This window comes from Halichoerus grypus, chromosome 4 (genome assembly GCF_964656455.1).
Source record: "Halichoerus grypus chromosome 4, mHalGry1.hap1.1, whole genome shotgun sequence".
Lineage (NCBI taxonomy): Eukaryota > Metazoa > Chordata > Mammalia > Carnivora > Phocidae > Halichoerus > Halichoerus grypus.
Genome location: NC_135715.1, coordinates 158952918 through 159097096, shown reverse-complemented (window position 1 = coordinate 159097096; position 144179 = coordinate 158952918). Strand labels below are relative to the sequence as shown.

Genomic DNA, 144179 nt, shown 5'->3' with positions numbered 1-144179 from the left:
TGCTGACCTAATTGAGACCAAATGAGATGTTCTGAATGTATAAAATATTAAACAGTATGTGTTAGCTGCAACTTCTCAGAAGTTGCAAATCTTCGAACTTTATTGCCGAAAGGGATCTTAGAAATCATTTTATCAATCCAGATTGCTTAAGTGATTTGTCCTAAGGCTTACACAGCTGGGTGATAGAACTGGAATTAACAGTTGTGACCAGATCAGTCATTCTCCATGCTTTCTCCCTTAGGTGCAGCTCGTCTCTTTGTTGTTCTTTGGCTACAGTTTGGGGGCTTGACCTGATTGACAAAGGAATTTTTTTCCTCTGTCAGCAAAACAACTCACTGTACCACATGGACAAAAGATACAGAGTAAGACAAAGGGATACAAAATAAGATTAATGAACAAGTAGACAGCAGAGGGTAATATAAAAATGGAATACTATGCAGCACAAGAATTGAGACAGAGGTACTGTAGTACTGGCAAGAAATTTTTCCAAGGTAATTAAATGAGCAAAGGGCTGGAAACTATGGGTGTAGTATGCTGCCATTTGTGTAAAACAAAGGTATTCTGTAAGTAAACATTTGTATATGCATAGAATTCTCTCTGCTGGGATACACAAGAAACCAGTGATAGTGATTGCCTCTGAGACGCTAGACAAGTTAGGTGGGCAGACTGGAATCTGCAGTTGTGTATTATTTGACTTTTTTTTTTGCCCCTCTATGTATCACTCTTTCAAAATAACTTTTTAAAATACATGTGTAGACTATAAATACTAGTTTTTCGTGAACATTAACACTGTTTGTCTTGGCACATAATTACATTGGAATTCTATTTATTCAGTAATTAAAACTTGTCACTCATAAAATATATATTATTATATATATATAATCATAAAATATTTTTTAAAAGGGAAATAAAGTCAACAAGGCTTATTATTTTGAACAGCAGCAATGTGAACATTTGGAAGAACCTTAGTAGGGAGGCTTTTCTCTCACCTATCTAAAGTTGCCAACAGACATCTAAGAAGTTGACAAGAAACAAAACAAACCCCCCCACAGGAAGCTGGAGTGCAGGTCTGGATGGAGTTGGAGCTGTTCTGCTGTGACTCCTTCCTCCAATGCTAAGAAACACATGTAGTGAGGAGGAGCTAATGCAAATTGGCAGTCTCCCACATATCCCTCCTATTACCTTCAAGTCTTGTTTCAAGCATACAGACCACGACTATTGGGGTGTTTTAAATACACCTAAGTTGTATTCTATTTTTTTTAAGTTCCATTAAATGGGATACTAAAATGACCATCCTGAGTGAGTGCCTGTCTCTACCACTAAGAGCTGCTCAGCCTCTCTGCCTTTGTAAAGACCAACCTGATTTACAGATGGGGTCTATCTACATATATATCTTATCCTCTAAAACATGTTTCTCTTAAAGGCCCTTAATGGAGTCTAACAGAATAGTTCTTTTAAGAATACTACCTTTTGTTTCATATTTTCACTTTTAAGCCTTGGTCTGTTATACATTTCTGTACTCAAATGCTTGGGACTGTTTTGTCTCTGCCTAGATCTTTCCTGCCCTTGATGGGTGCTTAGATATTATATGAATGAAATGAAAAACAGATCACACCATATTCTAAGTCTCTTAATGACAGCAAAAGGAATACAGATACCTGAAATGATTAGCACATAAAAGGAAAAACTTATTTTTGAGCGATTTTTTTTCTCCAAGAAATTTAACAGAAGAAATGGAAATAAAGCAAATTTTTGTGGGGCAATTTAAAGGTGAAATGTAAATGAAAAAGAAATGTATTTTTACAAGGAAAGATTCAAAGTTGCTCATATGAAGAAACATGGAGAGTTAATGAAAACATATAGAAACCTAAACTAGCAAAGTGAAAAGAAATAGCTTCCTCCCAAGTAACAATCTGAAGTTTTAACAAATCTGGTAACATAAAGCACATCCAAACAGACTTCTCTGGATTAAATTTAATACAATTGTACATTCATGCTGTGGCGGTAACAACTTTCACATTATCTGTATGACTTCTCAGTTGACTCTCATGACAAACACAAAGGCACAGTCCAAAAGGATACACTAACATTTACAATAGTCTTAAACAAATGTAGAGAAGACAAATTTGAAGTCTTAAACTATTTGAATATGGATCAACTGGAATATATTTTCATTCAAGAAAATATTTCTACTTTCAACACTCTCACTTTGCTGCAGTGGCAGTTCCCAGGTGTCCCATGAGTTATTTTTAATATACATTGAACATACAACAATTACAAGGTAAGCAGTCACATGACTAGATAAAGAACCCAGATTTTTAAATATCTCATTTTTTAAATGAATCCTTCCGCAAAAAGTCCTTTTTCCATTTTAGTTAATCTTGTAAAAATAAGTGCCTTTTCTTCCCCCCTCATTAGTGCATTCACTACCTTCACTACTTAACATTAGATACACATGAATTTAACCAAGGATTATTAAACATTGAAAGAAGCCATCCAATCATAATACTTCAAGATTAGGTAATAAAATGCTAGAATCGGAACTTGTCTCCTTGTTGGGAATTTTTGGTCTCAAAAGAAACAGGTATTTAAAGAAACTGAAGCAATATAAACTAACTTGTCCTTAAAAATGAGAGATACTCTTCTGTACTTTATAGAATTAAGGGATGTTATTTTTAAGCATTTTGTGAGTAAGAATTCCTTTAAGTCTGAATATGTGGAATGTATTATAAAGTCATTAAAATGTAATTCTGGGAAGAAACCAAGAGATTAACATTTTAATTCTATATTTTATAAATTTAGGTCCTCTGGGTTATTAAGATATTAAGCTTCAGTGTCTTCTTTTTTTTTTTTCAGTCTGAAAGCAGCAATATTACTTCCCTGCTTAATTATTTCATGACCTGCAAAAGCTAATTATTAATAAACAATAAAAAAGTGACTTCACCTTTTATTGTAATCACACAGCTATCAATGTTGGTTGACATTCATTAGATCTTGGTTTCTCAAAATGTATTTATCTAGGTCAAGAAAAACAAGCAGAAGGAAACCTCACCCAAATTATGTAGCAGTGTTAAGTAAATTCAGTTTTTGAGCCAAAATTAAATCATTTGTGTCTTCAAACTTTCCCTGTAACTTTTCTTATAGCAATATAATTTTGCATTTTGGCCAAAGAGAGCTGCTTTCTTTTGGCAGACAAAATCATGCTTCTGGAGAAACACTGACTTAGATCTATAGAATCTGTCTCCTTTTCGATAGAGTAGTAACAAATAGAGTGTTACACATTTATTTCACCTAAGTTGATCTCTTTCAAAAGACCAATATGATGAAAATCTGTAGCATATTTTTACCCAATATACTTAATTACGTTCAATTTAAAACAACTTTCTAAAAGATCTGGTTTTTGGCCAAGAGTCAAGAAACTCCAAAATATCTAAAAGTCATCAATTAAAAATTAAGCCATAGTACTTAAGTGTAATGATTTTAAAAACCAACTGCACACTACTGCATGTTCTTGGAAGTTTGGAAACAAATATATTTTGACTATTAAGAAAAAAACACTTGGTGGCCCATTAAAGAATGACTATGAATTTACAAAACATGAGAGGCAGGGTACAGTTATTCCAAAATTACGGAAAACATCAGTGTGCCTTTGCTTTATTTGAAGAGAAATGGAGTTTTGAGTGCCAAATAGCTCATTACTGTTAGTGTCACCAAAATTAGTTCCAAACAATACTCAGAAAATAAACTATTTCCAACAATAACAATTTTTGTTACCTTTTATAAGGACTATATCATAACTTTCATTCTTAAGGGTCTTGTATCTCCTTGTAGGATTATCACAAACCATCTTTTACTTTTCAACTGAACTAATTCTAACCCCATCCAAAGTAAAAACTTCACATTCACAAGCAAGGAATACTATTGCACATTACACTCATTTTAGGAATGTGTGCTTCCTCCCCCCGCCCCCCCCAAAACTGACAATGCATCTATGAATTATATCTCATTATCTGAATTTATAACACTCAAAGTGCTTCTGCTCTTCCACTGAATAAGTACATTAATATTCTTGTAGTCTCAAAATACTTCATGAACCCTGAAGTGATTCTCTATGGAAGGAGCTTCCTTTGCAAAATGAATTTGGCTAGTCACCTGCATACCAAAATCTCCAAGAATCTGAACAAATTTCTTGTGCTCCTTTCCAATCCAAGATCTCATTGGATCACATACTTGGTAAGGTGTTACATGGGTATGAACAATAATCCCTGTTTGTGCAAATTCTTTCAAGACCTCTGGATAAGTAACCCAAGTATTGCTTCCTCCAGAATGACCGCCATCCAGCCAGTACATTGTTCTTATGCTTTTGATAAAAGCATCTATGTTCTTGTCTTTCTTGGCTTCTTTTAATTCAAAAAGCAATTGATTCAAAACAACACAACCTTTACTGAATCCAATCAAAGTAAAAGAAGCACCATTCAGTGATGGTGGGTAAAAACTCATGGTGGACTCACCAAATTTTTCACAGGTCCTCTCTTTTTCTCCCTGGCAACCATTAGTAGTGTGAGAAGAACTGGATCTACAATTAGATGCTTTGGAGTCCTTATTCAAATCTTTCACATTCTTCTTTGATAACAAACTATTCTGACTTAAGTTAAAAGCATTAACTAATAACATATAAAGGTGCTTAAAAGCTCCAAAGTCAGTATTGTGTTCTGGAGCACCAAACATATTACTTTTCACAAAATTGTCATAGCAGCTGAATTTGTGCAAATGCATTCGGGAACACTTTATCACCCAAATATAACTATTGGGGAACCGGTGAGCTAAAATGGTGGCAACATTTTCTAGACTCCAGTTTTCCCACTGATAATTCTCAGGATGACGAGTCATAATTTCATGGTAATTCTGAAAGGTAAGAAAGATGAAACAAGCATTAAGTACACATTTATATAAAATTATTTCCACAAAATACCTTCCCATTTTTATTGTGGAGGAAATTGGGATGTTATATGACCAGTGGTTAATGTACTAGAAATGAAAACTATAAATCCGTCATTACTTTCTGATCATAAGATTTTAAACAAATAATTTTAGTTTAAACCTAAAATCCATCAAAAGACAGAGTTATGAGATATAGCTAAATAGCATAGTAGAAATTTTAAAAATAAAACTTACTTTAAAAGGATATTTTAAAATAAATTTTATTTAATATACACACAATCTCCTATTCCTAACACATTAACTGAAAATAAAAATTGGTTTATTAAACAGACTTTCTGACCAACCCAGAACTTTAAAATATTTTCCCATCCTGAACCCTCCCTTTATGGATTACTCTAACAACCTGAATGCTAAGTTTGATTTTAATTTTAGTATTACAGTTGACCCTTGAACAACATGGGTTTGAACTGTGCAAGTCACTTACAAGTGAGTTCTTTCCTATAAATACAGCATAATACTGTAAATGTATTATCTCTTATGATGTTCTTAATAACATTTACTTTTCTTTTTAAAGATTTTCTTTTTAAGTAATCTTTACACCCAACGTAGGGCTCGAACCCACAACCCTGAGATCAAGAGTCCCATGCTCCACCAAACTGAGCCAGCCAGGTGCCCCCATAATAACATTTTCTGAAGAAAAATGTTACTTTATTGTAAGAATATAGTATATGATAATATAACATACAAAATATGTGTTAATCACTGTTTACATTATCAGAAAGGCTTCCAGTAAACAATAAGCTATTAGTAGTTAAGTTTTTGGGAAATCAAAAGTTATATGTAGATTTTCATCTGTGTGGGAGTCAGTGCCCCTAAACCCTGCATTGTTCAAGGGTCAACTGTGCAAAGCTGCAATGAACGTTGTAGAAAAATCTTTTTATACATCTCTGATTTCATCAATAAAAATAAATTATTGGATATGGGGTGCCTGGGTGGCTCAGTTGATTAAGCGTCTGACTCTTGATTTCAGTTCAGGTCATGATCTCAGGGTCATGAGATCAAGCCCTGCACAGGCTCTATGCTGGGCGTGGAGCCTGCTTGAGATTCTCTCCCTCTGGCCCTCCCCCAGCTCTCTCTAAATAAATAACATCTTTTAAAAATAAATAAATAAAAATAAATTCCTGGATATGGAAAAAGTGGGTCAAAGAATACTCATAATTTAAGATTAGTTATACAGACTACAATGCTATCTTCCAGAGAGGTATGTATAATTCTTTTATCTTCACTCAATTTCTTACACAAAGGATAGCTTATTCTAATTTGGACTTACTGAAAATTTGAATGAAGTTGTAATTTTGTTTACATATTTATTACCCACCTGGACTTCTATTTGTGTCTGTTCGTAACTTTGGCCTTTTTTTATTTGGATCTTACTTATTTATAAGCATTCTATATAAATAACTTTTTGCATAGATTCTAGGATATGCATATAAATTTTGTTTTCCTTTTTATTTTTATTCACAGTAGCTATTTTTAAAAGGGGGGAATTCATTCAAATTTATTCATTTATTCTGAGATTTATTGGACCTGCCTATTGGGTATGGATCAGAAGAGACTAAACCCCTGCCCCCATGGAGCTTACATTCTAGTACAGAGACACACAATAAACAACCCCATAAGTAAACAGAGCAACACTGTCCAACAGCAATATAACATGATCCATACATAAAATTTTCTAGTAGCTACATTTAAAAACGTAGGAAGTTAACAGGTGAAACTACCTTGAATAATATATTTTATTGAGCCCAATATATCTAAAATACTGTAATTTAAACATGTAACCAATATAAAAAACCAATGAGAGATTATTACATTTCTTTTTCTTGCTAAGTCTTTGAAATCCAGTGTGTGTTTACACTTATAGCACATCTCAATTTGGATGCTAAATTTTCATTGGAAATACTGGATCTGAATTTAGATTTCATAAATTCTACAGTTGAAAAAGTAGATTCACATATCCAAGTTGTTCAAATATACTTAAAAGTTTTCTAGGAACTGAACTCTCAGTTTTTAGATTTAAATTTAAAGTTAAATATAATTAAAAATTTAATTCCTTGATTAGACTAGCATTTCAAGTGGTCAATAGTCACAAGTGGCTAGTAGTCAGCACAATATTAAGATGGTGGTTAAGTGCAATGGAATATAATTTTTAAAAAGCAGGGCAAAAGGAATACAAGGTTTTGGAGAGGATGGAAGATTATTATTTGAAACCCAAGGTGGTCTCCAGTAAGATGATAGTTGAGAAGTATCTAAAGGAACCAAGGGAGTGATTCATATTTCAGGCATAAGGAACTGCAACTGCAAACAGCCCTGAAGCAGAAGCATGTCTAATATAGCCAAGATACAGCAGTGAGGCTACAGTAGCTCCCATGGTGTGAACAAAAAGAAAGTGGGGGTGCCCGGGTGGCTCGGTTGGGCGTCCGCCTTCAGCTCAGGTCATGATCCCAGGTCCTGGGATGGAGCCCCACATTGGGCTCTCTGTTGAGCGGGGAGCCTGCTTCTCCCTCTCCCTCTCCCCCCCTGCTTGTGCACGCGCGCGTGCTCTCTCTCTCTCTCTAATAAATAAAATCTTAAAAAAAAAAAAAAGAAAGAAAGAAAGTGATCGCCAAGATCAGAGAGATTGTTGGGGAGAAGGGGAGGGGTAAGGACTTTGGCCTTTGCTCGGAGCAGAGGGCTGATGTAACATGTTTTGAAAGGATTACTCTTGCTCCTATGTTGAAGAGTCAGGAGTTGAAAGAGGGAGACCAGTAGGCGGTTCCTGAAGTATAACCCTGCCGAGAGAAAGTGGCTTGAACAAGAGTGGTAGCAGAAATGAAGGTGGTAAGAAGTGGTCAGACTGAATAGATTTTGAAAGTAGAGTCAACAGCATTTGTTGATTGACTGGATACAGGGTGTGAGAGAAACAAACACAGTTGTGATTTTCCTTTATTCTAACATCCATATACTATGTTGAACAATTTTAAATGTACTTCTCTTTTGACCTAGTGATTGCACTTCTATGAATTTATCTCAGTGATATACTTGCATATATGCATAAATAAATAAGCATGTATAAGGTTATTTCTGTTTCAGGAGAATAAAGCAGCTCTATGAGTACTCATATGCACTGTAAAATAAGGGCTAAAAAACTCCTGTAAGCTATGCTACCATTTGTGTTTAAAAAAAAAAAAAAAAAGTTTGCAGGGCACCGTGGTGGCTCAGTCAGTTGACGGTCTGACTCTTGATTCCACTCAGGTTATGATCTCCGGGTCCTGAGATCAGTCCCGAGTCAGGCTCCACCGTCTCCCTCTGCACACCCACCCCCCCAAGCGGGCACGCCTGTACGTGCACATTCTCACATGTGCGCGCTCTCTCAATCTTTCAAATAAAGAAATAAATCTTAAAAAAAAAAAGTTTTCATCAGCATAGAATGTCTCTGGAAGAACACATAAATCAGCAACAGTGGTAGCCTTGGGAAGAGAAATAGGAGACTGGAGAGGTTGGGATGAAAAGGAGACTTACTTTTCAATGTAGAACCTTAAATAAACAATTTTTAACAATACACACATATTTTTCTATTGAAAATCTAAAACTAATAAAAGTAATACTACAAAAATTTAGTCTATATACAAAGGTATAAGGAAGACAGAAAAACCATCCATAAAACCACCAATTAGAAATAATCATTACTAAAATTTTGGAGTCTAGCATTCTAGTTTTCTTTAGTATACATACACATTTGTAAACATGTATAGAAGACAGCATTCTTACCTCTCCCTCAACAAGCTTATACATACAGTTTTCACTTAATAATATATTACAGGCATGGTTCCATATCAGTAAATATAGATTTGCATCTTAATTTTTAGACTTTCCATCAAAAAGATTAATATCAATTTCCACTCTCACTGGAAGTATACAAGAATTTACCCACATTACCCACACCGGCTATTAGCATTGATTTTTTAAAAAATCTTCACTACTATGATAAAACACCTCACTTCTGATTTAATTTGCATGTTTTGATTCCTAAGCTGGTTGAATATTTTTCTGTTTATTAACAATTCTCATTTTTTCCTTTTGTTAATTCTCTGTTCATGTCCTTTAATAATTTTCCCAACTGGATACTCAAGTCCTTCTTAACAGTTCATAATCTCATTAATGTTAACAGTGTCATATATGTTAAAAAATATTTATTCCCAGAAGGCTATCATTTAACTTTTATGGATTCTGCTACTGCCCTTTGCACATTCAGATTTGTGATATAAAATTAAAATAGGAACTTAGATCTCAAAGCGCTCATCTAAATCCTTTTTATAGCTAAGGAAACTGAGGTCCTAGAAACTAAGTATTATTTCTATTACAGTTATTTGGTTAATGAGCCAAAATGAATTCAAGATTCTACAATTCTCAGTTTAGTTTCTACCACATAGGAGGTAATCTAAAAACTTGGTATTTTCTTTGATGAGCCCCAGGTTACATGATCAGAAGGGAAAAATGCTTATACTAAGGAACTGTGTGCACTAAAATATAAAAATAGTATTATTACTGTTGTATCAAAACCCAGTTCTCAAAACAGTGGATAAATATTCCCATATTCTAAAAAAAGACACAAGACATCCCCATAGGACTTGATAACATGTAGCCAAAACTGGTTCTGCAACTCCGGCTATTACCCAGGGCCAATCTACAGAAATGGGGAAGACTATAAAAAGAGAGTGTTTTCTTTTGAGAATTTTCATCCCAATTGGGAATGTAACCCACTTATTTGCCTTGTAGGGGGAATGCTTGTAGGGGGCATGATGCTTCTCCTCATCACCAGTGAGGCAAATAGCAAAAGAATCTCTTGGAGAGATTAAGGGGTGCTTATTCCACAGGTAGATGCTTGCTGGCCTGCAAAAACTTACAGGCCCACCCCATACTGCTACTAAAGTAAAGGTACAAAAGATTCTTAGGAAAACTTGACATCTGTTCTCCAACAGTTTGGAGACATTCATGATTAAGTTTCAAGCTAGGCGGATTAGTCTTACAGCAGAGCAAGGATAACTATATTGGATATGAGCTGTACTTCCATCAAAAACGGGGGGGAAGGGGGCATCTTTGCTGAGCATAAAGTAGACATCCCAAGTAAGCAAGCTACAAGGACCATAACAGCATCTAGCCTAAGAAGGCTGCCTGACAAGAGCATAGGAAGCCCCAGGGCACAAGATCAAGTGTGAAATAATAGAATACATATATTTGTATCTGCCCCTGGTTCCTGACACAGAGCTCCTAAAACCCTTGGAATTTCCTTGGTTGACAAAAACATCTTTGTTCTAATGAGGTGACTCTTGGTGGGCTCCTGGATAGGAACTCGTCAACCAGAAAGACCAAGACATGATCAGAAGTTTGAAATTTTCGGTCCCACTCTCCATTCTCCAAAGAGAGGCTGGAAATGGAAGCTAATGATTGATCGTTGACTATGCAATGAAGCCTCCATAAAACATCCCCAAAGTATGGGTTCAGGTAACTTCTAGGTTGGTGAACACATGGAGGTGCTAGGGGAGTGGTATATTGTGAGAGGGCTTTGGAAGCTCCACACCTCTTCCCACATACCCTATGCATCTCTTCCATCTAGATGTTCATCTGAATCCTTTATCATATCTTTTCATAATAAGCAGGAAAACAGTAAGTACACCGTTTCCCTAAGTTCTATGAGCCACTCTTGCAGATTAACTGAACCTAAGGAGGGTATCATGGCAACCCCAATTTATAGCCAGTCAGCAGCAGCACAAGTGACAACCTGGGACTTGCGATTGGCATCTGAAGTGGGGGGTGCAGTCTTGTGGGACTGAGCCCTTAACTTGTAAAATGTGACAATAACCCCAAGTAGATACTGGCAGAATTGAGTGCTAGGATACCCAGCTGGTGTTGCACAGCATCACCTGGTATAGGGAAAAAACCCACATATCAGGTTTCAGGAGTGTTGTGAGTATGGCAGTACTGTGAGTATTAAAGGCATGACACAGGAGAAGTGAGTCTTTACTCACCAGGACATACACTTAGGGCACAGTCATCTATATATCCTAGCCTTTAGGAAAACAAAATTTTTTTAACGGTAAAATTGGAAATGACCCAAATGTTCACCAAGTGCTAAATGAGTAAACAAATTGTATATCCATATACAGAAAACTACTCAGTAATAAAAAGGAACATACTATTGACACAGGCAACAGTAAGAATGAATTTCAAAAGCATTATATACTAAGTGAAAGAAGCCGGACACAAGACTACATACTACGATTCCAAATTAATGAAAATCTAAAAACAGTAAAACTACAGTGAAAAGAAGCAGATCAGTGGTTGCCTGGGGCTGAGAAAAGAGACTGACAGAAGTGGGGCACAAGGGTACTTTTTAGGGTGATGGAGATGTTGTATAACATGATTGTGGCATTGGTTACATAATTGTAACATTTGTCAAAATTCATCAGATTGTAAGCTTATACTTTAAAAAAAGAGAAATAAGTATAATTTTATAACCTGAGGCTTTTAAAAGCAAGATAACTCAAGAAAATTGGAAAGCGCCTATTTAAAACCAATCCTGATTCCCCTCTCCAAAATCATTACTGATGGATTAAAAAAACATCAAAGTACCTAAAGAAATATTACTATGTTCTCAGCTCGCCTATTAATTCAAATGAGAAAATAATAATATAGAATAAAAAAAGGATACACAACAACAACAAAATGATTGCAAAAGGAACATCAAGAAAGTAATGGTAATTAAAATTTAAAATTACATGGACAACCAGATCTAATTGATACCAGTTAATTCAGTGTTAACATGAGGTAAAGCTTCTAATGGTACCTTACAAAGTTGTTGGCCCAATTCTGTTCAGTATTTATCCAAATTAAGAATAAAGATATAGAAAGTATGCTTATTTAATCTATATATGATATAAACCCGAATAATGGTTCTATAAAAGAACTGATACATGAATAAGATGAGCTGTATTTAACAGGGTAAATTTCACATGGATAAACACGAGGCTCATAAAAATCAAGTACAAAGATAGAGATGAAGAAATCTGAGCCAAAAGTATTTCATATAATAATAGCCAAGATTGGTGGCGCCTGGGTGGCTCAGTTGTTAGGCGTCTGCCTTCGGCTCAGGTCATGATCCCAGGGTCCTGGGATCGAGCCCCACATCGGGCTCCCTGCTCTGTGGGAAGCCTGCTTCTCCCTCTCCCACTCCCCCTGCTTGTGTTCTCTCTCTCGCTGTGTATCTCTCTCTGTCAAATAAATAAACAAAATGTTTAAAAAAAAAAAAAATAACTAATAGCCAAGATTTATCAAGCACTTCGTGCACTGCTCAAAGCAACTTACATATACTCATTCATTCACTCAACAAGTTACCTACTGAACACCTATTACATGCCAGTCACTAAGCGTCATAGATATATTAGTGAAAAAAACAGATATGAAGCTTACATTGTAGTGCTGGAAAACAGACAAAAAACCAAATGAATAATACAGTAAAATGGGTAAAAAGAAGAGAAAAGCTAACAGGGATCCTGTGGATACATGTGATTACTAAATAGGTTGGTCAGAAAAGGCCTCACTGTGAAGGCAACTTTTGAGCAGACTCAAAACAGGTGAGGTAATGAATCCCATAGACATCTGCAGGAAGATTGTTCCAAGCGGTATGCGCAAAACTTCTGAGGTTAAGTGTGTCTACCATGAGAAATATGAAGAACACTGCTAGGGCAGAGTAAAACAGAAAAAGGAGACAGTCAGAAAAGCAACAGAGTGGGAAAAGGTGAAGATAGTGAAGAGCCCTTCAAACCATCAAGAATTCTCTGGTTTCTACTCTGAGTGACATGGGAAGCTACTGGAGAGTTTTGAGCAGCGGTGTGGCATAACTGGACTTACTTTTAAACTGATCCATCTGATCGCCTCCAGAAAGATTTAGAAGGGGAAGCAACTTTATCTGTTGATGGAGGTATGAGGTGTGAAAGAGAGGTTACTAAAAGATAACTTCAAGATTTCTAACTTGAGCAACTAAAAAAGGATTTCCATTAACTAAGACGAGGAAGACTGAAGGAAAAACAGATTTAAAATGAAAGATTCAGAGATTTTATGTTTGAGATATCTATTAAATATCCAAAAGAAAATAGTGTTCATGTAATAGGTAAGTCTAAAGTTCCGGGAATCTATTAGGCTAGATACACAAATGTTGAAGGTCATCAGAGTACAGGTAGAATGTAAAACTACAAGACTCAAAGAGATCACTAAGGGAGTGAGTAAAGGTAGAGGAGAAAAGTCCACAAACTGAGCCCAATAATAAAAAAGGTCATCAGAAAGATGAGAAGGAACTGTTACTCATTAGGTATTCGCGTATTTAGTCCTCACTGGTATCCTATAAATTATTATTCCTATTTTATAGTTGAGGTAGCCGCAATTGGCCAGAAATTTCATGGTTAAAAGTGCAGAATCAGGGTTCAAACCTAGGCAATCTGGCCTCAAAGCCTTTTGATGCATTATCTTCTTCTCTAAGGGACCTGGGTTTTGTTTTTTTGGTTTTTTTTTAAGATTTTATTTATTTATTTGACAGAGAGAGAAAAAGAGAGAGAGCGAGAGCAGGAACACAAGCAGGGGGAGTGGGAGAGGGAGAAGCAGGCTTCCCGCTAAGCAAGGAGCCCCATGCGGGGCTCAATCCCAGGACGCTGGGATCATGACCTGAGCCGAAGGCAGGCGCTTAACGACTGAGCCACCCAGGCACCCCAAGGACCTGGGTTTTTAAAGCACTTCATGCTCTGCATAAATCAACACTATATCACTGTCCAAAAAGCTAATGGAATTTCAGGCTACATAAGGAAATGGATGATGTCAAAACAAAAGGAGGTATTACTCCAAGTGTTTTTAGCACTTTTTAGACCTGTATTGTATTCTGGCTGTCACACTTTATAAACATTTAGTAGGTGCTCAATAAAGGTTCATTATCATTACTATCATCATCATCATCATTATAGATGCACACAGTAGCTTTTCCTTAAATCTCTGCAAGTCGCTATCAGTAATGTCATGCTGTTTTCCCAAACTGAGCAACAGAGCATTAACCGAGTATCTTCTCTTAAATCTAAATACTAGTTTTTTCATAGTTGTTATTAGCAGTTAATTAGACCAGTTAATTATTTTAAGAACAAGAGAAAAAAACTACATATATCTTAATCATAATTTGACACAGGGCACAAAGTTTGTAACTATATCATTTTAAAGCATCCATTTCAAAAACAATCAATAATACTGTTTCATGGTATAAGAAACACATCTAGCCATATTTTAGCTTTACCTGTCTACACCAGCACTACCCAACAGAACTTTCCGTGATGACGGAAATGGTCCGTGGACATACCCTGTATTTGCGCTGTCCATTAGGGTACACACAGACCTTAGGTGCTCCTGAGCACTTGAAATGCACCTAGTGCGACTGAGGAACTGGATTTTTTATTTAATTTAAATTAAATAGCCACATACAACTAATGGCTACCGTATAAGACAACATAGTTCTGGAGTAAGATCCAATTAAGACCCAGCTTTCCAGGACAATACATCCACGAATATTTGTCTGAAGATATAAAATGAGTAATAAAGATAGGGCTCCTGGGTGGCTCAGATGGTTAAGCGTCTGCCTTCGGCTCAGGTCATGATCCCAGGGTCCTGGGATTGAGTCCCACATCGGGCTTCCCGCTCAGCGGGGAGCCTGCTTTCCCTCTGCCTCTCTCTGTCTGTCTCTTATGAATAAATAAATAAAATCTTAAAAAAATTAATAATAAAGATAAAATCTCATACAAAAGTAGAGAATTTAGGTGAGCACAAAATACTGACATGCTTAGCAATTACTGTCCCTTTTCTTCCACCTACCCTCCTTTTCTAGGGTAACTAAAAATGTCATGCCCTTATAATTTTTTTTAATTGTTTTCTTTTTAATTACTGCCAGCGTTTTCGGAACACTAGGTGCTAAGTTAATTTAAAAACCATCCCTGTCTCCTGACACACACACACGCGCGCGCGCACCTCTGAAAAACCAAGTTAGAATGAATATACATTATGTGCCTCATTCCTTCTGTCTCAAAATCCACCCCCTCGAAGCCTGGACTAACAGCTGGCTCTTCCGAGTCGGTCGTAACCCTCCAAGGACACCTTCCCTCTGGGGCTCCAAAAGCAGGCGGTCAGGTGTGTGGCAGGGGCGGTTTTGGATTTCGTGGAGTAACGCAAGAGCCACGCCGCGAGTGCATGTGTGGGTGTGTTCCGGAGAAGCAAGGAACCCGGCACTAGTACGAGGGGGAAATTGAGGGAATTCGCACATGCACACGAGGAAGGAACAGGTGTCCAGGCAGGCCCCAGGTTACCTGCACATCCCCAGGGAAATAGAGAACGTGATGCTGGGGCGCTGACTGCGGCTCCTCCTTCGCCCGGTCCCCAGAGAGGGCCCGCCGTTCCGGTCCCTCCCCCGCCGTCTCCGCCACCAGCAGGAGCAACTCGTTGCTGCGCTGCGGGTCAGCTCCCGGCACCGTGGACAGCTGCAGGCACTGCGGCCGGCGCCCCTCCGCCAAGGGGGAGCACCGCGCACCGCTGCCGCCGCCCCGGTTCATGGTTTCGGCCTGCGAGCGGGACGCGGCGATTCCGAGGCTGAGCTGCGGCAGGAGGAGCAGCAGCGGCGGCGGCGACCGGAGGAGCCTGAACTCCCACATGGGTCGCTGCCGCGAGAGCGGTTCAGGGGTGGGGGGAGGTCCTGAGGGAGGGACTTCGGCCCGCCGCCCAACGGTCCACGGGAGCGGCACGGGCGGGACTCGGCGAGGGGGCGATGACGGCGTCAGAGGCCGACGTCGGTGCGCAGCGTGCGTAAAGGAAGGGCGGGGTGTGCGCGAAATTGGACTCGGCTCCCGGAGCTGGAGATGGGGGCGTGGCCCGAGGAAAGACGTTTGTGATTGGTGGGTTCTGCTGCGCGGGAAGTTCGAACGGAAGTCTGGTAAAGAGCTGGGGGAGAGCAAAGAAAGAGGGAATGAGCTAAGGACTCCGAAAGAAGGGCGGCAGTTGTAGCATAAGCACAGCAGCAGGAGTGGCCCGAAGGTCGTTGTCCGGTGACTGGGTAGAGTTTTGAGTATACTATGCTCCCGTTTCGGTAGGCTCACCATTCAGGTGAGACTTTTTATAGTTCTTTGAGCCCTGAATGAAAGGAATCTCCCTTTTCTCACAACCTGGAGTTTTCTTTGTAGATATAGAGGATTTCTAGGTTCATGGGAATTTATTGTTAGATACGAAACCTGATGCACCTCTGATTGGTCGTGGGGAACAGGGCACATGGACTGGGACAGGAAAAATGGGGCAAGGCATTACCTGTTACACATTTGTTGTCCCTGGTGTTTGCAGCCAACGGGATTTGCTATTTTAGGGTTTTCAAAAACCAGTGTTGGTGGCCAGTTGTGTAGGAGTAAGATTTAGCCAAATGTATGCTAAAGACAGGGAGGGGGGAGGAAGGGTTCAGTATTCTAAATCTCAAGCTGTTTGTGAGGCAAGGCACTATAAGGAGTCTTATAGGAGACAATATTAGTGAGAATTATAAAAATTATGGCCAACATTGGGGCGCCTGGCTGGCTCAGTCGTTAAGCATCTGCCTGGCTCAGTCGTTAAGCGTCTGCCTTCGGCTCAGGTCATGATCCCAGGGTCCTAGGATCGAGCCCCGCATCGGGCTCCCTGCTCCACGGGAAGCCTGCTTCTCCCTCTCCCACTCCCCCTGCTTGTTCCCTCTCTCGCTGTGTCTCTCTGTCAAATAAATAAATCTTTAAGAAAAAAATATTATGGCCAACATTTATTGATGCCTTACTATATAGATCAGGAATTGAACTCCATAAAGAAAAGGAATTTTCAACTTTTAATGTTTGTGGGCCTGCTTATGCCTAATAAAGAGGCTTATGAGCTCTCAAGGAAAGCATGCATTAACATTTACGAGTCAGCAAAAATCTCAAAGCATGGGCTCTATTTCTGCCCTGAGCACATATTGTACATCTGCTTTGTTTATAAATAACCTAAAAAAGAGCTTTTCATACATAAAGAAAAGAGTTAAAAGAACACAAAAACAAAACACCTCCCTGATTCCTATAAGATTAAGGTCATGCGCCCTACATGTACTAAGCTTAAGATAAAGTCTGTTTCTTTCTGCATTGTCTTTTATCTAATGATTTGTAATTTTTTATGTAAACAATGTATATAATCCTACACCAAATGTTCTTTCCCTGGAGCACTCTCTTTATGATGATTGTGCATCTGGGCAGCTGTCCTAATTTGGGATGGAATAAAACTCTTTCTTTCTTAAAGAAATTCTAAAAGACTATTCATTTTGTGTTGACAAACTAAGCACTTCACATTATTAACTGTTCTGAATCTATATATGTATGTGTTTAAGTACACACACAGTTTTCTTTGCTCCACATATCAAATACTAACAAATAAGCTTGGGAGTGCCTGGGTGGCTCAATTGGTTAAGCATCTGATTTCGGCTCAGGTCATGATCTGGGATCCTGGAATCAAGCCCCATGTCGAGCTCTGCGTTCATCCAGGAGTCTGCTTGTCCCTCTGCCTCTGCCATTTGTGCTTCTCTCTCTTTCTCTCTCAAATAAATAAATAAATAATCTTAAAAAAACAACAGCAAGTAGTCTTGAAGTAAGAACACAAATGAACAAATGATAAAATATAATTTTCTTATATATATTTAGTGAATTCGTAGAGGTATAATATACTAAACCTACTGTGGTCCAAATTATTGGGTTCCATCTGACATCATAATAGTGTAACCAATTAAAAATTAATTACTATTACTAAATAGATCTGCTTTTTAACAATTACTGGTTAAAAGAAACTGAGGCCAATTATATAATAATGAATATATAACCACATTTAGGAAACCAGCTCTCACTCTATTTTGTGAATCAATCATATACATATTGTTACATTCTCTTGTTAGGTAGAGGATTACTGAAATGTAATCCAAAAACCCAAACATATACGTGTATTCCAAATGCAGCTTTTTTTTTTTTAAGATTTTATTTACTTATTTGAGACAGAATGAGAGAGGGAGAGAGAGCACATCAGAGCGGGGAGGGTCAGAGGGAGAAGCAGGCTCCCTGCCAAGCAGGGAGCCCAATGCGGGACTCGATCCAGGGACTCGATCCAGGGACTCGATCCAGGGACTCGATCCAGGGACTTGATCCAGGGACTCCAGGATCATGACCTGAGCCGAAGGCAGTCGCTTAACCAACTGAGCCACCCAGGCGCCCCCCAAATGCAGCTTTTGATTTTTGTAGTCTTGTTTTTAGGTTGACCTTTTAATGGAATCTGTCACTATTGAAGATATTGGGGAGTTCTTGTATTTTAGAAAAAAGATTAATTGTAGTAAACATTAAATACTACAAAGTTGTCCCAGTTGTTCTAAGATAATTGAGGTCTTTAAGAAATAGAAATAAAGATTTAAAGGGCAGAGTAAAGAAACAGATTGAAGTAAGCACAAGGTTTTTTTCCCCCCACAGTCAAGGATTTACATAAACCAACAGTAGCCACTTCCAGAAAAAATAATAGCTCTTAATTCATCAGTTGAAGTATGTATGTCATTTATGTTAAGTCATTGCCATTGTAATTGCTTTTCATAGGTCCTATTGATGTTACTGTAATAGCTGTTTTCTTTCTCCATCCCCTCTTCCTTTTTCCAGAAAGACCAATATTGTAAATCACTACTTTTCAAATAATCATAGGCACAGACTGCCCAGCTCTTTCCCCCTTTATTCTCTCTCTGAGATGGGCTTTTCTTCCCTGAAAGAGGTCTCACATATGCAAAGTTAGTGTAACAAGTTGTTTGAGTTTACCCCTCCTTTCTATCAGGTAAAGGTCTCCACAGGAATTTTAATATGCTTACAGGGCCCAAAAGGCCACAGCTTATCTCTGGACTCTAGACAATGCTCAAAGGATCCTGTGGGACTTTCAGAAATTTTGTTATACTATCCAGTATAATAAATAGAAAAAGTTGCAAAGTTGGAAGGAATCTGAGAGAGTGTAATTAATATACATTGGAAAGGATATCGTTAAAAGGTCATAAATTCCAATCCCTACAGAGGCTAAGCCTGTATCATAAATAGTAAAATTGGCCATTTGTAATACAATAGGGAGTAGTAAAGACTGCAGCAAATTAGAGGACGTGTCATATTTGAAGGAAGCAGTCACGATTCACTACCCGTCAGTAGTACAATGCAGGCCACATTTTGCCAAATTAAAATTTTTCTTTTTCTTTTTTTTTCCCAAACTCAAGTTTTTCAAGGTCAATCAGATACATTGATTTTTATGTGTCATTTCCTAATTTATAAATCTTACCAAGTAATTAAATTTATGTTTAAAATATTTTATCAAATTAAATGCAGGCATAGACTAAATTTGGCGTATGGGTCGCAAATGTGCAATTTCTCTCTTAAAGGTATAATAAATAGATACAGAAAAGCAGAGAATGGCCGGGGGGAAGGAGATCTTGATTGTGGGTTCCTGTGGGAGACTGAATGGGAAAGGAATGAATAAAGAGAGATTTTTAAAGTTTTTTCTTAGAATTTGAATTGGATCCCATTTGATATTCTTTGAGAGATTCCAATGATGTTTTAATTCTTTTCAATTTTTCTTGGCTTTGGACAGATATTTTATGTGTTTTCATAAGCCTCTGTATCAAACTTGGATACTGAAAGGACCAGGCTTCAGATGAGGTATGTAACTCTATCATATAATTTTGCCCCCAAAATGCCTAATAAAATAAGATTAGAAAATAAAGGTATGTGGGGATTTGAAAGCTTATTTTTTGGCTAGTATCACTAGTTAAGTGACACTCTACACTGCTCTTGTAGCATATGATTTAAATACATGTTTCAGCAAAATCTGTAATCCAAATCAACCTAATAAAGGACATCTATGAAAAGCCCACAGCTAACATTATTAGTGGTGAAAGACTGAATGTTTGCTCCCTAAGAACAGGAACAAGATAAAGATGTCTATTCTTGCCACTTCCAATCAACACTGTACTGGAGGTTCTAGCCAGGGCAGTTAGGCAAGAAAAAGAAATAAAAAACATCCAGATTGGAAAGGAAGGAGTAAAACCATGCAGATGACATGATCTTGTATATAGAAAATCCTAAGGAATCCACTAAAAACTATTAGAAATAATAAACAAGTTCAACAAGGTTGTAGGATACAAGACCAATATACAACAATCAATTGTACTTCTGTACACTAGCAATGACCAATCTAAAAGTGAAATTAAGAAAATTCCATTTACAATAGCATCAAAAAGAATAAATACTTAGGAATAAATTTAATGAAAAAGATGAAGAACTTATATACTGAAAGCTACAAAACATTATCGAAAGAAATTAAAGAAGATCTAAATAAATGGAAAGACATCTCATGTTGGTGGATCAGAAAATCTTGTTAAGATGGCAATTCTCTCAAAGTTGATTTACAGATTCAGTGTAATCCCTATCAAAATCCCAGCTGCATTTTTTTTTTGCATAAATGTACAAGCTGATCCTAAAATGCATATGAAAATGCAAGGGACCCAGAATAGCCAAAACAGTCTTGAAAAAAGATGATCAAAGTTGGAAAGCTCATAATTCCCCCATTTCAAAACTTCCTACAAAGGCACAATAATCAAGACAATGTTGTACTGGCATAAGAATAGATATATGGACCAATGGAATAGAATTGAGAGTCCAGAAATAAATCTTAATTTTATAGTTAATTGATTTTCAAGAAGGGTGCCAAGAAAATTCAATGGAGAAAGAAATCTTTCAGCAGGTGGTGCTGGGGCAACTGGACAGCCACATGCAAAATAATGAAACTGGTCCCCTTTCTTACACCACACATAAAAACTAACTGAAAATGGATCATAGACCTAAATGTATGCACTGAGACTATAAAACTCTTAGGAGAAAAAATAGGAGTAAATCATGACCTTTTATTAGCCAAAGCCTTCTTAGATAGGACATCAAAAGCACCAGAGTAAAAAAAATAGATAAGTTGAACTTCATGTAAATAAAAAACTTTCGGTGGCTCAAAGGATACCAGGAGAAAGTGAAAAAACAACCCACAGAATGTGAGAAAATATTTGGAAATCATATACCTGATAAGGAACTTGCATCTTGCATCTAAAATATAAAGAATAATAGGATGTCTGGGTGGCTCAGTAGGTTAAGCGTCTGCCTATGGCTTGGGTCATGATCCCAGGGTCCTGGGATCGAGTCCCACATGGGGCTCCTTGCTCAGTGGGGAGCCTGCTTCTCCCTCTGCCAGTGGCTCCCCCTGCTTGTGTTCTCTCTCTGACAAATAAAATCTTTAAAATAAAATATAAAGAAATAAATAATAACATATAAAGAATATTTACCACTTAGCAATAAAAAGACAAATAATGGGGCACCTGGGTGGCTCAGTCAGTTAAGCATCTGCCTTCATCTCAGGTCATGATCTCGGGGTCCTAGGATCAGGACCCGTATCGGGCTTCCTGCTCAGCAGGGAGTCTGTTACTCCCTCTCCCTCTGCCCCTTCCCCCCTTATTCTCTCTCTTTCTCTTTCTCTCAAATAAATAAATAAAGTCTTTAAAAATAAAAGACAAATAACCCAATTTTTTAAATGGGCAAAGGATCTGAATAGATATTTCATAGAAGATATACAAATGGGCAATAAGGACAGGAAAAATGCTCAACATAATTAGCCATGAGGGAAATGCAGATCAAAAGCACAAGAGATAGCACTTTACACCCACCAGGATGGCTATAATAAAAAATACAGATAATAACTAGTGTTGGTACTGATGGGGACAAGTTGGAACTGTCATGCATTGCTGTAGAAATGGTGAAGCTGCTTTAGAAAACAGTTTGACAGTTTTTCAAAATGTTAACCATAGATTTGCCATGTGGCCCAGAAATTTCACTCCTAGGTATCCTCAAGAGAAATGAAAACATATCCTCATAGTAACTTGTTTACAAATGTTCATAGTAGCATTACCCATAACAGCTAAAAAATGGAAACACCAAAATGTCCATTAACTGATGAATGAATAAAAAACATGATATATCCGTACAATGAAATACTATTCAGTAATAAAAAGGAATGAAGTGCTGATACACGCTACAACATCGATTAAACTTGACAACATTATGCTAAGTGGCAAATGCTAGTTACAAAAGACCAAATATTGTATGAGTCCATTTATATGAGGTGTCTGGAAATAGCACATCTATAGCACAGAATTAGATTAGTGATTGCATAGAGCTGGGGAGGAGGGAGACTAGTTAAAAACTACTCACTAAGTCTAGCCCACAATTAAGGGAAGGAGAATTAGGCTCTATTTCTTGAAGGGAAGAGTGTCAAAACTCTTGTGGACATATTTTATTTATTTATTTATTTATTTATTTATTTATTTATTTAATTTTTTAAAAAATTCAATTTAGGTAACATATACTGTATTATTAGTTTTAGGGTAGGATCCAGTGATTCATCAGTTGCATATAACACCCATTGCTCATTATATCACATGCCCTCCTTAATGCCCATCACCCAGTTACCCCGTGCCCCCCACCAACCTCTCCTCCAGCAACCCTCAGTTTCCTGGAGTTAAGAGATATGGTTTGCCTCCCTCTCTGTTTTCATCTTATTTTATTTTCCCTTCCTTTCCCTTATGTCCAACTGTTTTGTTTCTAAAATTCCAAATATGAGTGAAATTATACAGTATTTGTCTTTCTCTGACTTATTTCACTTATCATAATACCCTCTAGTTCCATCCACGTCCTTGCAAGTGGAAAGAATTCATTCTTTTTGATGGCTGAGTAATATTCCATTGTATATATACCACATCTTTATCCATTCATCTGTCAATGGACATCTGGGCTCTTTCAATAGTTTGGCTATTGTGGACATTGCTGTTATAAACATTGGGGTGCATGTGCCCCTTCAAATCACTATGTTTTTTCCTTTGGATAAATACCTAGTAGTGCAATTGCTGGATTGTAGGGTAGTTCTATTTTTAACTTTTTGAAGAACCTCCATACTGTTTTCCAGAGGGGCTGCACCAGTTTGCATTCCCACCAACAGTGTAAGAGGGTTCCCCTTTCTCCACATCCTCACCAACATCTGTTGTTTCCTGAGTTGGTAATTGAGCCATTCTGACCAGTGTGAGATGGTATCTTATTGTGGTTTTGATTTGTATTTCCCTGATGCTGAGTGATGTTGAGCATTTTTTCATGTGTCTATTGGCCATTTGCACGTCTTCTTTGCAGAAATGTCTGTTCATGTCTTCTGCCCATTTCTTGACTGGATTTTTTGTTTTTTGGGTGTTGAGTTTTTTTGTTTTGGGTTTTTTTTTTTTTTAATTTTTTATTTGAGAAAGAGAGAGGGCATGCATGAGCGGGGTGGGGGGAGGGGTAGAGGAAGAGGGAGAAGCAGACTCCCTGCTGAGCAGGGGGCCAACCATGGGGCTCAATCCCAGTTCCCTGGGATCATGACTGAGTCAAAGGCAGACACCTAACCAACTGAGCCACCCAGGCACCCCAGGTGTAGAGTTTGATATGTTCTTTATAGATTTTGGATACTGGCCCTTTATTTGATAAGACATTTGCAACTATCTTCTCCCATTCCGTAGGTTACCTTTTAGTTTTGTTGACTGTTTCCTTTGTTGTGCAAAAGCTTTTTATCTTGATGAAGTCCCAATAGTTCATTTTTGCTTTTGTTTCTCTTGCCTTTGGAGACATGCCTAGCAAGAAGTAGCTGCGGCTGAGGTCAAAGAGATTGCTGCCTTTGTTCTCCTCTAGGATTTTGATGGATTCCTGTCCCACATTTAGGTCTTTCATCCATTTTGAGTTTATTTTTGTGTATGGTGTAAGAAAGTGGTCCAGTTTCATTCTTCTGCCTATGGCTGTCTAATTTTCCCAACACTCTTTGTTGAAGAGACTGTCTTTTTTCCATTGGATATTCTTTCCTGCTTTGTTGAAGATTTGTTGACCATAGAGTTTAAGGTCCATTTCTGGGTCCTCTATTTTGTTCCACTGACCTATGTGTCTGTTTTTGTGCCAGTACCATATCGTGTTGATGATTACAGCTTTGTGATACATCATGAAGTCTCGTGGACATATTTTAAAACAACCATACCCAGATTCTACTCTAGGTATATTAGGATTCAGAGATCTTTGAACTTAAGCACAAAGGGAATAAAATAAAAGGTGAAGAAGACTTGGCTAAGCCATTATCTATCAAATATAAGATGACTCTGAAAGATAAAAAAAAAAAGGCAGACAGGATAGGGACCTTGGGACTCAAGGAATAACAAGACGGTAAGTACACCGGATTTTCTTTTTGCCTCATATATTACAGAATTACAGTTAAAGAATCTAGCAACTCAGAAACTCCGATAGACACAAACAACAAACATTTCAAGAAAAGGCTTTTGTTGCTAGACAAAGCAGGAGGGAAGGGGAAGCCTGGCAAGATTAAAAACTTTGAGAAAATAACTGCTCTCCTCCAGCAAAATATCTCAGAAAAAGCTGTGGGCCACCCAAGAAGCAAAGGCTGAGTGGGGAGCCTAGACTTCTACCCTCAGGTTGAAGGAGGTGCCTCGACACCCCTGCTTGGGTGGTATCAGAGAAGCCCACGTAGAGAGCCTGGACTTTCATTTCCATCACCAGTAACAAGCCTTCTCCTTCCCCCACATTGTCAGTGGAAACCATATGGAGGACTTTCACCATTGCCCAGCAATAATGAGTCCAAACCTATCACAGTGTCATTACAGACCATGTGGAGAGCTGGAACATCTGTCTATACCCAGTAGTAATGAGGAGTTCTTCCCTCCCATTGATTGTCAGAGCAGGCCAAGCAGGGAATCTGGATTTCTACCACTACATGGCAGTAACAGGGTAACAACCCTTCTCCCCTGCTGGAGGGGTGTTAGACAACATTTAAAACCAAGGGTTTAAATAAGATACAGAATCATATAATATGAAAAATTCCAGGTTTCGTTTGAAAACCACTTGCCATACCAAGAATGAGGTAAATCTCAAACTGAATGAAAGAAGACAAATAATAGATACCAACAGTGAAATGTCAGAGGTGTTAGAATTCTCTGGTGAAGATTTTAAAGCAGCAATGATAAAAATGCTGCACCAAGCAATTACAAACACACTTGAAAAAAAATTTAAAAATAGAAAGCGTCAACAAAGAGAAAGTCTCAACAATGCAATAGAAATGCAATTAAAAAAAAAAAGAACCTACATAACAACCATAGTGGGTGGGCTCAAAAGCAGTGTAGGAAATAGAGGAAAGAGTCAGTGAACCTGGAGATAAAGTGATAGAAATTACCCAATCTGAACAACAAAGAGAAAATAGACTGAAAAAATATTAAAAAAATAAACAGCCAGGGGCGCCTGGGTGGCTCAGTCGTTAAGCGTCTGCCTTCGGCTCAGGTCATGATCCCAGGGTCCTGGGATCGAGCCCCGCATCGGGCTCCCTGCTTGGTGGGAAGCCTGCTTCTCCCTCTCCCACTCCCCCTGCTTGTGTTCCCTCTCTCACTGAGTCTCTCTCTGTCAAACAAATAAAATCTTTAAAAAAAATAAAATAAAAAAAATAAACAGCCATAGGGGATTGTGAGACTTTCACAAAAGATCTAACATTCGTGTCATTAGAGTTTGGGGGGAGAGGAGAAAGAGAGTAGGGTTGAAAAAGTACTTAAAGAAATAATGGCTAAAAATTTCCCAAATTTCAAGAGGCATAACGTATAGACTTAAGAATCTGAATGAACCCCAAACAGGATAAAATAAAAAGAATCTATGCCAATTTACATCATAGTTAAACTTGTGGAAACTGAAGACAAAGGAAAAATCTTGACAGCATCCAGAAAGAACTGACACCTGATAAAGGAAATTTTCAACTTTTAATGTTTGTGGACCCTGCTGCTGGGCTCCCAAGGTCAAAGTAACTTGACAAAACCTCAAAGCATGGGGTCTGTTTCTGCTCCAAGCACACATTGTACATCTGCTTTGTTAAAATAACCGAAAAGGAGCATTCTGAACACAAAAGATAAGAAAAAGAAAGAAACTTCCCTGATTCCCATAAAGTCATACAGCCCTGCATATACTAGAAACTTAAGATAAGGTCTGCAACTTTCTGAAATGTCCTTTGTCTAATAATTTGTAACTTTTTAATGTAAAAAAAAAAATGTATATAACCCTACACCAAATGTTCCTTTGCAGGAGCACTCTCTTCTTTGTGAAGTTTGTGTATCCCCCACAGCAGTCCTAACTTGGGCTCAAATAAAACTCTCTTACTTCTAGAGATTCTAAAAGGTTTGTTCATTTGACATCAACACACTTCACCTATAGGAAAAAAACAATGGAAATGACAGCAAATTTCAAATTTCTCAGAAACGTGGAGGTCAGAAGGAAATAACAATGTTTTTCAAGTATTGAAAGAAAAGAACTGTCAACCCAGAATCCTATACCCAGTGAAAATATCTCAGGAATAAAGTCACATGAATCTATAATTTGAAAATAAGTTCAGGTTTTTTTTTTTTTTTTTTTTAAGATTTTATTTATTTATTTGAGAGAGAGAGAGAGAGAGAGAGCACAAGCAGAGGGAGTGAGAAAGGGAGAAGCAGGCTCCCTGCTGAGCAGGGAGCCCAATGTGGTACTTGATCCTGGGACCCTGGGATCACGACTGAAGCCGAAGGCAGACACTTAACTGATTGAGCCACCCAGGCTCCCCTAAACTCAGTTTTTTAAAATTTCATTAGGCTCCTTTTTCATCTTCTTACTGTAGGCAACAGTAGTGCCCGTTGTTTGCTATCATGTTACACAGGTCACCATTGTTCAAGGCTTCACTATGATTTCTCAGTTGACTTAGTATCCCAGATTCCCCACACTGTCACCAGCCTCAGATATCAGTCTAAGGCTTTCTGGGTGGAGGGAGTGGGGAACATCATTATTCCTAAAGCTATACCTAAAGCAGGTAAAGAAAACCTGCTTACCTATCAGAGAATGAAAACAAAAGAAAAGAGAAATCAAATTCCCAGATTTAGTCCCTAAAGCTCTGGGCTGTCTTTGTTTCTGGGAATTACCTGAGTAGCATTTTTTTTTAAAGCACAACTTTTTCATTTTTTGTTAAAGTGCATGAATTTTATATATATTGCTTAGTGAATTTTTAAATTTATAACTTTATTTTCAGAGGAGTTTCAGGTTTATAGAAAAAATTGAATGGAAAGTACAAAGAATTCCCATATTCCTTCTATCTCCCCACCTTAGTTTCCCTGCTCCTAACATCTTCCATTAGTGTGGTACTTTTGTTACAATTAAAAGTCAGTATTCTTACATTATTATTAACTACAGCTTATAGCTTATTTACATTAGGACTCATTTTTTGTGTTTTACATTTTATGGATTTTATCAACTGTATAATGTCATATATTAACCATTACAGTATCATACTGAATGGTTGCCCTGCCCTAAATATCTCCTGGGCTCCACTTATTCATCCCTCCCCCTTTCCTCCCACTGAACCCCTAGCAATCTCCAGTCTTTTTACTATCTCGAGTTTTGCCCTTTTCAGAGGTCATATAGTTGAAATCATACAGCATATAGGCTCTTCAGATTGACCTCTTTCACTTAGCAGTATGCCCTTGAGTTTCCTTCATGTCTTTTCATGATATAAAAGCTCATTTCTCTTTACTGCTGAATCATGTTCCATTGTATCCATGTACCACAGTTTGTTTATCCTTTCACCTATTGAAGGACATCTTGGTGGCTTCCAAGTTTTGGCAATCATAAATAAAGCTATAAACACTTGTGCGCTGGTTTTTGTATGTGAACGTAAGTTTTCAGGTCATTTAGGTGAATAGTAAGAAGTGTAATTCCTGGATCGTATGGTAAGAGGATGTTCAGTTTGGTAAGAAAATGCCAAACTGTCTTCCAAAGTGGCTGTACCATTTTGCATTCCTACTAGCAACAAATGAGAGTTCTCGCTGCCCCATATCCTTGCCAGCACTTGGTGTTGTCAGTGTTTCGGCTTTCAGCCATTCTAAGAGAGGCGCAATGGTATCTCATTGTTTTATTCTGTAATTTTCTGATGACATGTGATGTTGAGTATCTTTTCATATGTTTATTTGTCATTTCTGGTGAGGTGTCTGCTCAAATCTTTTTCCTTTTCCAATTAGACTGTTTGCTTTCTTATTGCTGAGTTTTAAGAGTTCTATACAGATTTCAGATACCAATCCTTTACCAGGTAAGTGTTTTGCAAAGATTTTCTCCCAGCCTGTGGGTTGTCTTTTCATTCTCTTAACAGTGTTTTTCACAAAGCAGAAATTTCTAATATTTATGACATCCCACTTTTCAATTTTTTCTTTCATGGATTGAGCTTTGGGTATTGGATCTACAAAGTCATCACCAAACCCAAAGCCACCTAGATTTTCTCATATGTTATCTTCTAGAAGTTTTTTAGTTTTGCATTTTACTTTTAGGTCTATGCTACGTTTTGAGTTAATTTTTGTGTAGGGTATAAAATCTATGTCTACATTTCTTTTTCTTTTTCTTTTTTTGCATATGGATGTACACTTGTTCCAGCACCTTTTGTTGAAAAGACTATCTTTGCTCCATTGTATTGCCTTTGCTCCTTCATCAAAGATCATTTGATTATCTACGTGTGGTTCTGTTTCTGAGCTCTCTATTCTGTTCCATTGATCTTGTCAGTAGCCTTTTAATAATTTCCCTTATTTGCTTGTGCTGATTTGAGTTGAATTTTTATCAGTTGCAGCTGAACTATCACTGATTAATTCAAGCACTTGGTACATGCCAAGCACTATGCTAATCTCTTTACATAAATTTAATCACAACATTCTTTTGAAATAAATGAGGAAATTTGGGGTTTGTGAATTTAAATAACACGTTCAAGATCATGTCACCAATAAGTGACCCAGGTATGTCTGCTTGTCTATACTATACTACCTGTCAAAGATGACCTTGTAACTCCTCATCAGACTATTACAGTTGCTCTAATAGTTTTCTTCTGCTAATTACTGCCTTTAATTACACTACGGTTGCCTTCTAAATTAAAAAGTGACTCCTTAGCCAGCATTTAAAGCCTAAACTACTTCTCCAGCTTTTTTCCCATATTCTCTTACATGCTCAGTGGGACTACTCTATGATCTTGTGTTACACCCTCTGCTTTACTATATCAGTATGTGACCTAACCTATTCCTTATACTTGCTGCAGCTCCAAGTATTAAAATTCCTCGTCAGAGTCCATCTCAAATGCCATCTCCTCCCCTGATCCTTCTCAATTCTGTTGTACCCCCACCTCACCCCAAAACTGGAACTGGGAGCTCTCTCCTTAAAGTAACCAAAGCATTTCATTTAAACCTCGGTTGTGGCACATCTGCCTTGTGTTTTAGTTATATGAATTTGACCTGTCCTAACTACTAGACTGCCACCACCTTGACAGCTTGCATACTGGGTAGCTGGCATGTATTTTTTAAAAATTTTATTGAGTATATAGTATCTGTACCAAAAACTTCACTAAACAGGGGGGTGGCAAAGATAAAAGACATAGCCACTGCTTTAAAAAAAAAAAAAAAGTAGAGTCTAGTAGGAGAAGCCAGATCAGAATGCAATTATTTTTCTGTAATTTACATTCTAATATGAAAGTAAACCTCCAGTACTGCGGGATGGAGCACAGAGTATGGAGTACTGAACGTAGTTGGAATCTGGAAAAGAGAGAGAAGACTTACCGGAGGTCAACGAACAGGAGGAGGTAGGCTGCTGAATGAACAACATATGCCAAAGCAGGAGGCCTAAGACAGCATCACACTTAGAGTGCAGGCAGTGCGGATTAGCTGTACTACAGCGTTTGAGTTAAAGAACGACAAAGGATGAAGCCAAGCAAGCAAGGAAGGGCTCTATCTTAAATACATTTCTGAGTCTTGCAAAGGAGTGTGTGTGGCATCTCCTGAAGGACATGGAAGTCATGGAAAGGTTTTAAGCAAGGAAATTTTGTGATTTCACTCATGCTTAGATGGATCACTCTGACAGTTATGTGGATAATAGATTGGAATGAGCTGAGACTAATGACAGGAAGGAAGAGCAGCTAGCAGAACGCTGCAGTAGTCTAGATCAAATAATATCAGCATCTGAATAGGCCAAGGTGAAGAGAGAACTTATTTGAGCGATATTTAAGAGACAGAATTTATAAGACTTGGTGATGGGGTAAAGTAATTCTTTTAAGATCTCAAATTCTCTGTACCTGGGGATTCATTTATTTTTTTATTTTTTTATTTTTTTTTTAAAGATTTTTTTATTTATTTGAGAGAGAGAGAATGAGAGACAAAGAACACATGAGAGGGGATAGGGTCAGAGGGCGAAGCAGACTCCCCGCCAAGCAGGGAGCCCGATGCGGGACTCGATCCAGGGACTCCAGGATCATGACCTGAGCCGAAGGCAGTCGCTTAACCAACTGAGCCACCCAGGCGCCCCCTGGGGATTCATTTAAACAACGTCTTCCTCATGCCAACTTCAAGAGGCACTTCTTCTGATTCCATTGTATAAATTACTGGGATGCCTCTCCTTCTTCCTTTCTTACCACCAAGAAACCACCTTGCCAAGACAGCTACCAAAGGGGCTCTCCAAGGAGGCTCTGCCTTATTATCAGAGCTTCTGGTGCTACTAGAAGGTAAAAGAGCCTCTGCTCACACTGCCAAACTTGAGAGAGATGTACTTCTTTTTTGGTGGGAGGGAGTAAGGGAGGAGAGATGTACTTCTAAAATGAAAATTAGAACTCATTTTTTCTTAGAAATAACATTAAAAGATAGGTACTCAGGTATGTCATGTGTTAAATGGTCTTTTTTTTTTTCTTTATGGTCTATTCTAGGAAGATATAGCTGTTTAAGGCACTTCAATGACAATTTCTAAACAACCTTCTTTTTTTAAACCTTGGAAATTAAGTTGGGGGCTTTTTATATATACTCGTGTACCAAGGAGTAGGGAAGAGTTCACCTCAGCAAGAAGGAATATTTTATTGCTGACATTTTTTGGACTTGCTGTTACATGATGATAATAATAAAGTAGGGCACCTGGGTGGCTCAGTCGGTTAAGTGTCTGCCTTTGGCTCAGGTCCTGATCCCAGGATCAAGTCCCACATTGGGCTCCCTGCTCAGTGGGGAGTCTGCTTCTCCCTCTCCCTCTCTCTCACTCTCTTGCTCTCTCGCTCTCTCTCAAATAAATAAATAAAATCTTCAATAATAATAATAATAAAGTAGACCTATTTTTAGTCTGTTTTATTATTGTCTTTAAATTTTCTTGAATTAATGCACCCCTCCTTGCCTGCTCCTAGAGCTCCAGGCTCCCTTCTGCCCCACTGGTTGGCCCACTGCTGTTATATATGAGTCAGCAGTTGGGAAATGGAAATTAGAGGTATGTTGTAAGACAAGAAAAGTTCTGAAGGAAAAAAGCCTAGACATGAATCTATGTTCTCCATTTTGCCAACAAAATGACTTCGAGCTAATAATAACTTCTCTGAGCCTCAGTGTTCCCATCATTAAAATACGGTTAAAGGGATACCTGGTGGCTCAGTCAGTTAAGCGTCTGCCTTCGGCTCAGGTCATCATCTCAGGGTCCTGGAATAGAGTCCTGCATGGGGCTCCTTGCTCAGCAGGGAGCCTGCTTCTCGCTCTGCCTGCCGCTCCCCCTGCTTGTGCTCTCTCTCTCTCTGACATAATAAATAACTAAAGTCTTTTAAAAAATTAAAAAGTAAAAAATAAAACAGGCTTAAAATATCTACTTTGTTGAAGATTAAATAATGTAATCTATTTAAAGCACCTGGCCCTTAGCATATATCCTCAAAATATTAATTATCTCCTGTAGAAATCATTCTCAAATTTTCTGGCTGCCCAGGTTGTTTTGAATATACTTGCTACGTTTAGGGATTTCCCAATCTTAAGTTAAGTACTGCTTCCCCTAGGTGAGCTCTGAAAAGGAGATTTCCAGACTCTCCCAGCTAGGCGGCAGACATAGGACCTGGCCTTCCACATTCAGCCCACCTGCGTTAAGACTTTGACTGGAAGTGAGGAGCTTGAGGAAGGAAAGATTCTGCTTGGAAACCAATTTGCTGGCAAAGGCACCTGACATTTGGTGGGAGAAGTGCTTGCAAGGTTAAATTGTGACCGCAGAAGCGGCCGGGCTGGGCAGTGGAATTGGCAGCAGTCGCCTTTAGTGTTTGTGGGGGCGGCAGTTAGTAGTGGGCGTGACCTTGTAGGGCCCCTCCCCCCGGGGGCTTGTCCGCGTTGCTCCCGGTCCCTCGGCCTCCCAGCGGTTCTCTGAGTCTTTCCATCTCCTCTTAAACTTCTTTTCTGCTCATTCAGCCAGAATTGGCTTACGTCCTCTGCAACTGGGAGCCCCGACCGATCTACATGTCTCCATTGGTGTGACTACCTGTGAGGGACCGGCCAAGAAGAGGGTCAAGGTAGAGACAGTTAATGGTGTAATTTATAATCGCCTTAAACAAAAGTACATAGTTCTGGAAAGCAGATCTTAGAAAAATTTCATGAGCTATAATTGAGTGGAGATGGAGGAATATAACTTTTGGGGAAATCATAATATTAGAATACTTTTGCCAAGTTTTACTTTCCCTGTTACTATTGGAAATAGGTAAGAGAACTAGATTTTCATGCTCACCCCCCCCAAAAAGAAATTATTTCAGAACCAGTTTATAAAAAAAAAAATTTAATCCCTAGGTGTTGATTCTGCAGAGCAGTCCCAAGTGAGTTTATCAATTCAAGTCAAAGCCAGAATCAAAATAAATCAGGCATTATATGGCATATTAAATTTCTGGAGCTCATCTCAGTTCCCTTAATCTCTTAGCAGCAGTAACAAGAGTGGCAGCTCTCACTCATTGCAATGGGGAAATAACAAAGCAAGAGTAAAATTGCTGTTGCAAAAGGAAGCACATCACCACATTTCCATCTAATGCATTATAGTTCATGAATCTCCCAGGAGCCAGAAAAACACAGTGAAGTCTTTAAAAGTGAATCCAGATGTCAGCCATCACCATAGCAGTGCTTTAATTATCAAAAAACAAAGAAATAACTCCTTAGGTACATTCTAGGCAGGTGTTCCTTCACAAAAAAAAAAAAAAGCAACAACAACAAAACAGAATAGCTGAAGAAGCAGCTGTGGCATTATATCTGCTTCAGTCTAGAGAAGAAAAGTACAACCTGAATAACAGATGACCCAGAGGGAGCTTAGAAAAAATCACAGTCATTAGGATTTTGCAAGTATTAATCTATGCAACATAATGACTGATTAATATTAATTACTCCATTTTACAGATGGGAAAACTGAGTGCCTCCTATGGCAGCCACTTAGAACTCAAAGTCTGTCAGTCTTGGACAAGTTCATTGTATAATGAATTTATTTTGCAAGATCTTTTAAGTATACCTGTAGCATGGGGTAGTTTTTTTAGAAAACATTTATTTTAACACAAATAACCCATTTTCAATTTTAGGAAAGTTAGAAAATGAAGATCAAAAAAGGAAACCTTTTTTTTTTAAAGATTTTATTTATTTATTTGACAGAGAGAGACACAGTGAGAGAGGGAACACAAGCAGGGGGAGCGGGAGAGGGAGAAGCAGGCTTCCCGCAGAGCAGCGAGCCTAACGCGGGGCTCGATCCCAGGACCCTGAGATCATGACCCGAGCCGAAGGCAGACGCTTAACGACTGAGCCACCCAGCGCCCCCAAAAAGGAAACCTTTAAACTATCTCTAATAACTGCTATTTTAAAGTGGAATTTCAAAACGTGGTCCATGGTTGGGCTTCAGAAGATCTGTGAACCTCTGACACTAAAGCAAAAAATGACAATGTGCGTTTGTTTTTCCTGGGGGGGGGGGCGGGCGGTGTATATACCTTTCATCAGATTCGCCAAGTGTCATCATTCAAAGATTAGAACTCTCTATCCTTCTGGACTTAATATATGTGCCTGGAGGAACAAAGACACCACCTACAGGTCACAGCCTGACAAAGAAGGTGGCCTTTATCTAAAATGTCAAATCGGCCGAAACAAGTAGTTATTTCTAAAATTAGGCTTCTCTTTCACACATTAGCCTTGACAAATTATGAAATATTGGGAAAATACTTCCTTTCTTCCTTAGGGTTGTATTTTTTTGTTTTTGTTGTATGCGCAGTCTTGACAGCTGCAGCTGGACAAGCAGAAAAATAAAGAGATGCTTTTGCAACTCACATTAGTGGGAAAATCTGACAGAAAACAATAGTGTCTACAAGGAGCAGCAGAGTCAAGGTGGTGATATCGTGGATGAATAATTAAAACCTAAATATACTCGGGGCACCTAGGTGGCTCAGTCGGTTAAGCGTCTGCCTTCAGCTCAGGTCATGATCTTGGGGTCTTGGGATCAAGCCCCGAGTCGGACTCCCTGCCTAGCTGAGAGTCTGCTTTTGCTTCTCCTTCTGCACCCCCCCTGCCCCCACTCATGCTCTCTCTTTCTCTCTGTGTCCCAAATAAATAAATAGAATCTTTGGGGAGGGGGGAAGGTAGACTACAAAAAATAGTTCTATTATGTCTCACATCCCTATTTACCTCTGTTTATCTCTATTTGAGCCAAGCTTCCCCCAAATGCCCACCATCATATTGCTCCAGTTACTATCTCCAGGGCTCTCAGGATGCAAAACTCTGGGAGTACAATTTACATTGTATTCTGTACGAATAGAACATAGGGTACAAGGTGAATGATGCCTTGCTCACCCCTTCCTTAATTCCCAAATCCTTTTGCTGTGATCTTCGAAACGCCCTCCTGCATGTCTTACTGTGTGATCAGCAACGCCTCAACCTCTTGTTTGAATGGTTCCTTGCGTTAACTGAAAGCTGCCTCAGCTCTGATGTCCTTGCTGTTCTTGCAGCCCACCCATGTGGGAAGCTGGGTTTTTTTTTTGTTTTTCTGTCACACCCAAAGCACCTCGGGGCTAAGAGGTAGAGTAGGTGGCTTTGCATCTATAGCTTCTTTCCGACCACTTCACGCCCTTCTTCCTTTCTTCAAAACTCATCCCCACTTCTTCCCCTCATCACCAGTGTTTCATGTCCTCCTTCCCATCTCAACCACTGAAGACTTTAGCTTTTGGTTGGGTCTCTCTCTTCACCTCCTTCTATGTCATCCTTAGAACTGTGTCATTTATGTGGGTAATTCGCTCTCCACCTGCTTTCCCCATTCCTGGATCTTCTCACCTCCAACACCCGTTCCTCCATTCTATTGCAGCTGCACAAGCCCGCCATTTCTCGAATCTGTCAGAACCAAAGTTTGGTACTACTGAAATCTGGGCTGCAGATATCTATCTGGCTTTGGGCCATTATCCTTTTATCCTTTCCACTCTTTCTGTAGAACTCCCACAGCCACAATGTGTCAGTTCAATTGAGACTCCCCGTACCCTGACCCCACCCATTTTCATTATCATTCAATCCCCTCTTCCCTCTACCTTTTTATCTGGCTTAAATTCTATGGGCGATTATTATGATGGCTCCTTTGATAATACCTATCTTTGCTTCTTCATTCACTGTGCCTGGAGAGGTAGAGAAACTTGTCTGATTGGAAAATTTGTGAAGAATATACAGGACACGCTCAGCTCCACTCTTCCCTCGTCTCCTGCGTGACAAACCTGCCTACAAAGAGCCCATGTTCCCTTGTGCCCCTCTACAGGCAGGCTCTGCCCTGTACAAAGAAGGAAGAGGCCTGGTCTGGCCCAGCGCTGTGCTGTGCTGGGTGAGTGGGTTCAGTATGAGGGAGCTCATTTCTGTTTTCTCTTTTGCCCATACTGTTTCAGCCATACAGGTCTTTGATTTCCTAGAACAACCCAACTCTTGGTACCTTCCTGCTCTTGGCCTTTCTTTGCCTGGTTCACTTTTTTTTTTTTTTCCCCTGCTCTTCTTTTTATTTTATTTAATAAAATAAAATTTAATTTTATTTAATTAATTAGTTTAATTAATTTAATTTAATTTCATACTCTATCACTACCCCCAATCTGGTTTGTACTGATTTATTTAAATCTTGCTTTTTATTGGCCTCTCCAGTCACAATTTAAAAATCATTGTATTACATCCTTTATTGGGAAAGGTCAGAGGTTGCCAGATCCCAGAGTGTCAGTGCCAGGTATACGAGAAGACATCAGACATGCAGGGAGACAGGACTGGAGGCACAGGACCTACTAACCAGCAGAAGACTCCTATTCCCCAAACAGGCAGCAGAGTTGCCTAGCTCTTAATTTTTTCAGGTTGCAACTTACACTTCTCTAAAGAAGTCTTCCCTGACTTCATGATTTAAGGTAGGTTGTCGTCCTCCCATTATGCTTATCTGAGCCTCTTGCGGAGTTTAACTTGAATATATTGATCTGGGCCTCAAAGGAGAAGGCATATGCTAATTAGGATTTAAGTATATGGAGGCATATAAGATGGCCCAAGGAAACAGTCAGTGTTGGATAAGTGGAAACAGTGTTGGCCAAGATCAGAACCCAGGAGAACATACAAGAATTATTTCCAGGGAGAGAATTCAGTGATGGAACTGGACAATGAATGGTCAGAGAGAGAGGAATTCCTTAAGACAGGTGAGGAAGGGGAGATCTTTAAGGAAGGTATAGTTTACAGTGTAGAAAGCAATGCTGAAAACTGTTAAAAGGAATCCAAAGTTGGGGCCTGGGCCTTTGCTATCTTTGCAAGAGAAATTTTAGCATGAGTACGGGAGTCAAAGCCAGGTTACAGTGGGCTGGAGACTACATTAAAGATGTGGAATAGTTTAGAAGTATTTTTGGAAACTTGACAATGAAAACGAGAGAGGTGAAGCAGACTAGCTAGAGGGGAACTTAGGACTGAACAATTTTTATTAAGACTAGAAAAGATTTCACCAGTTTATAGGTGAAGCTAACATATCAGAGAAATTGACAGTACAGATAGTGTAGGTGCTAAAGAAGGCAGAAGGGTAATTACCTTTAAAGAAGAGTAGCTTACTCCTCCTAACATAGGAACACTTCTTCCTCTGACGCTGGAGGGAAGAATGCATTTGGCACAGTTTCGGAGACACATGAACAAGAAATCTGTGAAGAAGGAAACAAGGCCATCGGTTGAGAATGTCAGAGTTGGCCCTGAGGAGAATGGCAGAAGTTTATGATAGCTACTTGAGATGGTAGGTGGAGTGAGAGAGGGAATTTTCACCAAGGAATAGTAAAAGGATTGGCAGTTGGCAATTACTATTAGCACTCCAGCTGAGGCCAGTGTGAATCTTTATCCACTAACTCAGGTCTGCAGAAAATACCACACTATTTTTTTAAGCCAATTTAAATTTAACTCTGAGCCTCAAATTAACAAATCTGGAGAGTAATTCATTCTCAATCATTATTGGGCCCCCAAACTTTCTCCCCCCAGAATTGTACAAAAGCTACTACCACAGAGACCCTTCCAGAAAACTAGATTTAAGTTATTGGCTCATTCTGTTTACTACTGAAATAACCACTGCCCAGCCCATGACCCATCCTTTAGATCCAGCAGCTCTGCTGCCTGTTTGGGGAATAGGAGTCTTCTGCTGGTTAGTAGGTCCTGTGCCTCCAGTCCTCTCCCTGCATGTCTGCTGATGTCTTCTCGTATACCTGGCACTGACACTCTGGGATCGCAACCTCTGACCTTTCCCAATAAAGGATGTAATACAATGATTTTTTTTTTAAAGATTTTATTTATTTATTTGAGAGAGAGAATGAGATAGAGAGAGCATGAGAGTGGGGAGGGTCAGAGGGAGAAGCAGACTCCCTGCTGAGCAGGGAGCCCGATGCAGGACTCGATCCCAGGACTCCAGGATCATGACCTGAGCCGAAGGCAGTCGCTTAACCAACTGAGCCACCCAGGCCCCCCAATACAATGATTTTTAAATTGTGACTGGAGAGGCCGATAAAAAGCAAAATTTAAATAAATCAGTGCAAGCCAGATTGGGGGTAGTGATGGAGTATGAAATTAAATTAAGTCATCATTTACTAAGAGATTAACTGCAACCTGGGTAGGAAGTTCAGAATCCTATTTTCCCAGTTCAGGTGATTAAGTTTTAAAAATGTTTACAGCAAAAATTAGGAAACTGTGAAACTCAAAAAGATATCTAGCCACACATGATTTTTGGGGAAACTAAATTCTAGAGGTTAGTGTGAGTTAGACAGGGTCGTCAGTTGACATAGCAAGTGGAACTCACCCATGGTGGATTGACGATGGCTGCAAATTCTTTGACATTCCTGTCTTTGAGAGGTGGAGTTGAACTGCTCACTTCTTGAATCAGTGGACTTAGTGACTTCCTTAATCAATGGGATATGGTAGAAGTGACCTTCTAGAACTTCTGAGGCTAAGTCATTAAAAGCTCAGGGGCTTCTTTCTGTCTGGGCCTCCTGAACAGCCATGTAATAAGTTTGGTTACTCTGCAGGAGAAACTACATGGGAAAGGATTCACCTAAGCCTAGACTTCTAGACATCCACATTAAGACAAAACGAGTGAGTTACACTGTCTTTGACTCTCCAACTCCGCTCAACAATCAGCTGACTACCACCAAATGGCTGCCTGGTCAAAGCTATATGGAGCAGACAAGTCTCCTAGCCAATCCCTACTTGAATTTATGATTATAAAAATCATCCAATATAATAAAATTATAATTGTTTTAAGCCACTAAGTTTGGGGGGAATTTTTAAGCAGCAGTAGATAACTTGACCATCAATAGAGCAAGCAGAAGTCCCAATAAGGACTCCATGAATTAACTTATAACTTTGGTAGAATGATCCTGGAAGTCACATCTAATCTTGACTGTGGTCCCAAATCTCTAACCAGTGATCCATATAGCAGTTTGGAATCTCTGATCTAGCCTGCTTATGATTGTAAATTATGCCCTAGAGTTAGGTAAGTCAATTGTAATGATGAAATAAACTTTTAGTGATAATGAATTAGGAATGAACTTTGTAATTATTGCTGTTGTATTTGTTATTGTATTTGACAAGATAAAGATTCACTAGACTTACAATAGCTATGAATATTAGACCTCGCTTGTTTCTTTTCTTTTTTTTTTTTTTTTTAAGATTTTATTTATTTGACAGAGGGGGAGACAGCAAGAGAGGGAACACAAGCAGGGGGAGTGGGAGAGGGAGAAGCGGGCTTCCCGCAGAGCAGGGAGCCCGAGGCGGGGCCGATCCCAGGACCCTGGGATCAGGACCTGAGCCGAAGGCAGACGCTTAATGACTGAGCCACCCAGGTGCTCCATAGACCTCACTTGTTGAATTGTTAGTTTGCCTTGTCAGCCATGTAAAATGGCTCAGATAATCAGATATCTTAAATTTGTCAATATAGTTTAAAAGGTTTATTTTTTTGTGTGTAAGTGTGTGTAAGTTTTTAAGGAATTTTAATCTGTTGAACTTATGAATTAATTGAACATTCATCAAAGAATAAATGAAAGTGATTTATAAAGGATTTTTATTTCCCAGTACACTGGTAATGATTAAAAAGTCTGACTATACCAAAAGTCTGGGGAGGATGGAGACCACTTTGTTTAAGGGAATGTAAAGTGATGCAATCCTTTGGAACACAATTTGGTGTACCTTACAATCTAGTGATTCTACTCCTAGTTATTTATCCAAGAAAGATTCTTACATGTATTCGCTAAGGGATGTGTTTAAGAATGTTCATAGCAGGGCACCTGGATGGCTCATAGGTTAAGTGTCCCTGATTTTGGCTCAGGTCATCATCTCAGGGTTGTGAGATGGAGCCCGCCAGTGGGTTCCCAGCTGGGTGTGGAGCCTGCTTGAGATTCTCTCTCTCCTTCTCTCTTTGCCCCCTCCACTCACACATATGCTCTCTCTCTTAATAATAATAATAATACAAAACAAAAACTGAAAACAACCAAAATGTCCATTGACAGAAGGATGGGTATATAAATTGTTGTTTATTCAAATTATGGAATAGTATATGACAGTGAAAAATGAGTGAACTATAACCAGATGCAGTAACTTAGGTGATTGTCAGAAATGTTATGTTAGAAATATGGTTTCACTCATATGTGGAACATAAGAAATAGCACGGAGGACATTAGGGGAAGGAAGGGAAAACTGAAGGGAGGGAAATCAGAGGGGGAGAAGAACCACGAGAGACTATGGACGCCGGGAAACAATCTGAGGGTTTCGGGAGGGGGGATGGGTATTAAGGAGGGCATGTGTTGTAATGAGCACTGGGTGTTATATGCAAATAATGAATCATGGATCACTACATCAAAAACTAATGATGTACTGTATGGTGACTGACATAAGATAATAAAAAAAAAGAAATGTTATATTAGTAAAAAAGCAAATTACAGACAAATATAAAGTATGATATCATGTAAGTTCAAAGATGTATCAAACTAAATATGATTTAGGAATATACACAACCATTTGTAGATAAGACTATTATGGAAAGCAAAGGAATTATAAACACAAAATTAAAATAGGTAGTTATTTCTGGAAGAGGTGATAAGGATGATAAGAGACGCTGGGAGGGCTTCAAAGGTAATGTTCCTTTCCTTTCTTTTTTTTTTTTTTTTAATATTTTATTTATTTATTTGACAGAGAGAGAGTGAGAGCACAAGCCGGGAGACAGAGGGAGAAGGAGAAGCAGGTTCCTCGCTGAGCAGGGAGCCCGACATGGTACTCGATTCCAGGACCCTGGGATCATGACCTGAGCCGAAGGCAGCCGCTTAACCAACTGAGCCACTCAGGCACCCCGGTAATGTTCCTTTTCTTAAACTGGGTGGTAGCTATATGGATGTTTATTTCATTGTTCTTTAAATCATATATATTATTTTATATGCATCGTTTTATATATGTGTGTATATGCACATATATATACATGTATTCTTTTGTAAGCATGAACTACTTCATAATTTTAAAAAATTCACAATAAAGTGAATTTATTAGATTTCCAAGTTGAGTCTCAAAGCTTAAGAATAATTAGTTTTACATTTACAACTTGAATAAATTCGCAGCTATTAAAAGCACAACAGTTATTAAGTACTGTCGTCCTTTTCACCCATAGGAACCCTGTAGAACATTTCAAATCTCAGCTGGCACAGCTCGTACCTTTCTTCCTGGTTGCCCTTTTCTCCCCTCCGCAATGGGGTTCCTACCATTGTATTTTGGATGAATTTTAGCTTTTACAAAAGATGGAAGGAGTTTGAATATATGCAACTTTTACTTTTAAATTAAACCTGGCAGGGGCGCCTGGGTGGCTCAGTCGTTAAGTGTCTGCCTTCGGCTCAGGTCATGATCCCAGGGTCCTGGGGTTGAGTCCTGCATCAGGCTCTTTGCTCAGCGGGGAGCCTGCTTCTCCCCTGCCTGCCGTTCCCCCTGCTTGTGCTTGCTCTCTGTCTGTCTCTCTCTCGCTTGCTCGCTCTCGCTCTCTCTGTGTCAAGTGAATAAATAAAATCTTTAAAAAAAGTAAAAAAATAAATTAAACCTGGCAAAGGGAACTATAGCTTCAAAGCTTCCCTAACAAAGGGAATCCAAAGCATGGCTGTCTGCTTAAAATGGAAAGAGAGAAAAATGTAAGGAAATAAAGAGAGGACAAGCACAGACTAATAAATCAAATTACCTGGCTATAGAGGTTTTATTACACTTGTGTAGTTTCTTTTTCCACATTCACGGTTTTCAGGATTTTTACCATTTATGTGATCCCTTCCTATCAGTTTGTTATAAATAATATGTTCGTCTAGAAATGCCATATGCTCTTTTAATAGCATCAACAGCCAGAAGCTTCTCTCCCTTCCCAAATATTTTTTAAATTTTTGAACAAAATTGGTCTATTCCTGAAAGCTGGTCTTTCATCCTGGCATCTAAGTCAATGAAAGAGCCTTAAATCATAACCAGTGACTTTATAATCAAATTTCCCTCAATGAAATCCTTGTGTGGCTATTTGCTGACTTAAAAATCTCCCCACTACAAATTGCCCTTTAAGTTCTAAGTTCTGTGCTCTTCCCTTCAGAAATTCTGCTTAGTTCTTTTCCCTCAACAGACTTTTCTTTTGTGGATTTTAAGGTAATCATTAGGCAAGAGACAAATTTCAGAACCCCCCTTGCCTTCCTTTTCTTGCATTTGACCTTCAGTTTTCCTATTTTGTGTATTCATTCTTTTTCTGCCTGTGCCTTTTGCTGCTTTTCCTTTGAACTCCTTCCCTTTCCTGAGTGTGTAGCTGTTAACTCCCCAGTTCCCCAAATAAGCACACGAGATTGAGTATTTGGTTGCTAATCTCCCCCCTATTTTTGCTGCATCTTCATTTTGCTTGTCTCCAGTCCCTTTTCAATTTTTGTCCTGCCTCCTTCCACACATAATTTTATGCCTTTTGCCAAACATTTTCTCTTGGTTTTATTCCTTTCTAAAATTTGACTCCCTTTTCCTTGGCCATTATTTGAAAACTTAACAAAAGTCATTACTTCACAAATATTAAAAGTTATTATATTATTTGAAACTTACAAAAGTCTCTCCTGGGACCAAAGCAATAGACTCGATCTCTAAATTCTCATTTACAGACGGCCAAAGGAGGGGTGGAAAGGGAACTGTCTCGCCTTGAGCCATAGGTTAAGTCTGTTAGAAAGGCAGACTGGATCAGAGAGCAGCTGTGCTCACACCTGCCGCCAGCCGCTGCACTATCTCCCCCACCCCTTCTTCCCTCAAGGTGGGTCTAGGGACCCCTACACAACATCCTCCTCCTCGCTTTTCTGCTCTAAACCCAAGGATTCAGCTTCAAGAGGTAAGGCCCAGAAATCTCCATTTTTAATAACCTCAAAGTCATTCTTAGGCACAGTAAAGTAAAAAAGGAGGGAGGGAAGGAAGGAAGGAAGGAGAGAAGGAGGGAGAGAAGGAGGGAAAAAGAAAAAGAAAGAAAGAAAGAAAGAAGAAGGGAGGGAGGGAGGAAGGAAGGAAGGAGAAAAGGAGGGAGAAAGAGAGAAAGAAAGAAAGAAAGAAAGAGAAAGGAGGGGAGGGAGGGAGGAAGGAAGGAAAGAAGGAAGGAAGGAGAGGAGAGGAGAGAAGGAGGGAGAACAGGAGGAAGAAAGAAAGAGAGAAAGAAAAGAAAGAAAGAAAGAAAGGGAAAGAAAGAAAGGGAAAGAAAGAAAAAAAGAAAGAAAGAGGAAGGAAGGGAGAGAGGAAGGAAGGAAGGAAAGAAGGAAGGAAGGAAGGAGAGGAGAAGAGAGAAGGAGGGAGAACAGGAGGAAGAAAGAAAGAAAGGAAGGAAGGAAGGGAGAGAGGAAGGAAGGAAAGAAGGAAGGAAGGAGAGGAGAGGAGAGAAGGAGGGAGAACAGGAGGAAGAAAGAAAGAGGAAGGAGGGAAGGAAGGAGAGAAGGAGGGAGAAAGGGAGAAAAAGAAAGAAAGAAAGAAAAAAAAAGAAAAAGAAAGGAAGGAAGGAAGGAAGGGGGTAGGGAGGAAGGAAAAAAGGAAGGGAGAAAGAAAGGAAGGAAGGAAAAGTTGAGAGAGGAAAAAAGCCACTGCTCTACTCTAGCTCAGCTTCCTAAGGTAGTGAAGGAACTAATCCTTTTTGTTCACATATTGTGCATCCAGTATTGTGGTCTATCTTTACGTAGACATGTTATTAGTTGATTTAATTCCATAAAAATCCATTGAGATAGGTTTCTTTTATCTATTTTATAGTAGAGAAACTGAGATTTGAGCCAAGGTCATTCAGCTGGTAACTCAAAGAGTCCATGTCTGACTCCATCACCCTGGATTTTAAGAACCATGGCATGGTACATGTTTTAAATGTAGCACAAATCAGGGGGGCGCCTGGGTGGCTCAGTCCGTTAAGTGTCTGCTTTGGCTCAGGTCATGATCCCAGGGTCCTGGGATTGGCCCACAGGCTCCCTACTCAGCTGGGAGTCTGCTTATCCCTCCCCCTCTGCCCTTCCCCTGCCCCTCCCAGTTTGTGCTCTCTCTCTCTCTCTCTCAAATAAATAAAATCTTTTAAAAAAATAAATGTAGCATAAATAGCTATCAGGTATAATAATGTTACCATGTAGATGGGATTATAATAATCTCATAGTATACTGCAAACTATAAAACAGATAAATTGATTAAATTCACTCAAATGTGTCTACTTTTTTAGTGATATGATTGATGTGAACATTATATTAGTTTCAGGTGTACAACATAATGATTTGATCCTTGTTTTTTTTTAAGATTTTATTTATTTATTTGACAGAGAGAGACACAGTGAGAGAGGGAACACAAGCAGGGGGAGTGGGAGAGGGAGAAGCAGGCCTCCCGCTGAGCAGGGAGCCCGATGCGGGGCTCGATCCCAGGACCCCAGGATCATGACCTGAGCCAAAGGCAGATGCTTAACCAACTGAGCCACCCAGGCATCCCAGGGATTTCCTTCTTTTTTTATGGCTGAATAATATTCCATTATATAAATGTACCACATTTTCTTTATCTATTCATCCATCAATAGACACTTAGGTTGCTTCCGTATCTCAACTACTGTCAATAATGTTGCAGTGAACATGGGGGTGCAGATATCTTTTCAAGTTAGTGTTTTTGTTTCCTTCGGGTAATTACCCAGAAGTGGAATTGCTGGATTATATGGTAGTTCTAATTTTAATTTTCTGAGGAACGTCTATACTGTTTTCCACAGTGGCTGCATTAATTTACATTCCCACCAACAGTACAAAAGCGTTTTCTTATCTCCACATCCTTATCCAAACTTGTTATTTCTTTTCTTTTTTTATATATAGATTTTATTTTTAAGTAATCTCTGTACCCAATGTAGGGCTTGAACTCACAAACTCAGGATGAAGAGTAGCAACTGAGCCAACCAGGCACCCTGTCCTATCTTTTTGATAATAGCCATTCTAACAGGTATGAAGTGACATCTCATTGTGATGATGTATCTTTTCGTGTACCTGTTGGCCACCTGCATGTCTTCTTTGGAAAATGTCTATTCAGATCCTCTGCCCATGGTTTGAACGGATTGTTTGGTTTTTTCTATTGAGTTGTATGCGTTCTTTATATATTTTGAATATTGCTCCCTTATAAGATACATAATTTGCAAATATTTTCTCCCATTCAGTAGGTTGTCTTTTCATTTTGTTTTTTAAAATTATTTAATTATTTTTTATTTGAGAGAGAGACAGATAGTGACAGAGATAGCAAGAGAGAGCACAAGCAGGGAGGAGAAGGAGAAACAGGCTCCCCACTGAGCAGGGAGCCCGATGTGGGGCTCAATCCCAGGACCTTGGGATCATGACCTGAGCCGAAGGCAGACGCTTAACCGACTGAGCCACTCAGGCGCCCCTGTCTTTTCATTTTGTTGGTGGTTTCTTTTTCTGTGCAGAAGCTTTTCAGTTTGATGTAGTCCCACATGTTTATTTTTGTTTATGTTGCCTTTGCTTTTGGTGTCAAATCCAAAAAATTGTCATTAAGACTGATGTCAAGGAGCTTACTGCCTGTGTTTTCTTCTAGTTTTATGGTTTAGGTCTTACGTTCAAGTCTTTAATCCATTTTGAGTTGATTTTTGTGTATGGTGTAAGATAGCAGTCCAGTTTCATTCTTTTGCACGTGGCTGTCCAGTTTTCCTAATAACATCTATTGAAGAGCCCATTTATTTCTCCCTTATATATTCTTGATTCCTTTGTCATAAATTAGTTGAGTGTGTATGCATGGGTTTAGTTTTGGGCTCTCTATTCTGTTCCATTAATCTATGTGTCTGTTTTTATGCCAATGCCATATTGTTTTGATTACTATAGCTTTATAATTTAGTTTGAAATCAGGAAGTGTGATGCCTTCAGCTTTGTTCTTTCTCAGGATTGCTTTGGTGTGAGAGTCATGATTTTACCTTTTCCTGAAAATTACCTTTTAACATAGAAACTGTATAATCAAATATGATGACAAAAGAGTAAAAAATTGTGAATATACTATGTCAAAGAATCATGATCACATGATCACATGTGATTGTTCTGGGTGGGAAATGCCCCCTTTTTACTTCCTGCTATCTAGAACTACAAATGCAGAGCCACCACCTTAAATCACAAATTGGAAACTGAATATTGAGGATGGTTAGAAAAGCCTGACTCTGGGGGCGCCTGGGTGGCTCAGTCGTTAAGCGTCTGCCTTCGGCTCAGGTCATGGTCCCAGGGTCCTGGGATCGAGCCCCGCATCGGGCTCTCCGCTCCGCGGGAAGCCTGCTTCTCCCTTCCCCGCTCCCCCTGCTTGTGTTTCCTCTCTCACTGTGTTTCTCTCTCTCTGTCAAATAAATAAATAAAAAAAATCTAAAAAAAAAGAAAAAAAAAAAAGCCTGACTCTGAATGTCTATCCATAACCCCCTGAACTGCTTTCTAGATTTTATAAAATTCTATGCATAAATATTAATGATTGTAAAGGTTAACAAAGCTATACTTGGTATTATTTCAAAAGCATAAATCAACACTGAGAATGTAATATTTTAATAATAATGCATATGTTGCCATTTTTATAGGCTCTCAGTTACAACTATTAAAATTCTGTTTTATGGTTAGCAATCAAACAAGAATTGTTTGTAGCACACTTCAAATTTAAAATAAACTCACGCTGAAAATGACATAAATCCACTGTTAAAATAATTATTTCTGATTCCATGGTAACCTTTTAGAGATAACTTTGCTATGTCAAAAACAAAATTTGAATTTTATAGGATGAGTATTATATTGAGGCAACAGAGGAACTCTGTTTTCCCAGAGTTTCCAACCAGGTTTCTGGCTCTATTGCACCAAGCCAAATGTTCTATATCCGTATAAAGTACTCTAGCAGATTTAGGAGTGGAATGCAAGAATTACGTTGTAATGCTGGGTAAAACTGGGGCTAATGGGAGGAAATATGAACTCTTGGAGAAAGTTCAAGTATCAACTAAGCTAGTCAAAGAATTACAGTTTATCATTATAATTGGTACTTAGAGAAATGTCTTCTGAAGAATGAAGTGAAAACCCTGCATTCCCTATTCTAGAAGTTGACCCGTTGTACCTAATTCTGCTATAGCAGAATTTATCCCCACGGTTTACAATTTTTTTTTTTTTTCCACCTTGCCCTTCTCAGAGGGACAGCATCACATGTGTAGGAGGTGTTGTTGTTTTTAATCTATATCCATTGTATATTTAGGGAGTGGGTAGGTAAAGTATGGTTGTATTTGGAAACCCATAGAGAACATGAAGAATCAAATAGTTTGATTTAAAAAGGGGAAATTTAGTGTTTTATAAATAAAGCAGCAAATTTTAAGAAATTACTCTCTTTTCTGTTATTGCTTTTGATTGCAAGATGCATTGAACAGGCCCAAGCAGGAAGCTGAGACTTCAGTGGACTTAATGCAGGACTAAATTTCTGCATTTAAAATAGAAACTAATATTTTCCTAAATGTTCAGGTTTTAAAAAATAGATAACTTTAATTTCATGATCTTTATAAGTTGGATTTCCCCCTTTATTACTTAACATAAATAAATGCTAAAATCCAGAGACATTCTCTGAAGCTATTAGAGCTAGTGCAGGCCCCCACACAAGGATTCCATTTGAAGATCCCTGCCCTCCCCCCGCCCCCACAGAGGACACATTTAATGAAAGCTCAATTCTAATTTTCCTCCTATATAATGCCAGAAGACTAAACTGACCCTATCAGGATTTGATCCTTTAACTCAGTGATTTCTCACCTGAGATTTGGACCATATAATCGTGCTCTAAGTACTTTAGCAAGGCATTCTGACACTGCATTTCTAATCAGGGAAACATAAAACAAGATTTGTCCTTAAGCTGTTTTACTTTGCTTTATAATGGTCTCCATTTCCTTTCATGAGGCATTATCTTGATAAATTGCTGTTTTTTAAAAACCACCTTTTGCCTGGAAAATGTGCAATAGATCAGACACTGAGGTTCTTGTTGGGGTTGAGATTCTGGCCACATGTTGTATAACCTTACTGCATGCTGTACTAATACCCCATGATATTCCTGATTTTTCTCGTTTCCAATTTGCATACTGGCTATTTTAGCAAATTAGATTGGGTAGATTCTCCCGATGATAAAGCATACTCTTTAGCTAAACTAAGGACTAAAAAGCATATAAGAATATTATCATACTCAGAAAAATTCATAGAGTACTGAAACTCAGTGAAAGAAAGAAAGAAAGGAGGAAAGAAAGAAAGAAAGGAAGGAAGGAAGGACAGTCCTATAAGTCAGGTCACATTCCTTGAATTCAAATGTTAATTATTCCCAGTGAAAATTACTGTGCTAACTGATTTATAGAGGTATGTTAGAATTTGAATCACTTACCTACATTCATCCCTAGAAATCTAACAGCAGTTTAAAGAAAACTTATATGGTAATTTGTCTGTACTTATTACACTTGGAGGAACACTTAAAAAACACTACACATAAACAAAATACAAAGCAGGCACATCGTGGTGGAGTACAAGTTCCTTAGAGTGACAATAACAATTAGTATAAAAAGAGCAACGTTGGCTCCATTAAGGACTACTATTTCCTCAAAAGCAAAGGAGTAGGGGCGCCTGGGTGGCTCAGTCGTTGAGCGTCTGCCTTCAGCTCAGGTCATGGTCCCAGTATCCTGGGATCGAGCCCCACATCGGGCTCCCTGCTCTGCGGGAAGCCTGCTTCTCCCTCTCCCACTCCCCCTGCTTGTGTTCCCTCTCTCGCTGTCTCTCTCTGACAAATAAATAAATAAAATCTTAAAAAAAAAAAAAAGCAAAGGAGTAGTTTAGAGGAAAGCTATCAGAATTAGTCACCATATCAGTGAGTTGATTGTTCAATAATGCCCTGAACCAACTTTGAAATAACACATGGGTATAGCAGTGCTACCAGCAAATGGGAAAGAAAACATTTCTGAATTTATTAATATTTACCTGAACTTTCTGTCAAGTTTTTTATCAGCAAGAAGTCAAGAAAACACCTGTCCCTCTGTTAATTTTTATAGTGTTAGATTTATACCTCTAATAGAGGATTAAAAGACTACTTTATAATTATCAAGCATGAATCTCAAATTCGTATTTAAAAATAAAGTTCATGTCATGCCCAAAGTCATGGAGAAATTTAGAAGTGGTGTTTAAAATAGAAATTTAGACTACCGACTTGAAATCTCATGCTCTGACCACTAGACCACACGCCAGCCCAAGGATACTTATATTTTTTTACTGTGTTATTCTTCTTTGTAATTAGATGCAGTGATTAGAGTGTCTTTTGCATTACTCTGCATTTTTCTTTTAAGTCAGGGTTGTAACCCACAGAGGGCAATGTCCCTTACAAAACTAAACAAGGGATTTTCAGTCTTGCAATACAATCTCTTGATATTTGTTTATAGGTTTCACACATCAAAAAAACAATGAAATCTGTAATTTTTCAAATTACAATCTTCTCATTCTCTAAGTTATGTGCCTATGAGAATTTGCAAATCTTTTGAAGAGAATGTAATCTTTATGCTTACAAAATGTAGGCTTTCATATTTGGGTACAATTACAAATCAAGGCCTTCCTTCCCCCCCATAATAATCAGTTCTCAAAGTTGTGGGTTTTCCTCATTTGAAAATAAATTAATGGGAATTTTAAAATATAATTCATCCAGTTATTAAATCTTTTCAATCCTTAAAATTAGAAACCATTTCTATTCTCAATCTGCAAGGAAGCAATGACAGAATATGCCCTGTAGCATATTACAATTTAATTTTTGTTGACTGAGGAAATAAAAATAAACAGCTAAAACCAGATTAATTTAAATTTAAAAAGGTAGAAAACTTCTATGATTCCTTATTGTTTTGCTTTTTTTTTTTTTTAATGACAGGTATATTCTGTGTGCTTAAATATTGAGTTTTTCTCTGTCAAGTACCTGTCCAGAGAGAAAGTCAATTTTGGAACATCAAAAACTCAAAGTACTATACAGATGGCTTTCTAAAGGAATTTGAATTAGATAGTATTCAATGTTGCAAAAAACAATGATAACCTTTGTAGCTCTAAACATCAGTTTTTAAATTAGAGATTGATATATAAGGGAACTGATTTTGCACAGTTATTCATTTTTAAATAACACATCATAGTTACTAAATTATACACTTTTATGTAGAGACATACATACTTTCTGGATGCTGTCATGTAATTATTTAGAAATTTCATTTTCAAAGCCATGCATTTTAGACACAGGTTACTTTTTTTTTTTTTTTCCTATTAATACTTTATTTTGAGATGAAGATGTGGCCATTCACATTTTTTCCAGACCTTCCTGGAGCAATCTGTAGGGCAGGCAGTGGGAGCTGGGGGAGCAGGGCGGCTGGCAATCGACATACGCAACACTTGTGATCCCTTATGGGCTTGTTGCGAGGGTGTAAAAGAGTATCCCAGAGGGAAAATAAAGTGGAATCAGGAACATCAATGCTCATATAACGAGGTACTCTTCCACGTAATGGTTGCCTTTTTATCAAAACTCTAGAAAATAAGTTTGGAGAACAAGTTCTTTATCTAATTTGCTCAACACTGTACCTCTGGTGTCTAGAACAACAAATACTTACTGAATGAATGAGTGAATAAATGAATGGATGAGTAGTGATTTGTCTAGATACCTTTTAAATCAAATTGCCGTATTAACATTAAGAATCATGGGTAAACTGAAGGTATTACCACTGACAGGGAGTGGTATAGGAAGTATACACACTGAAGATGTTTGAGAGAATAGAACTGTGGCTAGGATCAAGGAGATCAAGAGAGCAAATGGCCACTTGGGCAAACTGAACTTTTCCAAAGTGGTTGTAAATCATGGGGAGACTAGTGATCTGTTGACATCAAAATCCCTTCTTAAATTTATGGGTAAAATATGATAACTGGGCTTTCCTTTAAAATCATACTTTGATGGGGCACCTGGGTGGCTCAGTCGGTTGAGTTCTGACTTTGGCTCAGGTCATGGTCTCAGGGTCCTGGGATTGAGCCTGGCGTCAGGCTCCACACTCAGTGGGGAGTCTGCTTGTCCTTCTGCCCCTCCCCCTGCTCACTCTCCCTCTCTCAAATAAATAAATAAAATCTCTTAAAAACATTAAAATAAAATAAAATCATACTTTTAGTGGTAAGGTGGGGGAAAGAGTAATAGATGAGTTATAGATAAAATCAAATTCACTACATTGATAGTGGTTGAAACTAGGTACATGGGATCTCTTATACTCTTCTCTACTTTTGTGCTTGAAATGTTAAAAGTCAACAAACACACAACCCTCCACTTAAGCACCGTAATAATAAACATTTATATTGCCCAGTATGTAGATAATCTAATCTTAGAAATCTTACTTATACTATGTAGATTAAGAAAATTCTTAAAAAGATTTGTCTTCATGACAAAAAATTACTTTTAGCTCTAGATGCAATAAATTATGACAGAAATCATTACCATATCACTGATACCAGGTTTTTAATCATCTTGGGGGAAAGCTAGGGAGCATAGACTTACGTTTACCTGAAGCCCAAGTTGTCCTCAGCACATCTTCACACTCAGTTGGAGGACGGCTGAGGAAGTCAAAGAGATTAGTGGGAAGGTAACCAAGGAACCAAGATAGCCTTGCAAACCCACCTGTTGCTGCCCATTTGCAGAAGATTTAGGTGTGGCCCCCTCATCAGGCGCTGGAATTTATTACTTTATAGTGCTTGTATATCATTCTCATTGCTTGAGCATGAGCCAGATTTATTTATCAAATAAAATTAATCTTAGATTCTGGTCTCACAACCCTGTCTTAGTCCATTCAGACTGCTGTTAAAGAATACCAGGGACACCTGTGTGGCGCAGTCGGTTAAGTGGACAGCTCTTGGTTTCGGCCCAGGTTGTGGTCTCTGGGGTCATGAGATCAAGCCCTGGGTCCGGCTCCATGCTCGGCGCAGTCTGCTTAAAAAATTCTCTCTCCCTCTGGCCCCCCTTCTAAAATAAACAAATACATCTTTAAAAAAGTACCATAGACTGGGGAGCTTATAAACAACAGAAATTTGTTCCACACAGTTCTGGAGACTGGAAATCTGAAATCGGAGTGCCAGCGTGGTTGGGTTCTGTGAAGCCCCCTTCCAGGTTATGGACTGCGGACTTCTCTGTATCCTTTTGTAAGGGCACTAATCCCATTCATGAGGGCTCCACCCTCATGACCTAATCATCCCAAAGGCTCCACCTCCTAATACCATCACCTTGGGTATTAGGTTTTCAACATACGAGTTTTGGGGGGGGGGGATACAAATATTCAGACCATAGCAAACCCTTTAATGATTTTATGTTTCCCTTAAAGTCTAATTCTTTAACAAGGGACACACGTTTTTTTTCCCTGCCTCTTCAGAGGAGTTTTTCAGGTCTTTTTCAGCTCAGTGATTTGTGACTCATAAATAAACAGTCTAATATATATTAAGTAATTAAGGTAAAATGAGTTTGAATTCTCAATGTATCTTTAGGCACCATCATGAGTAATGTGATGCATTCAAATAGGAGTTGGTGAGAGGAAATGAGATAATTTTTCTAGCCCAATCCCCATGCTTTCCTACTCAGAGTATTTTCATTGAGATTGATTTGCGAATGTTTGGTTTGAAAGCTTTGAAAAAACAGCTATATATTACAGGGTCCTCGAGGGCAGGAATTATCTCTCCACAGGTACCTTTTTTATTTTCTCATAGCAACTAATAAATAATTCTGTTGCATAGAGGACCCCAATACCTTCCTTTGCTCTATTAACATCACTATCACCACACAGCCTGACATGAAAATAAATAATTCCAATCTTTAATAGTGTTAATCGGAAAATTTTTAAGCCTATCTTGTTAATGAATTAAGAAAATATACAATGGCATTATTGTACAATTGAAACCCACCCACTGTATGTTTGGTACTAAGACTGAAAAATCACTACTGTAACGGAAGAAGACCAAAATTAAGTGAGCTGTTCACTTCAAATTGTACCATAACTCTAGTATTCATACAATATATTGCAGTTTCCAGCCGACCGCTCAAATCTACTTACAAGAAGAGAGGTTTATAATTCAAATATTATAGGAACAGGAAATCTAATTTTGACCTTGAGTCAAACTGATGCCAAAGGAACTTTATGGTTTTCTTTACTTTATAAGCTGTAATTGCAAATACAGTTTCCTTCATCTAAAAAACTATTCCACCCTGAAATTTTCAAACAAAAATAGTTTGCAGAAACATTGGCAGAAGACATCTTCAAAGGAAACTAACTAGTTTGAATTAGGAGAGGGAGGAGAGAGATGGTGGATATTTTTAAAGGGATTATGTTTTCAATATTTTGGGCATTCGATGTCTAATTCCTGTTGCTTTTTTTAAAAGCATTTCTCATTTAAAATTTAAAAGTAGATTAGTAATTTAAATGTGCTTAATTTGTAAATAAGATAAAAATAATATGTGTATAAGATAATTTGAAGAGAAAAAACATGCGAAAATCTTCTCTTTAAATCCTAAATAGAAATAAAATTGTCATTAGTAAATGCCATAAAATACTAAAATAGGTGGGTCCATGTTGTGGTATTAATAAAGACATAGAAATGTTAAGAAATTCATTTACCAAAAATATTTTGACTGATTATTTTTGCCAGGATACTTGAGAAAATAATTTCATGTTCAATACAAAAAAAAAATTATATTGGTTGCCCCAACACTGTTCATTATGGTGTGTCTATAGCTTAAATTTAAAACCATGCCTAACTTTGAGATTAACTGGCTCATTACCTTTACCACAACTATTGCCTAATGTTTAAGATTAGATACGTCAGGATTCTGGTTCTATGAAGTTAGTGTATTATTTCATTCAGTAGGCGAGAGGTTAGTGCAGGGTATGATGTTAGCATTAGGTAAAAATGTTATCCCTTTGGGGACCCTGGATGGTGCAGTCTGTTAAGTATCTGACTCTTGGTTTCGGCTCAGGTTGTGATCTTGGGGTCGTGAGATCGAGCTCCATGTTGTGCTCTGCGCTCAGCGCAGAATCTGCTTGAGATTCTCTCTCCCTCTGCCTTTCCCGCTCATGTTCTCTCTCTCTCTCAAATAAATAAATAAATCTTAAAATAATTTTTTAATTAAAAAAATGTTATCCCATCTTATTTCCTATTGCAGCAGATTCCAGGTTATTACACTAATCTCAGTTCTCAAATGGATAACTTTTTTGTGTGTATATGTGTATTTAATTCTCAGATTCAAGTACTTTTGATTCCACTGAATATTGCACATGGATTTTCACTACCAAAATCATGTTTGACCAAGGTAGCACAAAGGAACCCCCCAAATTCTTCTCAAATGTTTTTATTTTACCTTTGAATTAAATGTATAAAATACTGAAATGATATGGCAGCAATGAAAATATGAGATACCTGAATCATTGAGAATACATAAATGTTGGATTAAGGTAGTTCATTTATCTGTTAAATGGCCATCATATTAAAGAGAAAGTTCAGAGGTTCTTACTTATTTCTAGGAAGACCTAATTAAATACAATAACAACAGAGGAGCTGGGAAACATCCAGAGAAGCATCACATCTTCACAGGAATGGCTTTTGTGTCAGGTCAGGATAAAATGATAGGTTTAGAAAGATCGAGCCATTTCCTGAAGTAATAACCAACCCCCACCCCCCACCCCATGCCCCGCCAAATCCCACCAGATTAACAAAACCAGAATAAACTACACCAAGAAAAGAACGATAAGAAAATAAAGATAAAAATGGATTTCCTAATCATTAAAATTATACTGGCTATTGTACATATCCAAGAAAACAGTATACCATTTGGTGAGACCCAGTCTTGTTTTCCTTGTGGAAAACTTACACCTCAGGGAGTAAATGCTCTGCAGGCCCTCTTCAGGAATAGATTGTTTACAGGATATATGGTTGTGGTCTATACAATATGGAAAGTTCAGAGAATTGGAAACTAGATTTTTGAGTAGTAGAATTAGGAGGACTCCTCTGAAATTTGAAGGAAATATTTACAAGTAAAATGAAACTTGTCTGCAGAGATGTATATATGGAAAATAAATGGTATTGAGAAAAGTTAAAAAAAAAAACTTACTTCTAATCACTAGAAAGAGAAGTTAGAGATGGTCTTGTTAGATTCCTAAACTGTGCAGGGCAACACTATTCAACTCATCCCTTGGTACCCAGTCTCAGAAAAAATATGCAGGTTGGGCTATGCTTCTACCCAAAAGGGCATGTCATAGAAACTTAAGCTATTAAGCTGGAAAGGACATGATTGAATCCCTCGTCCAACTCCCTCATTCTAGAGATATAGAAACTGAGGAGCAGGGAGCCTGAGTCATTTGTCCAATGTTACACACTTGATGACGGGCTGGAATAAAAACATGGCTTCTTGATCTCTGGTCCAGGGTTCTTTCCACTATGCAGTATTACTAATCAGGGACATCTCTATGTCAATTCAAAACCAAAACGTGTTATTCATAACTTTGATTATCTTCTTACAGAGGTAATGTGGGACCTAAATGCCATAACAATTATTGTCGTCGTGGTTGTTAGATTTCACGGCCATTATCCACCTGCTGGGGCTCCATTTTAAGGCACACAGGCAAGCCAAGTAGTCTACTGTCCTGTAACATAAAATAGTTACATTGGGGTCAAAACAATTACGTGAAAGTTCCTGCAGGAAAAGTTCTCTTTTTAACACCCTTGCCTTCTCCCATTTTCCAAAATGAAGGTAATTTATCTTAGAGAAGAATGGACTTTGGATACAGAATTGCCCCCAGCTGAACCTGGCTAGCAATTCTTGGTGTTTCCATTTGAAGAGATGAACAAAGGAGATGATCGGGTAACAAACCTTATAGTGTATGGCTATGCTCACTTTCTCTCAGGGAGAAGAGAAGGCAATTGTGTATTGGGATGGGGAAAACAAATAATAATTATAACCAATTGAACATTTTGTCTATAAAATTAGAATTTAATTGCAGATGTAATTAGTAGAAATGCTTTTTCCATATCAGTAATCCCATGTAGGCTTTCCCACACTGCCCTTTGCATATGGTGCTCCTGGTAGTTTGTGCTGAATATTTTCTTTCAAGTCTTAAAAGGAAAACTTACATATTTGAAAAAGAGAAGAAACTTCAAATCTATTATGTTTTACATTATCTTCTTTTCATTCTACTCTCCTTTTAGATTTAGAATAGATTTATATAAATACATATTTAGGCTGAATGCCAAACAGCTTAGTATTACAACACGTGTCAGAGGCTGAAGCTAGATATCATCATAGAAGGAACTTCTTGGATACAAGAAGAAATGTGAAATGTAATCACAATTACACTTTTATAATTAAAAAAAGCCGGTAATGGAATTTTTAAAGTTTGATATGGTACAGGCACAAATATTCATATTTATATCAATCTATTTCCCTATTTCTCAATTTAACAACTTAAAAATTCTTATTTGTTTTCTATATAACATTATCAGCTTTCATAATCTTCCCTAATTTTGCAACACTTTGCTCTTCCAATACTTCCGGCATATAAGGAAATTTTAATTCCAAGTTATATCTGTACATTCAAAGTGAATATTCAAATGTTAACCAATACATTAGGATGGCCTTCCTCGTTGGCATTATGCCCCTGCTTTCCTGACTGTACATGATGCAGACATGATGGTGATGACATAGATATGTGGCTATTTGATTTTCCAAAGGCTAAAGGGAGGCTATAGTTGAAGCCAAATAGCAATCTTGGCCAAATACCAAAGTCAAAATCAAACTTTAGGAAGTCCCTAATTCAGAGTTTGGTAGAATATTTCAATAAGCAAAGAATGTCCTAATCTTCTATAGTTTTTCTATTCTTTTTGTCTCCTTTTCTGGAGAAGTAACTAGACACTTTAAACTGAAATCGGTGAATTCCTCGAAAATCCACAAGATGGTGCTATGACGTGGCATTTAGAAAATTTTTGAAAACCATATGCCTTGTAGGAGCAGCTTTTAGGCAGGGCCAAATAAGTACCATTTAATAATACTGACTATAGGTAAATGCCTTTTTTTAAAAAAAGATTTTATTTATTTATTTGACAGAGACAGACAGCGAGAGCAGGAACACAAGCAGGGGGAGTGGGAGAGGGAGAAGCAGGCTTCCCACCGAGCAGGGAGCCCGATGTGGGACTCGATCCCAGGACCCTGTGATCATGAACTGAGCCCAAGGCAGCCGCTTAACGACTGAGCCACCCAGGCGTCCTGGTAAATGCCATTTAAAAAAATTAACATCAACCAGACTAGTTGATATAAGGAAGGCATATCTTTATTCCTAATGTTGCTTCTTTGATACTTTGTCCCCAAAATTATACTTCTGAAATTCTGTTATTGGTCTCAGGTTTTAAAAATGTCTTATGAGAAGTCTAAGAATTGAACTTGGATCTTAGCAGGGCTAAGTCGTAATGGAAAAAGTTCTGGACTGAAATAGAGACCAGAGTTCTAATCTCTGCCCTCCACCTGAAATTGCTGCATTCAGCCAGCCTTCCATGTATTTCAGCTGTTTTCCACCAAGGGCGATTTTATCCCTGGGGAATATTTAGCAATGCCTTGGAGACATTTTTGATCATAACAACTTGGGTGAGGGGGCTGCCCCTGGCACCTGTGGGTAGAGGTCAGGGATGCCTCTGAGTATCCTACAATGCACAGGACAGACTTATCCACAACAAAGAATTATCCTGCCCAAGATTAAAAGTACCCAGGTTGAGTAACTTGACCTATTCATTCACTCTTTTGTTGGTTTGTCTGTTCGTTCATTAATTAGTTCACACATTCATTGACTTCTGCATGTACATATTCATCCCTTCAACGAATTTTTATAAAGCATCTACTATGTCTACTATGATTCAAGACCAGACTAAGGTCTAGGGATTAAAAAGACAAAAACTGGGGTGCCTGGGTGGCTCAGTCGTTAAGAGCCTGCCTTCGGCTCAGGTCATGATCCCGGGGTCCTGGGATCGAGCCCTGCATCGGGCTCCCTGCTTGGCAGAGAGCCTGCTTCTCCCTCTCCCACTCCCCACTGCTTGTGTTCCCTCTCTTGCTGTGTCTCTCTCTGTCAAATAAATAAAATCTTTAAAAAAAAAAGACAAAAATTATCCTATTCCTGTTCAACCTTGCAGGGGAGAGAGACACTTATGAAATACCATAACAGTAGGTGATCAGTGTTTCAGTGTTAAATGCAGGATGTTCTGAGAACACAGAAGAGAATGATAAATACTGGATTAGAGGGCAGAATTCAGGAAGGCCTCACAGGGATGGAGATTGTTTACTGGGGAGGTGGACGGTGGTCATAGAATGAAATTTGGAGTAATGCACAAGCTAAGCCAGAGATATACAGTAGTCCAGAGTATGCTCGGTGCTCGCTGCTGTGGCATGCGATTAGAGGGAGGAGGGAGGTTGGAAAAAGGAAAGGGGAAACTCTTAAAAAGGTAGAATGGGGGGCGCCTGGGTGGCTCAGTCGGTTAAGCGTCTGCCTTCAGCTCAGGTCATGATCTCAGGGTCCTGGGATCGAGCCCCGCATCGGGCTCCCTGCTCTGCGGGAAGCCTGCTTCTCCCTTTCCCACTCCCCCTGCTTGTGTTCCCTCTCTCGCTGTGTCTCTCTCTGTCAAATAAATAAATAAAATCTTTAAAAAAAAAAAAAAGGTAGAATGGGGTCCTGCTGAAAAGGGCCTTGGAATTCACCCTCCAGGCATCAAAACTTAAAATAGAAGAATAACATTAAACATGTGGTAATCATGTCACCTCTTTAGGCCTGGGTTTCCCACCCTTAAAGTATTTGATGGGATATGTTTCAGGGTACCTTTAGTTATAAAATTACATTTTGTAATTATAAAGTCAATCCATTAGATATACTAAATGCTGTACATTTTTAGATTGATATTACGACTATCAATAAAAATCACAATATCTATAAAGAAAATATCTTTATACATAAAAGTTGTGTTGTTGCAGATATGTTCTTTCATTATAACGAACAAAATATAATATATTCCTATTAATATATTACTTGGTGTTTTTTTTAAGGGTGCACATACTTGAGAAGATCAAGTTATTCTGCAGAATATAGTCTTCCAATTGGTTAATTCCTGTGTCAATAGCTACTTTTGGTTGCACCTGGGGTAGATTTTTAAAATGTATTTTCCTTAACCTTCTCTGCTTTTATCAATAAGTTTTAGACAATCTAATTATATATAAGTAACTTAACATGTTTTGTAATTTGAGTAATTACTTAAAAAATATGAGTGTTTTGGGGCACCTGGGTGGCTCAGTCCATTAAGCATCTGCTTTCAGCTCAGGTCATGATCCCAGGGTCCTGGGATCGAATCCCGCATCGGGCTCCCTGCTCAGCAGGGAGCCTGCTTCTCCCTCTCCTTCTGCCTGCCACTCCCCACTGCTTGTGCTCTCTCTCGTTCTCTGTCAAATAAATAAATAAAATCTTAAAAAAAAAAAGATTAAATTAAAAAAATATGAGTGTTTTAGGGAAATAAAACACTGGGGTCTTTTATGTTGTACATTAATAAATGAAGAGAACCCAAAGATTAACGATTGTTTGAACTTTACTTGAGTAGTTATCAACTGGCTATTTGATATAATTTGATTTATAAAATGTATTTTCATGCTATATTTCTCATTTAATATTTTTATATCTGTAACTTAAATTCAGCTTTGAAATATAGGTAGCTGAAGCCCCTACTCTAGGCCAGTTCTGTTGTCATTCCAAATTTAGCCCATAGATCAAATGACATACCATGAGATAAAAGAAAAAAACTGGATGGGGAAAGCAGAAAAGAAAAAAGGGCCCCGGATCTAAATAGAATACAGAAATCTCCTGTGGGAAACACTGCCATCATTGTACCCATAATAGAGACATGAAAATACTGGTGGTAAAGGTGACAGAGGCACAGGGAAAGGCAGGGCTGGGGTACAGCCTTCTGAACTGGTTAGGGAGGCAGGAACTAAGCCACTCTCATCCTGGCTTGTTGTCTCGCTATAAGGGTCTGATTGCATCTTTTTGAATCCTTTTTTCTCCTTCCCCCCCAGTCGTGATCCTTCCGGGTTTCTGTATCATACTTCCTTGAGTATTAATGAAAACCTTTGATGGATCATTTCAGATGTGAATATCCGTTCATATTTATTTTCCTCCACAGAAATTATCATTAAAACCCAGTAATTTAAAGTAGTGTGGATTTTTCCACAGTGCTCGTGTTTTGAGACGGCATCATAGACTTGCTTCAAGGTAGAGAGTTAATCTGCAAAAGATAAGAACTTTATATGCCATGGTAAAAAAGGATTTCAAGCCCCAGAAAAGTGGTTGAACTAGCTTGTGGTTTTCAAAGGCACTTTAGGGCTCAGGGAGGGGCCATGGAAGAGGCAGTGGCAGGGGCAAAGAGTAGGGGTGACCTGCAAGCCCCCCAACCCCGTGCTTCATCACAAGCTCTGCTACCACCCCTATTGTCTTTTTGTTGCAGATCAGACATCGTTTAAACAAAGGTTATGATGAGGTGCCAGATAACCTCTAAGGTCTTTTCTGACCTGAACTGTGAATTTATATTTTCAAATCCTCTCCAAAAAACCGAAAACTTCAAGCTAAAAGAGTTGCATAATAACTGAGAGGCACAAGTTAAATAAAGAAAATATTAAGAACAACAGCACCAACAAAGTAATCTTGCTCGCCTCTTCTTAAGAAATTAGACACTTTCTATTTAAATGTAATGAAAAATACGTTTAAAAAGTGAATCGCTTCAAACACTAAGATATACAATACAAGAGAAACAAATCAGCAAGAAAAACTTCATTGGAACTTTCAGTTTGAATGTCTTGCAGAGACAGAGCTTAGAGATCTGACCAAGAGCAGAATGGTCCTCTCCCAAAGGGCTCATTTGCAAAGCAAGGAATGGCTCTGAACACACATGTGAATTAGGACATCAGACATCACAGGAATGCTTCTGTCTCTGATTCCTGTGCATATAGGAGGTTACTCTCCTGGTATCAATAAGAGTTGACATTCTCTTGCATATACATGGGACATTAAATGACAGCAATACAGAAGTACCTACAATTACACAGAGCATGACTGGCCACTACTGGGACTGTCACAAGATATATTATCTTTCTTAATGAAAATTGGCAGTCATCACCCAGTGGTGGGCATTTTAAAGTAAATATTTCTTGACAAAACCTCACGACACAACCAAAATTCATGTTACTTGGGGGAAAATGTTTCTAAACATTCCCAGCATTTTTCTGGATATAATATACAGTTTGTGAATTATAATTTTAGAAATAATTCTAATGTAGTCCCATAAGTTAAGAATAAATTTTCAGCAAAAATGCAAAGTATATTTTAGGAATTGTTTTTCATCTGCAATATGACTAATAGCTATGAAAAAACAGCTTTGGAGAGAGGCCTAGGAGACACTTCATTCCACTCAATGCCTAGGTTCCATAATAAAGGAATGCACAACTGAGTGACCACATGGAATAAAAAGGTGTATGTGGTATAAAACATGGTATACATGGTATAAAAAGGCAAAGAATGAATTAAGGTGGATAGGTCATAGACTTAATTTTTGGCTAATTACATGACATATTCCTAGTATGAATGAACAAAATGCATAACAAGTGATTCCAATTTAAGCTAGTAACTATGCTTACATTCTAGCCTACTGCTCTTTTATGGTAAATTCAGCCAACCGAATCCGTATTGTGTAAAGGGAAAGACATTTCCCAAAAAGGTAGGTGAAGAAGGTTAATTCCAGAAATCTTGTGGGTTTTGTTCTTCCTTCATTAAGACAAAAATGGCTGGAGATCATTTCCCATAATTAAGGCAGCGGTGTATGGGCAAGGGAGGTATTTCTGTTGTTATAACTTCTTTCTGGACATGAAGCTCCTTTTACTCATTTAAAATAAATTACTAGCGGGGTGCCTGGGTGGCTCAGTTGGTTAAGCGACTGCCTTCGGCTCAGGTCATGATCCTGGAGTCCTGGGATCGAGTCCCACATCGGGCTCCCTGCTCAGCAAGGAGTCTGCTTCTCCCTCTGACCCTCCTCTCTCTCATGCTCTCTGTCTCTCATTCTCTCTCTCTCAAATAAATAAAATCTTTAAAATAAATAAATAAATAAATAAATAAATAAATAAATAAATAAATTACTAGCATAACTTCCCCCACTACAAACTAAAAATGGCAGCAGTGAAACCCATTTGCTGTTTTAGAAAATGACTAATAGAACAGATATTTCATGATATCACATGATTCAACAATTTAAAACAAGTAATTAAAACCACTTCTGTATTTAACTTGTCTTGGAATGATAACTAAAGTCACTTTTTAAAATTATTCATTTATCAGACCACATTTACATGAAAGAAGAAATAAAATCTTTCCATGTTTCATGAAGAAAGAAGGCAGAATGAAATCTGCTATAGGGCAAAAAGAGGGTGAAAGTAAAATCTTTGAAGAAAAAAAACTGCATTCGGAATTAGATTTCTGGGGCGCCTGAGTGGCTCAGTTGGTTCAACATCCGACTCTTGATTTCGGCTCAGGTCATGATCTCAGGGTCCTAGGATTGAGCCCTGAGTCAGGCTCCGTGCTTAGCAGGGAGTCTGCTTGAGGATTCTCTCCCTCTCCCTCCTCCCCTCCCCCTGCTCGTGCTCTTTCTCTCTCTCAAATAAATAAATAAATCTTTTAAAAAAAAAGGAATTAGATTTCTGTCTTTCTAAGGGAAATTCTCACATTTTCCTGAACAGAGGTAAGTGCTGGAATATGAAGATAGAAAACAGACTCATAGCATTGATTTAAAATGGTCTTTAAAACATTATTTCAAAATTCCCAAGTGCAATAGGAAACTTTCTAATTACCATATTTTGAAATGTGTCAGATAAATAGGTAAGGAAATGTATTTAGTTAATAGAGTTGATTCTTTTGCTTGTTCAAATAAGGGTTTGCCTTCTCTTGAGGTAAGTTGGCCAAGTCTCCTATATATGGAGGTCTAGAGAACTCTTGAACAGACTATAAATTATATGTAACCACTGGCTTGGAAATTTTTACCCTTGACATTTCTGGTTTTGTTGCCCATTTTGGGGGCCCAAAGAGAGGATGCAGGCAGGGCAGAGTGGTACAGTTTCCTCTTAACCCTTCAATCAGGAACAGACTGGTACAAAGGGGAATGCAACCACAGGGCAGGGATCAGGGTGAGCTGAGGGTGACCAACTTGGACAAGTACAGGGTATGGTTCTGTCTTAAAATGTTATTTTGTTCACCACGGATTTCTTATTTTGCATTAATCTTGACTTCTTAGGATACTGCATTACCAAGTTTTTTGGCACCCACTTGATTTTGCATGTGAGGTGAATGCCTCACTCCCTTACCCTGATCCCGGCCCTACTCAAGCAGCGCCTGAGTGCTCTGTTCCCGTAGCTCTATGGGGCCAAACCAGAGCACAACCTCTCCCTTTTACCCACCTCAGTTCTGATGGGCCAGGGGAGGCTCCTATAAGACCTATGGTCTCCTTGCTGGCAAAAATGAAAATGAGGGGTAGAGAAAACTATCTTTGTCTCACAAGGGACCAATGGGAGTGTTAGGAAACAGGTATCACCGACAGAATTGACACTGGGACTTGTAGCTATGCTCTCTTCCAGTGCCTATTTGTTTTTGGACAGGAACCGTAATGATCAAAGGACCTAACGCCCTGAACGTGGACTTAGCAGGAGAAACGAGTAGTCAGAATAGCGCGTTCACCTAAAATGTATGAAAAACTCCTCCAAAGCATGCTAAGTTAAATAATTAGAAGTTTGATGCTTATACATTGTAAATGTGACATAGAGCTCTTTTAAATAACAAAAAAGGCAGGATTACATGTGGCTGAGCTAAAGTAACACCAAAGGTACTTTTCAATCCTTCCTTCCTTTCCTTCCTTCCTTCCTTCTTTTTTTTAAAGATTTTATTTATTTGTCAGAGAGAGAGAGATACAGAGCACAAGCAAGGGGAGCACTCGGAGGCAGAGGGAGAAGCAGACTCCTCGCTGAGCAGGGAGCCCGATGTAGGGCTCTATCCCAGGACCCTGGGATCATGACCTGAGCCGAAGGCAGACTCTTAACCGACTGAGCCACCCAGGCATCCCATACTTTTCAATTCTTGAAGAGAGCAAAATAAGACTTTAAATCTTACTGCTGAACTTTTCATCAGACTTGCTTGGGTCCGTTTCCTTGTCTTTTCCAAAAAGACATGCTTACAGTTCTGAGGCAGGGGCAGATGCTGCCCTCTCCACAAAGAATGCTGAGACCCTGCCTTCTCTCATTTCTGTCTGACCTCAGTAGAGTGGAGAAAGGGGTTAAGGTTTACTGAGTAACTGCTGGGTGTTGATGTTTTCAGAAATGTTATCTTAACCCCAGCAGCTCTGTAAAGGGAAAGACTTTCTCACAGAGAGGACTAGCAGTTGTTACAGCTAGAACCCTGAGCCCCTAGGTGTCACACTGTTTTCTCTGGAGAGACAGATAAGACTAGATGTACTGTTACTATGTCTTCCATTGTAGCGAGTAGTCTCATCATGGGATTGTTTGGAATGGTGAGATACAGGGCCTTCAGTTCCATTGTCCTCCTTGGAAGGAAATGTTGGACACTGCAGTACTTTTTGTTAACTGGAAGCTAATGCTATGGTCAGTAAAAGCTCTCAAAAGGAGAGAAGAGAAAGTTAGGGACATCAGTCTAGTTAAATTATTTTGAAATTATTTGCTGACATTAGATGGGTATTGGTTTTTAGGCATTAACATGGGTGTATATTTTATGCATTTCTATTGCAGATTCAGTAGAAAAAATACCTAAATATATATTTAATTCCATAGGATCCCAAAGCACTTTGAGGATTTAAATTGATAAGCCAACCTCAAAGGGACTGATTCTTGCAACTAAAACACAGACACCTCTGGGGTGAAATGTGGCAACAGTTTGACAGGCATAGCAGTAGCTTAGGCCAGAAAGGATTTATCCAATTAAAATTATGGGATGAATTTTGGCTGGCAGAATGTAATTACCAGCCTTGGAATGAATCCAGGATCCTGAGGTTAACACCCCTCCTCTTGCCAACAACCCTCCTACCTGCCAACACTCCGAGATGGAGAAGGCTGGATCTGACACAATCGCACATAATACTGTTGTGACATCTAAGTACAATGATGATGATGTGAGAAGCATCATGAACCTGATTTTTTTTAACACTCATTATGTTACTTATTTTTATGCCACATTAGGCTAGAAACCAAATGTCCACATAAATGTTAATTTCCTCAAATCTGTGTTTAAAAAGTATAATTAGAAAATAAAAAAATAGATTTAAAAATTAATTTATTCTGTCAAAGTAGTTATTTAGTGATTATTTCACTTCAGGAACGAAATTGGATCAAAATGGTGACATTTAATCCTTGCTATATATATATTTTAAAAAAACAGGTTTTTGTAGGAGAAATGTGTTCTCAAGGTTCACTGGCCTAGAAAAAAGGGAAATGCTTAATGCTTGGTTCATACCGCTCGTAACTTTTGAGTAAACGGGCAGGTGCTAGTACAGCTTTGTCCTAGGGTGGGTCCAGCTCCTACTCACAAGCGCTTGCGGGCATTATTTCTCAGGAGAGACTTTACCAGCAGGGTGCGTCTGCGTGTGCGCCAAAGAGCCCCCTGCTGGGTGTATGATTAATGGGTAATGACCTCATCATTAGATTCTAATGCCCTTTTAAAAAGTCATTCATTTACAAGAGACAACTGTGGAGAATCCCAAGCTAAAGGAGGGGGGGCGAAAAGGCAATTCCAAGCAGAACGTTAAGCTTTCGGGGCCGCCGGGCTGCGGGGAGCGCGGGGAGCGCGGGGAGCGCGGAGCGGAGGTCAGGTAGTGACTCGCGGAGCGCGCTCGGGGCGGCGCGCGGCGGGCTGGAGCGCGAGCGGGGCGTCAGGGGGGCGGGGCCGGCGGCGGAAGCTGCGCGCCGCTGCGGCGACCCCGGCTCCGCGCCGTCCTACCCCTACCCCGCCGCTCCTCCACGCGCGCAGCTCGGTTTCCTCCCCGATGCATCCGCGAGCGCCGGCGATGGCTCGAGAGCCGATCCCGGGCGGCCTCGCCGCGACCGTCCTTCGCTCCCGGGCCCCGCGGCTCGCAGACGCTGCTCCCGGCGGGCCTCGCAGGGCAGCGGGAGACTGCCCTAAGGCCCGCGCCGAGTCCCTCGGGTTAGCCTTCTGCTCACGTGGCCCTGAGCCACTCCACACCGGAACCGGGGCGGGGCCACGCAGGGCGTCCCAGAGGCGGGTTCCCACCTCAGCACGCGCTACCGCCCCCTCGGCGAGCCTTTTTGCGGCCCTAAAAGCGCGAACGGTGGTGCGTGCGCCGGGAGGCAGGTGATCTGGCGGAACTGGCGCGAACTGCTCCACTGGGCGCTGGCCCTGCTGGTTCTTCCCCATGGGGAGGCAGTTTTTTAGTTTATGGCCGGAAGTAATCGGATTGTGATTGGAGGGATGGGCGGACTAGGAGCGCATTCTTCCAAACCACTGAGTGTTTGCGAGGTTGCTCTGGGTTACTTTGTAAGTGGAAGAGGCAGGGAAACACTTACCCTTTTTGCTAACAAGCCTGACTGCTCTCCAAGAGCCTGGTGGCCGCTAATTTCAGCTTTTGCTGTGAAGGTAGATTTTTCTAACACCATCTTTGTGTGATTTAACTGTCCACAGGGAATCAAAATGTGGAATGAGAGGATGAAACTAATCCTTTCTTTTGCACTGTTAGGGGTTGCCATAAACACCATTTGTTAAAAAGCATAATTATGTTGGGAAAGTGCCTGATGAGACAATTAAGCTACATAAACACACTGAAAACAAATGAAAGCCAGAAGACGCCCACACCCCTTGTGTAAAGCAATTTTTTGTTTACACAGAAACGAGAGAGGTCTGAGCTGCTTTATTACAACGGTGTTATTAATGTCTACAAAAGCCTAATGGCCATATTTTAATTAATTTTCAGTCATGAGATGATGGTCACGATATGAAAAGTTGCTTACAAACCTAAACTAGCCACGGAGCCCTGCATTCCCTCTAGGTTAGGACGATTAGGCCAGTGAAAATCCTAGTGAACAGAAGCCAGAGCATTTATGCATCGACTGCACTGTTATTTGCACCAGAGCACAGTTTAGCTTAAACTCATAAGCTTAACGTTTGTCTCAAACTTGGACAGCATTCACCGCGGTATTCCTCACCCTGAGAACATTGCCTGATACAAGATAACCCTTATGAAATAATTTGTTGAATGAATTCGTGAGGGCCATATTTAGTTATATTTAAAAGAGACCAAAATATGGCCTGATCTTGAAAAGGGGAATTATTTTGTAATTAATCCACTTTCAACAAAAGGGCATCAGTCACGTTTTTGGCATTATTGATTCATTATAGAATATATGTCAGATTTAGTTCAAGGAAGAGAGTCCTGTGAAAAGATTTTAAACTCATAAGGGAACTTTGGGGATTAAAATATGAGAGGAATTTAGTCAAATAGTTGTCTAAACACCTGGTATCTTACAGCACCCAAATGAGTCCTTTTTATTTGTTCACATATTGTCTATAGCATGGCGCATAGAGATAACTTTCCTTTTTGCCAGAAAAGTAGTTTTTATAAGAATTTTCTTCATTTCCCTTTTCTACATTTCCCTAGTAAGTCTCATTTAACAAGAGGATTAAGCTTATTTGTTAAGTAGTACAGACCTTGAAAATGGGGATAATCTAAGGAAAATGGTGTTTAAAAGGGAATAAAATACTTTAACAAATATTTTCATTTGTGTGACAATTCAGGCTGAGTAACTTGCCCTATATTTTCTAGTATTGTTACTATGTTTGTAGGTTCATATGTGCATGACCGCATACACATGGTTTCTTGGTTGACTCAATCTGAGGATTTTTTCCTTTAGGTGTTCTCCAGGAATAAAATAGTGAAGTGTTCATATTATGACTGGTTTCCAAAAACTATATTTTTTTTATGGTTAATGAACATGAAAATATGAATGAGCCATAGAGACCAAAATGAACAATAATTTTTCTCCTATTCTAGAAAAATCACCATGTCTTCTTCCATGGGGCTCCGTTTGGCTGCTTGTTTACTAAATATTTCAGAAGCCAGAAGAAAATACATTGTTGAGAACATAGCACAAGCATCTCTTCATGAAAAAAATGGTAGGAACAACACACAATTGAAGCGAATATGTATGAGTACAGTAGTTTTTTTATTCTGCAGACAGTGCTATAGAACACTCTTCCTTCTTCTAAGACTTTCCTCCTTGTTCTGGGGCTGTTACAGCTTCTGCAGGACTCCGGGATACTGAGATAGAACAGTTACTCCTATGTGCACATGTGCTCTTTCCAAAAGCCTGCGTAAGCTCAGCAGTGCACCTATTCACATTGGAGAGTGAGTGTGTGAGATGAGCATTCTTCAGGAGTTCAGGCTCCTGAGGACGATATGTTTACATAAAGGTTTAATGTTTCCTGCATGGGCCATTTATTTGATCATTAATAGAATGAGCATAATTGTACATTATGCTTTTTATTCAACAGGTTAAATAAAAAATAAACTTGCCAAATACCAGCTACTTTTCAAAGCTCTCCTGCCAACAAAGCCCATGCTTTCATTACAACATTATTATTTCTACTCCATTTTCTCCATATAAAAACTTGTAGGCAATTGCATTTAAGTGATGTGTGTAAGATCACTCAGCAAATCAGAAGACTGGACCTCAAGCCTCTTTACTCCCTGGGCCAGTATTTCCAATGAGAGATATTACTCTTTATTTTACTCTTATTAAAATGTTCATGTGATGACACACAGTTCTGGATTCCAGTTGTTTTTGCCTTCACACACAAACAAAACACAGTGTATTCGGACTTCTAATCATTTAAGTAGAAATGCTTTGTTATTAAATCAACTTTTTGGCAACAGGTGAGCATTAGGGTCACAATCCTGAAGCATGTGAGACAGTATAATTTAATTTCTGAGTCATTTTTGATTTGGTGACTACTTTTCATGAGAAAGAAGTGTTTTCACCTAGCCCATTTCTAATGGTGAGCACATTTAAGTTACTGTCTTACAACTTTGCAGGAGCTGGAAACGTCTAAGAAAATTCCTGGTAATTGCTGATAAGAAAACTCCTCTGGAGTCAGTATGCAGCTGTGCTTTTGCATTCTCTTTGTGGGAAGAGCCAGCTTGGGCCCCTCATTGTCAGACACAGTACTTCTAAAGGGATTGGGTTACCTGTCTCTGTGATTAAGTGAATGTGCAGGGACATTTGTGGAAGCCATAGACTGATGGACACCTGGGTCTCAACTCACAGTTTTTATCAGCTTATTAGTGGCAGCAACTCAAGTGGAATTATAGCTATTATACTCCATTACAAATACCAAACAATTTACTTCTGCTGAGATTCATACTGACAGTTCCTCCTGCCAGCAGTAATTTTTTTTTCTAGATGCATGCTTAAGAAATTGCAGGAGAGAGTGTTTCATTCTTTTAGCATTTGATTCAATTGTATCATATGAAACTGAGAATAAAAGCTTTTCAGAAGAAGATTTAGGATGAAAAAATAAAATCATCTCTTTTCTTCTGGGAGCGAGAGTATGTTGAAAAAATACATAAAATAAGAGGTTGTATAATCTTGTTCTTGCTTCATCTTTTATGGTTTTAAAAATGACAGAAGGTGGCACTAGCTAAGAGAATGACCTGTCGTTTTACAAATATTTTAAATGCATTTATTTTTAAATGAGTGGAATAAAATTATATACCCATATTTTTTCTGATTAAGCGATGTGAAAATATTTAAATGGCCTAAAATGTCTTAGGTAAAGAAACCTGAGTTATAAATTTTAGATGTACACCAGGGCAGGGCTCTGTAGATGCTCATTTGGCTATGAGTGAGTGACATATGTTTATCTTTTCATGTTATTAAAATTAATAGCGCAGGGCTGCTGTAAGCTCTGTAGTTCCCGTGTGTAACTCATTTTTCCTCTCTTCTGAAAAGATTAATTGTTAGGCTGCCAGGGGACAGGGCGACAAAGGTATAATAGCATAGCTAACGGTTTAATTACTGCCTGAAAACTTTTGTCCTTCACTTTGAATTTGCTTTTGTAGGCTTAAGGCGGACTTTTAAGGAGGCTGAACCAGGCTTGTAAACTTTAAAAATAACTTTGGGGTAATGTGCGGCTGCCATACAAGTGTATGGCAGCTTTCTCCTCCAGGTTACACATTCAAATGAGTCACAAGCCACCAAAAGCTGGAAGTCGTTAACATCTGAAGACTGTTGGTGGCCTCTGAAAAGGAGATGGTGGAGACAGAACAGTTTCTAACAGGTGCATACATCCCAGGAACCTGTGCTTCAGGCACTAATTGGCCTATCTTAGCTTTTCCAGATGTCAGGTTTTGATCCAGGCAGTTTGATTTGTGGGTTTTGGAAGAAAAAATTGACAAAGCCTAGAGGATGGGATTGAGAAGGACCAGAATTTAGAGTGTGTGATTTGGCGATTGAAAGAAGAGGCTACCATCTTAGACTGAGCTGAGAGAACTTTGGCAAGCCCAGTAGCAAGTCCAAGAGACGATCTGTCATAAACACCAAAGGCTAGCCTCCGAATGGAGCCTCTGAACTGTTCTAACTAGATAACAGATCTAGTTATAACTATAATCTGGTTATATAGTAATGCGATAAGAAGTAGACATTACTAGTGAATTTCGTGATTAGTCAATGTCACTTCAGAGGTCAAATCCCAGAATTTTTCTATCAAGCTAAGTTTAATTGTATCAGAAGAAATAAATTATTAAGATTTCATCACAGAAAAAAAATTCTTGCACGTATGTGTTTTCTTTACAGGGCAGAAATAACCTGAAGCATCAATGCTCAATATATTTTCATTTTCTGATCAAGACTACATCAAATCAGTCATTACAATATCGGCTTCTATTAATGAATTAGGTAAGATTTCAGTTTCTTTGTTTATCTATATGTCTTTTGATGAAGGATAAGCTTCAGGTAGACCTGAATGCTCTTTAACCACTGATTTCCTATATAAATCTGAATACTCAAGAGAGTGTACCCCAAAAGGTCATTTCATTATTCTTCTGATCATGTGTATCTCAAACATTTCCCATTTCCTCTTTATTAAAATGAACCTTGGGGTCCAAGATTTAATACTATTCTTTCACTGAAGATGATGATCCCAAATCTTATGTGGTTAAGGAAACCTTTTCTAGTTTTAACCTGTGAAGTAATAGTGTTGAAATCAACCTTGATTTCACTGATAAGTTGGCATGGAATGAAATACACTAAGCAGTTGTGTTTTGAGTTGGGACCCTGAAATCTTTAGTTCATGAGTTGGAATGAAATGAACTCCATGTCTCATAGGGATGTTGTCAGGCTTAATAGGACAACTTGAATTGAAAGGATCATAATTGTTTAAAGGAAAGCCTATATCATCTTAATATTGCTTAGTAAAGGGTTCAAGATATTTTCAAATAAACCTGATTTCAACTTAGCAGAGTGTCTTCTTTCAAAAGGCCTATTTGTTTGGAGAGCAGAGTGGACTGATAACTTCCAGCAAACATAGGACAGATTATCTTGAATGTTAATCATAGGATGTAAAATTTCCTTCTTTGTTGTTTATCTCTATTGCTAAAATGGCCATATTGCACTAATGAAAACTCAGAGTCATAGTAGTATAGGTGTCCATAACATGTACTTAGATTAATGATTCAATGGAAAAATCTAATTACTGAACAAGAGCAAAATCAAATACTTATGTTTCAGAAAAATGTATGTGTGTATATTTTAATGTAATTATTCATAAAGCATTCTGAAAATAACATGGAATTTTATCAGATTAATTTGATAAAATTGAAAAAATTTAAAGTAACCAACTGAAAAAAAATACGAAATTGTTTAAGACTGATGAACATTGCATAATTCCTCCACTTTTGGGAATAAAATTGCTGGCAGAAATGTGAAACTTTATGACAATTGGGAGGTGAGGTGAAAGGAAATGGTTGGATCTTTTTCTTTTTTTATTTGGTTAAAAATAACCTCCTATACAGATTGCAAAAGAAAAACAAGTGGGACAGTAAAATTATAGCTGCTTCTTTAGATGCAAGTGAAAGTTTAGTGATTGCTGTTTACAATTTCACATTTTAAGGCAATTCTCTTCTGGCTGCCAGCTTGGAGGCCTTTAAGTCTATTACTATGGAGGTTCGAGAGGGGATCCACTCTTGCCTGGGAGCAGTGAACCTCTTTCCCATTTACCCTCTCTCTGGTGTCCCACGGGACGAGTGTGGAGCTGTGGCCAGAAGTACGAGAAAGTTGAGGGTAGTGTGTCATTCCTGATTGGAAACCATTTTTCACAAATCAGAACAGTTTGTGATAATATAATCATTCCTCAACTCCCTGGTAAGAGTTGACCTTGAAGAACTACATCAACAATAGGCTCTCATGGGTTGCAATGCATACTGTGTCTCTGTGACTATCTTTCCACTTTCCACCCGACAACACTGTGGAACTCTAAATGCCCTGGGATGGGGCAAATCAACCATTTTGTCCCTTACAGATTCACCATAGATCATGAGAAAAAACAGTAGTTTCTAATGAGTTCCTTAGACTCTTCAGGGCAGAACAATGGTGTGTTTTGCCCATCTGTGTCCTATTTTCTTGAGCAGGGGTAATGATGAGGTTGAAAAACCACTTAAATGTTAACTCCTACCCCTTTTTCCTCTGTTTTTTTTTTTTCTTTCCCTATGCACAACTCTCTTTAAGATTTGCTTTGGAACTGAACTGTCACGTGCTTGATTTCAGCCCCAGGGGTGAATTTAATTTGGAAAATTTGAGCTATGTCACTTGAGGTGTTTTTGAATTAGGCAAATTGGGAGAAAAGAAAGACCTTTTGCCTGGACTGTCTAGCTGCACCGTGGTTAATTACAAGATGCAGAGGCTCATAACCTTTGGAGGGAAGTCCGCCTTAGGATAATTGCATTCTTCTCTGTATGACCTCAGAAATCCCTGTATGATGTTGCCTCATTTTTATTTAATGCTGAATTGTCTAACATTTGGGATGTAGATTTGGACTCTGGCTAAGCTGAGCCACACCAAGTACTAGCCATAGGAAAAGAGACTTGTTTCCAGAGGAGCACCTCACTGCTTGTGCTGCATTCTAATGTGAGCTGACAATTTAAAGATTATTTCCCAGGGAAATCCTGGCCCAAAATTTGCCATACTTTTTATCCAAGAAAGGGTTAAAATTCAGCATGGGGGAAAATACGTTTCACACAAAAATGAAGAGTTCAGAATTGTCCAGACCAGAATAATGATTTTAATTGTCTTCAAAACAATTATGTTCAATTACATTAAATCTCAAATTAGCTAGTACATGAAGTTCTTCATTACATCAGGACTAGTCCACCCCCAGATGTTCATCCTGCGTAGGAGACAGTTGACAATCGGAGGGTCTGGACACAGATTTCTCCCTTCCCTTGCCCTTTTGCTTCATTGGCAGCTACTGTACCTCATGATTTAAACATGGACATTTCTAATTAAATGAGAGCTCAGCTGCATTCTTGAACTAATTTATAACATTTGATTTGAAATGTAATAGCTTCAATCTTCATCTGATTAAAAACAGTCATATACTGTATATGGTTACTATTTTGATGCTGCAACATGCAGTTTTTATTTTTACATTCCCCTTTCTACACAGCTGTTCATCTAATATCCAATTTTTTTAAGTTTTTTTTTTTGTTGTTGTTGTTGTAACAGCATGCTCAGGCATTCTTATGAGGTGGAAGTATTCAAATTCTAGGATCTTACTGTTCTCAAAACAGTGAAGGGATGTTTTCACTTAGGGTTACCCCTTCTCACGGAAACCAACTTTAGGATAATCATTTAACCAACTTTCTTTGGGAGGAAGGGCAATGGAGAATATTCCAGTGACATGAAAAATAGCTAATATTAATATGTGTAATTCATGTATGCTTTATATGCAAATATTCTGAATGATGTATTTCAGAACTTTTTTATAGCAGCTGTAAGCTTGCTTATAACTTAAGGAATGGGTTCTTTTTTTTTTTTTTAAGATTTTATTTATTTATTCATGAGAGACACACAGAGAGAGAGACAGAGGCAGAGGGAGAAGCAAGCTCCCCAAGGAGCAGGGAGCCTGATGCAGGACTCGATCCCAGGACCCCGGGATCATGACCCGAGCCGAAGGCAGCTGCCTAACCATCTGAGCCACCCAGGCGCCCAAGGAATGGGTTCTTAAAGTGGGGTCCAAAATTGGTGTTCCGGGGGCCTTATAAATAATGTCAAAATCATTTCCAAGTTTTATGCATGTATGCATACATAGGCACAAACACTTACACATACTTTTGCATATAATTTTCTTTGAAGAACTTTTAGGATAAAGGGCACAGCAATGCGGGGGCTCAGATGTGAGAGCACCCTGGGTTTGAGGACCTGCAAAGGCCTTCAGTGTGGCAGGCTGGAACTTAGAGATGGGGTGGAATGAGAGGCATTCCTGAGCATGTTAAAAAAATGAAGCTTCAGAGGTAGTTAGAGGTCAGAGCATGAAGTCCTATATGCCAGATTAAGGAGTTTAAACCTATCCTAAAGGCAGTGAGAACCACAGAAGAGTTTTAGGCAAGAGAGTGGTGTGAATGGCTTTGAATTTTAGAAAGCTTGCTCTGCCTGCCTGTTAGAGGATGGACAGGAAGCAGGCAGACCAGTTTGGAAAGGTGATGGTGCCCTAGATAATAAAGTGGAGAGAATGGAGAGAACCCATAGGATGTTGGGGGAGGGGGCGTGGGAACAAAGCAGTGGTATGAAAGTGTCATCATTTACAAATGATGGAAAAAAGGGGATTTGGAGGGAAAGAGCATGAATATTTTTTTATATGCCGCCATTTGGCAATTAGATATAAAATTGAGAGCTAGGAGACACAGAGATCTAGTCTGTATTTATTTAAAGCTTACACTTTTCCAAAAATGTTTGGACTTTGGTTTTCCTTTTCAATAAAAACCACATTTGATCTGTTAGGCTATCTTTCATTTTTATCTGTATTATGTCTCTTAAAATTTTTTCTTTCCTCCTTTTTCCCCTTCCTCCCTGTGTCCTTACCTCTCTGTCCTCTTTCCTCCTTCCTTTCCTCCTTTTTCCTCTTTGTTATTATCCAAATGATACACACATGTGGCTGAAAGTTGACTGTTTCACAGGGTTTGTTCCCAAAACTCTAAGTACCTACATAACTCCCTTTTCCCTATCACTTTAATTTCCTTCTCCCCAGAGCCAAGTGCTTTCAACTCTCTTGTCTTAATCATTTAGGATTCAACTCCAGATATCTAAATATCAACTCACATTGGTGCTTCTTGGTTTTTCGGTTTTAGGCATTGTCTATAGACTTCTCCCTGCAGAAGGTGAAAATTTAGCTTCCTTTCACCACCCACCCCTGACCCCCAACATACACACACTCACACACTCTTCCTTTTTTTTTTTTTTTTTACACACTCTTCCTAATTCTCCCTCTTTGCCATGCAGTTATATCAAAATTTGGATAAATATTTAGTGGTTACGTTATTATAACTATGTAAACATTATTCACAATGAAACATTTAGAATGTTGTTATTATTTTACCCTTTCTGCACAACTTTTTCTTTTGGCTGGAATGGATCATTATAATTTTGATTGTTTGTTTACTTAGTTTTTAATATACTGATCAATGGTTTAACCCCAACCTGTCTGTTAATAATAGCATCTCTCCATGCATTTAGATAGAACATTCCCTGCATTGAATGTTCTATCAGTTTCATCTTCTTAAAGAATCATCTTCTAGACCTCTCTGACCTGTTCCAATTAGTACTGGTTGCCCTCAGTTTGTTGAGGATAACTGTCATCATGGAATCTCCCTTAACTATCATCCTGGATGTTCCCTGCACTTCTCTCCATGTTGGATATACTGGTTCCTAAATCTCATATCTTCTCTTTTTTGTCCCCCTTGGCTTATGTCCTTGTTTTAGGGGAATATATTGTCTACTTGCTTCCTTTAAAAAGGGGGGGAGTATATTTTTGAGACCTTTCATGTCTGAAAATGCTATTATTCTACCATCACACTTGTTAGTTTGGCTAGGTATAAAATTCTAGGTTAGAAATAATAATTCCTTTATTTTGAAGCCATTGTATTATTGAATTCTTATTTTTATGTTACTATTGAAACCTCTAAAGCCATTATGAGTCCTAATCTTTGTATGTGATCTGTCATTTCCCTCTGGAAGCTTGTAAGATCTTCACTTTGTTCCTAGTGTTTTGAAATTTCTGTAATGTGCCTTTGTATGGGTCTGTTTTCATTTATTATGCTGGAGATGTGTTAGGCCCTTTGAATCCTTGACACTCTTGTTCCTCTGTGCCAGACAACTCTTGAATTATCTCACTGATGATTTCTTCCATTTTCTCCGTTCTTTCTGGAAGCTCCGTTATTTGGATATTGGAACTCTTGTACTGGTTCTCGACACTTATTTTCTCTCTTTTCCCCATCACTTTATATTTTTATAATACTTTCTGGCAAATTTCCTCTATATGCCAAGCCTTCAGTAAGTCTTTCATTTCTTCTATATTAGTTTCCAAATGCTTTTATATACTCTCTGAATGGTCCTTTTATCTTATTATTTGAAATGACATCCTGGTCATGTTTCATGAATGCAGTATCAATGGATAATTTTTGATATTTTCTTCTTCCTGTATTATGTCTGTTTTTCAACCCCTACCCTCATCCTCACCCACAGGTTGCTTGTTTGTTTTAAAGGCTTTCCTTGGATGTCTGATGATTCTTGGTTGGCTGCTTACTCTAAGAGTGGACACTAAGAGACTGAATGGATATTCTCAGTATATAGGTGGAGTTTGTCAGCTGTAGACTCATCTGACTAGATCATTTCTTTGGGGAACCCCTATGTCAGTATTTTTTTTGGTCTTTCCTCTTGGGCTGTTCAAGTTCCTCGGAGAAGGATCTTCCAGTCTTCAGCCTGGAGGGTAGACACAGCTGTCCATGTTTTAGGAAATGAATTGTAGACGAGGGCTGATAGAGTCTCAGCATTTAGTTTGTAAATATTCTCTTAGCTCTTCATTACTCATCCCTACCCTCAGCTGTGCCCAGTATTCCCCAGCCCAGATGCCTTGGTGCCAGATGCCTTGGTGCCAGATGCCTCTTGTGTCTTCTGCCAGGGTGGGGGCAGGGCACTTGCCTGTCTATGTGGAGGGCGGGTAGCATCTAACTGCTGCTTAAACAGACTTTCCACCAGCTTCCCTGTTTTGAGCTTTGCCTTTATCTTCCCTTCCAAAGTGAGTCTGCCATTTCTGATCATTATCAAGTGCCTGTGGCCTAAGTCAGGTTGCTTCTCTGCTGTTCCTCTTGCTGCCTTGCATCTGCTTAATCACCTACCACTCTTATATCTGTTTTCCAAGTTCCAGTGCTATTGCCTCCTCCTCCATTTCACTTCCATTTGTTTGAGTGAGTCCTTGCTTTTAAAAAGTATCCCTTTCCCATCTTTTTCCTGGGATTTTGGGAAGCAGTGAAAGTAAACATAAGGATCCATACTCTCATTTTACTTGGAAGTCCCTATTTCTGTAATTCTTCTTGATGATTTTTAATTAATTTGGATCATTCAAGAACACTTAATTCACCTAATTTGGAATCAGTGGTAAGTTTACAGGAACATATTCTTTTGTCTGATGTCTAACTCAATATTGAAGATATTTAGTCTCAGTTTCTGGGTTTTTATAAATTTTTTAATAAGCATTTTTCTCTGAAGGATTGCTGTGGGCCATACTGCTTCCTGTATGTTTTTCCCTTCTTCCTTACTCAGTGTTTTTACACGTGGGAGCCAGTGTTTCTGAAACATGACCCTGTTTCCCATTCACACATAAATCTTCATGAGAAGGATTGAGTGAAAATGTGGGGGAGGGGTCAGGGCAGAAGGTGCTCGGGCAAGTTCTCCCAATGATTTGCCAGTGAAATGGGCTTACCTAACATGTAGGCTTATAACATCAGCTTTAAAAGTCTGGATGATAGCTATGAATTTTATAAATGATATGGAAACCTGCTTTTTGTTTTATGTCATTAATCAAATGAAATAATGTTTGTACAATGCCATATAAATGGACATTATTTAGAAGACTGGAAAGATAAAGTGCTAGCTAAGTAAGTTACGTGAGTAAAGAAATAGCTCCTACATGATTGATTTTTATTTTTTGATTTACCTCAAAATATATAAAACAATGAATTTGATTAGAAATATCAGCCTTGTTAGATGTTTTTTTGAGTATTTTTATGACTTGGAGGACATGTGCCATGACAGATTCACACGATGTCAACACTTGTGTGATAGTCTTGAGACCCTTTGATTACCTTATTACAGATTGTCAAAACATGGGCTGATCTGGCAAATCAGGCACAACTTTCCACTTCAAGAATTTTCTACCCCGATTCTCTAGTTGCTATGGAGATTGTCTCATAAAACAGCCCTGGATTTGGTTGAGATTAGTCAATTTAGATGCTGGGTTCTGATATAATTCTCTCCACCATCAGCAATGCCCTCATTGCCATAGCATAAAAACAGTGGTTGGTTTTACGAGTATATGTTAACATAGTTTTAGGACATAGCATTTAGTTTGAGAATTTTAAGGATACTGGCACCGTATTTTAAGAAAACTGAAAAAACAGGGGATTGTGCATTAGGAAAGTACTTAAAATATTAAGATTGATTTAGTACATTTTAACTACAAAGGAGAGTTACCAGGTTGTTCATAAATGCATATTACTACAGGTTTAATAAATGCAACAGGATTATATCTACTAATGTAAACAGAGGTACTAATGAGGAAGGATAAGGCCAAGTGGGAGAAGTGGAATAAACTAATTTGTTCTTCCACGGCAATTACGGATGAACACAACCATACTTGAAAAAAGCTGCACTCTTTTCTTTTGCTTTGACTCTGCGGTAACCTGAAGTCCAAGCAAGTTACCCCATGGAGCAAGCCATGACCAGTGGAGGGACCTGAGTTGGTAGATGCATACTCTCATCTTTTGTCCTTGAGATGGACAATTCTGAGGCCCATTCCAGCAAGGCCAAGCCCCAGTTGCTCATAATGATGACTAGCTTGATAACACACCTTTGTACTGGCTCTCCCTCCTTCCCTGTTTTACTCTTGATGCATATTGAATAGGATTTATTGTAAATATTGACCAAAAAATGACTATATTATAAGAATCTTGGGATGATTGGGTGGAGTGTGTGAAATCTTTGCTGCCTAACTGCATACTTCTTATAATTCTTCCCTAATCTAGAAGTCACTTAGAAGATTTATAGTTAAAATTGGGAGGCCTCCCACCCTACCTCTAAAGGGTCTCAGAATACTTACGATGAAGCCATGGGTCATTGTGGGAGATATTAACATTCACTACTTACTAGTAAAGGCAGCCCTGGGGGGCTCTCAAAGTTTAAGGGCTCCAGGTTTTCTGGTTTTGAGTAGTTATTTATAGTACCCAGAGACTGATTTTATGTGATTGCTGATGGTGTTTCAGAGAACGTGAACCTAATAAGGGATTTATAGCAGGTCACTGACATCAAAGCTAACTTTTTGAGCCCAGGTCCCTGGATCTTGGCAATTCTTTTTTTTTTTTTAAGATTTAATTAATTAATTAATTAATTAATATGAGAGGGAGAGAGCGCATGTGTGCGAGTCGGGGGAGGAACGGGGGAAAGGGACAAGGAGACTCCACATTGAGCACGGAGCCTGACTCGGGGCTTGATCTCATGATCCTGAGATCATGACCTGAGCTGAAATCAGGAGTCAGATGTTCAACTGACTGAGCCACCCAGATGCCCCCTGACTTTGGCAGTTCTTTTCCTGAGTTTCTTTTCTTTTTTATCCCTGCTTCCTAGCATTTGTAATGACTCCCAATATCAAAGTCACTAGGATTAGAAATTTCTGAAGAAATGACATAGTGATGCTAGTGACACTGATGGGCCCGTAAAGTGAGCTACATAAACCCAAGTCTGTCCACACTCTCCTGGATCTACCAGCCTGTCTACCTGCTCTCCATTGGTTAAGTGAGGGTGTGCTTCTTCAGGAGACCCAGAGCATGTGATAATAGTAATGACAACATATGGTTATAACATGGTTTTAATTAGATCAATTATCATTTGTTGTTTGACTACTAAAATTGATATATTAAAAAATTCATTGCCCAATTTTAGTTAACTAAAAACATACAGTAAGATAATATCTTAAGATATTAATTTTTGTGTGCTTCTTTCCCCCATAGACTATGCGTGACTGTTTCCTGGACAGACTGAGTTATCTGCTACCTTGAGGGGTATCGAATTTTTATAGTGGGAGTGAGGAAGTAGCAGTCAGGGTTTACTTGGGTGGCCCAGTTGGTTAAGCCTCCGACTCTTGATTTTGGCTCAGGTCATGATCTCAGGGTCGTGAGATGGAGCCCTGCATCAGGCTCCACACTGGACGTGGAGCCTGCTTAAGCTTCTCTCTCTTTCTCTCTCTGCCACTCTTCCCCCTCCTTCTCAAAGAAAAAATAAAGGAAGTAGCAGTCAGTGTTCATGTTTGAATTTTTGACAAATTAAAGGAGAGGCCTGGGAAAAGCAATGCACAAAGTTTATACCATTGCAGTAGAAAAGACAAGGGAGGAGGCCACCTCACTTCCTGCCCAGAAGAAGATGAGGACTGGGGTCCAGGTTTGAAAGGAGGGTGTTCGTTATAAATAGTACATTCTTTCCTTTCCCAAATTTTGAACCAGTTTGTCAGTAAAGAAAGGCAGATGAGAAATGGAAGTAGTAACTTTTATTTTTTTTAAAAGATTTTATTTATTTATTTGACACACACAGAGGGAGAGAGAGCATGAGCAGGGGGGGAGGAGCAAGGGCAGAGGGAGAAGCAGGCTTCCCGCTGAGCAGGGAGCCCGATGTGGGACTCGATCCCAGGACCCCGGGATTATGACCTGAGCTGAAGGCAGATGCTTAACTGACTGACCACCCAGGCACCCAGGAAATACTAACTTTAATGCTGATGAAACTAACACTGACCGCTGAGCTTACTCAACCAGAGAATCAGACAGACTCATCCAGCCAGTCACAGGCAGCACTGGACAGCACAGGCCTGCCCCTGGAAAGCTTTTGGCAAGGAGGAGTGGACCATAATATGTGTTTCCTGCTGACAGCTAGCTCCTAAGAAGGAAGAAGGAGAAAGGGTATGCCTATGCAAACACAGCTTCTCTTCCAAATTCCCCATCAGGGAATGACATTTAGGAGGAGCAAGGCCAATGTTTATTTCCTAGGGCTTCAGTAACAAAGTGCCACACACCGGGTGGTTTAAACAACAAAAATTTGTTATCTCACAGCTCTGAAGGCTAGAAGTCAGAGATCCAGGTGTCAGCAGGGTTGGTTCCTTCTGGGGGCCGTGAGGATAGGATCTATTTCATTCTGGCTTTTAGATGGCCCTCTTCATGTTCACATGTCATTTCCCCATATATTGTCTATGTCCAAATTTCTCTCTCTCTCTTTTAAAAGATTTTATTTATTTTAGAGAGAGAGAGTGAGAGCACGGGGAGCACGGGGGAGGGAGAGTGAAAGCACAGGGAGAGAGAGAGAGAATCTCTAGTAGACACTCAGCTGAGCACAGAGCCTGACACGGGGCTTCATCGCACGACCTTGAGATCATGACCTGAGCTGAAACCAAGAGGCAGATACTTAACCGACTGAGACACCCGGGTGCCCCCCAAATTTCTCTTTTATGAGGACACCGGTCATATTGGATTAGGGCCCCACCCTACTCCTGTATATGACCTCATCTTAACTAATTTTATCTACAATGACCCTATTCCCAAATTCATAGTCTGATGTCCTGGGGCTATGACTTCCACATATGGATTTGGGGTGGGGCACAGTTTAACTCATAACAGCCAGCAAGACCAGCAGAACTCTCTCCATGTAGAAGAAATGTCAGTAGTGAGCAAGAAACATTTTTCCCCCAGAGGAGTTTTAAAAAGATAGGCATAGGGTTCCCATGAGAGGTGGCAAAGAACAGAGGGACTGTGGGAAGGGCACTGGGAGAAGTGGACCTATTAAGGGGGCACATGGTGAGAGTTACGGCTAGGCTTGCGATGACTGAGAGGTTGTTGAGTATGGTCAGTGGTCAGTGGCCAGGAAGATGTGTGGGAGCCAGACACGCACAAGGAAACCAAACTCACTCAGTTTGTTTGCCATTTGGGGAGCTCTAGTTGGGTGGGAGAGCCAAATTAACTCTTTGCTGTTGTGGGGAGTGGGCTTTATATTAAAGGCAAATTACACAATGATGATATATTGGCCTGCAGAAGGATTCCTTCTGGCGGAGCCATTCCCAAGGCTTTGCTGTGTCCCATCTGAACTCTTCTTTGGGGCAGCCCCAGCTTTTCCACAGCCCCCTGAAAGAGAGTGAGAAGTTCTTACTAAGAGGGAGAATCGTAAGGAAGGGACAGGCCCAATTCTATCCCATGTACACATTACATGTGTATGTATATGTGCCAGGTATTTTTGATCAGCATGAACTAAAAGATTATATCACATTGGGTGGCTAGACAGGAAAGCCAAATCGTAAGTGGTCAAAATAAGGATTTTGGAGCTGAATAAATCTGAGTTCAAATTTCAGATCTGCTACTTATTTGCCAGCTGATGTTAGGAAAATTTTTCAGTCTCTTTTATAGTCTTTTTTTGGTTTTGCTCTATTCAGTGGGGAATAATATCATCCTGCCAGGAGGATTGTGAGAAATAATGCCTGTATGTAAAGGTCCTGGTACACTGCTTCCCACCCGTAAGTATAGCTGTCACCGTTTGCAGCGATTCTCTGTGGCCTTGTGGAGCAGGGTGCTGAGCAGTGGGGGCCCAGGCGATTGCCCTCCACCATAAAGGGAACGGATCCCTGGTCTCCCTTTTGTGTTAGCAGGATTCCAAATAGGGTGCCTTTTGAGAAAAAGGATTGCAGGACAAGATGTTTGAAAACCTCTTGAGCAGGAGATCGGTAAAGTGCTTTCAGCTCTAAAATTCTAACTTCTATAGCAGACAGCTTCTTCCTGTTGGTTCTTCTTTGCAAAATAATATTCAGTGCCTATTTCAGACAAATACTATGAAGCTACATGAAGAGGTATTTGTGAACATCCAGATAGTATCGGAGTGCCTATTATCTTTCCATTTACCATAGTTAATGCTATTGTGACTATCAGAGAAGTGTAGTGGAGTACCTTCCCCTAAGAAAGACGGGCCAGTGGGATCTGTACACGAAACAGTTAGAGAACACCATAGGACAGATTAAAACATTCATATTACCCAGGAAAGTATAATTCTTTAAATGAGTGATACCATGTCTGCACAAAGTGATAATTATCTTAGCATATGCCCTACATGGGAATAACAAGCTTTTGTATGTACACGTCTCTATGAAAGTATATGTCATATACAAGGAAATAACAAAATTCTTGGATTCTTGGATGTGAAAAAATATATAAAATGTACCCCAAAACTACTAATATACTATATATTTTCATGGATACCTATTTATCCATGAAAGTATATGATATATGAAGAGTTTAGAGGCATGTAATTCTTAATGTTTATAATAAAGATAGAGGATAGGTGAATTTTTTCATTCTATAGCTGAAAAACAGATGTAGAAATATTAAACTTACTCATGTTTTTGCATCAAGACAGCAGCAGAATGAAGGATCCTCACAACTTTTTATTTATTAGACCTTGCCTAGGACTTTATATTAATTCTCTTTTTCAAAACTTCAAGTGTTCCATGTAAGGTTAAAGTTCACCTCTGACCATCATCCCCATTCCTGGTTCCCTGAACCGCCCCCTGCCAGGTTATGGTGTGAGAATATTATGTGCACTCTGAATTCAGAATTTCCCCATGCTTTTGTTTACATATATGTATATACTCATAAACCCAATATAATATTGCTTGTGTGTGTTTGTAATATAAATGCGATCAAGATAGAACTTTTTTTTTTTTTTTAAAGATTTTTTATTTATTTATTTGAGAGAGACAGAATGAGAGAGAGCAAGCACATGAGAGGGGGGAGGGTCAGAGGGAGAAGCAGACTCCCTGCCGAGCAGGGAGCCCGATGCGGGACTCGATCCAGGGACTCCAGGATCATGACCTGAGCCGAAGGCAGTCGCTTAACCAACTGAGCCACCCAGGCGCCCAAGATAGAACTTTTTTATTCAGCAAGGTATCTTGGAAATCTATCCATGGTATTACATATAGTTCTAGTTTATTCCTTTTAATTGCTATGTAATATCATGGTATGAATATATCACATTTTACTTATTTCTCTATTTGTGGACATTCAGATTATTTCTCATTTTTCGCTACTACAAATAATGCAGCAGTGAACATTCTTGAATAGTCTTTCTTGTGTACAAATGCAAGAATTTCTCTAAAGGAATGGAGTCATTAGGTACAAATATTTTAAAATATTTTGACAGATTAGTTTTTATATGAAAACCAATCAAGTGTTCACCCTCATTTCTTCATTACCTCATTTCCATAGCATGTAACAAGTTTTTTCTTTGCACTTTATTTTTTACCGCATGCCAATGATAAATTGACAGCTCAGAGACATAAGTGGAATTATTTTTTCTTAGTAAGTCCTATTCATTTTGAATCATAGATGCTTTTATCAGTGTGTCATTATTTGTAAGCTTATTTGTCCTTTAGAAATGAACTTGGCAGAGTAAACAGTAGCATCCAGAGATGTGCCATAGAGTTTTGTTCCCCCCCAAATTGTTTTCTGCTACTTCAAGAAAGAACAGGCAACAGAATGTGTCAGTAGAAATACAATTTAGGAATTGTACTTGATCTTGTTTTTCAGCCTGATGTTTCTGTTCTTTTCATCATAAAGATCAGCTGCATTTTATTTTTTTTCAGTCCCTTAGAATAACATCCAGTTCTAGTCAGCATGTTTAATGTATTTCTCAATGATGTTCTAGCATAATAAATTTTCGTATCTCGTGCATGTGTACATATGGTAAAAATTTCTTCAAGTTCTAGGCATGTGGGGGAGGAATATTGTGGTTGCTTTGTTAATGCAGTGTTTGTGTTGGAGCGGTTAGGGCCCCGTGCTTCAACTCTCAGCGCTGGGCGTAATGAGATGGCTTTGATGGTGGCTGAAGAGTCTAGTGGGACGTCCCAGCTTCACACTTCAAAGCCAAGCATATGGGGTGAATACCGGGTAGCTTCGTGCTCTTGGGGATGGATGGTTGGGAGACAATTCTTAACAGCTCTGTTTGATGAAGATATTGGAAAAGAAATGGTCTATCTTTAAAATAATCTTGAATTGCAAAGAGAGAAATTTCCACCCCCCCACCATGGATTGAACTAAGAATATTTTTTTCCGGTCTGCACTTAATTAGAGGCAGTGCAGCATCGCACTACTAGCTGTATTTCCAAATGACTTCTCTTTCAAAGGACTGTAGTGAGATGAATGGGCCAGTTTTATTTTAGCTATGTGTATGAATTTAGGCAAAAACTTTTAGGGATATCTGTTTTACCATCTGAGAGATTTTTATGGCTTCTGGTAGAGAATCTTTTTTTTTTTCCTTCTCATTAAAAAATACATAAATAAAAAAATCAACTAAACAAAAATCTTGGCTATATTAAGAGAGCTAGACTGAAACTAGAGGACGCTTGTAAGATTTCAAGTCTAGCACCCAGTTTAATTTTTAGATTCTGTGCTTCTTTCCCTTTACTTGTTATTGGGTATGAGGTGACAGGGTTGAAAAATACTCTTTTTGATTGCTATGTACTTATGAAAAAATTTGATTCTTGTTTGAGTATCACTAGAGTTCTGGTTTGAAAATAAGATTAATAATAAGCCACACATCATACCAGCGGTCAGAGGAAGGAAAATTTATCTATTCCTAGAGGAAAGGGAATGACAGACCAGAGTTTTTTTCTAGTTGTGCCTTTTGGGTGCTATTGAAAATATAACAAACCTGACCTCATCAGTCATGTTCCTCTAGCTGCTGAAATGCAAGTCTGTTTAACAGTTAAATTTTAACTCTATTTATGCCAGTAGTCCTAAATTGTTCCTAAAAGAAACAAAAGCAGAAGGGAAAAGGACAATATTAAATACCACTGTAGACATGAAGTGTATGTTAGTATAAGGCAGGCATATCCATTTAATTAAGCAGATTCTTAATGTCTTTACATACAACTTTATTGTATCTTCTCTAAATAGTACATTTCAGCCACACTTATGTCTGTTATAGGCTCAGAGAAAAGCATTTAGTTAAGAATATGAAACTTGAGCTTCTCATTGCATGGAGGTACATCTCATTGCAACGGTTCTCCTTTTGCAAAGAGGTATAAGCAAATTCATAGAAGTCTCTAAATTTAAGACTAAAAGTGATAAGTGTACACGTATAAAAATGGCTAAAAATAATTTTTGAGTAAATAAGGTCAGCCAACCATGAGGGTTAAAATACATTGAAAAAATATCATTTATCAGCCTTTTCAAAACAAAACTAGTGAAAATTGAAAGATCAGAACTGTTAATGATGGTGGGAAAGGATTGTCAAAAAGGGAAGAAAAATGAAAAAATATTGGTCTTTTAATAGAGCGCCATTTAGGAAGCTGCAGAGTTTTGCTTTGCCTGCTTCAAGACCAGCGCGATGGCACCATCCTCTTTCTGCACCAGGTGATTCAGACATTTGTCTTGTCTGACAGTACCGACTGGTTCAGGTAGCCCACAGGGACTGGTGGCTTTGATGGCTGCTGATGGGCTGAGTGTTCTGAGCACAGCTTGGGAAACATGAGAATAATGCTGGAAAATGGATCCCAGGGTTTCTCACTTTGTTCGCACAGTGACTCCTTACTGTCATTTGTGTGTTTGGAATGGACCCCATTCTTCAGGTTTGTAGTATCCAATGCCTGCAAAGGGCTTGGGAACCAAATTCAAGTCATTCAACCTAACACATGCTGATTAGCTACAAGGCACTGCCTCAGGGAGTATGAAACCTAATGGAGGAGCAGAAGTCCACAATTAACTATATCATACGAGTAGATTAGGTTTGATGTTATGTCCTATAAAAGCTGTAAAATACTCTGTGAACACGAGAGAGAGAAAAATGAATTTCAGTGGACGGAGAACACAAATAAGAAGCAGGGATTCTTAGTTCAGATGTTCTGGGTTTTGGGGATTCATTACAAGCGCTAAAAGTTCCCGCTCTGGAAGCATTTGACTCCACCGGAGAGGGAGTGGTGGCTTCACAGGAAATGCACACGGAACTGTTGTTTTAAATAATAACCCACTTACCTGAAAACCAATGAGTCGGTTCCCACTGGCTCGAGCTTGAAGTATTCAGAATTTTTATCTTCTGCAAAAGGCATGTTTGATTTGCGTGATGTGAGGATTTGAAGTTACATGGGAATGATTTTAACGTAGATTAATTGTGAAAATAAAATGATAAAATTAAAACTAGCTCTTTTGAATATGTAATTTATATCACAAATAAAATAACTTGCTAGTAAGCTTCTGACTAAATTTGATGCTTTTCTTGAAAATACAGGCAATCTAAATTTACTTTTCAGCAAAATTACAAATACCCACCGGCCATGGGCCCTTAATTTGCAATTATTAGAAACACAAATGTTAGTTCCTTGAATATGAAGAGTATAGCGTGCTATCTCTATTACTATCATTTTGGCTTTGGTTGTCTTTTCATTGTACTTGAATAATGAAATATTTCCTTTTCTGGCTTCATTAAAAAACAAAAATTAAATTGGATTCCTTCCATCCTGATTTTGTGTAGAAGACATAATGGAAGAGGAGTGTCGTTAAAATATCCGGGGGTTTCTAGTAAGTGCAGACATAGCTGTCCAGGAAGGTATTCAGAACTTTCAGAATTCAGAACAGTGGTGTGGGCTTGCCAAGGGGAAAGGAAGCTAGCGTCTACCGAGTACCGTGCAGCAGGCTTCATGCCAGGTGCTTTTCTTAGCTTATTTAAGCTTAATTTCTTCATTCATTCTATTGAGTCATTTCTTCACTTTCTGTTTTTTTTTTCTTTACTTCCTTTATTTTTCTCTCCTTTCCTCCTTCTTTTTTCTTTTCCTTTGATTTTACTGAAGTATTTTAAAGCAAGTTCCAAAGATCATGTCATTTCACCCCTACGTATTGAATATATGTCACTAAGCACTACGGACATGCTCTTACATAACCTCAGTGTCATCACACCCAGCAAAATGAGAATTCTCTGGTACCATCTCGTATCCATTGTATAATCTGGGCACATGTCTTCCTGTGATGGGCTTATTTGAATCTGGATCTCCACATGGTTCATGCACAACATTGATTCATTGTATCTCTACTGGTGTTGATCTAGACCAGCGCCCCTGCATCGCCCTTCCCCTTTTTTCCTGCCCTTACTGGTTACAGAAACTGGGTCAGTTGTCCCAAATCTGTCTGTTTACTCCCTTGTGGTATCATTTAACTTGTATCTTCATCTCTCATATTTTTTAATAAACTTTAAGTTAGATTTAGAGGCTTGATTGATTTGAAGTTCAAATGAGGTCTTCATCTATTGATGATCTTTGTCTGAAACAATTATTTCTTAGGGGCTGTAAAATGATGATTTTCTACTTGTTTCATTACTTGCACATTTAGTAGTTGCATTTTTTCTGTTAAAAAAAATCTTTCCTCAGTTCAGGCTATCTAGCTACCCTGAAACACAGTTTATACAGGAAAGGCAGGATAAATGCTTTTTCCTATTCCTTTTAATTGCCAAATTTCTAGATAATGAGTTGGTGCTTTAGAGGAAGCTTTAAAACATTTTTTTTTTAATTTTACAGACAGAGAAGTTGAAGCTCAGAGATGTCCAGTAAATTGTTCAAGATCCCAAATAGGTATTAAGGAGCAGAAATGATATTCAAACTGATATCTTCTGGCTTCAAGAAAGCATATGTGATTTGCACTAAACAAAATGCACCCCTGCCCTTGAACCCCCATTGCTGACTAACAGCTGGGGGTTGCTACTGCAAATATCTCCCACAGCTTTGCCCTTTAGGTACTAGGCTCCAAAAATCCTTCTTTGCAGACATTCCGGGCTTTATAAACTTCTGCAGTGCTCCAGAACTATAGTTCCATATGGAGGTGCTGGCCTGGATAGGCAGAGAGCTGGGCAAAGCCAGAAAATATGTCACACTATTTAGTAGGAGAGACTTTAGGCATCACAGTTTGTGCTTTAGTCTCCTGCAGCAGGGAAGTGTGAGTCACTCTGAGTTATGGTAGAGCAGGTACAGGTGATCAGAACAATTTGGACAGTCGTCAGATGTTACGATGTCTTAATATCCTAACTCTCCTAAATGTTCTTGCCATGCCCACCCCCTGCCATTCCAGATTTGAGAGGAGAATTTACCTAACCACCTAAACATTATTTTACAATTCCTAAACCTCAGTTGGCTGTATGTGTCCCAGGCATCTGGCCCTACCCACCAGTGGTGTCCTATAGTATCTTAATGTAGTGTTAAAGAAGCAAAGATCACTTAGTAAATTTGGGAGATTTTCTTTGTAGTGTATACAACATCATGGGCTTCCAGTGCTAGAGTCCCAACCTGACTCAAAGAAAGAACATTTCCCAAGATTTCATACAACCCAGGCGTACAAAATGTTTACCCCTCCCATCAACATGGCAGTCTACATTAGAAACAGAAAACAAATAACAAACCCTAAAATTGCAGTTGGACAGATTTCCTATGCTTATTGTGGCTAGAGGCCCATCTTAGCCTCTGATGTTCCATAATGTACCTCCAAATAAAGAAGGCCTACACTCCTGCCACACCAAGGCAATACCGCCATTCTCTAAATAAAATTTTGTACATCACACACACACACGCACACACACACACACACACACACACATATGTTATCTCTATCCTTGCTTACAGGGGACTGTATTAGACCCATAAAAAGATGCCATCAGAAGCAAACAGAAGTCCTCTGGGACAGTTCTCTAGAAAAAATTGGAAAGCAATTCTGTAATCTGCCTTGGAAGATAAGGTTAGAGATGGAAAATCCAGATATGAGGAATGGAGGAAGAGGATGAAAACAAGTTGTCATTCAGAGTAGCCTCCAATAATGTGGAAATATTAGACTTCCTTATAGAATATCTGGTTTAGTGTTTATCCAATAGACTTTCTGTGATGATGGAAATGTTCTATGTCTGCACTGTCCAATAGGGAGACTACTAGCCATGTGTGATTACTAACACTTGAAATGTGGCTAGTGCCACATTTAACTTAATTTTTAATTATACTTTATTTATGTATTTAAATTTAAATTTTTATTTTTACCTTTTGACTCCCATTTCTCCCGCTCTCCCACACTCCACCTCTGACAACCACCAATATGTTCTCTGTATCTATGAGCTTGTTTTTTGTTTGTTTGGTGTTTGTTTGTTTTCGATTCTACACATACCAGAGATCATATGGTATTTGTTGTTTTTCTCTGTCTGATGTATTTCACTTAGCATAATGCCCTCGAGGTCCATCCACGTTGTTGCAAATGGCAAGATTTCCTTCTTTTTTTTATGGCTGAAAAATACTAGGTGTATGTGTATCAGACACAATTTCTTTATCCATTCATCCATCAGTGGACACTTAGGTTGCTTCCATATCTTCTTGGCTGTTGTAAATAATCCTGCAATGAACAGGGTGGCGCAGATATCTTTTCAAGTTAATGTTTTCATTTTTTTCAAATAAATACCCAGAAGTGGAATTGCTGTATCATATGGTAGTTCTATTTTTAATTTTTTGAGGAACCTCCATGCTGTTTTCCATAGTGGCTTCACTAAATTATATTCCAATTTTAGTATATGTGCTGCCAAAGGGAGCACTGCACTAAATTACATTCCCACCAAAAGTGCACAAGGGTTCCTTTTTCTCCACATCCTCACCAGCACTTGTTGTTTCTTGCTTTTTTCATGATAGCCATTCTCACAGGTGTGAGGTGATTTCTCATTGGTTTTGATTTGCATTTCCCCGATGATTAATGATGTTGAGCATCTTTCCATGTGCCTGTTGGCCATCTGTAACTCTTCTTTGGAAAAATGTCTGTTTAGATCTTCTGCCATTTTTAAATTAGATTGTTTTTTGCTATGAGTTATATGAATTGTTTATTTAATTTGGATATTAGCCACTTATCAGATACATGATTTGCAAATATTTTCTCCCATTCAGTAAGGTTACCTTTTGCTGGGTTGCTGGGTTCCTGGGTTCCTTTGCTCTGCAGAGCTTTTTATTTTAGTATGATGTAGTCCCACTTTATTTTTGCTTTCATTGCTTTTGCTTTTGATGTCAGATTCAAAAAATCATTGCTAAGACCTATATCAAGGAACTTACCTATGTTTTCTTTTAGGAGTTCTATGGTTTCAGGTCTTACATTCAAGTCTTTTTTTTTTTTTTTAAGACTTATTTGTTTTAGAGAGTGGGAGAGAGTGCGCATGCAAGTGGGGGGAGGGACTGAGGGGGAGAGTCTTCAAGCTGACTCCCCACTGAGCGTTGGTCATGATCTCATGAGTTGTGGGATTGGGCCCCCACAACTCATGAGATCATGACTTGAGCCGAAACCAAGAGCCAGACACTCAACCAACTGAGTCATCCGGATGCCCCACATTCATCTTTAATCCATTTTGAGTTGATTTTTATGTATGGTGCAAAATAGTGCTCTAGTTTCCTTCTTTTGCATGTGGCTGTCCAGTTTTCCCAGCTCCATTTGTTAAAGAGACTGTTCTTTCTCTATTGTATGTTCTTGGCTCCTTTGCCATAAATTAATTGACCATATATGTGTGGGTTTATTTCTGGACTCTCTATTCTGTTCCCTTGATATATGTGTCTGTTTTTATGCCAATACTATACTGTTTTTTATTACCATAACTTTGTAATATAGTTTGAAATCAGGGAGCATGATGGCTTTAGCTTTGTTCTTCTTTCTCAAGATTTCTTTGCCTATCAGGGTTTTTGTGGCTTCATACAAATTTTAGGATTGTGTATTCTATTTCTGTGAAAAATGCAGTTGGAATTTTGATAAGGATTGCTTTGAATCTGTAGATTGCTTTGGGTAGTATGGACATTTTAACAATGTTGATTCTACCAATCCATGAGCATGGAATATCTTTCTATTTTTATGTATTGTCTTCAGCTTCTTTCATTAATGTCTCATTTTCAATATACATTTTACCTCCTTGGATGAGTTTATTTCTAGGTATTTTATTCTTTTTGATGCAGTTATAAACAGGATTGTTTTCTTTTTGATAGTTCGTTATTAGTGTATAGAAATGAAACAGCTTTTTGTTTATTGATCTTGTATGCTGCAACTTTACTGATTTTGTTTATTAGTTCTAACAGTTTTTTGATGGAGTCTTTAGGGTTTTCTCTATATAATATCATGTCATCTGCAAATAGTGACAATTTCACTTTTTCCTTTCCAATTAATTTAATGAAAATTTAAATTTAATAGTACATGTAGTTACAGGTTCCAGTGAGGATCTGGCCCTTTTACTCTTAACTTTTTATTTTTTTAACAATATACACAACTTGGTGCTGTTATAAAATTGCTTAAAAATTGAAGGCACCGATTTCATTAATTCTTGTGATGAATTTTCCCTGCGAAACTAGATTTGTAATGGGTTGGAGATTTTAGCCTCCTTGTACAAAGACAAACTTTTATCATGAGACTACCTTCAAGGGAAAATTAATTATACCCAAACTTTGATTTTTAAAAAATTGTATAAATTATATGGTATAGTGGTGATGGTTACACAGTGATGGGAGGATACTTAATGTACTCTTAGAATTGGTTAAAATGATAGATTTTATGTTATATATGTTTTATCACTATAAAAAATTATATGCTTTACTTTTTTATTGGGTTTGATTTCAATTTAATTTTGTTAAAATTTCCTGCTGCTCGTGGGCCTTGCTGAGAATTTGGTCCTGCATGTCCCTGGCTGTGGTGTGTTTCTCCTCAGTGAGGCTGACCTGCCTGAGAAGTGCGTTCTGTCCAGAGAAGGAAGCAACTGGATGGTTTCCGAGGAGGGATCTCAGTGCTCTTGAATCTGACCTGGGAGCAGCACCTGCCCACCCAAAAATGTGGTTTAACAGGTTCTCAGTATGTTTTTGTCCTGCTTTTGTTTTTAAACTTATCAGCATCCTGAGGTTCCCTTCGTTTGGTCTCTCCCATGTCAGCAGAAGGGTTTACAGTTGGGGGCTCCTCCTTGAATCGAGTGAGTCTTCTCTTGGCTTTTACTCTCATCCATGCCTTTATAAGCTGACTGGAGAGGCTAGAAGCCCTGGTAGTATATTTGATGAGAGCCCCCAAGAATGATATTCAGGATCTTTAATGAGCCCTGCAACATGGCCAGTGATGAGAATGGTTGCAGCTCCTGACACTGGGGAAGGTGCCTGGGGGCCTGCTGCTGTGTCTACAGGTATGAGGTTGTATCCTGGGGTGTGATGGGGACACTTGAGGGGTAGGGACCTGAGCAGAGACTACTTTGAGCTGGTAGGAAAATCTTTCAGTACTTGAACATCCAGGATGGCAGGGTGGATGCTTACAGCTTGAAATCAGTTCTAGAGCCACCCTGGGGAAAAGCTTTTCTAGGCAACAGGCTCCTAGAACAGAGAGAAAAAACACTGGGAAGGTGTTCTCTCTTCCCTTGGATCTCATCAACTCTTGCCTCTCTCTGCTACTCCATTCATCCCCAGTGCTTAGGGCTGACTTTAGGAAAAGGCAGTGCCCCTCTCCAAAACCCAGCCCCCATTCCTGCACATCTCCAGCCCAGTGCTGTTTATTTGAGTCTTAATTCTTCCATTCTCAAATATCTTCTGTGGGGGTGACAAATTAAATCATGTTAGGTAACATTGTGGTTGTTAATACCTACCTAGCAGTTATTAAAATACTAGATACCCAGGGAGCAAGAGGTGGGCAGGCACATTTCCTTGAGGCATAGCTCTGCTGTGGTTACACACAGGCCTTGTGCAGAATTCTGCTCTCAAACAAATGATAGCTACAATCAAGTAGAATAGTACAATGAGAAAAGCATAGGCTGTGAGGCTGTGCTCAGATCTTGGCCTGGCTGTGTATTAGCCATTAATCTCATTAAGCCTCAGTTCCCATATCTATAAAATGGACATAGTAATTGTATCTCCCTCATAACACTGTGAAGTTGAAATCATGTCTACTAAGTGCCAGATATGATACTAAAGGGCCATTTTTTTAAAAAGATTTTATTTATTATTTACTTGAGATAGAGCATGAGCAGAGGGGAGGGGCAGAAGGAGAGGGAGAAGCAGACTCCCTGCTGAGCAGGGAGTATGATGTGGGGCTCCATCCCAGGACCCTGAGATCATGACCTGAGCCGAAGGCAGAAACCCAACTGACTGAGCCACCCAAGTGCCCTAAAGGGCCATTTTTTAAATCCACTGTAGAGAGATTTATTAAAGAGTGATTATAAATGTTTTTCAGTATTTAGTTATGGAAAAAAGGAAGAAACTGATTGCTTCCTGCCAATTTGAACCTCACATATTTTCCCACAATTTGTCTCACAAATGTAGAAGTGTAAGTTTTCTAACTTTCAAGAAATCTGTTTCCTGGTTTCTAATTTGAGCTCACTGAAGACTGAAGGGATCGCACCACAGACCAAGTCATTGCGGTGCCAGGTGACTGGGATTGGTCAGGTGGACAGGATTAGAAATGGGGTTACCAGTATTGGGGGACAGAAGAACTGGCTTTAGCATTAGGTTAAGCAAACCCTTGAAAACTTAATTCTTGTTTTTGTGGTGCAGTGAGAATGAATGCATCAGTATTTGGGAAGAAATTTAACCTGATAGTAAAAGTAAATCTGAGTTCAGTGTTCATATTAAGTCTCTTAGGAACAAATTTGGTCTGTAATTGTGGATATTGTCTGTATTATTGTCTGTAAAAGTGGATATTGCTTCCCTGTCTCATGAAAGAATAGCTTATGGTTGAGATAATCTGTGTCTCTACTCCATCCTCACCTATTTTACATTGTTTGATTTGAAATGGATAACCCTTCGGGATTTCTAATTTCTGCTTTATTTTACTCCACACGGAGAGCTGTGATTTACATGAATAATTTCATCAACATCTGCAAATCCTAAGTTAAAACTTGAAGATGCCAAAATTGTCACAAAAATGTTTAAAGATGGTATTTTAAAGGTAATGTTTAGTGCTGGGAAAGATGTAGTTAGAGGCACTCATACTGCTAATGGTAGTATAAAAAAAACCTCCTGGAAGCGAGTCAGTGATATGTATCAACAGCTCTCAAAATGCATAGAAATGCCTTGCAGGAATTCCAGTTCTAGTGATAAATCCCAGGGAAATAATAAAAGGTGCATGTACTTATACAAGTATGTTTATCAAAGCATTATTTATTACCGTGGATACTAGAAACATTGTAAATGTTCAGGATTTGGGAATGGTTAAGCAGACTATAGCATACCCACATGAAAGATTGTTGCATAAGCAATTAAGTGTGAAGTTTTGGAAGAATTTTTAGCAACATGGAAAATGCAATACAATGTAGAGAGAAAATTTGTAATTAATGGATTAAGGCGACAAATATTTATTAAGTACCTAGTATATGCCAGGCACTATCATCAGTGTGCAAAATAGAATTTATATGCCCTCAAAGAATTTATATTCCAGTGGGGAGGGAGTGAAGATACAGATGATAAATAACACGCTTAATAAATAAGGAATTTATATAGTGTGATAGAAAAATGATAGGTGATGTAGCCTAAAGGAAAAAAAAAATTGAACAGGACAAGGGGCATCATCATGAGTTCTAGGATGGAAGTGAGTTATGATTTTACGTGGGATAATCCAGGGGCACCTGGGTGGCTCAGTGGTGAGTTAAGCATCCCACTCTTGATTTCGTCTCAGGTCATGAGATTGAGCCCCGCATTGGGCTCCCTAGTCAGTGTGGAGTCTGCTGGAGATTCTTGCTCGCTTTGCCTCTGCCCCACTCCCTGCTCGGGCTCTCTCTCAAATAAATAAATCTTTAAAAAAAATAAAAATAAATGGGATAATGCAAAGTAGGCATCATTGTGAAGGCAGCATTGGAGCAAAGATTTGAAGGGGTGAGACTGTTAGCCGTGTGGAGATGTGAAGAGTCTTAGGAAGAAGGGATAGCCAGTGTCAAAGCCAAAGGATATCAAGTACTATGAACAGTTTGATTTCAGTATTGTAAAATAGATGTGCATGCATTTTATTTATCTCATATATTTATAAGAAAAATATTTTTAAATTCTTAATGCTTCCAAATTACTTTCAAAATTTCTCTAAATCAATTTTGTAATTATCTTCTGTTGTCTTCATAAAGGATAATTATTAAGGTTTTGCAGTGGTCAATTTTATGAGACCTGGGTTTCAGTGCATTCTTTCAGTTTGGGTTAGATGGAAGATTCAAGTTAAGAAGGAAATACTAGCACAACTTTTTTCCCTGTGTCTTTCCTGACAAGTGGTAGAAATCTTAGTTTGTGCAAAAAACTTGAAAATTACAAGAGTTGCCAAAGTTAGGCAGGCCATTGTTCATCAAGAGACCCCCTCATTTAGGAGGCTCAAAGCAGATGCTAATAGCAGAAAAAATGTTTCAAGGAGGAACAGTGAATAAGGGATGTGGATAAACAGTTTCTAATATTTCACAAACCAGATTGTAATTCAAATTTAAGAGATATGATCAACTGAAATCTTAGCATGAATTCTTCCTTAAAAGAACATTTATGTGGGAAGGAGTAAATGCTTTAATTTTTTACAATAATATCTATTGAAATAGAATTTATAACACTTTTATCATTTGGGTAGATGTTATTCATCTGGTTTTTCAGTGAATTTAGTTCCCAACAGTGGCAATTTCCCTCCTTATTTTTAAATTGAACGACTTTATATACTTTTCTAACCTTTTTAGTTACATCAGTGTTTCTCAGCATATTTTCTCACTCCTCCCAGTAAAACAGAAAAGCCTCAACAGATTGTGGCTGTGTTTATTTATTTATTTTTCTTAAAAAAAATTAAATAGAAATGGTCGGGGCTCTCCGCTGAACACTTCTAGCTAACTGTACTACCTAGTACCTGAGTGAAGGCAGAACCTATAAGGGAACAGATTTCTGTTTTGAAGTTCCCTAAGAATATTATAAACAGAAGAGAAAAAAAGAATGAGTTCAGAAATGATTAACAGCTTTAGTTAGTGCCAAACACGCAAAATCTTTTAAGCCAAATTCCTTTTAAAAGTTTGTAGTTGGCCGGCTCATAGGGAACATAAATAAGGGCAAAGCAGTAATAGTTGATACTTTTAGGTCTATAAATAAATACTTTATACGTATATATTTAAAAACCCTAAACATTTGTGAGGTAATTTAAACACTCCTGGATGGTATGTTATATGACTGGGCTTGCATATATACATCATTGTTTAAAAATACAAGGACAATTCTCTGAGCTGTAGTTTCATATGGTGCCTTAGGAATCGTCGATGGAGGGAATTGGTACATCTTGGAATCAGGAACTTCCATCCAGTTTTTTAAGCGGGTTACTGAGAGCTGCCTCTGCTTACTTTGCTCTCTGTAAATAAGAAGTGCAGCATCAAGCACTTTTCTTGATGTTGAATAACCCAATTTACTCCATACCAAAAATTTACCTAGCCTTTGAGAAATAATTTCTAATTTTAGAATGAGTCTTTTTTTTTTTTTTAAGATTTTATTTATTTATTTGTCAGAGAGAGAGAGAGAAAGAGCACAAACAGGGGAAGTGGCAGGCAGAGCAGGCAGAAGGAGAAGCAGGCTCCCTGCTGAGCAAGGAGCTGATGCGGGACTTGATCCCAGGACCCTGGAATCATGACCTGAGCCGAAGGCAGACGTTTAACCTACTGAGCCACCCAGGTGTCCCGAATGAGTCTTGTTTTAAAGAACCTGTTTTCATAATTTGCTTTGTTTTCTTGTAAATTTAGTTGGAGTGATGGACGATGAAATTCTCAGTGTGTAATTAAGTATGTAACCAACCTGGGATTGAAACGTGAAGGACTTAGGTCTGGTCTCCGAATGAACCGGTGAAGGGCGCTGTTCTGCTGTGGAATACCTGGGAGCTGGCAAGTCACCTGAGGTTCCCCCCTCACATGGGCTGGCTTCATTCCCTGACGATGCTAATGTGTACCTACTTCTGTAATTTCCTTTCTGAGTTATTGTTACTCTGAGAGATTCAGAATTGAGAAATTGAGGCTCCCAATTCCTCACAGAGTGGGAAAGCATCTTAGCCATTTTGCAGAAAGACAGCTGAGCAGAGGCAGTGTCCTCAAGAGGCGGACCTTGATTTCAGACCCTTGGGAGCCACTCCCAGCCCAGGGCCATATGATTTTCAATAGCTTTATTTTCTGTGGATCCAGCCGCATGTGTAAGAGTCCCGCATTCTTCCTGCCATGGGAGCATCAGGCTTAGCAATTATGTTTGAGTTTTACGGCTTTAGTCATCAAATGACCTGTTTCGGCTGCGGTTTCCCTTTAGTACATGTTCTCAAAACTGTAAAGTACCGATATGTAACGATGACTAATTGCTTTTGGTGTAATAACTGTTTATGTTTTTGAACCTGAGTTCCAAGTCTGTTTGTTATTGTGTGAATTACTCTGAAACAAAGACCACATTTAGGCTAGGTTTTATCTTATTTTAACCTTCTTTGTGTTTTTATACCCAGCAACCTGCATGGTTCCTGGCACCCAGCAGGATTTCAGTAAAAACATATTTAGCGAGGGAGTTGCACCTCGGTCCACAAGAGTCTCTCTCTTTATTCAAACTGTAATGCAGTCCACAAATTTGAAGTTCTCTCTTCAAATATAAGAATGCAAGATGTCCCAAAATACCATCTCGACTCTTTGCTCACGCATGTTTTGATACTACCCACCAAAGAGTAGCTTAATAAGTAGAACTTCTAAAGACATCCCTAAGCCACTTCTGACCCCTTAAAATGAAAATCTTTCTGTAGAGGAAAATATATAGAACTTTTTCACCTTTAATTGATTGAAGATGATGGTGCCTGGAACTATTTTTGAAAATAATTTTGATCTAAAGGGAAAAAAATACATGTGTTTCTTCTGAGTGCTTTTTCATTTTTCTAATGGGCTCTTCACTATTGTTTTGTCTGAATGCAGTTTTTTATTTGTGTTATTCCAGACGTGGTCCTACCACAAGCATCTTTAAACCAGACATTAATAGCATAGTTCACAGTCATTACTGCCAGTGCTCAAACACAAATATTGCATTTGTGTTTGCAAAAGCTACACATCAGATGTTAATTAAGTGCATTTGGTTTTTTTCTGCTTAAACAATCTGGCATAAAGAGTTTACATCTATATCAGTTCACCATAAGGTCTCTACAATATCTGAATCACCAGCCATACAGTATATGATAAATACAGTGTTTCCACACAAGAAAATAACAGAATTGTCAGGAAAACATCAGGCCTGTTATATTTCCCTGTGAAATAATAGCAACTGAATCTCAGTTTCTTTTTCTTTTTGATAAAAAAAAGTATTTAACTAGGAGTAAACACCAATATTTAGAATGATAAATTTTTCATTAAAGAACACATGGAAAGTGAAATCATACCAAAGATTTTTTTCCTTGTTTTTAGCTTGCTTCAGGGCGTTTTGACAGTTGCGTTGGAATAAAATTGGAATTTCAGCTTTGCAGTGAGGAGATTCATGCTGCCGCCAGAGCAGCCGAGTGCCAATCTGCGGGAGGCAGGAGCGGAGCGAAACCGCAAACTGAGAAACAAACTTTCACATCAGGTTTCTAATTTTAGAGCAAAAAATGGAATTACTTTAATTGTGACATTTAACTAGAAATACGATTTGCTGGGATTAATTATCTCCCTTATTTAAAAATTCTCACTAAGTTTAAATTAGCATAAAAAATCAAATGCAGCATTTGAATAAGGTCAATGGGACTGCTGAATTTAAACGCAGAATTTGATTCTTCAGAATTGGATCACCATATTGGTGCTGGACTTGGGAAGGATTAAATGGAGGAAATTGGAAAAGCATGCCTTTGGGCAGAAAGCAGGGTTTTTTGTTTTTTTTTTTTTCCCTTCCCTCTTTACCTCTCTTTTTTCAAGGGAGAAATGGGTCATGGCCTCATAACCCCACAGGGAGGAAACTACTACCTGATTAGTTCAGAAACTTCTCAGATTCATTGAATGTCTCTGTATTCACTGCTTGAATAAGGTAAAGCTCTAAAACAAAATAAGCTATTGTGTAACTGAAGTTTAACAGAATTTAAAATACATATAACAAGGGCATATACAAAAATGATCATTCTCTATTGTTTAAGTGGTTGCCTCTTACGTTAGTTAAAAGAATGTAAAAGCTATTGCTGATGTTTAATTTTATTTTTCACAGAAACAGTTAACTTTATACTTTTGAAGGAATTTTTAAAATAGGGTTTTATTTAAATAAAACTGTTGGGACAAGTGTTTTCTTTATGGAACTCTTGCACTCTAGGCTTAACATCTAAACTTTTACATTTTTAATAATTTATCTTAGGTAATGAATTCATTTATTAACGCAAATGATCAACTTTGCAAATTCTACGAAAAAAGGGATAGTTATTGGGGCACCTGGGTGGCTTAGTCGGTTAAGCATCGCTGACTCTTGATTTCTGTTCAGCCCATGATCTCAGGGTTGTAAGATCGAGCCCTGTGCTGGGTATGGAGCCTGCTTAAGATTCTCTTTCTCCCTCTCCCTCTGCCCCTCACCCCCACTCTCTTAAAAAACAACAGGGATAGTTATTAGGCATGTGGTGGTAAAAGACCCTTTAGAATTTAACTGGGTGGGAGATTCAGGAAAAGTCCCATGGCTATAGGGATGGAATGGCCCATGCCAATGTAGTGTGGGAAGGAAGAGCCCTGGGTCTCTATGAAGGAATTTCTGTTGAAAATGACTTGCTTCCCTGGGGCACCTGGGTGGCTCAGTCAGTTAAGCATCTGACTTTAGCTCAGGTCATATCCTCAGGGCCCTGGGATGGAGCCCGATGGCTCTGCATCAGGCTCCGTGCTCAGTGGGGAGTCTGCTTATTCCTTTCCCTCTGCACCCTCCCCTTGTGCTCTGTCTCTCTCTCTAATGAATAAATAAAATCTTAAAAGACAACAACAACAACAAAAAGAAAGTCACTTGCTTCCCCAATGGGATAAACTGCATGTGAATATCTGAATGTTGATTGGCAGATCAAAGCACAGTAGGCACAATGTGTATTTTGAATAGTTGTTCTTACTATAACCCAGTGCATATATACTCCTTAGCAAAATCTGAGTGTGATCCAACTATTTGTTGGGAATATGGTAAAGATGAGGCCACTTCTTAAGTCAGAGTAGGATATATATATCCACTTTGAGGAAATAGGACTATTTGTAACATTACCTGTTGAGGGGCAGAAGAGAGAGAAACCTTGCTTGGATATTTTGTTAATGAATGACATTAGCATTGACAAAAAAATTTCCAATTGTACTCTGTGAAATGTTAAAACCGATATAATTCTCAAAGATATTTAGAGTAAGTGATTGGTATATGAAATTATGAGACAGAGATGTATTGACTGTTAGGAAATTTAATTTTTATGAAATCAGCATTATGGAGAAATGTAATCTGATTCATTCCTGCAGAATTCCCAGTAGGAGGAGGCCCAGCTTCGGGAGTTAAAATGTTTCATTCTGTACATGTGTGGGAAAAAGATGAAATGTGGTTTCCGTGTGCTGATTTTCCGTAAAACATCTATTAGTATGAAAGTACACAGGCTAGGCAGCAAAACCCCCAAACCACGGCTGTCTGGGAGAAAGTGAACTCAGCAGAATATCTCTGATGGAGACTGACATCATGAGTAATAAGTTTGAAAGTAGCAAGAGAAAGCAATGACAGTAAAATAATGTTGAAGTAGTAGCTAAGTAATTGTCATATGCTGAAGATGAGGTCAGCCTTTTATCCCCCATCAATCTCTAGTTAACTTTGCTTTTAGAAATGTAAGGTTCCCCCAAAATGAAGAAATTGCAAACCTAAGCTTTTTATACCAATGTTAATTTAACCAAGTTGTCCATCTTATAATGTAAACTATAATTAGAGCAGGGCTATTTATGTAACATGAGCTACACCATCCCTGAGGCAGGGAAAAGCCAGGACATTTGCCCCTGAGCTCTAGAGTAACAGTGCTCTAGAGTGGCAATGACAGTCCCAGTCCCTTGGGAAGCTGGAAAAAAGAAAGAGGTGCCTCCAACAGGTTATACCGAAGAAGGTATACATAATACTCCCAAGCCTGCCAAATCCACATTTCATGAGACACAAGTGTCTTTGCCCTTGCCAATTCCAACGCCGTGTGTCACTTTTTAGAGACCTTCTTCCCTAGTCAAGACTGTTGTTGAGATTAATTTGAATCAGATGTTAACGTAACTCAATGATGACAGGTGTGTATTTGGGGAGGAAGGGATGGGTACATAGTGTGGTTTACTTCTATCTTCCTGACCCTGAGTCTTGGCACTGAATTTCAACCCCTGTGGAAATGGCCTTGAAGATGAATGAAAGGCCAAGGGTTTTTGCTGCTGTTGATATTTAGTTATCAAGTGTGCTTTCCTTTTTCTGTTGATATTTTAGAAGGTCTGGGCTCTTCTTAACTATTCTAGAAAAAGTGTCTTTCAGGTACTTTTAGAGTAGATGAAAGTATCTGCCTTAGCTCAAATATAGCTCTGTTATATATAAACAAACAAATTCACAAATAAATAACCTTTAGAAAATTCTGGAGTTGATAATGAGGAATATTTGAACTCTTTTTAAATAAAGTAAAGGAAGTTTCTTGGATTGAAATTGGCTAAAGGATAAAATCTTCAAAAATGAGGCTTTTGCTTTGCTTGATTAACATGCTTTTGTAATGACTTAGGCATTGGAGCCAGCCCATATGTGATGAGCTGCAATGTTACCATAGACTCTCAAGACTTGGCTTTGGGAAAAGAGATCTTGAGTGCCATTCAGGGCTCAAATGCCAATGGATTGAAGGGTGTCCAAACAATGACTTTTCCTCATGAAGGGAAAATTGAGATAGCTTGCAATGTTGCCAGAAGAACCAAGAAGCTATAGAAACGTCAGAAGACTCTCAACACATGGCTTACAGTGACCTTGGGATCATTCTTCTTTTGTATCCTAATTACGTAGAAGCTCAAGTTAAAAAGTTGGTGAGTGATCAGGGAATTGGTACTATGGGAAGAGCATTGATTGGATTTACACCCCAAGAATGCAAGAACTGTGCCGAATGTGCTATAAAAGAAAGTATTGGGGAATTCTGGAAGATATGGGGAAGGAAGTATTTTCATGTGATCCAATCTAAGGCTTCACTTAAATTTTAAGGAAAATATCAATCACGACAAAGTTTTCTTTTGGCCAATGAAGATGAAAGGAAGATACAAAGAGCTTGGTTGTAGCTGTGTGGTGGAAAATTCTCTGTTCAACAAAAACAGGTGTTTATCGAATGTCTGTAATCACCCTAAGGTGTTTCTAGCTGTTGTTAAAACTTCATGAGAACCTACTCTGTATCAAGTTTATGTCCTTGTGTACATTAGAAGCCTTCCTGAATTGGATGGATAAAATGGTTGCTGAGCTACCTTTAATTATCGTGAACAAACCTAAAAACGGATTCAACTTACTTGATTTTCCTAAACTCTTTATTCCCGAGTTCTGTATTCAACTCTTATTTTTTGAGTAATCATTTTTTAAAACATACACTTTAAAAGATGAAGTACTAAGTGACTAAAGTGTGGGGAGAATTAGAAAATAAAGTTCCTTTTTCAAAGCCATGATTGTCCATTTTTACCTTCCCACTTTTAGGATGACCTGTTGTTCATTTTAGAGGTAACTCCAAAAGCCAGACTTGTCTAATTTTTTAATGTTTATATAGGGAGATGGAATGGTGGTATTGGGCATGACTTCAAGGAATTGTGTTTATCTTTTTTGGAGTTTAAATGGAAAATCTGAAGATTTAGGGAATGCATTGCTTTTGAGCAAAGAGAAGGGTATCAGTGGAAGAATTTTATTTGAGAGAAATCAAAATATGTAGCCTCTTTGTGAACTAAAAGAAGCCACTTGTTGATTCTGGCAATTTTATGTAAATCCTTAGTATTTATATTGCTTTAGTACAGGTGCTTTCTCTCCATAAGGCACAAAGAAATGAATTTTTTCCATAGATTTTGTTTAGCAAGAAAGATTATGTTCTTGTCTAGTAAGAACCTATAATGAATTTATTTTAATGAGTAAAAAAATAAAAAAGAGGTTGAACTCAATCTTTTTATAGGATTTAGTCACCTATCATTTTTTTAACTTCTATTTGACTCTTGAATATGATTGCATTAATTTTGTTCCAGAATTGTGATTCTATGGGTGTTTTCTTTTCACTGTCACTATAAATACAACAAAGATAGAGAAGTGATGGACTAGGTGTGGTTTTCAGTCATAAAGAAGTTTAATTGCTGTGGTGAAGAGAGCAAATGCTGTCCTTTTAGACCTGATGGGCCAATTTCTCTGTGAGAGCTGAGAAGCAGAAGTGCTTCGTTCTTCTCTTACTTTGGTAGAGGCCACATGGCCTAGTAGGGTGAGCACTGGATTAGAGGACGTGGGTTATGGTCCTTGCTCTCACCTTCCATGTAGCCATAGTTCCATTACCTATTTTTTTTTTTGAAGTTTTATTTATTTATTTTTTAAATTTTATTGTGTTATGTTAATCACCATACATTACATCATTAGTTTTTGATGTAGTGTTCCATGATTCATTGTTTGCATATAGCACCTAGTGCTCCATTCAGTACGTGCCCTCTTTAATACCCATCACCAGGCTAACCCATCCCCCCACCCCCCTCTCCTCTAGAACCCTCAGTTTGTTTCTCAGAGTCCATAGTCTCTCATGGTTCGTCTCCCCCTCCGATTTCCCCCCTTTCATTTTTCCCTTCCTGCTATATTCTTCTTTTTTTAAACATATAATGTATTATTTGTTTCAGAGTGCTATGGTGAGCACTGTGAATTGTGTAAGACTGTTGAATCACAGACCTGTACCTCCATTACCTATTAATTAGGGAAAATAGTTCCTGCCTTGATTGAAGGCTATATTCTGGGGGAATAAAATGGAAATACTTGGTAGACTGTAATGTAAAAATGAAATATATTATTCATACTCTTGCAGATCTGTTGTAGAGCTTTGGTTCAGTTTTGGGCATCAATATTAAACAGATGAGAGAGGGTAAAAGCACCTGATGCCACTGGATCATTTGGGGTTGTAGGAGGAGTTGATTGATTTGCCAGTTACGTGAATTAGCCTCTTCAGGTTCCTATCACTGCATTCTAGGCTACTGGCTTCGAGTAAGGCCTATACAGAGCCAAATACCCATTTAATGGGTACAGAGTTTCAGTTTTTGAAGTTGAAAAAAGTTCTGGAAATGGATGGTGGTGATGGTTGCACATCAATGTGAATACTAAATGCCACTGAACTGTACTTAAAAATGGTTAAAATGGTAAATTTTATGGTATGTGTATTTTGCCACAATTAATTACTAAAAAAGTATATAACTAATTTCACAAAAGTTAAAAAAAAATGTGAGTAAGTTGATTTCACTAAGCCTACACTTTCTAAATAAAATGTTGGCAAATTTCTAATATCTAGTGAAGTATACAAGCATCTAAGACCTGTTTTTCCCTTTAAACCTATGATGACGGACTCTGGCCCTGCATGTAAGGTTTAGTTAATGGTTTAAAATAGAGTTAATTAAATTTGGCCTTTGATTCAGCTGTCTATTTAAAAACAATAATTTGCTATTTTTGTTAAATAAGTAATTTTCAAGACCAGCACAATCACATTTCTTACCTCCTGTCCATACTGTAATTCCCCTTTTCCTTCTGTTGTCTTTGTCTCGTCCCCCTCCCCCTTGCCCCAGCACGGCTCTTTGGGAAGTCTGAAACGGCTGTGAGTCCCTGGAGGTCTGCGCTGTGGACAGCTGCAGGATGTGCCCCAGCTCTTGCTGTGCAGGAGCCGGCGGAAGTAGCTGGGGTGGGTCTGTAACAACTAAGGATTATCAGCTTGGGTTGAGAAAATCTGACAAAATGAGCGAAGAAACACCCTGACTCCTATTAACCTTTTCTCTTATTGGCCTCTTAAAAGCAAACTGACGGTTTGTGGAAATGTTTCGGCAGTACTTTTCGTTGGGCCACAAAGTGGACATTGTATGGAGTGTGGCTTCCTAGCCTGTCTAACCTCCGGCTCCTACCCGAGGGCTTTGCCCGTGACCTGTGCCAGCTGCGAATAGAACAAAATTGATGTGGGCAAATAGATTTTACAGTTTATTGACTCTTTAGTGCTATTCTTCTATCCCATTTTAAACTTCAACTTTTAGTTTCTTGGAAGAAGGACAAGGAAAGCAGAAAGCTAGGTTATGAGGGTGATAAGGACTTTTGATGTCATTATTGCAGGGAGGGCCGGCCTTTGTTTCCAACCTGAATTTGGGCTTGACTTGCCAATAAATTAAAATTATTTCAACATAAGGGGCAGGGGGTGGGCTAAATAAAATACAACTGCAAAATAAAACAAAATGGCGGGGGATGATATTTTCATTCCTCAACATAATGAAAAGCCTTGCTCTGTAATTGGTTTGTACTGTCTTGGAAGTGGCGTCCATGGCCCACAAAGGACCACTCTATGAGAGATCTGCAAGGAATTTATCATTCCCTCTGGCTGAGCCAAAGCAGGCTTGATATACAATTTTGTTTAGTATAAATATTCTCATGTTACTGTTTACTCTGTGGGGATATGAGGATCTCACTGACAGGGTACGTGCTCCACTGCCTTGCTTTTAAAAGGCATTTATTTGACTCTGTTGTTTGTACTTGCCCAGAAACTTCAGAGAACAGCTCAGGAACTTGTTTGATAAGCATCCAGACCATGCTCCCGGAGTATGTTGTGCTCGGGGGGTTAGAAAAGCTTATTGTTTTAAGCAGGCCTGCATATGGCTTCGTAGGAGCCCATTTTTCATAGGTAAGAACAATTAGGACAGAATTAGAATACTTCTCTAAGGTGTAAGAAAAGGTCCTGGCAAGCGTGGTTCTGTTGGACTCTGTCTGATGTTGGATAACCCTGCCACTTCTTTTGTCCCTGTTCGCAGTATTTTGAGGCAAATTAGTTTGTTGTAAATTAAGATGTGAGTCAGAGACCTAAACAGGAATAAATTTCTCTTTCTAAATGTGTAGTGCGTGCGTCGTCCAGCTATTGTCTCTCAGCCACACGCCCACCCTTCCACACACTGCTTTATACCGCTGGGACTCTGCAAGCCCTATTTCTTCCTTGCCGGTTGGTTTCCTGTTGGGCCCCGCCAGTGCTGGATGGGGAGGCTGCCGAGCTGCAGGACGAGAAAGGGGCTTGCGCTTTCCTATTTGCTTCCTGTTTCTGGCAGCCCCACCACAGCAGTGGCTCTTGAACTGACAGAGTAGTAGCTCCTGCTTCTAGGTTCCAGCTTTTTTTCCTGACACTTTCAGAACTGACCTCATCCTGTTCCTCAGAAGCCCCAGCAGCAGTTGAGCCCCAGCTCTGGGCTCTGGGCTCTGGGCTCTGGGCTCTGGGCTCTGGGCAATGGCTCTCCTCTAGCTTCTAGGCTCTGAGAACCCCAGCCTCCTTCCTTTATGCCTGAGGGCGTACTGCTTCCTGCCCTTGGATGTCTGGGGTACCCTTTTCTGTCTTTGCGCTTTTGGTTCTCCAACAACTCTTGGTTGACCAATTTTTTATGTTATCTCTTTTGAAATACTTAATGGGGTTTCTGTTTCCCTGACTGGATCCTGTCAGGAATAAATCTCTTAGCAGACTGAATCGAAGGAAGGGAGAGTAAGGCAGAAAATATTCAGTTTGAATATAGCTTTATTAAAAACAGCCCATTGAAGATTACTCGCCTTCTTTTCTCGTTAGCATTTTATTCTCATAATTTCATTATTTTCTTTATTATCAAATCCTATGTTCCGTTTGACAGTCTTGCTGTTCCTTCAGCTAATACGGAGTCTGAATATTGATCTGGGGTAAGGGTGGGAAGTATTATGGTAAACTATTGGGCAGTTTTCCAATGAATGCCTTTCATGTAATAGCTTATTCTACAATGAAAAGTGTAGACTAATATTAAATTTTAAAGCTTAAATTCTTTTTAAAAAAGATTTTATTTATTTGTCAGAGAGAGAGAGAGCACAAGCAGGGGGAGCGGCAGGTAGAGGGAGAAGCAGGTTCCCCGCTGAGCAGGGAGCCCGATGCGGGGCTCTATCCCAGGACCCTGAGATCATGACCTGAGCTGAAGGCAGCCACTTAACCGACTGAGTCACCCAGGCATCCCTAAAACTTAAATTCTTTTCTGTTATAACGGTTATGTGTCTTTCCTTTTGCACCCGTCTTCCCCTGCCAGGTAGATGATGCTTTTTAGCTGATGGTAGACTCCCTGCCAAACACCTTTCCCAAACCTTCTGTGTAGCATCCTATTCACTTTTTCTTAGGAAACCCCGTATGTAGCCAGTCACTGTTTCCTAACTTCTTAAGTGCCTATATCTTCATGAAGACCAACTTCTTTGGGAAAAAAGTCATCATTGTTACTGATATAGTCTAGTAATGACTTACTGTTATAAAACTGTATTGTTTCTAGTGAGTATAAAGAATTTTTCGTAATTGGCATTACTCACTGTCCCAAACTTATGTTCCATAGTTCATCTTCCTTCCATATCCACACCAGTATTTCATAAAGATAAAAGGAAGATGAAATAGAAACATGGGAACAGAAGTCTTTAGTGAACCCTTTTAGCATCATTAATTGTGGCTACCTTCTATTGAATTCCTAGTAAGTGTCAGGTACTCTTATGTGATTTTCACAACTCTCTGGAGTAGGTGACTGTAAAGTAATAAAATTCCCCCCGTTCTTTTTTAGCCCACTGGGTCAACCAGGAGCCCCTTCCTACCGTATCTCATATCCTGTAGATTTATGTCGCCACTCTAACCCTGAACACAGTACCCTTGAACCCAGATCCTCAGAACTCCAGGCCTCTCCTGCTAGGCCTGGTCAGCCTTTGTCTTTAGTTTCTGGTGATCCGGTTAGATTTGGTTGATCCTCCCCTTCTGTGGTGCTTCTATAGGATAGTCCACCTCAGAATCCTGACATTTTTTTCCAGACCTTAGACTCTTTCCAGTGCTTCTACAGTCTTTTCTCACTTAAAATTTCATCCAGATCTGTCTTTTGCACAGCTAGAATATACTGAATTCTTGCCCATTTATTCCTTCCTGTATCTGGAAGATGCATCAGCATCTAATTTCATAGCTTCCTCCCCTGGACTATCATTGCCTCCTCTGCAGGCCTGATTCTGTGCTGCCGGGCACAACCCTGCCTCAGCAAGCGAGGAAGCAGAAGAGGATGAGGCCCCACATCCCTAGATTTCTCCCTGCTGAATTTCCCAGATTGAGCCTCAAAACTTGCTCCAATTAATTAGGAGATTCCTGAAATCACTCCCACTGTCCTGAAAGAGCCAAGTCAGCCACAGGGTCTAAAATGGTCCCCTCAGTGTTGAAATCAGGGAAGAAAATTGCCACCAGATGGTGCCAGAACTGCAGCTAGGACCAGGTAGGTTTGGGCTGTGCAGCCAGCCCCCCTGAACTCCGGACTGCCTGACCGGAGAGAGTTACTTGGGTTATTTCTTTTGCTTTGACTTCACATCCCCACATTTTATGCAGTAATGTTTTTTGGACTTGACACATTGAGTTGTGGCAGTGTTTTATCCATCTCTCCTTTGTTGTGTTGGCTAGACAGCACAGTCTCTTAGGCGTCGGTCACAGTATTTATTGAGCACCTATTATGTTTTAGTGGTGCAGCTTTACCATGATGCTGATGACACAGAAGCCACAGGTACCCTCACTTGCATGAAGCCCTTGTGAGGCCTGGGACAGGCCCTGGTAATAAGCTCATAAGGTTGTATGATTTTGTAAAACTGGCAAACGCATGCTATTTTAGCCACAGTTTGTTGAAACTGCTGTCTCTTCTCCATTAAACATCCTCTTCTGAAGGTGGCAGTAAAGTGACCAGGGCCAGCTTCATGGGCTTGCAGCCTGGGCAGCAGCACGGCGTCCTGTACTTGGTTTAAGTGTTCTGCTGTCACTGAGATTCTGAATCATTTTAAGAAGAGGACCCTCATTTTCATTTGCACTGGGTCCCACAAATTACATAGCTGGTTCTAGGAGTAGCCATGGGCGTTTTTGGACCCAGTTAAAGGGGAAGTTGAGCCGGAGATAATTTGGGTTTAGCAGGATATATGTATGTGGTTCATAGTCACTTCCATACATAGTTAAGTTAGTGCCAACTCTTGCAGTGGAGGAATGGCCCTCAGGAACCCTCTCACCCCCTGTGATGGTTCACCACAAAGCGGGGCCAGAGCATTGTCACAAATGAATGTGTCCTCTGGTGCCAGCACCAGAAATACATAGGTTGTGGAGGAAAAACAAGGTTCAGGAGGAAAAACAGGCCAGTCTGTGGAAAATCTTTCCAATTATTAGTAGCGTAAAACTGTAAGCAGAGGATGTGGTTCTTCATAATGCCCACCCAAAACAGAAACTCTGTTCTGCAGAAATATATGTGTTGATGTAGTGTTTACAGTTGTAAATACACTAGGTTATTTCCTTTTTTCATGATAATTATATGAAATAGAACTCAAAATTCCTGTTTTTTTGGGGGAAACAAATCTCTGGTAGAACTACAAAGAGCAACTGTGTCTGTGTGGGAAGTTGCATTCCAAACATTAATAATTATAAATGGATTTCTATCAACCATTCTAGAAAAAAGAATGAATTGGCTTCATATTCTCTTTATATAAATGATAAATCATTGTCATTTGAATAGGTGATCAAAGGGTATGCTGCCATAAAACTGTGGGAAACATGTAGAGAAGTATTATAGAATAATTCATAAAAATGTCGTGTTATTTTTTAGGAATTTACAATGATAATATTTCTCTGCTTTTAAAAATGTGTAATTTATTGTGATTTATTTTCTCATTCTAAATTCAATTATGAGCTTATTTTTTATTTTTCATTTATTTATTTTTGAGGTATGATTGACATGACATTATGTTAGTTTCACTTGTATAGTATATTGGTTTGTTATTTGTATGTATCGTAAAATGATCATCACAGCAAGTCCAGTAACATCTGTCACCATATGATTATTTTTCTTAAAGATGGCACTCAACATTGTACGAGTTTCAGGTCTTGCCGAAACCTGGATCTGCACCTGTGCGCTGAATACATTTGCGTACTTGACTCGTACATTATCTTATTTAATCCTCACAACATCCATCTGAGATTGATACTATTCCTGCTGTACGGGTTCAGAAACTGAGGCTCAGAGAGGTTACCTTGAGGTCATAAGCTGGTGGATTGTAGGACCAGGTTTAGGTCTGACCTTTCTAAAGTTCATGCTTTTTACATATTGTTCTCTAGTGTCTGGAGCAATGAGACATTTCCTTAAAAAAGTCTTCTAAGATCACCGGGTTAGTTATATTTATATATTTATATTTATATATTTATATATATAAATTCATGCTCATCCATCCTTTCTTTCATAGCCCATATCACAATTATTGAATTATTTTATTATTATTTTTTAAATTATTGAATTATTAAAGAGAATCTCATCACTGTGCTTCAGCCTCCATGAAGGAAGCTGTTTTGTTTACGACATAGGGACTCAGCATGTACAGTTGATGAATTCGTTCCTTTAGGTTTACTAATTTTCAGAGGCACCTTAGAACAGCTTCATGCTTCAAACATTTTCTCACTTTCCTCCTCCCAGGCAGAGGAGGCGTCCGGGAACACAAAACATTAGGCTCAGAATTCATCCCTGAGTGTGTTAGGGTTCTGCAGTTGGTCCTGGAGAGATGTTATTATTTGCTCATTCACTCCCCCATACGGATGTCTGGTACCCATTTTGGGTACTAGGGACGCATTTCCAAGGTGGTAGGTGTGGTGGTTTTCATGCCACAAGTGCATCCGTTTCATAGTTCTGTATTTTCGTAAACTGAGTCATCTTAAAATGGGGAAACACCTGTATCCAATTTTCCCTGGAATGTGCAACTTAGTTCTCTTATGCTCCCCATTTCAGATGAGGTTTTCTGGATGACACCATCTGGGAAATGTCACTTTGATTAAAGTAAATATGCAACATAGTTAACACTGGGAGCCTATTTGAATTTCCCTAAGTAGCCACATCTTACAGAAGCAGAAGGCAGGCGGCTCTTTGGACTGGGAGAGCTTGAGAGTGTTGCATTCCACGCTTTGGTGTCAGTCGAATGGCAGTGTGTGGCCGACTGAGCTCTGAAGGGTTTTGTGTATTTTTCTTTTCTTACCATTGGGCAAGTTTTTTTTTTTTTTTTCTCTTTCAGTTTATTTTGACACTAAGAAGAAAATATATAAAAATAAAAAACTTAGCTTTATGATTGCCAAGTTTTTTTTCCAAACTAAGAAACCAGTTGTTGAAAAATAAGATGAATGGTATCCTTTGTTTTATTTTTGGTGTAGCACATTAGGGCACTGCCACTGGAATGAGGCCAGATTCCCCAGGCAGGAGGGAGTTGGCTGAAAGAAGACCTAGAAATTTGGGGGGAAGGGGGTCAGGTTGGTGTGTCAGGATTTCCTCTCACTCTCAAAAACATCTCTTTCCTTTCTCAAATGCCCACTCTTCCTATCTTTCAGTCATTCTTTGTGTTTTTAGCACTTGCTACTGATGAGGATGTCCTCTATTTGTAAGAAAACACCATTGGTACAATGTGGGGCTTTCAGCCTTTTCGTTGTGGTTTTCCCCCCTTCCCCAGCTACTGACTTATTTGACTGTGGGATCATGTATGGTCGAGGGCAATAGTTGTTAATGTGTAAGCAAACCCTACCACTGTTAGCATTACTCTTCCTTTATTGTTGTCTTGTCACCAAGTGATTTGGGAGAGCCAAGGGGCAGAGTCTTAAGTGCCTTGTTCTGCAAGTCAACCTCAGAGCAGTCCCTTCTGATCTCTCTCTGCCACTTACATGCTGGAATTAAGAGGAAGGGTTGGCTGGGAAGGGTCACATTTTCAAGGACGCAAGGGAAACATCTCACATGCTTTAAAGCATCCACATGTTTCCTAAGAAGTTAAATCTAAAATTGCTCTGTGGACACGAGTAAACTAAAACTCAGCAGAACCTGTAGCACTTCCCCAATTCAGAAGTCTCCTCTGAAAACTTTACTACACACTTTGGCTGGTGTACTTAACTCATTTATTATAAATTTTGTTTGCAAGGATGTTTTCCTTGCTAGACTGTGAGCTCTTTGAGAACAGAGACTGCTTTGTTCACCTTGGTAATTCCAATGTCTGGCATCAGAAAATTTTTGTTGAATAAATTAATGTGCAAATAACTGAATTCAGAGTCCTTGTGTTGGGTCAGAACTAGACAACTCTCTAGGCATAGATGGTTTAGTCACTTACCAACTGACCTGATGTTTTCTTGCCTGAAGTCAACTTCCATTATGGAGGTATATTTAAAGGAAGGAGCTGTTTGGAACTTCTAGGGAACACAAAGTTTGGCTCAGCTGGTGTGTGATGTTGGGGAAACGGGATGGAGACACCAAAATTCTTCATAAAGAAAGGCAGTAAAATGACTCCAGAATGCAAACACCTGACTCTGACTTCCCATGGAAACATTAGCAGAGGATGAAGTGTTAGCTTGAGTGCTCACACCTCTTCCTGTCATCTTTACTCTTAAATTCAGGCTGTCTTTTAAATGCCCCATGATCCACTTGGAAACTCTTTAAGCAAAAATGATGCCAGGTTCTGTTCTGTGGCTACCAGATTGGAGCTTTCTCTCCCTGCTTTATTCAGTTAATTGAGCTGTGCTGGAAGGTTCAGTAATTTATTCTATGGAGTCTTTCTGTACAAACAATCCCAGGCAGAGGGAAAGAGACTTAGCTGAATCTCTCAAACACTTGAAATGGAGAATTCGTGTTGTGGAAAACACCAGTGAGTCACTGTCCTCAAATGTCATGAATAAGAGACAGTCTCCATCATCAGCTTTTCATTAACTGAGCTCAGAGTTGCCTCCTTTTATTGCTTTTTGCATGTTTATAGTATCTCATTCTTTCCTTGATTCTGGATTTTCACACCATATGGCCACATCTTTAAGTCATTTTTCAGCTGCTCTATTAAATAGTAAAATGAGATTCAGAACAGATTTCTTTGATTTTAAAATAGCATTTTGGGTGTGTGACTTTTTAGTAAATAAAAAAAGAATTAAAGCATTCAAAATTGCATGAAATTTCAGGTATTCCTACCCAGACAGTGGAATATGTAGTTTTCTACTTACTTAAAGTAAATATACGTTTATCTTGTGGAATTTCACCTGTGGTATAAATTGATTCATTTGTCCTGTGTTTTGAAATTCATTTCTACTTAAATAAGATTTAGCCTCCACTATTGTTAATGAACATAGATTGAAAATGAAATAGAAAGTGTATCTTTCATCACTATTCAACATTATATTTCTCATTAAAAATGATTGCTGCATCTTATGAGCATACATACTACACATCAATAATGCTCTATTGCTGTAATTGTGGTTGTGATCCTAATATTTAATAAGAGAAAATGTAGCATTTGTTTATGTTTTACTTTTTTTTTTTCTGGAATATTTAGTGCCAGTTCCCTGAGAAGCTGTAAGAAGAGGGAGCGGTACTGCTAACATTTAGATCTCATGGTGTGGAGTTGGTCAATGAGGGCTTAAAGCATATCGTCCCACAATTTAATACCGTTTACTTTGTAAAGGATTAGGCATTTAAAAGGCTATTAAATATTTACTGCTTGTTTTCTGAGCCAGAAGGGCATTTTAGTGTAAGCTGATTGGGGTGTTTTGTTTTGTTTTGTTTTGTTTTGTTTTTGTTTTTTAAGGATAGTACCTAGCAAAAGGAAACCACTGCATGAACAAATTTTGTAATATGAGTAAATTTGCCATTGATCCAGACTTTAGCAGCAGGGACTGTGTCAATCACAGTTAATCAGCTTATGAGTATGTGACCTGAAATCTTCAATTATCCATTAAAATCTGGACATCGACTTGAAGAAATGCCTGACCTAGAGTTGATTGTTTAAAGTTAAAACCAAGTGCACTCAACATCCAGAAGGTCAATAGTCTCTTAATTGTAATTCAATAAAGTCAATTTTAAGTAGTATACAATTTGTGAGTGTTATAAATACAGTTCACATATTTTAACTCCAATGATGGTACTGTTTGCTAGAGAAATATGCTTCAGTTTGAGGATAAGTCCATAAATGAGTATATTTTGATTACTATTGATTTTTTAGTTCATTATTTAATATGACATATAGGAAAGTAGCAGTTTAGAGCAAAATTCTAAATAATTCAGATGAAATTTTGGTTTTTCTGAATTATTTGGTATATTTATTGTTTTTATTGTCACCGTGACAAACTTATACAAGATTTTTAAAGAACAGTAACAAAAAGTAAAAAATCATTTTCAATCCTGTTTAAAATTTTAAAATCACTTAATTTAAAATCATTTCCACATGTTCTGCTATATCCTTTTCATAACATAAATCTCTGGAAGAGATTGAAGATACATCCCAATATGTTGTATACCATTTCTAGAAAGTAGAGATTGTCTTTAAGGCCAAAATTAAGAAGGCTGCATGTTTTTCACAAAGCAAAGATCATCACCTCTCAGCATTTGTTAAGCACCTAAAAGTTAGTGGTGGTAGAGAGTTATATAGACATGGTGCTTTTTCCCTAAGAACATGAAATTAAGAGAGATGGCACTTATCCAAACAAGTAAGAGTAGGATGAATGACAGTGTGATATAGATGAGTGCACCGACAGATCAGAGGGACAAGCATTCCTCAAGCGCCATTGTCATTTTCAGCCTGAAGGCGAGCATAGAGGTCCCCATCTTTGAAGGAGATCCAACAGGGGATTTGGAAAATGTGCCAGTCTACTGGCATTTCCAGATCGTTACCTGGCAGGAGGCAGCTTATTCTTCCCAGAACAGTATTTATTCAATAACTGTTGAGGATCTATTGTGTGTCAGGTGGTGTTCTAAGAAGCAGTGCTCCCTGGCCTCAGGGAACTTGCTGCCTAATGACAGTCTACAAATAAACAAGGAAATAGAAAAATTGTCAGAGATGCTAAGTGCCACATAAGAATATAAAGCAGAGTAGGATTATTTTTAGTCCTGTTTAAAAATCAGGTCTGAGGGGTGCCTGGCTGGCTCAGTTGGTAGAGCTTGCGACTCCTGATCTCAGGGTTATGAGTTCAAGCCCCATGTTGGGCATAGAGCTTACTTAAAAAAAAAAAAAAAAAAAAAAAGAAGAAAAAAAAATCAGGCCTGGAGTGCGTTTGTCTTTTTGTAAGGTGGTCAGAGAAGGCCTCATTGATAAGATGGCTTTTGAGCAGAGACGGGGCAGAAAGAACAGAGTGTGCTGGTATGGGAAGAAAGGCAAGGCAGTAAGACCCCTAGAATAAAGCAGGCAAAACCCTCCTCTCTAGCCACCTTGTATTCAGCGATCATGTCTGATGTAGCATAACAAGTGGGTAAGAGACAACTTACGAGAGTATTCTCAAGTACATACCATCCTGGAAAAACAGTTTTATATGAATGAAGTGACTTGCTCAGGCCCATAGAGCTTTGCATTGTGGAGCCAGCATATGATCTGGGGTCAGTCTTACACCAGAGTCCCTCCGTGCATGCTGTTGTCTCTCCAAGAGGGTAAAATGCATGGGGAAATGGCAACATGAATGAATTTTTTAAATAGCTTCAAAATGTGACAGATATTAATGTTCTTAACTAGTGAGAAAGGCTGAATTTTATACTGGAAAATTTCAGAAAAATAAATGGCTACCAACCTTTGGTTGGCTTCATTAAAGACAGCAAGATTTTCTATCACAGAGAAGTGGAAACGTGACTCTTATCTTATAAGTTTGGACACGTAGGGCCACTGATCCCCATAATGCAGGACTCCGTTCTCCTCTCTGAGAAATATTTATTGGCCACAATGCTTTTTTCATTTTTAAACTTTTATGTACTTTATTAGGAATGCTGGTTCTTCTACGCAGATATAGCTAGCCCACTATTATGAGTAAAAACCACCCAGCTCCTTTAAGCAGCTTTGAAAATGTATTAAAAATTTGCCAGCTCTCAACTTTACCAATCTGTATTCAAACAGATGATAAGATTAATATCCATTACTATTTATCCAGAACTATACGCTTTTTACGGCATCTGTATTTTCAATGATGAAGTGTAAAGATTTCTATCTATTTAAGACACATCAGCTGGAGTATTGATTCCCTTGAACATTGATGTGTGGAAAAGTGATCTTCTACTGGCTTAATTAGAGATACAGATCTTATTCGCTATGCTGCTTCTTTCTCTAAGATTTTGGTCCTACACTTTGAACTAACCTTGCAGAGAAAGAAGTGATAATGAAGTGAAGTACACACATAATGAGTATCTGTTAAAATAATAGCTCTGGAAAGAAACTGAAGTTTAATGCAACACAGCAATTTTCTCTAGTTCTTTAGCAGATTCACATTACAGCTGGTTTTAGGTCTTGGCCCAAGTAGTTGTAAGTTCTTGATGTCAATGCCATATGTTTAGGGGGAATAAATATCATTCCAACAGCTATTTAGACCCTGCCTTCATTCATGTGTGCTACACATATATTTTGATACCGGACTCTGTTTTGTTTTTTTTTAAATGAAAATGTCTATATCAAAAACTGGCTTAGAGTTTTAATTTTCTTTGTAATGAAATCATGATTAGCTTTGAAGAGTGGATAAGACTTTGTGGTAAAGATTCACAAGGGCAGAATGTCTATATAAATACACTACACCAAACTTAAAATACTTTCATCCCCTCTTTGTTCTCTAGTTTGTTTTTGGTAATTTTATTATTTTTAAAATTGAGGATGAACGTTCATATATATTTTATGTTTCTGTCAGTTGCTTCTCGAGTAAATATCCCCCTCCTTTATCTATTCCCAGGCAACTTGCATCAACTCTCAGAGGGTTTCTCTGGAAGACTAAACAAGAATTATGACTTGGGTTATTTGTTCTTTATTTGTCTTTCACCTGACTTATTATTATTTTTTTTCAACCTCATGTATCATTTCCAGAATAGTTTCGTCATGTTTCTAAGGAGATACTTGCAGGCAGTTGGAAATGGGAATTCCCCATGTACGAGTGTGGTAGTTAGGAGCAAGGGCCGTCTCTAGGAGGAGGACAGAGCTTGGCTTCTCTTCTAGGGTGGTAAAGGAAGGCTCATTTCATCATTTTCCCAGGGTCTGCTGTCGCCATTGTATGATGCCAGACGCATTTTGAAGTCATTGTCTTTGTGTGTGTGATCCCTAATATATCCATTAAATACAAATCAGAAAATTATAAATTTAATAACATATTTGATGGTACAGTGAGAATCTGGTGGCGGGGGGGAAGGGTGTGTTCCTTAATTTAACCAGAATCGATGATGAAATTACTTATGCTTGGTACTAGGATATTTGAAAAATTTTAAAATAGTTCCCATGAATTCTGTTTAGGATCTTGCTTTGGATATGAAGTATGCACATATGGAGTAATTAGAGAGCAATTTGAAGCCGTGCGTGGACACAAGAAGGAGATAAATCTCTATGCTGGGCATAAATGGACTGTAGAGACAAGAAAACATCAGAGGGAAAGACAATCAGTTTTGCAGGAAACAGAGAAGGTTGAGAATATTAAAGAATGAAATATGAGCAAGAACACAAAAATGGGAAATAAGCAATACATAAATGGGCCATTGATAGGCATGTGTGCAGTCAACACAGAAGGTCCAGAAAAGACCAGACCTTGTTTTTTCTTTTCCCCCTCAAAATGCTCACAGCCAAGCAGGGGGAGGAATATGCAAACCACTCATAGCACCAGTGGTAAGTGAGGATAGATAGAAAGCAAAAAATTCTCTGGCGGAGTGAGTCTGGGAAGGCTTCTTGAAGGAGGAGGTAAAATTTGGAGGAGACAGGGACTTGCAGGCAAAGAGAATACCAGATACAGTTGGATAGAAGTGAGCTCTCTGGTGGGAAATAATCTTCCTTGTACTTTTAAAATCTAGTATCAGCTATTTATTTTTTAAAAAATTTTTTAAATTAACATATAATGTGTTATTTGTTTCAGGGGTATAGGTCTGTGATTCATCTAGTATCAGCTATTTCTAAATTTACCAAAAGACCTACTACTTTAGGAGACTTTGTCGTACAATTACTTTGGGACTTCCTATTTCAAGTATTTGTGAAAATTGATAACAGTTCATCAAGTATAATAGAAAAATTATAGTTTTCCCCAAATTCCATCTTCTACCATTTTTAGGTTATTTTTGGGTTTTTCCTTTTCAACAAAATTCACGGTGATTTTTTTTTTTTTTACATATAAAATTGTAAGGAGAAAAAAGGCGAAGTTCATAATGGAAATCAACTCCACATCATTTATCTACATAAATGGGGGTAGCATAGTTCATTCTTTTAGTACCATTATGGAAATTAACATACCGAAGAGATGGGATTGTTAAAAGCTGATAGTATATACAAATATAGCATATACTATGCCATATAGTATATGTAAATAGGTATGTAGACATACATGGATGTGTGTATGTATATATTTGAAAGGGACACCTTATATTTGCTTGTGATCTCTTTCATTACTTTGTACTGTAGCATCAAAAGTTTTTCTTTATACCGTTAGTCCTTTGAAAACCAGTCATCAAAGTAAACAAAATAGATGGTCCTGACTGTATATTATATGGATTTAACATAAATTTCACATTATGTACAATGACACTATTAAATGTGTTAATACAACACATAAAATGACCAATTCTCTTTAAATTTTAGTGTTTAGCATATTTGTTTTGATTGTACGTGTGGGAGCTGTGAGAAGAGCTCTGCAAAAATACTTTGCAAGTTACCATAGTGACTAAATTGTAGTGCTTTATGATGTTGTCTTTCCCCTGGGTCTTAATTCAGTTGCATGTTTTTTCAATCACAATCCAATAGGTGACGTTTAAATTTTCCTATTAAAAAATGTATATACACGTACAATTTTATAACAGCATAAATGTATAATTTGATCATATTACACATTCTTGAAGTCTTCTTTTTCTCTTTTTCTTTTTGCTGGATTCCTACATCCCTTCTCTTCTTTCTTCTTGCCCCATCCCAGTAATCTATGTTAACAAATGGTGTGTAGTCTTTATTTTTTTCCTCCATTTTCATACAGTTATAAACAGACCTATATATGTATGTACAAAAATAAAGCAGGATTTCATGGGAATCCTTCCAAATTAATTGATATACAGTAGTTCCTATTTATTCCTTTTAATAGCTACTTAATACTCCATGTTGTTGAATGGGCCATAATTTATTTAACCGTTTTGTTTCCATTTCTTTTTCTACTATGAATAATGCTTCAATAAAAATCATTGTACATATGTCCTCACTTACTGGTGGTTTTTTATTTCTGTGGGATAGATTCCAAGAAGTTGGGGTTGTAAGGTCAAAGAATATATTATGTATTTTAAACTTTCATAGAAGTTACCATATTACTTTCCAAAGGAACTGTAACACATTACGTTTATACCTAGCAGTATTTGCAAGTATCTTTTCCCCTTGTCCTTACCAGCAATAAGTTATTATAATTCTCATTAGTTTTTGCTCCTCTCATAGGTGTAAGGTTTCAATGTTACTTTAATTTGAATTTTCCTATTAGTGAATTTGTTGGTTGAAAATTTGGATGAGTTTAAAGAATATGTTTATTGAAAAATTATATCTATTTAAGAATTGTGTATTCATATCCTTGCCCACTTATTAGATTTACCTTTAAAAAAATCAAATGGTGAGGTCTTTTTGTATATTATAGATATCCCTTTGTATATCATCTCTGATGCAAATATGTTTTTTCTATATCCATTGTTGGCTCTCTTTGCCTTTTAGGCGTTTCATGCTATACACAAGTTTAAAAATTTTTTTTCATAACCCTTCAAAAATATTTTAAAATAAAATTATCTAATCCTTCTCTCACTGCCCCAAAACAAACCCTGTTGAAATTCTAATTGAATGACATTACAAGATACAATTGACATTTTTATGGAGCTAAGTCTTCCCAACCGAGAACCTGGTATGTCCTTCCATTGGCCAGACCTTATTTGATAACTTTCCGTAGTGTTATGGTCCTCTTCATACAGGTCCTGCATTTTTCTTTCTTTTTTTTTTTTAAAGTCTTCATTATCATGGGGATTTTTTTTTTTTAAAGATTTTATTTATTTATTTGACAGAGACAGAGATAGCGAGAGCAGGAACACAAGCAGCGGGAGTGGGAGAGGGAGAGCAGGCTTCCCGCCAAGCAGGGAGCCCGATGTGGGACTCGATCGCAGGACCCTGGGATCATGACCTGAGCCGAAGGCAGACGCTTAACAACTGAGCCACCCAGGCACCCCCAGGTCCTACATTTTTCTAGGAAAATGTATTCTATGCATTTTATTGTTGCAACTGTAAATAGAATATTTTTTTCATTTTTAGATCCCTAACTGAAGAAAACATGTTGATAGATACTTATTTTATATCCAGCTGTCTTGCCAATTTTGTTAATTTTGAAGTTTTTTTATTTTTAGAGAGAGAGTGCAAGCTGAGGGGGAGGGGCAGAGGGAGAGGGCGAGAGAGAATCTCAAGCAGATTCGATGCTCAGCGCAGAGCCCCATGTGGGGCTTGATCCCATGACCCTGAGATCATGACCTGAGCCAAAATCAAGAGTCAGACGCTTAACTGACTGAGCCTCCCAGGCACCCCTGAGTTTTTTTCTTAACTTGCATTTTCATAGACTCCTGGCTACGCATTCATGTTACCAACAAAATACACAGTTTTACATCTTCTTGTCCAATTTTTAGGTCAGCTATTTATTTTCCTTAAAAATCACCAAGACAGTAAATAATAATGAACACAATGAGCATATCTGCTATGTTCCTAATTTTAATTAAAGTGGTGGCAATGTTTTCTATTTAGAATAATATATGCTCTTGATTTTTTATAAGCACTCTGTACTATAAGTTCTTTTTTATTGCTATTATCCTTAGTTTTTATAATTGGAGAGGACTGCTGAGTCACATCAAATAACATTTTGACATTTGTTAATGATTTTAATGATTTGTCCTCTTTAATGTGTAGATATAAGGGATAGAGTTGATAGATTTCCTACTATTAAGCCACCTTGCATTCCTTGGATAAACCATCCTTGGTCATATTAGTCCTTTGGCAAGTTGATTTTATTTTTGCTATTGCTTTGTTGAGACTTTTGCCTATATTCATAGTGAAATTGATCTATAGTTTTTCTCCTTGTATTACCATCTTTACTGGGTTTTGATATTAAGGTTCTGCTTCTTTATGAAATAAATTTGCAAGCTTTCTGTCTTTTTCTGTAGTCTAGACTAATTTAAATAAGTTCACAACTATTAATTGTTTAAAGATTGGATAAAGCCATATTGCCCTGGTGACTCTTTCAAAATGATAGCTCTCTTCTGTGGTAATTACCATATTCAAGTTTTTACTTTTTAGGTTGATTTGGTGTCCATTTTCTTCAGATTTTCAAACTCATTTTCTATGGAATTATATACAGTATTTTTATAATTTTTTTATCTCTTTGTAGCTGTGGTTATTATACATTTTTTTTTTTTTTTGCTTTTTTTTTCTTGGTTATCTTTCCTTTATCTTTAATCAAGTTTTTGAGTCTTTTTTTTTTTTAATCACATTTTAGATCTTTTCAAAAATGAACTTTTTTTTTTTTAAAGATTTTATTTATTTATTTGACACACAGAGAGAGAGATAGTAAGAGAGAAGCACAATCGGGGGAGAGGGAGAAGGAGGCTCCCCAGTGAGCCAAGAGCCTGATGCGGGGCTTGATCCCAGGACCCTGGGATCATGACCTGAGCCGAAGCCAGCCACTTAACCGACTGAGCCCACCCAGGTGCTGCAAGAATGAACTTTTTATGATGTATTTAACCTTTACATTGTGTGTTCTATTTCATTAATTTCATCTCTTATTATTGTTTATTCTTGCTTCCTAGTTTCTCTAGGTTTATTTACTGGTTATTTCCCCAGGTTTTTTTAGAGGGACCACTTCTTTATTTTTAAGCTTTTTTTTCCGTAAAAACAAATAATTTAAAGCCTTAAATTTTCCCCTGTGAAGATCTTGCTATATCTCATAGGCTTTATGACCCAGTGGTTTCTAATTTGTCTTTTTACTTCATCTTCAGGGTTTATTTAAGGCTTATTTAAGTGAGTATTTTTAGATTTCCAGGTTGTTAAGATGATTTGGGTCACCCTTTTATTATTTAGTTTTAATTTTATTATATTGTGATCATAATAGAGTATGCCCTGTTAAAATTTCTACTTAAAAAAAAAAAAATCCCTTTCCCTAGAATTCCTTTCTTTACCTTTCCTTCAGCTAAAATATGGTTCTAGCAGCCCCCGGTTCTTGCCAAGGGCAGAGCTAGGGGAGGGCAGAGCAACAGGCTGGAAAGAAGCTGGTCCCTGAGTAGTCCTATGGGAAAAGCTGCATCCCTGTCAGGGCCTCTCATTTTAACACTATTATGTGAGAGAAAAATAAACTTTTGTCTTTTACAGGACACTATTTACTTTCTCCTTCTTATAGCCCTTGTATTTATGAACCTTATCTGCAAACTTGTGTTCATACTACCTTTTCATAATGTTTTGGCTCTTATTCTTTAATGCAGAAATCAAATTCCTTACAAGAAATAAAAAAATTCAGTGCTTATAATTCTAATGTTATATTTAGTGGTCATGACACCATAACCACAGGCATACAAGACAAAAATATGTCCTTGGAAAAAATATAAATTTGTTCATAAATATTCATATAATTTATATTTTTATGTCAATATGAAAATACTTGAATTGGCTATCTGTGGATGTGTAATGTGTTTTATTCAGTCTAAGATACCATTGAATCTAGGTCATAACACTATTTTTTGTACTATGGAGAAAAAAAATCGCCAGTTACATAATTCAGTGACTCAATACTTCTTTTTTTTATTTTATTATGTTATGTGAATCACCATACATTACATCATTAGTTTTTGATGTAGTGTTCCATGATTCATTGTTTGTGTATAACGTCCAGTGCTCCATTCAGTACGTGCCCTCTTTAATACCATACTTCTTAACACTTAGAATTTTTATTTTGTACTTACATAAAGATTGCTTTTGTACTTCTTTATTTCTTTATTTTATTTTTATTTTTAAAGTTTTTATTTAAATTCCAGTTAGTTAGCATACAGTGTAATATTAGTTTCAGGTATACAATATAGTGACTCAACACTTCCATACAGCACAACAAGTGCACTTCTTGATTCCCATCACCTATTTAACCCATCCCCCCCACACCTCCCTTTTGGTAACCATCAGTTTGTTCTCTATAGCTAAGAGTCTCTTTCTTGGTTTGCCTCTCTCTCTCTCTCTTCTCTCCCTTTGCTCATTTGTTTTGTTTCTTAAGTTCCACACATGAGTGAAATCACATGGTATTTGACTTTCTCTGACTGATTTATTTCGCTTAGCATAATACTCTCTAGCTCCATCCATGTCATTGCAAATGGCCAGATTTCATTCTTTTTATGACTGAGTAATATTCTATTGTGTGTGTGTGTATATATATATATATATATATATATATATATATATATATACATATATACCACATCTTTAGTCATTCATTGGTCGATGGACACTTGGGCTACTTCCATAATTTGGCTATTGTAGATAATGCTGTTATAAACATAGGGGTGCATGTATCCCTTTGAATTATTATTTTCGTATTCTTTGCATAAATGCCTAGTAGTGCGATTGCTGGATTGTAGGGTAGTTCTATTTTCAACTCTTTGAGGAACCTCCATACCATTTTCCACAGTGGCCGTACCAGTTTGTATTCCTATCAACAGTGCAAGGAGGTTCCCCTTTCTCCACACCTCCGCCAACACCTGTTGTTTCTTGTTTTGCTGATTTTAGCCATGCTGACAGGTGTGAGGTGGTATCTCATTGTAGTTTTGATTTGTGTTTCTCTGATGATGAGTGATATTGAGCATCTTTTCATGTGTCTGTTGGCCATTGGTATGTCTTCTTTGGAAAAATGTCTATTCATGTCTTCTCATTTTTTAATTGGATTATTCATTTTTTGGGTGTTGAGTTTTATAAGTTCTTTATATATTTTGGACACTAACCTTTTCTCAGACATGCCATTTGCAAATATCTTCTCCCATTCTATAGGTTGCCTTTTAGTTTTGTTGGTTGTTTCCTTTGCAGTGCAAAAGCTTTTTATTTTGATGTAGTCACAATACTTTATTTTTGATTTTGTTTCCCTTGCCTCCTGGTCTTGAAAGAAGTTGCTATGGCCAATGTCAAAGAGGTTACTGCCTATTTCTTCTAGGAGTTTTATGGTTTCAGGTCTCACATTTAGGTCATCAATCCATTTTGAATTTATTTTTGTGTATGGTGTAAGAAAGTGGTTCAGTTTCATTCTTTTGCATGTAGCTGTCCAGTTTTGACAACACTATTGAAGAAATATTCTTTTTCCCATTGGATATTCTTTCCTGCTTTATCAAAGTTTAATTGACCATATAAGTGTGGGTTCATTTCTGGGTTTTCTATTCTGTTCCATTGATCTATGTAGCTGTTTTTGTGCCAGTGCCACACTGTATTAATGACTACAACTTTGTAATATAACTTGAAGTCTGGAATTGTGATGCCACCAGCTTTGGTTTTCTTTTTCAAGGTTGCTTTGGCTATTCCAGGTCCTTTGTGGTTTCATGCAAATTTTGGGATTGTTTGTTCTAGTTCTGTAAAAAATGCTGTTGGTATTTTGATAGGGATTGCATTAAATGTGTAGATTACTCTGGGTAGTATAGACATTTTAACAGTATTTGTTATTCTAGTCCATGAGCATGGAATGTCTTCCCATTTCTTTGTGTTATCTTTAATTTCTTTCATCAGTGTTTTATACTTTCAAGAGTACAGGTCTTTCACCTCTTTGGTTAGGTTTATTCCTAGGTATCTTACTATTTTTGGTGCAATTGTAAATGGGATTATTTTCTTAATTTCTCGTTGTGGTGCTTCATTACTGGTGTATAGAAATGCAACAGATTTCTATACATTGCTTTTGTATCATGTGACTTTACTGAATTCGTTTATCAATTCTAGAAGTTTTTTGGTTGGTTGTTTCAAGTTTTCTATGTGTAGTATCAGGTCATCTACATATAGTGAAACTTTTACTTTTTCCTTGCTGAATTGGATGCCTTTTATTTCTTTTTGTTGTCTGATTGCTGTGGCTAGGACTTCCAGTACTATGTTGAATAAAAGTGGTAAGAATGAACATCCCTGTCTTGTTCCTTACTATAGGGGAAAAGCTCTAAGTTTTTCCCCATTTAGGATAATATTAGCTGTGGGTTTTTCATATATGACCTTTATTATGTTGAGTTATGTTCCTTCTAAATCTACTTTGTTGAGGGTTTTTATCATGAATGGGTGTTGTACTTTGTCAGATGCTTTTTCTGCATCTATTGAAATGATCACATGGTTCTTATCCTTTCTTTTATTAATGTGATGTACCACATTGATTGATATGTGAATATTGAACCAGCCTTGCAACCCAGGAATAAATTCCACTTGATTGTGGTGAATGATTTTTTTAATGTATTGTTGGATTCATTTGCTAGTATTTTATTGAGAATTTTTGCATCTAGTTCATCAGGGATATTGGCCTGTAGTTCTCTTTTTTGGTGGGGTTTTTATCTGGTTTCGGTATCAGGGTTATGCTGGCCTCATAGAATGAATTTGGAAGTTTTCCTTTTCTATTTTTTGGAATAGTTTGAAAAGAAGAGGTATTAAGTCTTTAAATATTTGGTAGAATTCTCTTGTGAAACATCTGGTTCTGGACTTTTGTTTGTTGGGAGTTTTTTGATTACTGATTTAATTTCTTTGCTAGTTATTGACCTGTTCAAGTTTTCTATCTCTTTCTGTTTCAGTTTTGGTAATTTATATGTTTCTAGGCATTTATTCTTTTCTTCTAGGTTGTCCAATTTGTTGGCATATAGTTTTTCATAATATCCTCTTATAATTATTTGTATTTCTGTGGTGTTGGTTGTGATTTCTCCTCTCTCATTTGTGATTTTATTTATTTGGATCCTTTGTCTTTTCTTTTTGATAAGTCTGGCTAGAGGTTTATCAATATTATTAATTTTTTTCAAGGAACCGGCTTCTGGCTCCATTGATTTATTCTATTGTTTTCATTTGTTTTTGTTTTAATTTCTGAATCATTTATTTCCTTCCTTCTGCAGGCTTTGGGCTTTGTTTGTTGTTCTAGCTCCTTTAGGTATAAGGTTAGGTTCTGTATTTGAGATTGTTCTTGCTTCTTGAGATAGGCCTCTATTGCTATGTACTTCCCTCTTAGAACCATTTTTGCTGCATCCCAAAGGTTTTGGACTGTTGTGTTTTCATTTTCATTTGTTTCCATATATTTATTTCTTATTTCACTTCCTAGTTGACACATTGTTTAGTAGGATGTTATTTAACCTCCATTTATTTACAGTCTTTCCAGATTTTTTTCTTGTTGTTGACTTCTGGTTTCATAGTGTTGTAGTAAGAAAAGGTGCATGGTATGACTTCAATCTTCTTGAATTTGTTGAGGCCTGTTTTGTGGCCTGATATGTGATCTATTCTGGAGAATGTTCCATGTGCACTTGAAAAGAATGTGTATTCTGCTATTTTAGGGTGGAAAGTTCTGAATATATCTGTTAAGTCCATCTGGTCCAGTGTGTCATGCAAAGCCATTGTTTCCTTGTTGATTTTCTGCTTAGATGATCTGTCCATTGATGTAGGTAGGGTATTAAAGTCCCCTACTATTACTGTATTATTATCGATTAGTTCCTGTATGTTTGTTATTAATTGTTTTATGTGTTTGGGTGCTTCCACGTTGGGTACATAAATATTTACAGTTGTTTTATCTTCTTGTTGGATTGTCCCCTTTATTATTATATAATGTCCTTCTTTGTCTCTTGTTACAGTCTTTGTTTTAAAGTCTAGCTTGTCCAATATAAGTATTGATACTCTGGCTTTCTTTTGACATCCATTTGCATGATAAATGTTTCTCCATCCCCTCACTTTCAGTCTGCAGGTGTCTTTAGATCTAAAATGAGTCTCTTGTTGGCAGCGTATAGATGGGTCTTTTTTTTTTTTTTAATCCATTCTGACACTCCGTCTCTTGATTAGAGTATTTATCCCATTGACATTCGAAGTAATTATTGATAATATGTATTTATTGCCATTTTATTATTTGTGGTTGTTTCTGGAGCTTTTCTCTGATCCTTCCTTGTCTTTCTCTGTTTCATGTTTTGCTGATTTTATTTAGTGATATATTTGGATTTCTTTCTCTTTATTCTTTGCATGTTTATTAGTGGTTTTGATATGTGGTTACCATTAGGTTTATTTATAACCTCTTCTGCATATAGCAGTCTATATTAAGTGGATGGTCGTTTAAGTTTGAATCCATTCTTTTCTCCTCTCCTCCCCATGTTTTAGGTATATGTTATTATATTTTATATATTTTTTGGTGGGCTCCTTGACTCATTTTTTACAGAAATAGTCATTTTCACTGCCTTTGTGTTCCCACCTTTGTCCTGTCACTTTTGGTTTCCCCTTTCTGCTCAAAGAGTCTCCTTTAATATTTCTTGCAGGGCTGATTTAGTGGTCACAAACTCCTTATGTTTTTGTTTGTCTGGGGAACTCTTTACCTCTCCTTCTATTCTGAATGATAGCCTTGCTGGATAGAATATTCTTGGCTGCAGATTTTTCCCATTCAGCACTTTGAATATTCAATGCCACTCCCTTCTGGCTTGCGAGTTCCTGTTGAAGAATCTCCTGCTAGCCTTATGGTTTTCCCTTGTAAGTTACTGACTTTTGTCTTGCTGCCTGTTTTTTTTTTTTTATTTAAGATTTTTATTTATTTATTTTAAAGAGAGAGAGAAAGTGCAGGGTGATGGGCAGAGGGAGAGGGAGAGAGAGAATCTCAAGCAGACTCCCTGGTGAGCATAGAGCCCAACCTGGGCTTGATCCCATGACCCTGAGATCATGACCTGAGCCAGAATCAAGAGTTGGACACTTAACTGACTGAGCCACTGAGGTGCCCCTGTCTTGTGTCTTTTAAGACTTTTCTTGGGGCCCCTGGGTGGCTCGGTCTGTTAGGCAACCAGCTCGTGATTTTGGGTCAGGTCATGATCTCAGGGTTGTGGGATTGAGCCCCTTGTTGGGCTCCATGCTCAGGGGGGTGTCTACTTGAGATTCTCTCTCTCCCTCTCCCTCTGTCCCTCTCCCCCACTCTCTTTCTCTCTCTCTAAAATAAATAAATAAATCTTTAAAAAAAGACTTTTTCTTTATCACTGTATTTTGCAAATTTAATACAATATGTCTTGGTGTGGGTCTGCTTTTGTTGATTTTGATGGGAATTCTCTTTGCCTCCTGGATCTGGATGTCTGTTTCCTTCCCCAGATTAAGGAAGTTTTTAGCTTTTATTTCTTAAAAATAAATTTTCTGCTCCTTTTTCTCTCTCTTCTTCTTCTGGGACTCCTATGATACCAATGTAATTACATTTGATGGAGTCACTGAGTGCTTTTGGACTTCTTTAGGTATAGATTTTTAATTATACATTATTCTGTGCAAGATAAAATGTAATGGATAAATGAAATAAATTAGATGAGATATTCCCCCAAACTTCTTCCTAGACAGAGTCTGACTTTCTTGAGTCACCTTCAGATCATAGTCATTGATATTCACTTTTTCCCTCCCCCAACAAAATATACTCTGTGATATTAAGAGTCTTGGAGAAGCAGAATATTTTAAAAGAATGCTTCACTATTGTCTCTGAGATGTTCTTCCAAACCTCTGACACCAGTTCTGCAAGTTTTGATAGACACATGTGCGGTATGCAGAGTGATGGCCACCAAAGCTATCTGCGTCTTAATCCCTGGAACCTGTGAATAGGTTACGTGGCCAAAGGGAATTAACACTGAAGCTAGAATTAAGCTTCTTAGTCCATCAACCTTAAAAATATGGAGAGTATCCTTGGTTATCCCTGTGGACCCAAACCAACCACAAGGATCTGCAAATGCATAAGAGGGAAGCAGAATAGGAGGTCAGAGTGATGCAGTGTGAGAACTTGACCTGTTTTGAAGGTGGAGGAAGAAGACCATGAGCCAAGGAAAGAGAGCAGCCTCTAGAAACTGGCAAAGGCAAAGAAATAAAATTTTCCAAGGTCTTCATAAGGAATACAGTTCTGCCAACACCTTGATTTTAGCCCAGGGAGACCCATTTCAGACTCTAAAGCCCATGGCAGTTTGTTACAGCAGCAATAGAGAACTAATACTGTGTGCAAGCAGTGGTAATATTTTAAGACTGACAGCTGGCCGACAGCAATTTGATGACATACCCTGATTTTAGAGACATTAAATGTGAAAAAAATATGTACCTTAAAATTGATGAAATATGGCAAATGTGTAGGGCGCTTGGGTAGCTCAGTTGGTTAAGCATCTGTCTTTGGCTCAGGTCATGATCTCAGGATCCTGGGATCGAGTCCCACATCGGGCTCCATGCTCAGTGGGGAGTCTGCTTCTCTCTCTGCCCCTCCCCTTCCACTTGTGCATGCTTTCTCTCTCTCTCTCTCTCAAAAATAAAATAAAATCTTTTAAAAAAAGAAATATGGCAAATGTATATTAAATAGGTATCATAGGAAGGATTATCTTAGAAATTGTGACTGTGGACTCAGATGACCTTGTGATACTCAGAATCCAGTTAGATGTCATTTAATATCAGTAGTAACTGTGTCACAAATAAAAATATGGAATTGGGATTCCAAAAGTTCAAAGGTCTCTAGGTCTAAGTGGGGATATATGTAAATACTTCAGAGCCAAAAAAATGTAAGCTTTAAACAAGTGATGTGGCAACTGGGACACAGGTTAAGTGACATCCTCTTTTAAAGTTCTGGAGCCACCATATGCCTCCCCCCAATTATATACCCTAAATAAGGCTGGAGGCAGCCTATTGTTGTCCTAGATAAGAATTGAGACAATATTCATGTCTGTGATCATTGTACAACTTCCCAATCAAGGATGTAACACAAAAATTGTTTAAGGCAACATTATTCTTCTGTTGGTGATTAAATCCCATCATGTGAATTACTGCCAGTAATAGCTAAAACCTTATAAAAATGTAATTTGAAATAATATACAGGTTACAAGTGAAAAGCACTACAACTTAAGAATCTTTAAGGATTCAGAGACCCTTATAGAAAGAAAAGTATCTGATGATATATAATATCATCACTCACATTTGAGATCTGTGAAAAGACACAATAATATGCTCTAACACTGAATGAAGAACAGAGAAGAGATAAGTTAGGGAACATGAAAGGGTAAACAATGGTGAGCAACCTTGCCATGTCATTATATAGTTGGGAAGTTCTGATTTTGAGCTTCAGATGAATAGCCTTAAGTACTTTTATTATTTTTGTTCAAATGAATATCAAGCTTCTCCATCACTTCTAGCTAACTAGGCATATGTTCTGTGTATTCTAACCGTTCTCCGGCTACCAACCCCTCTTCCATGGCATAGTAGATGCTGACCCACTCATAGCTCCCTTTCCAAGAACCCTCAGTTTCCAGCTGCTAGGACAGTTGGTTGCTGACAGCTCACAGATGAGTTTCTCCCTGGGAATTGTCCCCAAAGAGAGTTGCCTTGCCCAAGTCACGCGTCCTCTTTGGAAAGAGCCTGATGTGTGCCACAAAGCCCTGGCCTCCTTGCTTCAACTAGGGCAACTCTGAGGGAGCTTCCTGAACTGGCTCCAGTTCCCTCCCCCAACCCCCAGTGGATGGACTGAGGGCTCTACTGCAACTGCATTATGTTTAAACTCCCTCTGCCTAATCCTGCCACTTTTACCCCTGACAGCTAGTGTTTCTGACAGTGTTCCTCAATAAACCCCTAGCATACAAGTCCCAGAGTCTCAGAGTTTTTTTCCCCAGGAGCACAATCTACAACATATTTTGGAGCTGAGTCATGTGCCACTGGTTGACAGTGAGGACCCCCACTGCTGGTGTTAGATGGAGTCCTGATAGCCCCCTGGCATACAGTTTTGGTGCAGTTCATACACTTTACCTGGTGGTAAGCAGGGAAGGAATATGTGTAGACTGGAATGCACTGTTGGAATTTGAGAGTAGTAATTTTAAGGATTTTGGAATCAGATTGCTGGGAGCCATTGATATATTGGAGCAAGACAAGTTTAGAGGATAATTATTCACCAAGTGAGCCTACTTGCTAGCATATAAGGACGCTCTCAGCTCCTATAGTAGAAGGGCAGAAAAGGCTAAGGATCAGAACCTGAACTTAACTAATAAGGGCCATGGAGCATCACACAGATTCATTTATCAACCCTGAGAGTTTGGATGCATTGAGTTTAGGGCCCTGGCTGGGAATGAATGGGACCCTGAGATTTGGAATAGAGACCTGTGGGGTGTTACACTCAAAATTCTTGAATTCCCATATTTATCTGGACTCTTTAGACCTGCAGAAATGGTCCTTCCCATCCAAGGCTGGCATCCTCTTCTCGCTTGAACACGATGCAGTCTTTTTTGCAGCCCAGTATGCACCCCACTTACAATATATACCCTGCCTGCCCACAGGCTGCCAGACCAGTAACTTGGCGATTTACAACGTAACCTGGCTAGGAAAGTGCTGGGCCTGCTGAAGGAGGAGGTGTATCCTGAAGGTGCTGCAGGATCCAGCCCACATGTTTGGGCAGTTGTTCTGCTCTCAAGTGACAGAGCCCGAAGCCTCCAGCATCTCTTTGGTCCAAGAGAGACCTATAGATTGGAAGTGTGAGTGTGAATGTGGGCGATAGGTGGATCTTCCGGATGAAGTGATTATGCCCGCCCTAGATAACTGGCAAGAACACTTATATACTGTCCAATAAAGTTGTCCAATAGGTTCCTTGGCATACGAAATAACACTTGTAGAATTTGTTTCACGTCAACTTTATAGTTCTAGTCTTGAAATTTTACTTGAGTGAATGTTAATGAAGTCTTTGGCTTGGATGATTTAGCCAATTTACCAAAACAAACAAACAAACAAAAACAAAAAAACCCTCATTCTCTGTGTAACTATGATTTAACTGTAGTAGTGGATATTTCATTTAGACTTTCTCTTAAATAATAAGGAAAGTAGTACTGTGTTAAGTCTTTGTTTTACTGTCAGTCTTTGTACTCATGAACTTGCAGAGGTGCCATTTAAGACTGAGTGTTGGAAAAATAAAAGACTGAGCAAAGGTTTTAGTTATAATCTGATGGGAAAATACATGACCAAGTGCTTCTTAGCAAAAAAGTCCTTGTGATGATTACCTGATACTGGTGTCTACTGATAAGGCTACCCTGAACCATTATAAATGCACTTCATAGATCATTGTAGTCAGTAGAAGCTGTTGGCCTGTCACAAGAATTTGCAATTACACTGGAATGTCATCATTTCAGGAAACTATAAAGCAATGAACATGTTTATTTTCAGCCGCAAAGGAAAAAAATATCCTGAGAACCAGATTTTGTTGGCAGTTTGAAGCATTTATTAGAAAATCTGTAATTTCTTTTTGTAATCCCACACTCAGTGGGCATCCCCTTTAATGGAGGTATGTCAAGCCTGGAGAATTATATGGTACATTCTGAACTTGCTTTGCCGGGAAAATAAGACTCATGACTTAATTTATAGGCTTGTTGAGTTCACCACCCTCCTGGCTCCCTGGAAGGCAGAATTAAAGTCTTGTAATGGCTTAAAGGGGCCTAAAGTGCTCTCAGGTGCTCTTAGACACTTGGAATGGAGGGCACTGATATTTTACCTGAAGTAATGTCAAATACAAAACGGTTCTCTGCAAAGTTAGAGACTATCTGGAAATTTCCTGAGTAATCCCACTGGGAGGAGATTTTATCCATTTTTTGTACATTTCTACTACATTCCCAATTTTTTATTCCTCCCCACCTAGAAACATACTGGCTTTTAGGTTGTAGGTTGTTGCTCCTTCAAAATGCTCTCAATATGGAGAGAACAAGAATCATTGTTGTGTTAGGGAGATCTGGCCTAGCTCCTCTCTAGACCTAGAAATGTACTGGCTGGCTGCATTCCAGTTGCCAGCTATGATACCCTGGGTTATTTATTTTTATTTTTTATTTATTTGAGAGCGAGACAGAGAGAGAGACAGAGATAGCGACAGATAGCGAGAGAGAGCACAAGCAGGGGGAGAGGGAGAAGCAGGCTCCCTGCCAAGCAAGGAGTCCAGTGCGGGACTCAATCCCAGGACTCCGGGATCATGACCTGTGCTGAAGGCAGACGCTTAACTGACTGAGCCACCCAGGTGCCCCAATACCGTGGGTTAGTTTCCACTGTGTGTAGTGGGAGCTTCAAGTGGACTTCCTCTTTAAGTGGCAGGTGTTTGCTGTTTTCATCCAATAGGATTTAAACCTACTTTGGTTAATATTTCTTCCTCTTAGTTTGCTACCTCTTACTTACTTTCTTAAACATTGAATTGAGCAAAATCTGCATTCCGTTTTGTAACACAGCCTGGCTCCATTCCCTGATGTGTCATTGCTGACGTATTTTAAGCTTTGCCCCTCTCTCTTCCCCTTGCACCCCACATCTAGACATCCATGTTAAGGAAGTCTGAGTGCTACCTCCTTTGGTGCTGGAGGGAGGATCCACCCAAATCCCTGATTGTTGTCACTCTGGTCCCACCACCTCACCACCATTGAGATCCCAAGCCAGTCCCTTTTCCAGAGTCTCACATGATTTTTGGATCTGCCTTGGAGCCCTGTTCCCCCCAGAATTGTTCATCATATGAGCATGATGTTTAATTTCTTGTGTCAACTTGGCTAGGCCACAGTATCCAGATATTTTGTGAAACATTATTCTAGATGTTTCTGTGAATTTAAACATGAAAGTAACATTTAAATCAGTAGACTGAGTAAAACAGAGTGTCCTCCCTAATGTGTGTGGGCCTTACCAATCAATTGAAGGCTTTAATAGAAAATGACTGACCTTCCTTCAAGAAGAGGGAATTCTGCCAGCAGGCCACCTTCAGACTGGAACCTCAGCATCAACTTTTCCCTGGGTCTCCAGCTGTCCATCCCACCTTGTAGGTTGCAAGGTGGTAGTAATAGGGGAATGTGATCCATGTAGAACCATGGAAATGATTACTAGAACACAGCCAGATAGTCTCAGCAAAGGAGTCTTTCAGTCTATACAGTGAAAAGAGATCAAGGAGGCTGAGGACAAGCACCCCCCCAAGAAGTCACAGTCCCTTACCAGTGTCTGGACATGGGCCAGTTCTCAGACCTGAAAGGGGAGGCCAAGTCCCTGGAAGGAAGGATCCACAACACCCTGGCAAATATATATGATAATGGCTCATCTGTACTTTTCCCAAAGGGACCTACAGCCATTTCTTCATTGATATTTACTAAGACCTTACTATGTGCCATGTCTTGAGAATGTGACCTCTGATCTTTGGGAATCTACAGAGTTAAGTGCTCTGAAAGAGGAAGCCCAAGGTATTATGAAATGATTACATTATTCTGATTCTGTTGTTTTAATTGTAGGTGGTATTCTTTTAAGATCTAAATGACATAAAACAACGGTTCTCAATAAGAAAATTGTAACATTGCTCCTCGTCTTTGGCTAATGCAGAACTATTCCATAGCCCAGAGTTTATAAAGAATCCTTTCATTTAATGAGCTAAATGACCATGTGTAATACATTTAAATTATGACTTATACTTCTCATTTACTGTTTGTTTTTGTTCTTTTATACCATAAGAAATTAATGAGGCTGAGAGTCTTAAACCGTGTTTTATATATTTAAAATAATTATGATTAAAAGGCTTTTACACATGTGTATTTATCATGAATTCTTGTTCAAAGAACTATTTTTCATGGTTCAAGAAGCAAAATTAATTTAAATCGGCAGCTAATGCACAGTTCTCAATTCCATGAGTCAACTGGATGCTGCTGACATTTTTATGTGGAGCCTCCTTTAATGTAATAAAAGTGTTGCACTAAATGATGTATCTAATATAGGAAGGGATGGCACACTCATTGTCTGAAACCCACGCTGCGATGTTCCGGGTCATGTCATGGGCCACAACGCTCATCACTTTCATGTTCTCTGCTGTCCTGACGTTGACTCGTGTGACTAAACTGAATGCTGTAATAAAGTGCTAATCTTGACATTCGTGTCTAGTTAAACTTCAGGCGGCTAATGCACATGCCTCCCATTCTCCATCAGAGTAGGGAATAAATTCACAGTTGCATATCCAGGATCTCTTGCACGTGGCAGTCAGGGGATTGAGAGGAGGTCGGCTCCTTCACTGGGCACGGGCACTGTGAGTTTGCATTTGGTCTGAATATTCAGAACTCCAGTGTTTCAACCTCGAAAGAAGCTGGATTCCATGGCAGAATGAGGGCTCACAGCTCTGTGCATTTCTCCGGCTGTCTGCCAGGTGCTCCTTGTGGTTCTGAGTGTATTATTTTGAATGTTTTAAGTGTGGGTCATTGATCCCTTTTCTGTTCAGCATGTAGCTGTGAGTGAAGCTGCAGACAATGGCCAGGATACTCTTTGTGTTAGCTTGGATTGATCTGAGAATATTGAAGTAAAGAGCTAAAGGGCTCTATTCTCCCCTTCCCAGATATGCAGGGAAGAATAGACTCCAGTCTTTGAATGGTAAATTTTTAAAGTGGTAGGTACGGGGATAATGCATGAATAGGTAATAGCTCTGGGGGACTTAGGAAAATCATCTTTCACGAGGGGAACCAATATATGCTATCTTTGAAAGGGACGGAATATACTAAGGATCCAAGTATGAAGAGGTGAATTTTTTGCTGATAAGACACAGAGTCACTAAAACTAGTATCAGGGTGGCAAGGAATGGTATAGAAAAATTCTGGGGCACAGTTGGGAAAGGGTGAAAAGTGGATAAAGCAAACAGAGGGTCTCCAGCAAGGCCAGGGACCATGAGAGCACTCACAGATACACAAATGCAAAGCAAAGGAATGGTGGAGAACATTCTCTCAGGAGTATGGAAAGTCAGGAAGGGGAATTGTGCAGCTGCGGCCACTGGGCAGTGTCCCTGGATTGCAGGACCACAGCAGGTTGTTCAAGGAGTTTGGGCATGTGTGAAAGAGCCTGGAGAACACTTCTGGGTGTTTCCTGGCTGTGGCGAGAGTGCTCACCGTGCCCCACCATTCAGACATTCCCTTTTCGGAGGGGCAAGCTCTAACACTACTCATCCCTTTCCCTTCTTACCCCCATCTCAGGAGCCAAGTATGTAATAAGCAGATGAGGAATGCTGGAGCCTCAACAAATAATGATACAAGTAGACTTTTCTCACTTTCCCCCCCGAGAACTAGTCCTGGCAGGCCTCCAGTGCCCCATGATACACCTCGTGGTCCGTGGAGGGCCTGCCTTCTCTGGGCTTTTCTTAGCACCAGACACCCTGCCATTACTCTGTAACTGGTCTCCCTCTCCTTCCTTAAATGCTCTTCTCTCTGATTTCCAAACGAGAAAAACTAATCTCACAAGGGGAAGATGAAAAAAAAAAATGTCAAAGGCAAGTGTACCTTCTTCATGATTTTACTTGGGCCAGTAAAACTAAGTGGGGTTGTAGCTTCTTCCTTCAGAAAGGCTTTGAGATGACTGTGAAAGACTTTTGTCTGTCTGGAAAGTGGTAAATGTAATCATGTATGAGAATACAAAACAATGTAGAAGACCTCTTTACTCTGCTGCTCCTTTAATTCTGTGATGATCTGTGGTCAGATGTATGGTATGCTTATGGTGGCTTAAGAACTTTTCTGCATGCAAATATATGAACCAAATGATAATTCAATCTATTATGCAGGGTTGATGTTTGTTCTTGTTAAGAATTCACAATTCCAGACTATATCCTGGAATCAGCGTAATCCATCGCCATGTTTCACATCTTCTTTCCCTCCCCCCTGTAGGTCTATACTCTGTTGAAAGTGCAGGAGTGAGTAAGACATGAGACCCTTCGCTGTACACCTCACACCTTGCTTGCCAAGCTTAGGAGATGGGCCAAATGTTAAATATCTATTTTTCAGGTTAAACAGAACTCAATTAATATTGTCAATTAATTGAGAAATTCCTTATTTTGGAAATGTCCTTTCAAAGTCACCAAAATTTAGACAGTACTGTCGGGAGGTTTTAAAAGTTAGATTGTGCAAATATTAATGCAGTTCTTTGATTGTCCTACAGGGTTGAGTGACTATGAGCCGGTGCAAGTTAATTCCAGCCAAGCTGCCTCAAATGGAGTAGAGTGGTATCGAGAGGGGTTTAAGCAGGCTCCGAGGCTCCCACTGGTGCTTGGTGGCTAAAACATGAGACAGTCTGGACTCCAAGGGCGTCTGAACCCTGAGTTTCCAAGGTTCCCGAAAACTGCAGTTGGTAAGCTTATTTACGAATACTTATGGAAAACATGGTACCTGGTGTGGAAAAGAATCAAATTTTCAGGAACTTTTTGTTTCTTAAAGATTACTTGGTGCTTTACTTTGAACTTTTAATAGAAAAGCATTTTGACTTCATAGACTTCTTACCTCTGACCCTGGCATTGTCATCTTGATAAAATATAACTCATTTTTTACATGGGGGTTTTTGATCATTAAATCATATTTATATCAAAATTGCTTTGATCTGGACACTTAGTAGCAACCCACAATGTTACTTTGTTTTCACTTCCCTCCTCCTAACTCCAATAACTATAAATATTAAATATTTTTAAGGACTTTTCTTATGTTGCTCCCCACACATTTCAGTAAATCATTATTGTCTAGACACTGAAAGAAAGTCAGAAACCATTGCTGGAAGTGAAAATTCTTTAGGGATTGTTATTCAATACTAGAGCAATTAACTAGGACATGTTATTGAATAATGGAAAGTACTTCTCTACTGTCTGTACACTTAGCAGACGCATCATAAACCAGCAAGTCAGTGCTTCAGTTCAGGGCCACATATGCTGAAAAAGCACGGTTTTGTACATGGATACATTATCTGTCTTTGGAAAATACTTAACACTTTTAGTAGAAAATGAAATATTGAATTCCATATGAAAGCTGTAATTTAGTATGTTGTGATTATCTACATAGCCATGATACCTAAGTTACATAGCAGGAACAAAATTATTAAAGTATAACAACAATCTTTCTCCTTTCATCAAAAGCTACATTGCAATGCCCTTACGGAATTCCCATCTGCCATAGTTCAAGGCCACAAGTCAGGCCAGAGGATGGTGGGTATTTCCGTTCATAGGCTCCTGTGGCTAAGGCCATGGCAATGGCTAAATTCAGTTTACAGTTTATTCATTTTATCAGTTTTAAGGTAATATTTATAAATGCTTATTTGTGGGGGACACACATTATTTCAAAATCTGTGTGTAAAGCGAAGCTCTTAGTGTTATTAAAATTGTGTTGTTCCAAAATCACACATTTTTGTACTATGTGCAATTTTAAATTAAAATTTGCACTTATAATGCTACCTTATTGCATTAACAGCATTTCCAGCTAGACATTTGAAGGAGGGTTTCATGTAGGCCCCATCCAGGTTGTCTGTACTTTGTTGAACGATGGGAATAAGGGGCAAGAGGAAAGCTGTAAAGAGAGAAGCTAAGTGGGCTTATGTGAGAAAAGCTAATGTGACCTACATGTAGTTCTGTGTGTGTCTGTGTGTGCATGTATGTGTGTGGATCTATCAGGAGAAAGAGAAACAGAGAGGGACAGAGGATGAGAAAGGGACCCGAAGGCAAGGTAGGAGAACCACAGTGGGCTGAGGTCTTAGGGTAGACATAAAAGAGATGCCATGTGGTTGTAGTTTCAGGGTGGGATTTTCTTTTTGCCTCTTCTTCAAGAGATTGAAATAGAAACTCATGTTGTTATTTTTTAAATAGATTTCAGTTTTTTAGAGAAATTTTAGGTTTGCGGCAAAATCGAGGGGAAAGCACAGAGTTCCCATATTCCCCCTGCCCAATACACTCACCAGCCTCCCCCCATCAGCATCCAGCAGCAGAGTAGTACATTTGTTGCCATTGATTAAGCCACACTGACACATCATCATCACTCAGAGGCCAGAGTTCACATTAGGGTTCACTCTTGGTGTTATACATTCCGTGGATCTGGACAAGTGTGTAGAGTTATGTGTCTGCTCTGACAGTATTATACTGAATAGTTTCATTGCCCTAAAAATCCTCTGTGCATCACTTATTCATCACACCTCATGCTATTATTTAATGCTTTTTGCTACTAAATATTTTGGGACTGAATCTTGCTGATCTGGTTGTTGAGATGGGAGAAGGAAGGCCTAGATGTGGGTCATTTAACCGTGAGTGACACTGAGGCCTATTGTTGGGCCTTGGGCCGCTCCCAGAGAGGTACTTAGATGACACGGAAGAGCTCACCAGTACTGCGTATCCAGGTCGGAGAAGTCTCAGGGCTGTGCCTGTGCAGATAATGCTAGTGAGGGGGATGGGGAAAGTGGGGGCTGGGGAAGAGCTGGTGGGCATGGCCCAGGGTTTTTGAAGGTCCCACGTGTAGTCAGAGCTGTCACAACAGTAGGCACATCTGGATTCCAGGATCCACATGCCTGGGTCCACTGGGGACATTTTCTTTAATGTATCCATGATGAGTTCTCTGATAAAATAAATAGCAGGCTGACTTTGCTGGGCCCTGGAAAGGGGTAGCTTTCAATACCTCTGAATTTCAAATGACAGTGGAATCCCTCTCCCATCTCCCACACTAATCCAGAAAGCAGGCATATAAGATAGAGGGAATCTGACCAAATAATCTATTTTGTGAATATTAGACATGTTAGAACATACCAGAAACGAAGGCACTGAGGGAGCCACATCATGAATGTTAGGGCACTGTGAAATTTGGTGATCATCTAAGTGGCCACATGGCACCATGGCTGAGAGATGGGCCCTGAAAACCCGGCTGCCAGGAGGCAGAACCCAGGTCTGCTGCTTTGTCATCTGTGTAACTTGTTCGGCTTACTTGACTTCTCTGTGCCTCAGTTTTTTCTTCTGTAGAATGGGGAAATAATAGTGCTTGCCTCCAAGGGGTGTTGTGAGGATTAAGCAAAGTAATGTTTAATAATTTAGTGACATTTAATAGTGTCTCTCATTTTGGCCAGTGCCTGGCACAGAGTGTGTGCTCTGGCAGTATTCGTTAAATAAATACTCCAACTTTGTCCCCTAACAGATGAGGGAAGTTCTCTTCAGACATAATTTACTTCAAATCTTTTTTTTTTTTTTAAAGATTTTATTTCTTTATTTGACAGAGAGAGACACAGCGAGAGAAGGAACACAAGCAGGGGGAGTGGGAGAGGGAGAAGCAGGCTTCCTGCCGAGCAGGGAGCCCGATGTGGGGCTCGATCCCAGGACCCTGGGATCATGACCTGAGCCAAAGGCAGATGCTTTACCAACTAAGGCACCCAGGGGCCCCATGAGGTAGGCATTGTGATGAAGTGTTAAGCATCTCCTTCCCAACCGCAGTTGATGGCAGGTAACTGAAACCACAGAAAGTGAAACTGTGGATAGGCGAAACCACTGTACCTTAAATTTGGCCAGTTTTTTTTTAAAGACTGGTTTATTTATTTTTATTTTTATTTTTTTTTAAGATTTTATTTATTTATTTGACAGAGACAGTGAGAGAGGGAACAGAAGCAGGGGGAGTGGGAGAGGGAGAAGAAAGCTTCCCGCCGAGCAGGGAGCCCGATGCGGGGCTCGATCCCAGGACCCTGGGATCATGACCTGAGCCGAAGGCAGACGCTTAACGACTGAGCCACCCAGGCACCTCCGATTTACTTCAAATCTTCACAGTGATTTCTCCAATCTGATCATAAAACCTTGTATTCATGAAGTGACTGGTATCAACATTTGGAGGTTTTTCTAATTACTCCTCAGCAATGCATGAGGCTTTTTCCTACTGAATGGTCTCTATGTTCAGATCTTTAGGATGCCCCATCCCTGGATAAGCCCATCAAAAATGGGTGGGAGGCCAGGCAAATGCAGGCAGGGGACAGAAGTGACTAAGTGGAGTGTTGGGAAAAGGGGAGGAGGGTGCTGAAAGGAAGCTGAGGAGGTCACCATCATTTCTTCTGTGAAGACCCCCAGTGAATCTCCAGTTGTTGGGGGCTATATATAAATATCTAAAGCAGGAAGCCTTCTGCCCTCTCCCACCTTGTAATACTGTAACGGACTGTCTTATAGCATAGGGATGCAAATGACCCACATGGCAAGAGGCTTTGCAAAATAGTACAAATGAGTCATGCTGGGGGAGAGGAGAGTGTGAACATTCAAAACCCCAGATGGAGCATGGAGCAGTGAGCCTGGTTTTCCTGAAGGATTGGTGGAATCTACCTCATTAGTGAGGTTAGTAAAGCCCTGGAAGCCACTGGAGCCTTGTCATCTCTGCAGGATGTTTCTATAATTGTGGTGACTTAGAACTGGATGGGCCCTTAGCAGTGCTTTTTGGTTAGAGGACACTGATGTGTTATTACTTAGAACTAGGTGTGTTGAGAAATGCCTCTCTCATGCCTTCATTTCTCCAGCACCCCCTTTCTGAGTTGAACATGCATCTAGTGACTATTAGTGACTATTATGTTATCTCTCTAAATGATATAACAGAAAATATTAAGGTTGACCCCACATATATTCATTTATGTCGAAACTGAACCTTGCATTTTATAGGAATGATATTGTACTTTACAGATTTCAGAATATTGTTACATTATCTCATTTAATTGTTATATATAACATATAGATGAAATTTGTTATTATATACAAATATACAATTATATGACACATATAACACAATACAATATATCTGACACAAAGCATATTATTTTCTTACCCCCATTGTACAGATGAGACACCTGAAAGTCAAAGAATGTATAATATAGTAAAGTATAACATTGTAGAAATTCACTAATTCCATTTGTTCATTTAATTATTCATTTACTCATCAAACATCCATTTGTGCTACTTCCCTGGGGGCAGGAACTATGCTATGTTCTGGGGAGATAGAGAACAAGACCAAAAAGACCCCACTTCTCCTGGACCTTACATTTTAGTGGGGGAAAGATAGGCATTAAACAAACACATAACTGAAAGATACTGTGAGAGTGTGAAAGATTTTAAGAAGAAAATAAAATGGATGAGGGATCCAGTGAGTCTTGATTAGATGGTGAAGGAAGGCCTCTTTGAGAAGATGACAAGTGATCTGAGGCTTGAGAAAAGTCAGAACCGGTCATGTGAAGACCTTGGGACCGAGCAGTCCACAAGAAGGGAACAGAAAGTACGAAATCCTACAGACAGGACTCAGCTGTGTGCCTCAGAAGGGAAGAAGCCAGTGTGGCCAAGTATAGTAGATGAGGATGTCAGGATTTGAGATTTTACCCTACTTACAAGCTCATAGATTAGCCTGTTCCTATTTCATGGGTGCTGACAAAGACAGAAGACTTCTGGGCCAGACTCAGCACAGCAAGCAGCATGAACAGTTCCCTTTGTTCCCTGCATCCCACAGGGGCGACATAGATGGGCCAGGTGGATGCTGAGTACTGAGTAGGTTTGTGTCCAGACAAGGAACACTGGGCTCAGGAACCCTCTGCTTTATTTATAACAAGTGGGAAGTAAGATTCTCTTTGTCCTGGAAAGAGACATCATCTCATCCAACTGACCCAGGT

The 144179-nt window shown here is 38.7% G+C and overlaps 2 protein-coding genes and 1 non-coding gene across 3 annotated transcripts; 2 read left to right on the top strand and 1 right to left on the bottom strand.

Moving 5' to 3' along the window:
* Nucleotides 1–1959: 1959 nt before the first annotated feature.
* Nucleotides 1960–15821, bottom strand: C4H2orf69 (chromosome 4 C2orf69 homolog). Its single transcript, XM_036105164.2, has 2 exons — nucleotides 15372–15821; nucleotides 1960–4905 (listed from the first exon to the last, which is right to left on the bottom strand). Exons 1-2 carry the CDS (start codon nucleotides 15711–15713, stop codon nucleotides 4078–4080), a joined length of 1170 nt encoding a protein of 389 aa, XP_035961057.2. The 5' UTR covers nucleotides 15714–15821; the 3' UTR covers nucleotides 1960–4077.
* Nucleotides 15822–68152: 52331 nt separating this feature from the next.
* FTCDNL1 (formiminotransferase cyclodeaminase N-terminal like) lies at nucleotides 68153–103949 on the top strand. The gene is given in 3 exon segments (XM_078069991.1): nucleotides 68153–68270; nucleotides 70949–71050; nucleotides 103138–103949. Coding segments are annotated over 3 exon segments (411 nt in total). The 5' UTR covers nucleotides 68153–68158; the 3' UTR covers nucleotides 103335–103949.
* Nucleotides 103950–116529: 12580 nt separating this feature from the next.
* TRNAR-CCU (transfer RNA arginine (anticodon CCU)) lies at nucleotides 116530–116602 on the top strand. The gene has a single exon. It is a non-coding gene; the product is annotated as a tRNA-Arg (tRNA).
* The last annotated feature ends 27577 nt before the right edge of the window (nucleotides 116603–144179 follow it).

Bases quoted from the DNA above. Each gene is read 5' to 3' on its own strand.
- C4H2orf69 (XM_036105164.2), bottom strand. From the start codon at position 15,713: ATGTGGGAGTTCAGGCTCCTCCGGTCGCCGCCGCCGCTGCTGCTCCTC. The intron at 4,906-15,371 runs GTAACCTGGGGC...CTTACCTTTCAG, and splicing joins ATTTCCCTGGGGATGTGCAG to AATTACCATGAAATTATGAC.